This window comes from Podarcis liolepis, assembly GCF_965112155.1.
Source record: "Podarcis liolepis genome assembly, chromosome: 8".
NCBI lineage: Eukaryota > Metazoa > Chordata > Lepidosauria > Squamata > Lacertidae > Podarcis > Podarcis liolepis.
This window is the reverse complement of record NC_139560.1, coordinates 1,137,628-1,259,523: the sequence shown is the minus strand read 5'-3', so window position 1 is coordinate 1,259,523 and position 121,896 is coordinate 1,137,628. Positions and strand designations below refer to the sequence as shown.

The 121,896-nt window shown below is 51.6% G+C and overlaps 4 protein-coding genes across 7 annotated transcripts; 1 reads left to right on the top strand and 3 right to left on the bottom strand.

Annotated features, from left to right (window-relative positions):
- Positions 1–407: 407 nt before the first annotated feature.
- DGAT1 (diacylglycerol O-acyltransferase 1) lies at positions 408–33,780 on the bottom strand. The gene is made up of 17 exons (XM_083516820.1): positions 33,548–33,780; positions 22,364–22,451; positions 19,111–19,151; positions 16,422–16,507; positions 15,953–16,005; positions 14,519–14,624; positions 12,893–13,012; positions 11,320–11,394; positions 10,713–10,816; positions 8,890–8,928; positions 6,901–6,942; positions 6,471–6,515; positions 5,552–5,664; positions 4,882–4,947; positions 4,492–4,579; positions 2,835–2,897; positions 408–1,637 (listed from the first exon to the last, which is right to left on the bottom strand). The coding sequence occupies exons 1-17, from the start codon at positions 33,763–33,765 to the stop codon at positions 1,491–1,493; spliced, it is 1,494 nt and encodes a 497-aa protein (XP_083372946.1). The 5' UTR covers positions 33,766–33,780; the 3' UTR covers positions 408–1,490.
- Positions 33,781–41,268: 7,488 nt separating this feature from the next.
- On the top strand, positions 41,269–59,063 carry LOC310713102 (TBC1 domain family member 20-like). The gene is made up of 8 exons (XM_083516888.1): positions 41,269–41,353; positions 45,882–46,070; positions 49,219–49,299; positions 49,430–49,616; positions 52,287–52,388; positions 53,650–53,791; positions 55,270–55,454; positions 56,827–59,063. Exons 1-8 carry the CDS (start codon positions 41,287–41,289, stop codon positions 57,086–57,088), a joined length of 1,215 nt encoding a protein of 404 aa, XP_083373014.1. The 5' UTR covers positions 41,269–41,286; the 3' UTR covers positions 57,089–59,063.
- Positions 58,753–76,552, bottom strand: LOC310713078 (cytochrome P450 11B, mitochondrial-like). Of its 3 annotated transcripts, none has more exons than XR_014529079.1 (10): positions 76,219–76,552; positions 74,274–74,429; positions 71,812–72,011; positions 70,419–70,622; positions 67,633–67,787; positions 65,928–66,091; positions 65,246–65,324; positions 61,954–62,145; positions 59,917–60,614; positions 58,753–59,835 (listed from the first exon to the last, which is right to left on the bottom strand). XR_014529079.1 is itself a non-coding variant. In XM_083516806.1 (9 exons), the coding sequence occupies exons 1-9, from the start codon at positions 76,476–76,478 to the stop codon at positions 60,501–60,503; spliced, it is 1,524 nt and encodes a 507-aa protein (XP_083372932.1). In that variant the 5' UTR covers positions 76,479–76,552; the 3' UTR covers positions 58,753–60,500. The 3 variants fall into 3 exon arrangements, 1 of the variants encoding a protein (XP_083372932.1); XR_014529080.1 differs by having other exon boundaries at positions 58,753–59,840; positions 59,954–60,614; XM_083516806.1 differs by having other exon boundaries at positions 58,753–60,614.
- A 29,808-nt stretch (positions 76,553–106,360) lies between these two features.
- Positions 106,361–112,043, bottom strand: SCRT1 (scratch family transcriptional repressor 1). 2 transcript variants are annotated; one of them, XM_083516996.1, is made up of 3 exons: positions 111,549–112,043; positions 109,058–110,184; positions 106,361–107,200 (listed from the first exon to the last, which is right to left on the bottom strand). In XM_083516996.1, exons 2-3 carry the CDS (start codon positions 109,170–109,172, stop codon positions 106,368–106,370), a joined length of 948 nt encoding a protein of 315 aa, XP_083373122.1. In that variant the 5' UTR covers positions 109,173–110,184; positions 111,549–112,043; the 3' UTR covers positions 106,361–106,367. The 2 variants fall into 2 exon arrangements, with proteins under 2 accessions (XP_083373122.1, XP_083373123.1); XM_083516997.1 differs by having other exon boundaries at positions 111,770–112,043.
- Between the last annotated feature and the right edge of the window lie 9,853 nt (positions 112,044–121,896).

The window sequence follows — 121,896 nt, the reverse complement described above, 5'->3', positions numbered from 1 at the left end:
TCCGTTAACAGTGGCAAAAACTTTCATCTGCCCAGGCCTTTTGTGATCTGGACTTGCCACCCTGGCAGTGCGCTGAAGGTAAAATTATCTCGCCACATGCAGAGGGAGAATTTGGGCTCACTCTGCATGGCTCTAAGGCGCTGACTGCACCTTAAAGGTGGGGGTGATGCTTTCTGTATTTTTTTTTTAATGAAAAACAAAAGTCAAATTTGGAAGCAACCTTTTTGAATAGGAGAGGAAAGCTCTGGATGACTCCCAGGACAGAGGAGCACTTCAGGAATATATTCTTGCCGCAGGTGTGAAGAAACGATTGCCAGAAATCAGTGTAATCCACTTGGTCATGTCAACAAGGTACAATTCTGTGGACGCTTTAGCCCCACCCCCCGGTCACCTTTTGTCAACACAGATTTTTGAAAATATGCTTTAATCATTTTTTGTATGAGACAGATACATTCTGCAAACTCTTTAAAAAGTTGCTGGGTTGTCAAAACACGGGAATGACCGCACACAGCCAAGAACCACCTTGGCTGAAAAAGAGAGCTGGGCAGCAGCAGTCGCCAACACAGCCACCTCCGCAGGGAGCAGGGGTGCTGTGGAATTGGAGCAACCCCCCCCCCCCAAAGTCGCTGCTTCCCTGCTGCGAGGACGGATCCTGGGGAAGGGGACGGAAGAGAACCGAGGCAGCTCTAGGGGCAGAAACCACCACGAACCCAAACCAGCCCCCCCCCCCAGGAGAAAAAAACTTCCAATCACCCGTGCCACCACAGGCAGTAGTACCAAAATCCGGCCGCAGGAGCCCCTGCTAACCAGCATTCCTTATTCCCATAAGGCCTTGGGCTCAAGGCCGGCGAAAGGGGACGCTGCGCCCCTTTCGCTACAGAAGAGCTGCCGGTAGCCAAAAGCTAGGACGGAACTGAATGCCCGACGCCTTCGGGCTGGACGGAAGAGACCCCCCCCCCCAGTGAGGGACAGTCCTTTAAAGCGCCCTAAAGGTCAGCACCAAAGGGAGGGAGCTGCCTCTGCCTACCCAGATGGGGGGGGGCCATCCAGGCTCTGGGCAAAAGCTCAGACCCCCCCAACTCCCAGCCACACCCTCGGGCACAGCAGGATTCGAACCGTATTCCCATTGGACGGGGGACCACACCTCCCTCCTCCCTCATTGAGCCGCGGCAGGATTCACCTGGAAAATTCCCAGCCCAGGTGCCGGCCCCAAGCGTCAATCTGGAGAAGGCGGCCCCCACTGACAGTTATTGCATTGATCCAGACTTCGGACTCAAAAAAGGAGTACCTGGCGAGCAGCCGTCACAGACAGACAGACACACACAGAAAAAGATCACACAAGGCAACTTCCCAGGGCAAAGATGAGGGCAGCAACATCTCTGCCCCTGCTGGTGCTGCGGAGAGTCGTGGGGCGCCCAGGAAACGGCTGCTCTGCCCTCGCCAGGTGTCCCTCTGCTGGTGGGAAGGCAGGAGGGGCCTCGCCGGGGGGGTCACTGGCTGCCCTCGTAGTTGAGCACGTAGTAGTCGTGGACGTACATGAGGACGGCAATGGGCTGCCCAATCATCAAGGAGATCCACACGGCCGCGTTCCCATAGTTGCCCCGAAGGAACCGGCCCACAAACCAGGCTAGAGGAATCTGCGGAGGAGGAGGAGGAAAGAGGGAGGAAAGATGGCGGAGTGAGATGGGTCTTTTTAGCCTGGAGAACAGGCGACACAACAGCCATCTTCAGATATCTCAAAAGGTGGAAGGTGGCGCAAGCTTACTTTCTCCTGCTCTGGAGGGGAGGACTTGAACCCATGGCTTCAAGTTACAAGGAGGAGATTCAGGAAAAACTTTCTGGTGGTAAGAGCTGTTTGGCAGTGGAATGGACTCCCTTGGAAGGTGATGGACTCTCCTCCCTTGGAAGTTTTTAAGCAGAGCTTGGGTGGCCATCTATCATGGATGCTTCAGTTGGGATTCCTGCATTGCAGGGGGTCAGACTAGATGACCCTAGGGTCCCTTCAAGCTCTACAGTTCTGTGGTTCTATGATTCTCCACCTTAGGGCCAAAGTGCAGGTCCTGCCCCAAGGCTCACAGGAAAGAAGACAGAACTCTCTGGGGTGGTGGCAACAGCAGCATCCTGGACTCTGCTTGACCCTCAACCCCTTTGCCAAGACACCACATACCGGGACATACCGGGAGCCCCTGGCAAGGCTGAGCTGGCGGCAAGTGGCCTTTGCCAAGCCACTCATGCAAAAAATAAATATATATATATATATATATATATATATATATATATATATATATATATATCTCCATCCATCCCCAGCCAAAGTCGGGCTCATAGCGGCTAACAACAGTAGAAGTAACACAGCATTCTAAAATCAATTCATTCTAAAATCAATTCAGAATCAAATTAATGGCAACCATTGGGCTAGAGTTCTGTGAGGATTACCAAAGGAGCCGTCAGGCTGTGCCTTGGCCAAAGGCCTGGTGGAACAGCTCCGTCTTGCAGGCCCTGCGGAAAGATGTCAAGTCCTGCAGGGCCCTCGTCTCTTGGGACAGAGCGTTCCACCAGATCGGGGCCACGGCCGAGAAAGCCCTGGCTCTGGTTGAGGCCAGCCTAACCTCCCTGTGGCCTGGGACCTCCAAGATGTTTTTGTTTGAAGACCGTAAGGTCCTCCGTGGGACATACCAGGAGAGGTGGTCCCGTAGGTACGAGGGTCCTAGGCCGTATAGGGCTTTAAAGGTTAAAACCAGCACCTTGAACCTGATCCTGTACTCCACTGGGAGCCAGTGCAGCTGGCATAGCACCGGGTGAATGTGATCCCATGGTGAGGACCCGATCCTTACCTGAGCCATCATCCCCATGAACGCCCAGGGCCGGAACATCTTCAAGGGCACGCTGACCAGGTACTGGGTGGGGACAGAAACCCACAAAGACATCAGTCCAGAGAGGAGAGGGCACAAAGGATGCTTGGCTGGCAAGTCTGGCTGCCTCCCATGCCACCCTCTGAAGCCCAGCAAGCAGCCCGCAAGTCTCCCCTTGATTCCAGTCCCTCCAGAGGAAAGAGAACGAAGGGCGCTCTCTTGCCTCCTGAGCTTTCTGGTGTGAGCCCATGGAATGACCCACACTGGGCCGGGGAAGCAAGTCAAGGGAGGGAGCTCCAGCCAGGACACCCTCGCCCACTCCACGTTCAGGAGTTTGAGCCACTTTGCCCGGTTCAAACCTTATGCTGAGAACGGAAGGCAAGACACTATTGCACCCCTGCCCCTTCTCTGCTTTCAGAGAGGACGGTCCCTCGCCAGCCCTTGAAAGATGCTTATCCATCATTCTTCAGAGGAGGAGGAGCCACAATGTCCCTCAGCAGCATGTAACTTGCTCAAATACACCTTGGCATTTGTCTCCAAATTCCTCCAAAAGGTGCAGTGCAACTTAGGAGTTTTCTTTTTTCTTTTTTAAATCATTTTTATCAAGCTTCCCATTTTAACAATCCAATCAAATCACATTGAATGTTCCAAATTATACAAATAGATATCAAGTACAGTGGTACCTCGGGTTAAGTACTTACCGTATTTTTTGCTCTATAAGACTCACTTTTTCCCTCCTAAAAAGTAAGGGGAAATGTGTGTGCGTCTTATGGGGCGAATGCAGGCTGTGCAGCTATCCCAGAAGCCAGAACAGCAAGAGGGATTGCTGCTTTCACTGCGCAGCGATCCCTCTTGCTCTTCTGGCTTCTGAGATTCAGAATATTTTTTTTCCTCCTCCAAAAACTAGGTGCGTCTTGTGGAGCAGAAAATACAGTAATTCGTTCCGGAGGTCCGTTTTTAACCTGAAACTGTTCTTAACCTGAAGCATCACTTTAGCTAATGGGGCCTCCCGCTGCTGTGGCACCACCGGAGCACGATTTCTGTTCTCATCCTGAAGCAATGCTCTTAACCTGAAGCACTATTTCTGGGTTAGCGGAGTCTGTAACCTGAAGCGTATGTAACCCAAGGTACCACTGTAGTCCAAATATTCTGCTTAAATTATAATTTTTTGTTGGGACTTCCATTGCTTCAAGTTTGGGGGGGCTCTGATCATCGCAACTTGGGAGTTTTCAGGTGGATTCTTAGAGCTGAGAACTACTATCCTTACCTCTGCCCAACACACACACACTTTTTTGCTATAAGCAAAACTTGGGAGTGAGCAACTGTCTCCCAAGCCTTTTCCTTACTGGTCTCTGCAGAAATGGTCTCCAGCAGAAAGCTCTGCCTGCCGCCATGTCCGCCTGGACTGGGAAGCTCAGTTTCAGGAGGCCCAGACACCCCCCTCAATCAGATGCTGTTTCCCTCTCTCGCACCCTTGCAGAGAAAGGCTGGCTGAGCACCAGCAAGGATGCTTTGTGGTATGAAATCCACAGCCTTTAAGAAGAGGGTTGAGATTGCAAGCCAGTAAAAGGGGGGGGGGAGTCCCTTTGGGCTCTCCTGTTGACATTCATGCACACGGATTTGTGGAGCAGGCACTAACCTCGTGGAAGAAAGCAGAAGCGAAGAAGACGCCTGTCTGAGCCACCCATTTGCCAGCCCCCTTCTTTATCATGGGCTTGTAGAAATGCCTTAAATGCAAAGGAGAGAGAGAGAACATAAGAAGAGGCTGCTGGATCTGACCCTGGAGGCCATTGGTAGAAATATTCCTAGAGAAGGCTCTTTCAAAGCCATCTAAGTTGGGGGCCACAGCTGCCTCCTGCAGAAGCGAGGTCCACAGTTTAACTATGTGCTGCACGAAGGAGGACTCCCTTTCATCTGTCCCAAATGGACTATGAGCAGAATTAGCCCAGCTATCCCCCACTGACAGCTACAGCACCACCACCACCACCCCGCTTGAACCCAGGATTGTCACAACTCAGCCTAGGTGTACCTCAAGCACCATTTGTGGACAGGGATGTTCCAGTTCTGCCAAAAATAGGTCACGGTCTCCGAGTTCCTGAAGGAAGAAAAGGGAAATGTGTTACTGCACGTCAACTAACCCTACAACCCTTGACATCGAGAGAAACCCTTAACAGAGCAAAATAGGTCCCCCCTCTCTCTTTTGGACAGGGGGTCCAATTCCTGCAGGGTCAAATGTGAGCGGTCTGGCTGCGCACAGGATTCAGTCACTGAGTTTCACCCACGAAGGCTGAGCCCAGCCAGTATAATCCATTATCAGATGCCTCAAAGGCTTTTCCTACAACACACATGGAAGGGAGGCGTCTAAATCATTCACCATCATCTTAAGTGATGGGGATCCACCCACCACACCCCAACACCTGTTAGGGCTGGAGAAAACTCTCCCAGTCCTCGCCCACAGTGAGGAAGTCTCCGAAACCGAAACCTTGGCTGTTCTGCAGGGTGCTTCGAATGCCCAAAGCAGATCTTTTGAGTGCCATTTACAGATTTTTTTGATTTTTTTATTATTGCAGCCACCTGCCATTCTTTCTGCGGTCCTAGGGCAGGTTATAACAATCTGAGACACAGCTTAAAAACCTGAAAATTGAAAAAAAGAACACAAGTCACAAAATACACAGGGCCTCCCTGCAGAGCTGACTCACCACCAGTCCCTATAGAACTCCCGGTCTCCAAACTGCATGATTTCCGCAATGACATTCAGGCTGGAGTGGAAGAACCAGTAGAAGAAGATGAGCCAGATCAGGTGGTTGGGGACCTGTCGGGGACAGCAAGGCAGAGGACAGCATTAGTGCAGGGGTCAGCAAACGATGGCCCGGGGGCCGGATGCGGCCCACCAGGCTCGTAAATCCAGCCAGCAGACCCTGCCGCCCGCTCGGTCAGTCGCCGCACGGGGACTGACTTCCGTGACCCTGGCATAGCTTCGGATTGGCTGCAGGAAGTTCCTGCAGCCAATCCAAAGCCTCACCACCCGCGTGCGCAGGTAAACCCAGTACGCCCATGGACGGAGAGGCGGGCGGGTGGCGGGCATCATGACGGGCACATCACAGGGCTTCAGCCAGAGCTTGGCATGCCTACTGGCCTCGTGCCTGGCACCCGGCTCAGCGGCCGCACTGGAGCAGCTGGAGGGCGAGCTGCGGGCGGCCTACCCGCCGACCTGGCCTCGGACGACAGGCAGCAGCGCATGGTGCATGCCGCCTGGGAGCTCCGCGGGGGCCTGCTGATGGGGCAGCTGCTGCGCGTCAACAACACTGGTGAGCAGGCATGCAGAGAAGAGCTCCTGAGCGCATGCAGAGTGCGTTCCTCCTCCAGGTCCGGAGGCAACTGCGGGACCGGCTTACAGGGTATTTATATTTTTCAAAATATAGTCCGGCCCCCCACTACAACTCCCACCATCTTGTCCGTTTGATGCTGGGAGTGATTGGAACTGTAGTCCAAAGGACCTGGACGGCCCCCAGTTGTGACTCGCCTTGCGGGATCCAACCCCAGAGGCCTGCTCCCATCCCCATCCCAACCCCCTGGACTTCCTTTCCAGGACACCTGGGCACAGTTTGTGGTACGTACAGCTAGTTTCAGAAGGCGCTCGATGATTCTGGAATAGTCCATGTCCTGCAAGGGAGAGGAGAGCAAGAGTCAGCTGCAGAGTGTCATTGACCCATCCGGGATGTGGATGGCAGAAAGAACCAAGCCTTGTGTCTTCTTGGGGGGTGGGCTGTCCAGGCAGCTCTCCTTTGGGACGCTGGCAACCAACACACCTTGCAGACCCCTCCCCTAGTTGCAGGTGCTGAGCACCTAAGAGGCCACCAGGCCAACCATAAGCTAAGCTGTGGTTTTTTAAAACTCAGAAGCGTATCATTTCTCCCTCCCCACTTTCCCCATTACAGCTCTAAGGGCACGTTGTGGGCCAGTCCTGCTTTCTTGGGGGGGGGGGGAGTATCCACAAGCAGTTCCCCAGCACCATGGTGGAGAAGGGGGTCCCCAGGGCATGGCTTACCCGAAAAGGCTTCATGGAGTTCTGGATTGTGGGGACCATCCACTGCAACAAGCACACATTAAAATCAGGTTAATAGGGCCCGGGGGCGGGTAAAACCCAGGGGTCATCTACCCAGCCCCATAGGATACAACCCAGCTTAGCCTCCTTGGTTTGAGGGAATGTTCTCTGGCCCTGTGGCACAGAAGTCATCATCATCATCATCATCTTTTATTTGTATGCTGCCTTTCCACAGTTAAAAAAACAATGCTCAAGGCATTGCTACAGAATAGCAAGATTTACATAATTACAAAAGTCATAAACAATAAATAGGTAAAGGGACCCCTGACCATTAGGTCCAGTCGTGGCCGACTCTGGGGTTGCAGCGCTCATCTCGCTTTATTGGCCAAGGGAGCCGGCGTACAGCTTCCGGGTCATGTGGCCAGCATGACTAAGCCGCTTCTGGCGAACCAGAGCAGAGCACGGAAACGCCGTTTACCTTCCCGCTGGAAGGTACCTATTTATCTACTTGCACTTTGACGTGCTTTCGAACTGCTAGGGTTGGCAGGAGCAGGGACCGAGCAACGGGAGCTCACCCCATCGCAGGGATTCGAACCGCCGACTTTCTGATCGGCAAGCCCTAGGCTCTGGTTTAACCCACAGTGCCACCCGTGTCCCAATAAACAAATAAACCACATCAAAAAAAATACACAACCAAATGGGAAACAATTTCCAAACCAGAGGAAAGAAAAGTCATCCTTCTGCAGTATAGAGAACCCCCCCAACTCTGATCACAAAGCAAGGCTGCCCCAACTCATCCAGCTACTGGGACCCAAAACATACCACCAAGCTCTGAAAAGTCCCTGCTCTGACCCCTACCTAGACAGAAAGGTCTCAGAGCCTCTGAACAGACCCCTCTTCCAACCACCATCACCCTTCTTCAGTTCCTGCTCCCCTCTTGGACCTCCAGCACTCACTGAAGAATTTTTCTTTTTATTCCAACAGGAATTTCCACCAAAGTCTGATCTTAGCTTTAATCATTTTTTACTTTTTTTGCACACCACTTGGAAGACAATTCCAGCAAAGCGGTATGTCAAATGTTTAAATAAGCACCGTATTTTTCGCTCTATAAGACTCACCAGACCATAAGACGCACCTATGTTTTGGAGGAGGAAAACAAGAAAAAAAAATATTCTGAACCCCAGAAGCCAGAACAGCAAGAGGGATCTGGCTTCTGGGATAGCCTCTTGCTGTTCTGGCTTCTGGGACAGCCGCGCGCAGCCTCTCCCGGGCAGCAGGATGAAGGCTCCCCCTGCCCGGAAGAGGCTGCGAGCGGCTAAGCCAGAAGCCAGGACAGCGAGCGGGAAGCCTCAACGCAAAGCCTCCTGAGCGAAGAGGCAGGAGCATTCCCGATGCACTCAAGAGGCTTTGTGTGGCTATCCCTGAAGCAAGGAGAGCAAGAGGGATCAGTGCGCACCGATCCCTCTTGCTCTCCTGGCTTCAGCGATAGCTGTGCAGCCTGCATTCGCTCCATAAGACGAACACACATTTCCCCTTACTTTTTAGGGGGGGGAGTGTGTGTTATAGAGCAAAAAATACGGTAATAACGTAACAAGCTTCCATCTAGGCAGATCAGCTTCAGCCCACATGCAGCATCCCTGCAGAACTGCCAAGTCAGGCAGATGTTCAACGGGAGTGTTCCAGTACCTCCAAACAGTTTTAGCAGTTGAATCAGGGAAGGTGGCAACTGTCTCTGTACCCCTTCCTGTTCTGGGCCCCTCATGTCTGCTGCAGCATCTCGTTTGCCCCCCAACCTTCCACTCTGCACCAGACACTCCAGAAGGGGGCACAGGGCAGCTCCTGGCGACTTCCAGACTGGAACCAGAGAGAGCCTGTGGTCTGCTTTAGGCACCCTGCCCAGGTGGTGCTCTCTGGCCAGACGCCCCTGCCATGCCCTGTGCTTCAAAGGTGCCAGCAGCAGGTACAGAGCAAGCCCCCCCTGCTCCCCCTTACCTGCTGAATCAGCCCCACCATCAGCTGGAGGAAGAAGAGCTGGAAAAGGGGGGAGAAAAAGAAGAGGCCAGGAGTAAGGGACCATCAACACAAGAACTCATGAATGTCCAAGGAAGCGGGAGGCTGGAAGGTTCAGGTCAGGTGCAGGAAAGTCCTTTTCTCTCTCGTTAATCTATGGAACTTACGCCTGCAGGCGGCAGGACGGCCACCAAACTGGAAGATTTTAAAAGCCGGAATGGACACATGGATGGAAGAGGGAGACAGTCGATGGCTGCTAGCCAGGAGGGGACAATGGTATATTTTTTTAAAAATCATTTTATTCATTTTCCAATAAAAACATCCAATTGAATATCTAATCATAATACTTCAATTAAAAAAATAAAAAACTAAAATAAAAAAGATCAACTTATAGTCCAAATTTTATTTATTAATTACTTGGGGCTCCCCACAGTCTGGATCTCTGGAGCAGATCTCCACATGTTAGTCCTGCTTCTCCGTGGAATAATAAATAATAATAATAATAATAATGCCAGGAGGGAACAGTGGCATAATATGTATGTATGTATGTATGTATGTATTTTGTGCACGCCACCCATCTGGCTGGGTTTCCCCAGCAACTCTGGGAGGCTCCCAACAGAATATTAAAAGTGCAATAAAACATCAAACATTAAAAACTTCCCTAAACAGGGCTTCCCAAAACAGGGTGTGGCGCTCATGCTGTGCTTGCCGATTTCCCATAATAAGCACCCAGTTGCTGACTAAAAGGTAAAGGTAAAGGGACCCCTGACCATTAGGTCCAGTGTGGCTGACTCTGGGGTTGCGGCGCTCATCTCGCTTTATTGGCCGAGGGAGCCAGCGTGCAGCTTCTGGGTCATGTGGCCAGCAGGACTAAGCCGCTTCTGGAGAACCAGAGCAGCGCACGGAAACACCGTTTACCTTCCCACCGGAGCGGGACCTATTAATCTACTTGCACTTTGATGTACTTTCGAACTGCTAGGTTGGCAGGAGCAGGGACCGAGCAACAGGAACTCACCCTGTTGTGGGGATTCGAACTGCCGACCTTCTGATCAGCAAGCCCTAGGCTCTGTGATTTAACCCACAGCGCAGATAAGCCATTAACCTGATCCAGCAGGGGTCTCTTTATGTTCCTATCAGCAGCTCCGCCGGCAGCCAGGTAGTATGGGCCCTACACCCAGCCTCCAGGCCAAAACTCTTTCCCACAACCTTGCAGGCCTTCCAAGACCCTGAGCCTTCCTTGCTAGGGGTTCCCACCCCCTCCCTACAGCCCCAACACTACATTGGGTGCATTCCTGACCCCTCCAATATGACAGGGGAGGCAGGCAGAGTCTTCTTGGCGTGGGGGGGGGGTTCCCTTAGGTGTGCGCAACTTGCGCTAAACATTCAGCCACCGTCACGGGGACTCGCAGCCGGCTTCCCCCATGTTCGACTCAAAGGGAAGATTTCCCAAATTTGAAAGTACAGTGGTACCTCTGGATGCAAACGGGATCCATTCCAGAGCCCTGTTCGCATCCTGAGTAAAATGTAAGACGCGACTGCGCATGCACGAGTTTTACCGCTTCCGTACATGCACATGACATCATTTTTAGCATCTGTGCTTGCGCAAGCAGCAAAACCCGGAAGTAACGCGCTCCGTTACTTCCAGGTCGCCGCGGAGCGTAACTTGAAAATGCTCAACCTGAAGCACATTTAACCCGAGGTCTGACTATAACAGCCTTCATTGCCTTGCAAAGGGGGTGGGGAGCTGGGGGTGGGCAGGGGGCAACGAAGACGGGTCGCCTCCAGACCCAGGGCAGGGGCCTCACCATCTCAGCCAGCCTGCGCAGCAGAAAGCGCTTGCGGACGCGAGGAGAGCGCGGGAAGTTCAGCTCGTAGCACAAGGTCGGTGCGAAGAGGAAGTAGTAAAGGTCTGCCATGGAAATAGAAGGAGAGAGGCGTTAAGGGCAGGGGCATCCAACAGGAGCTGGCCTCTCCCTTTGGGAAAAGGACCGCAGCTCAGGCACAGAGAAAGCGTGTTGCGTGCAGAATACCCCGGCCCCAACCCACCCACCCCCTCCAACAGCATCTCCCCAGGCAAGCAAGGCTGGGGGAAGTTGGATGCCTGAAATCCTGGAGAGCCACTGCTGCCGGTCAGTGCAGGGAACACTGCCCTAGATGGGCCAATGGTCTGACTCCAAACAAGGCAGCTTCCCCTGTTCCCCAATGTGGGGGGGGGTAGGGAGCAGAAGAATCCCAGGGGACCTTTGACCTCAGAGCCATCACACTCCAGGGGAAGGCAAGTGCCACAAGCCTCCCAGAGGAAGGGGGGGTGTCAGGAGTCTCAGCCCCAGGATGGCGTCGCCGCAGATCCCCCCAACCCTGCCAGAGCTACAGGGAACCGCCCGCCAACCAGGTCTTGCCTGGCCACGTTACCTCTATAGGTCAGGTTCGCTGGGTAAGCCACGGCCCCCGAGGCCACGTTCCCATTGGCCTTCTGCGACCCAGCAGCTGGAATAGACAATGAAGGGCATCAGTCAGAGGACACAGGTCAGAGAACGGCAGCATTGGAAGGAACCCCAAAGGTCATCCAGAATAACCCCCTGCGAGGCAGGAATCTTGGGCCCAACATGGGGCTTGAACCCACGACCCCGAGATCCAGAGTCTCCTGCTCTACCAGCTGAGCTACCCACAGCCGTTGCCTTATTCCTGCATTGGGGGGAGCGGGTTGGACTAGATGACCCTTGGGGTCCCTCAGACCAGAAGTAAACTCAGACCATAAAGATGCACATAAAAGGACATTAGAATGGAAGAGGAGCCAGCTGGATGAGGTCAAACGGGGCCCAACCATCCAGAATCCTCTTCTATACAGAACAACAAACCCGTGTTGCAAACTCAACACAACAAACAATACAAGCAACACAAAGACCAGTATACTAGAGAGCACTGCAATTCTTATTGCATGATATACATGATTTAGTACAACAACAACAAGATGTGTACACTTGTAAATTCTCTAATACAGGTGAAACTCGGAAAATTAGAATATCGCGGAAAATTCATTTATTACAGTAATTCAACTTAAAAGGTGAAACTAATATATGAGATAGACTCATGACATGCAAAGCGAGATATGTCAAGCCTTGATTTGTTATCATTGTGATGATCATGGCGTACACCTGATGAAAACCCCAAATTAACAATCTCAGAAAACTAGAATATGAAATCAAATCAGCAAAACAAGGATTGCAAATAGAGCAATATTGGACCTCTGAGAAGCATGGGCATTGAACCAGGTTTTGGTACTTTTGGCAGTGTGGGCAGGTGCCGGACAAGATACATACATATCCTCATGACCACTGCTCTATCTGCATTTTTCTAATCTATGGGTTGTGCTAAGAAGATTCCAGCAAACAATCAGATTATCCGGGATCACTGTCCTACGTTGTTATTCACTTACTACTTTGGCACCATGAACGCCTAAATTATTTTTACCGCTTAGCCCACAGGATAGCATCTATTACTTTGTTTCAGCTATAGACTTCTTATACTTCTACAGACTTTCAAAGATTTACAGACGTGTGTTCATTTGATTTCATATATATTAGAGAATTTACAAGTGTACACATTTTTTGTTGTATATGTATATCATGCAATATGTATGTATATCATGCAATAAGAATTGCAGTGCTATCTAGTGTTCTGGTCTTCGTGTTGCCAGCATCCTCTCCTGGCAGCGGCCAGCCAGATGCCCCCATGGGAAACTGGCGCACAGGACCCGAGTCCCTCCTGTGGCTTCCAGAAGCTTGTATCAGGAGCCTTGTGGCCTCCAAGAGAGGAGGAACAGCCTAGCCAGCCTGGCTTGTAGCCACGGACACCCCTCTCCTCCTCCATGAATTTGTCCAACCCTCTTTCAAAGCCCCAGTTAGCACTCGGGGGCAGGAAGGGTCTCAGGTACCCCCACCAGGCCTGGCTCCCCCCCCCCCATCTCCCCAGAGTCAGAGCTCACCTGAGCGGGTTCGGGCGGCCTTGGCTTGCCTCTTCTCCCGGCACCACTTGTTGACATCCTTGAAGGAGAAGAGCTTGAGGAAAAGGATGGTGTGGACACTCAGAGCAAAGACGGCCCCAACTGCGGAGGGAGGAGAGAAGCAGGTGAGTGAGAGACGCAACACGCAGCCCCAGATAATCTGCATGGCCCAGAGGCAGGAAGGGGGTGAAGCCCGCCTGACTCCCTGATGTTGCAGGAATTTATGTATAGGTTCGGGGGGGGGGGGTTGCCCCTCCAGTAGATATCATGCACATGCAGCCCACTACCAAAACCAGCACAATCCCTTTTGAGACTTTTGTGATTTGTCCCCACAAAACACTTCATCACAGTTTCTTCCTATCTATTCAAAGGCTTTTGCGGCACAACACCAAATGTAAGATTTCACTGATAAATGTATCTATGTACTGGCTCCCTGGGAAAACTTCAGAAATTCATCTAGACATGTGAGCTCAGCTACCCAGCAGCCCCTCTGCCTGAGGGATAATCCCTGGCATCCTGATACCTGAGTACCAGACAGGTAGCCATTCCAGAAATAACAAACCCAGATGAAGACAAAAGGATGTGATTAACTTGGCTGGGAAACAGGGAAATGTAAATATCTATTTTGTTTCACTTGATGGATGTTTGGTGGAGGGCAAGGGGAACCATGGGGCAGGGTCCAGGATGCTCAGATTACTGCCACCAGACCTCCCCTTTCATGATGTAACCGGGATGTATGAGTGATGTAGTTAGGGGGGGTGTAACATGGGAATTAGCAGGTAATAAAATTTTGGGTTCTCTTTTGTTTGGGGCTTCCATCTTATTCCACGTTGTGGCAGGTGGGAGTCCTGTCGCGGCAGTCTTCAATAAAGACCAAGCCTACTGGCTGCTGTTTTGCCCTGGTATTCCTGGACTGGTGTCCTTGTTTTTTTGTCCAAGAGAGCCCTCAGATTTCTCCGTTAACACTGACCAACGCCCATGGAAAAGAGGTAGCTCTTCTCAAAGGCTACTTTGAGGGGGGAGACAGGACAAGGTGACTTTGTGCGCCAGCATCTTCTTAGCAAGGAGAGATCAGAAACCTCCCAGCTCACGGCCCACCTCTGCCTGGACCGCAAGCGGTAGGGCTGGGCAAGAGAGTAATACAGCACCCCAAACCAGTTTGAAGCCTGTTTTGTGATATCGGTTCCATAATTTTTGACCTGGTGATATATCGTGAATCATGACATGTGTGTGTCTGCGCGTGCGCTATCCAAAAATCACGATGTGGAGAAAATTGTGAAGCCAGGTAATGCCTCTCTGTAGCTCCAACCTTATTTCAGACATGTGGGAAAGCTGCTTTTCAAATCAAGGGCTGCATTCCCTTCAAAGCAACCTCCTGGGGGCCAGATGTGAGAGGCGGGTGGGACGGACCAGGCAAAAGGGGGTGGGACGTCAAATTCAGATGCTGATTCTGCACAATGGGCTAGTTATGCAGAGAGAGAGAAGAAACGTACACCTCTCCTGCATCCGGCCCCCCAGGCCTGAGGCTTCCCAGCCCCAATCTAGGGGCCCTGCCGCCCAGGAGCCCACAACAGAAAGCCACCTTTTCAGAGCAAGTGGACAACTCACCTGGCGTGATGGAGGTGACAGCAAGAGCCACCAGCGCAGGGAAGCATAAGATTGTCAGGAGGTTAACGGTGTGTAGGACGGCCCCAAGGTGCTCCGACATAGAGCCCTGCGGAAGGAAGGGAAACAGGGGAATGCTCTATGGCCACCTTAAGCGCTACCTGCCCACCCCTAAAAGGGGGGGCCTGTTATTGTTCTTATTATTTCAATTTATATACCTCCCATTATCAAGAGATATCAGGGTGTTGTAAACCAGGACTCAAGGCAGCTTAAACAAATCAATATGATGCAGATACAAAGCTGAAAGCATTATCAGCAGTAACAGTCAAAAGGGGAATTAAACTCTAATAGGATTAAAACAGTGTGTGTGTGTGTGTGTGTGTGTGTGTGTGTGTAAAATATAACATATACTGTATTTTTCGCTCTATAGGACGCACTTTTTCCCCTCCAAAAATGAAGGGGAAATGTGTGTGCGTCCTATGTAGCGAATGCAGGCTTTCGCTGAAGCCTGGAGAGCGAGAGGCGTCGGTGCGCACCGACCCCTCTCGCTCTCCAGGCTTCAGGAAGCTATCTGCAAGCCTTCAGAGCGCGGCGGGAGTGCCCGCTGCGCTCCGAAGGCTTGCGGATAGCAGCCTGCATCCCGAAGCTTGGGGCACGCTGCGCAGTGCGCCCCGGGCTTCGGGCAGATAGCCGCAAGCCTTTGGAGTTCCCGCCAGGCTCCCAAGGCTTGCGGACAGCAGCCTGCAAACCCGACCTGCTTTGGAGCCTGGCGGTGAGGAAAGCAGTGCTTCTCCCCACTGCCAGCCCCACAAGCTCGGGGACAGCGGGGAGGCAGAGCGCCGCCTTCCCACTGTTCCCCGACCTGATTTGGAGGCTGGCGGTGGGGGAAAGCAGCGCTCCCCCCCCCCTGCCAGCCCCAAAGAGCAGGTCGAAAGGAACCCAAAGCCTCCGGAGCCCAGCAGGATTTTTTCCCTTGTTCTCCCCCCTCATATGGTCCGGTGCGTCCAATAGAGCGAAAAATACAGTGTGTGTGTGTGTGTGTGTGTGTGTGTGTGTGAATTAAAATACTGGTAATAAAAACAGTGCAGCACTACGACAAGCGCTTCCTTAAAAAGAAGAACAGTCAGTTCCCAAAGGCCTGTTGGGAAAACCCGGTCTTCACTGGCCAGCAGGAGGACAACACGGAGGGAGCCAGTCTGGCTTCTCTAGGAAAGGACTTCCAAAGTTGTCTTTCCACCTCCGAGAAGGCCCTCTCCTGCGCCCCCTACCCAGCATGCCCGTGAGGGTGGCGGAACTGAGAGAAGCGCCTCCCCTGAAGATCTCAGAGCCCGGGCAGGTCCCTATGGCTGAACACAATCCTTCAGATAGCCTGAGCCTAAGCCCGAAAGAGAGCCCGCTTCGCAAGGGATCCCAGCCTGCCCCCCAAAGCACACTTACCACCGCCAGCCTCTTCTCAATGTGCAGAGCTGCCAGAGCGAACACATTGGCCACTGGGGGGAAAGCAGATGTTGGCAATCATTGCTGGGCAGTGCAGGCAACCAGGAACAAGGATTTAGGTCCCTGTTCTCAGCCAGCCCAGGAATTTGCAAGGGACCCAAGGCTCATCTAGCAGAACCCCAGAAAGGCACTCCCATTCATTCATCCCCCGCCACCGCCACCTCCAACCTCTCTCTCTCTCTCTCTCTCTCTCATGCACACGCATTGCCTCACTCAAGAGCCCTGATCTGAACGGTGCAGGAGACCAGCAGCACCAGGGACCCAAAAGCTGCAGGACACAGAGGCCGCAAGGAGTTTTGTAAGCAAGAAGCTCTTCAAGAGGTGCAAGTGGAAGGAGCCAAGCGGAGACCAGGCGTCTGCAGGGTCGCGCAGAGAAATTCAAGACAAATGCCAAGATCACTTGACTCACCAATAACAAGGCACAGGGCAGGCCAGCTGTAGGGGTCTTTCAGGAACAGGGAGATGACCTGGATGGGGTCCACCAAGATGCCGTACCTGAGGAGGGAAGGAGCACATGGTCAGAGGCACGCTCTCCTCCATCCCAGTGGGACAATGCAGACCCAGGAAGGAGGTGGCTTGGGTGAGAAAGCTGCAGCCCTTTGTTCCACACCCCTGTGGGAGGACTTGCTTGATGCAGAAGGCCTTCTCTGGTCTGCTGGCTCCATGTCCTTTGGGAGAAGGGCAGGACGACGGGAGGCATTTGGCTTCCCAGTGTTAACGGAGGAATCTGAGGGCTCCCTTGGGCAAAAAACAAAGACACCAACCAGGACAATTTGGAGCAAAACAGCATCCTGTAAGCTTGGCCTTTATTGGAAACTGTCGTGACAGGACTCCCACCCACAACAAAATGAAGCAAGATGGAAGTCCCGAACAAAAGAAGACCACAACTTTTATTAGCTACCAATCCCCCAAGCTACACCCCTAGAACTACATCACAACTACATCATGACTACATCATTGACACATCACAAAAAGGAGGGGTTGAGGGAGGGGTTGTGGAAATAACCTGAGTATTTTGTCACCTGGCTGGTTCCTCCTTTTCCCCTCCCCATGAGTCATTTCCAGAGGACAAAGGGGAGTTGGCAGTTTCCTGCCCCCAGAGGGAAGAGCTGATCATTGTCCTTTGTTCCAGTCTGTGTTGAATCCACTCCCATATGCAAGTCCCTTGTGTCCTTGATGGTCTTCTGTCTGGGACCCTCAAGGTTGCCATGCCAGCTGGGCAGGGCTCCTGAGTACGTGTTGGTAGGGTTAAGGGATTATGGCTGCCCTGTATCAAACCATCCCCCTTTGATAGTCCTTCCTTCATGGAGCAAAATAAAAGTGGACTGGTGTAAATCCGATGTACGGTTGATTTACTATGAATTTATAACAGAAACGTCGCATATGTCGTGTGTGAGTGTGTGTGTGTGTCGTGTTTGTACAAACTGAATGATGGGGGGGCGGGTTTCCTGCAACACCAGGAGATGTGCTGGGCAGCCGAGCTGCGCATTGACAAGGAGGCACTCTTGGGATCAAGCCACCCCAGGCCCAGGGATACCCCTCTTGGGGAGGGAGAAACTAGAAGCTCTATTTGCAGTTCTTGTTTTGCTGATTTCATTTAATATTCTAATTTTCTGAGATTGTTAATTTGGGGTTTTCATCAGCTGTACGAAATAATCATCACATTTATAACAAATCAAGGCTTGACATATCTCACTTTGCATGTCATGAGTCTATCTCATATATTCGTTTCACCTTTTAAGTTGAATTACTGAAATAAATGAACTTTTCCACGATATTCTAATTTTCCGAGTTTCACCTGTAAATGATCTCTGGCAGATGGTCACCCAAGCTCTGCTTAAAAACCTCCAAGGGAGGAGAGTCAGCCATCTCTCCCAAGGTCCTCTTCTTCTGCGCTGCTGAATGGCTCTTGCCCTCATAAAGTGCCTCCTAATGCTTAGTTGGCACCTCCTTGCCCCTTGAAGCCATGGGTTCGAGTCCTCCGCTCTGGAGCAGCAGGAAACCATCTTGCCAGCCCATCAGTACTGAGCTTGCATGGTCCGACTCAGAGAGGGTGCCTTCCTATGTCCCTGCACTGTCTGGCAGCCATGGCTCTCTCCCAGTCCTGCCTGGAGATGCTGAGGATTGAAGCAGCGACCTTCTGCAAGCCAAGCAGGTGCTCTGGCCTTGAGCTGCAGCCCTCCCCTCCTCTCCCCCCCCCCCCAGGTCCCAGGATCTGCCCTCCTCCTTGCTGCTTCTGAGAGAGCAACAAGAGACAGGTCCCCAAAGCAGGCACAGGCAAACTCTGGCCCTCCAGATGTTTGGGACTAATAATAATAATAATAATAATAATAATAATTTTTATTTATACCCCGCCCTCCCCAGCCAAGGTCAGGCTCAGGGCGGCTAACAAGCAATAATAAAAAGAAGTTGAATGACTACAACTTAAAAAACAAGATTAAAATACAAGAATTAAAATATCGAAACATTAAAATGCAGCCTCGTCACAGGAGGAGAAAGGAAAAAGAAAAGAGGAGGAGGGAATCAAGTTGGCTCCAAGCCAAAGGCCAGGCGGAATATCCCTGTTTTACAGGCCCTGCGGAAGGAAATCAGATCCTGCAGGGCCCTGGTTTCATGAGGCAGAGCGTTCCACCAGGCCAGAGCCAGTGTTGAGAAGGCCCTGTCTCTGGTTGAAGCTAATCTAACGTCCTTAGGGCCCAGGACCACTAGGGTGTTGCTATTTATGGACCTTGAGGCTCTCCATGGGGCATACCGGGAGAGGCGGTCCCATAGGTACGAGGGTCCTAGGCCGTGAAGGGCTTTAAAGGTCAAAAGCAGCACCTTAAATCTGACCCTGTGCTCCCATGGCAGAGACCCCGTGAGGAGCCTCGCTGCAGCATTCTGCACCCGCTGGAGTTTCTGGGACAGCTTCAAGGGCAGCCCTGCGCGGAGCATAACCACTGGTCCTGTTAGCTAGGGATGATGGGAATTGTGCCTGCCCCCAAAGGCAGCCTGTCACATCCACTCTGATCTGCTATGGCAGAATTGTAGCATCCCAGGTGAGGTCTCTCCACTGCTGCCAGCCCCCCACCCCAACTGAAGAGGAGCGCAAGACTTACTTGATGAGGTTCTCTAGGAAGAGGCGAGCATTGCTCAAGACCTGGAAGACAAGAAGGGCTAGAAGTGAGCAGCAGCTCCCGCAGGAAATGCCAACCCCAACCCCTTTCCTTCCAATCCCAATCTCAAAAACCGGCCATAACTGTCTCTCGATAGCCAGCAGTGCAGAATTTCTGCTAAAACTTTCCTGTTCAGACAAGCCTGCCCACATGCTTAGAAATGCAGAAGGGAATTATAATCTGATTTAGTGTTTTAACTTCTTGCACGTTTTAATGTATTGCAATCCCCCCCCCCCATTTTTATGGCTTTATCTTTTCTGTAAACCGCTTGGAGTTGCATAAATTTTGTGAAATAAATACGGATACAAATGAGAAAATGCAATGCAATGGGAGGCTGGTCTCAGGTCCCTCCCTCCCCCAGCACTAAAGAGGATTCTGTGGGACTGATCAGTTTGGGGGGGGAGCAACCGGGGGCAGCAGAGCTACAATTCTGGCAACTGAACAGGCAGCTTAGAGAGCTGTTTGTAATAGTTTAATTTCTTGTAGTATTTCTTCATTTCCAGGTTTTTGTATTAATTTTTTCCCTTTCCTTCCTAACACATTAACTATTTCCAATTTTTTACTTTCTTCCAACTTCCTCAGATGGGCATTCTGTTGTATTAGTGAGCCCCTTAGGACTGCATTGCTTCCGTCCCAGACCCCTTTCTCATCCACCCATTGATTGAGGTCAAACTCAAAATACTCTTTAATTATTATTTTTACCTTTCTCTACTATTTCTATACTATTTACTATTTCTTCGTTTAGTCTCCACTCTGCAATGCGAGCTCACCTCCTTGTGGAAGTTCTCAATGTTCTACTGTTTTTATATTTTATTGGAAGCCGTCCGGAGTGCCAGAAGAACAGGATAAAATTAAATTAATATCATCATTATTTTGCTGTGGGATGGGCAGCAGGACGAGCCACACCGTCTTGGCACATGCCTTCCAGCCCGTGTGGGCGAGTTTCACCCTGAGCAGTTGCTACAGAGGAGGAGGACAAGGAAAGAGATGGAAAGATAGCGAGGCATGTTGCTAAACCACAAGCCTGCCCGCTTCCTGATTTCCCAATCGAGGGTGAGCAGGGTTAAGTCCCGGGAGCAAAGGTCGTGGGGAGCAAAGGTGGAAGGGACTCCGCAAGGGGGGGGCCCTTCCTCTTTCAACACCACCCTCCTGCTGCGTTCTTGAGCTCGCCTCTCCTTCACTGGGGACAGACGGACCGAAGGGAGCTTAAACAACATCCGGGCTGCCTTGGAGGAAAAAGGAAGCATTTCTTCTGCCCAGCCCACCCTTAACATGGCATGCAGAGCAAGGAAGTGTTCTCCACCCTGCCAGCACCCCACAACAAGGAGTGGGGATAGCAGGAGGGATCAGGCCCACAAGCCACAGTTTCCCCTTAGGAAGTGTGGGGGGGGTGGTACTTCAGCAAAGGGGGGCTTCAGGAAGAAGCTGGATAGGGATGGGGATGCACAGGCGGCTGTTCAAAGTGCAGGGTCTTTTTGGGATTGGCCCCTGACATGCTGGCTGCAGCTGAACCCAAAGCAGAAAGGTTGGGGGGTTGAAACCGGAAATCCCCCTACACAAAGAGGGTAAGTGGAGTTGCACGGTGGGAGAGAACAGGCACTAGAAGCTAATTTTCCATTAACATCCCAGTCTGGAAGTTGAGCCTTTCCTGGAAGCATCACATAGCTTTCTATCCTGGCAGGCAGGGCAGTCTCAGAGTGGAGCCCAGTGGCTAGGGGGCCAGAGAGCGCTCTGGGGTACGTGCCAGCTGCTGCCATCGCCTCTCCTCACCTGGGCAGCAGGAGCAGAGCCAACCAAGCACCAAGGCCGCCCCCCACCCAAGAGGGTTGCAGGAGGAGAATAAAAGCAAAGGGCCTTCTGGCAGTTCCCTTGCTGCGAGAAGCGAAGTTACAGGGAACCAGGCAGAGGGCCTTCTCGGTAGTGGTGCCCACCCTGTGGAACACCCTCCCACCAGATGTCAAAGAGAAAAACAACTACCAGACTTTTAGAAGACATCTGAAGGCAGCCCTGTTTAGGGAAGCTGTTAATGTTTAATAGGTTATTGTATTTTAGTGTTCTGTTGGAAGCTGCCCAGGGTGGCTGGGGAAACCCAGCAAGATGGGTGGAGTATAAATAATAAATTATTATATTATACTACTACTACAGAGAGGCTGCCCATCTTTCTTTCCAAGCCCTGCTTGCTCAGTTTCACAGACTAATTCCAGTCTTAGCCAATGCCTCTGTGCACCTTGGCAGGACCAGTTTCTGCTGGGGCTGCCCCTTACCCAGAGTAACTGCAGCAACCCAGCCAGATGGGCAGGGCATAAACAAAAAAATTATAAGTATTACTGTTATTATTAGAGGAACGTACTGGACCAGACTACCCCATTCCCATGGCAACCGTAAGTGCTCCAGGTAGCCCACAAAGTCAGCGTGAAGGCAGAAACAGGCATCCCTCAGGCATGTGTGTGTGTTGTGTGTGCCCCAGCACCTCATATTCACAGGTACACTGCCTCTGAACTTGGAGGCTCTCTTCAGATGGATGGAGCATGCCTCCACTGACTTGATTGCTTGATTAGCTGAAGTAGTCTCCACCCCCCATCGTTCCGCCCGGACACTGAGGTCCAGCTCAGAGGGCCTTCTGGCGGTTCCCTCACTGTGAGAAGCCAAGTTACAGGGAACCAGGCAGAGGGCCTTCTTGGTGGTGGCGCCCGCCCTGTGGAACGCCCTCCCTTCAGATGTGAAGGAAGCAGCTACCTTATCTTTAAAGACATCTGAAGGCAGCCTTGTTTAGGGAAGTTTTTAATACTTAATCCTGTATTGTTTTTAACACTCGATTGGGAGCCGCCCAGAGTGGCTGGGGAAACTCAGCCAGATGGGCAGGGTATAAATCATTATCATCATCATTATTACGCCAGGAGACAGCATCCCAGGGCCAGATTGCCGGCCTATCGACACCACAATAGCCCTTCTGTGCCATCAGGGAAGGCCACAACGGCCTCCTTGCCCCTGGAGTATGTCTGTCTGCCTGGCTCCTGGCCAGCTCCTCTGCAGGGAGGGGATCCGGGTGCCTCTGTCTGGGGATTGGCAGCTGCTGCTGCTGTTGCTGCCGCTGGGAGGCTCAAGAGAGCAGAGGTGCTGCAAGAGGCCTGGCACAAGGTGCCAAGCAGCCTCAAGGCAGGAGGGCAAGGGCAGAGGGGCAACTCTTGCTACTCACCAGCATGACAACACACCAGTTCAATATACCCCGGTAGTTGCTGTAGCCACTGGCTGAGCTCAGCAGGGAATCCTGAAGTCTGTGGCATCTGGGAGGGAAGGAGGAAGAAAGGAAGGATGGAGAGGTTAGAGGAAGCAGGGGCAGAAGCAGGCCGGCCCTAGATGCAGGCAGGGAGAAGAGGTAAATGCACAGCCACATTCGCACCCCAAAGCACGCATGCCCAAAACCTTCCGTGGCTTCTCCCCAGTGCTGACTGGGGCGGATGGGCATTGGGAGTCAAAGCATCCGGGAGGCACCGGGGGTTTTGCAGAGGGGGCGCTGCTCCACAGGAGGCGGCGAGGGCCACCAACTTGGGAGGGCTTCAAAAGGAGGTTAGACCAGTTCATGGAGGAGAGGCTGTGGACCTCTCCTTCCTTGGGAGGTTCTTCAGCAGAGGCTTGATTGCCACCTGTCATGGATGCTTCAGCTGAGATTCTTGCATCGCAGGGGGTTGCAATGTTCCAGAGCTGGGCGATATACTGTATTGGCCCGAATATAAGCCGCACCTTTAAAATTGGGGGGGGGGGGGAGAGAGAAAAAAAGACAATACCCGAATATAAGCCGCTCCCTTAAAATTCCGCAGGCACTCTCACCCATTCCATTTTACCGTATGTCTGCTTCAGAAGCGATATCGCAAAAGCCAATTTTTGTAAGGTCGTGAATTTAAGCCGCAGTTTAACTTTTCACGGTCAGAATTTGGGGGAGAAAGTGAGGCTTATATTCAGGCCAATGCAGTATAATCCAAAAAACTGGTTTGAAGTCCATATCCTGATATTGGTTGCATAATTTTTGACCTGGCAATATATCACAAATCATGATATGTGTGTGCAGAAATCACAAGGTGAGGGGGGGGGGGACCATGAATGCCTCTAGAGAGCTCCATCCTTATTTCAGACATTGTGAGATATTGTTGGAAGCCGCCCAGAGTGGCTGGGGTTACCCAGTCAGATGTGTAGCATAGAAATAATAAATTTTAGTCGTATTATCATTATTCTATCAGTACATCACAATGCTTATATATTTTTTTTTAATAATATTTATTGAACAATTTATAACTTCAAAAATTTAAACATAAAATAGAAAAACCAAAAAGAACTACAAAAATAGGAGAATACAAAGCAAAACACATAAAAGTACACACTAAAAAAAGAGCAATTAACAAAATAGAAGAAAAAGAGTGAAAAACACCAAAAAGCAAAACAGAAAAAAAGTTAGTATTTTCATATCCTAAACTTCCTTCTCTAGTTTGACCTCCTCACACCTCCCTTTTTGTAGTCCAGTTCAGATATTTAGTTCAGCAAATCCTTACCCTCAATCTCTTAACCTTACTCAACATCTTGACCTATATTAAAAATACATTTTCCCTCATTATCAATCTATATTTACGTATTCTTATTAATCTTTTTACCAACACCACTTATTTTCCCATCACAATGCTTATAGCTGGTGATACCTCGGTTTAAGAACAGTTCTGTTTAAGAACGATTCAGTTTACGAACTCAAACTGGAAATAGTGTCTCAGTTTGAGAACTTTACCTCGGTCTAAGAACAGAATCCGAACGGTGGACTGCCACCAGGAGTAGGAGGTCTCATTAGGGAAAGCGCGCCTCAGTTTAAGAATGGTTTTGGTTTAAGAATGGACTACCGGAACAGATTAAGCTAATAAACCAAGGTACCAATGTATATCACAATGCTTGGAAAGCAGGTGTTGCCCAGGCCTAGTCGCTTCCAACTCAGATTCTAGGATTGGGCTCTCAATAACTATTATCCAGAGAAGCTGTGCTCTGCCCTCGCAGTCGCTGAAAACCTTGAGAGAGGAGGGGGCTCTTGTGCTTGGATCCTGCCTGAGGATTTCCCGTGGGGGCACCTGGTTGGCCACTGTGAGTTCAGGATCCTGGACTAATAATAAGAATAAGAATAATAAGTTTTATTTATACCCCGCCCTCCCTCACCAGAGCCGGGCTCAGGGCAGCTAACATCAATAAAATTTCAATAAAAACGTACCGTATTTTTCGCCCTATAGGACGCACTTTTTCCTCTCCAAAAATGAAGGGGAAATGTGTATGGGGCGAATGCAGGCTTTCGCTGAAGCCTGGAGAGCGAGAGGGGTCGGTGCGCACCGACCCCTCTCACTCTCCAGGCTTCAGGAAGCTCTCCACAAGCCTCCACAGCGCGCCCCAGGCTTCGGTTCCCCGACCTGGTTTGGAGGCTGGCGGAGGGGAGAAGCACGCTTCTCCCTGCCGCCAGCCCCACAAGCTCGGGGGACAGCGGGGAGGCGGAACGCCGCCATCCCACTGTCCCCCAACCTGGTTTGGAGGCTGGCGGCGGGGAGAAGCACCTCTTCGTGACCCCCTGGACCAGAGCATGCCAGGCACTCCTGTGTTCCACTGCCTCCCACAGTTTGGTCAAACTCATGTTGGTAGCTTCGAGAACACTATCCAACCATCTCGTGTCCATGGAGTTTTCTTGGCAGGGATACTGGAGTGGCTTGCCGGTTCCTACTCCAGGTGGATCACGTTTGGTCAAAACTCTCCACTATGACCTGTCCATCTTGGGTGCCCTGCTTGGCATAGTTCATAGTTTCTCTGAGTTATTCAAGCCCCTTCGCCATGGCAAGGCAGTGATCCATGAAGGGGCCAAAGTCCATTATGGGGGCCTAATCTGGCGGTTGACTCTATCCGGCCCCTGTTGCAGTTTAATTCCCAGGGCAGAATCCTGGGGGGGAAAAGCTCAACAACTTCAAACCTAAAAAAAGGTCAACAATTTTGGTTGGCCCTTTGGCCGGCCCTCAGGGCTCTTCACTTCATCAAACCTGGCCCTCTTTGAAAAAAGTTTGGACACCACTGAATTAGGTTCATGAGGCAAGAGGGAGAGATTCTTCCGCGTTCTCCAGCCCAACAATCTTCCATCCCCTCCACAAATCTGAGCCATTTCCCCTACTTGACCCCAGGGTGTTTCTTAATCCCAGGAATTACCGGTAAGCCCCAAGCAAGGAGGTGTTGGTGGAGCATCCATCACAGCCCTTAATCTGTTTGGATAAGCCTTTTATCTCAATCTCTTGGCTGAGCTGGAGGCCAGCCACCCACTGGGTACATTCCACCAAGAAAGGGAACTGACCTAGCAGGAGAAAACCACATTCTCCTAGGCAAGCTTCCACTTTTTCGATACGGGAAGCGTCACAAAGATAAGAGGTGACATGACAGAAATTTATAAAATTATTCATGGCATGCAGTAGGGCTGGGCAATGTCTGGTTTTCAACATCATCAGCTAAACACTGTGATATACTGTACCGATATCTAAAATAAGGATGGAGCTACGCAGAGCCATGGGCTAGCTTCAGGTTTCCCCGGAAGGTGATTTTTGCCGGCTCCTGCTCCTAGGATTCACTGCCAGGGGAGAAATGAGCCGAGTTAACAGGGACTGCAAGAATGTACAGAACAGGCTTCCTCTACCTCGGCCTTCCAGGTGTTTTTGGCCTACAACTCCCATGATCCCTAGCTACCAGGACCAGTGGTCAGGGATGATGGGAATTGTAGTCTCAAAACATCTGGAGGGCTGAGGTTGAGGAAACCTGGTCTAGAAGCATTGGTTTGCTTCATGGTTTTCCCCACATTGTGATTTCTGCATAGCGTGCACGCACACACACACTTGTGAAATATCACCAGGTCAACAATTATGAAACCGAAAACATGATTTGGACTTCAACCCGGTATTGGGCATTACGTCGATATATTGCTGAGGCCTCTGTCTAGTTGTGTCCGACTCTTGGAGAAATTAGACAGAGAAACGTTTCATGCAAAGCAGTTAAACTATGGAACTCCCTTACGCAGGAGGCAGGGGTGGCGTTAAAAGACAGGACGAATTCATGGAGGAGGAGAGAGCTACGTATGGCTGTGGGAATGTCTAGGAAGGTAGGAGAGGATACCTGACTGCTCTAGGAATACATCCCTCCTTGCTCCTGGCCATGATGGAAATGCTTCTGAATGCCAGTTTGTGGAAACCACAGGAGAGAAGAAGGATCTTGCGTTCGAATCCTCCTTGCAGGCTTCCAACTAGGGCATCTGGTTGGCCACTGTGAGAACAGGAGGCTGGCCAGGATGGGCTCCCATTGGCTTGATCTAGCAGGCTCTCCTTATGTCCTTATGGATCACTGCTCATTCCAAACACCCCTTCAAGATTACGGAAGTTGCCCACAAGTGATCAGCTCATAAAAGCAGATCAGTGCCTCAATGACTGCCTCAGACACACACAAACCGGGAAGCTTAGACGAAGTTCTCCAAGGGCCGAAATATTGTGGGGAACCTGGTGTTCTATTCACCTGCACATTTTTCAAGTTCATGCCCCTGAGCTGCTGGTCCCAAAAAAGCTTATGAGTCACTAGAAATAGTACAGTCATAAAAAGGTAAAGGTAGCCCTGAGGATGTGGGTGGCACTGTGGGTTAAACCAGAGCCCAGGACTTGCTGATCAGAAGGTTGGCGTTTCGAATCCCCACGACGGGGTGAGCTCCCGTTGCTCGGTCCCTGCTCCTACCAACCTAGCAGTTTGGAAGCACATCAAAGTGCAAGTAGATAAATAGGTACCGCTCCTGTGAGAAGGTAAACGGCGTTTCCATGCGCTGCTCTTGCTCGCCAGAAGCGGCTTAGTCATGCTGGCCACATGATCCGGAAGCTGTACGCCGGCTCCCTCAGCCAATAAAGCGAGATGAGCGTCGCAACCCCAGAGTCGGCCATGACTGGACCTAATGGTCAGGGGTCCCATTACCTTTACCTTTACCCCTGACCTTAGGTCCAGTCGTGCCTGACTCTGGGGTTGCGGCGCTCATCTTGCTTTGCTGGCCGAGGGAGCCAGCATACAGATTCCGGGTCATGTGGCCAGCATGACTAACCTGCTTCGGGCGAACCAGAGCAGCACATGGAAATGCCATTTACCTTCCCGCCAGAGCGGTACCTATTTATCTACTTGCACTTTGACGTGCTTTCGAGCTGCTAGGTGGGCAGGAGCAGGGACCGAGCAACGGGAGCTCACCCCGTTGCGGGGATTCGAACCCTGCTCAGCAAGCCCTAGGCTCTGTGGTTTAGACCACAGCGTCACCCACGTCCCAGTAAAGTCATACCTCAGGATAAATACGCTTCAGCCTAAGTATTTTCAGGTTGCGCCCCACTGCGACCCAGGCGTTACTTCTGGGTTTCGCCGCTTGCGCATGCGCAGATGGTCAAAATGACGTCACACGCACACACGGAAGCGGCGAAACGTGACCCGCGCAGACGCACTGTTGCGTCTTACGTTCTGTTCAGGATGCGAACGGGGCTCCGGAACGGATCCCGTTTGCATCCCGAGGTACCACTGTATTAAAAACCCAAATGTCTCAAAATACCACCTTCCGCTTTTAGGAGCTGTGATGCTGGAACTGCAACATAGAGCCCAAGAGCCCAGCAAGGAGGGGAGCTGAGTTCAAAGGGCTCCCCCAAAAAAACAAACAAAAAAAACAACCTCCGACAACAGAGCGTTTCTGGGTCAGCCATGCTCAGCAGCAGCTCAGCTCAGATTCCTTGTGCCCTTTGAGCAGAGACGCAGGAGCCTAGCCTCCTGCTGCTACCTCAATCGAAGAGCTTCTTTCTGCCCCACAATAGTCCTTGCTCCTTCCGGCTTTGCAGCAGCCACACCGTTTGACGCTCTTTTGATCAGGCCGCTGAGCCCAGTGTCTCTCAGCCAGACTACAACCGCCAGCCTCCCCAGGGAGGAGGCACAAAATCCATTCTTGCCCAAGAGTCGCCTTAAGCATCTGCAGGGGGAGGCAGAGACCCCTCCGTGCGAAAAGGCCTTTGCCCAAGTCCTTGGAAGGGAAAGCCTTACAGCAGGAGTCAGCAACATTTTTGAGCAGAGGGCCGGTCCACCGTCCCTCGGACCATGTGGGGGGCCGGACTACATTTTGGGGAAAAAATATGAACGAATTCCTATGCCCCACAAATAACCCAGAGATGAATTTTAAATAAAAGGACACATTCTACTCATGTAAAAACACGCTGATTCCTGGACCGTCCGTGGGCCAGATTTAGAAGGCGACTGGGCCGCATCTGGCCCCCGGGCCTTAGGTTGCCTACCATTGCCTTACAGGCACTGTCCCTCAGAGATAGAGGAACAAACAGTCCACAATCCCTGGCTGGGAATAGAAGAGGAATAATAATAATATAATAATTACCCCGCCCATCTGCCTGGGCTTCCCCAGCCACTCTGGGCAGCTTTCAACACAATACTAAAATACAGTAATGTATCAAACATTGAAAGCTTCCCTAAACAGGGCTGCCTTCAGATGTCTTCTAAAAGTCTCGTAGTTGTTGTTCTCTTTGACATCTGGTGGGAGGGCGTTCCACCGGGAAGGCACCACCACCGAGAAGGCCCTCTGCCTGGTTCCCTGTAACCGATGGGGGTGGAGACACTCCTTCAGGTCTACTGGACCAAGGAAGACTCATTTGTTGCTCAGCTGTGGGCTCCCTAGGAATCCTGGTGCCATAAGCCGTTGCTTATCTGCCAGAGCTGGAGAGCCAGTTGTCCCCAGCACGGGCCACCTCCACATCTCCTTCCAAGGCAGCTTTTGGCAAGCGGGGGAGTGAGGCACCCAATCCAGACCAAGGATCTGCTCCACCCCAGCACAGAGCCCCAGGCAAGGAAACCAAGGTGTCAACATTTCAATAAAACAGGGCTGGCAAACAGGACAGAGAGGGCCCGCCACTTCTGTTTGCAAAACAGGCGAGGCACAAGCTGGTGAGACCTGCTGCCAGGTATCTTTTGTCCAGATTCTTAGACAGGTAGAGCAACCAGTTGAGGTGACTCAAAAGACAGGCAGGATCCAAAGTTGTGGAGTAGGTCAGTTTACCCGAAAAAATGCCATATGGCAGGGAACAGACTCTCACAAAAGGTGGTGGAATCTCCTTCCTTTTTTAAACGCAAGCTGGGTGGCCTCCTGTCGCGTATGACCTAGTTGAGATTCCTGCATTGAAAGGGGGCTGGACTAGATGGCTCTAGTGTTGGGATCCCTTCCAACACTACAATTCTATGGTTCTAATCGTCTTCCACTGCGGGAACTGCGGGAGGCAGTGGAAGACAGGAGTGCCTGGCGTGCTCTGGTCCATGGGGTCACAAAGAGTCGGACACGACTAAACGACAACAAATTGTCTTCCACAGGTAGGCTGCGACCCACTCCTGGTCACATCGTGGCCTAAGGAGTCTAGTCTCCACCCTGGCACTGCAACATCAGCTAGATTTAACATGTACAGGATCACTAGGGACTAGTAGCTCAGGTCTCGGAGAGGCTCCTTTCTAGAATGCCTCTTGGTGTTTAACAGTTCAGAAGCAGCTCCATTTTGGCACAAATCACATGTCTCAAAATATGCAATGTCTATCTACCCTCTTCCTCCACCCACAACTAGAGCCACTGTTTAGTTATGACCATTTCCCTCCGCGGCAGTAAAGGCAGTGCAAAGAAGGCTCCTTGGAATACCTCCATCCAGGTACCCACAAGGTCCACACCTGCTTTGTAGTAGCAAAATGTCCTGCTGTATCCCACATCTTCAGGACGCACACACACACCCCGACCACTTTTGTGGTTTTGGAGCAATTTGCATTGCAAGTCCTAGACGGAGTCTGCATCCTTTGTACCCCATCCCAGGCCAGTCAGGTGCAGCGCCTCAGAGGCAGCCCTCCTCCACAAGCTTACCAACAGGCACCTGAAGCTGCTGAGAGGCGACCTGGAGATTTGGGATGAAGGACAATCAATATGCAGGTGCTACCTAAAACCGCTTGCTCTTTTCATGCAGTTCCAGTGAAGGAGCAGAAGTGTTGAATCAGCAAAAGGGACTGGCTGCGTAATGACACACATTCCAGAGAAAACAGAAGTACCTAGGCAGGTAGTCCAAGACAACAGTATTCAGGTGCTAAATGGGTTTTTGCTCCACCTGCAGAACAGGTCTCTGATCCACCTGTGTTGATGGATGCATACTTTGCTTCGGGGTTTCCCAGCTGCTCCGGCTACAACCTCACCCAGATAGATGTTCTGGGCTGACGTTACCCTGGTCTGATGCCCCCTCCAGTGTTTCAGACCGTGACTCACATCAGCCCCAGCCAGCAAAGCCAGGAGTCGGGTCCCAAGGCAAGATGAGAAGGGGCAGCCCTGTCACCTTTGGGAACCCTCTGATGCTCTTGCTCTTGGAAGAAGGGTGGGGGGCAAGAATGAGATGCACGTGCCCCACCAAAAGCCCTCCATGGCCCAAGGACATCTGGCTCCCTCGCCCATCTTCACAGGGGAACGGGACAATGTTATAGCTATCTGCAAATATACCACCAGGGACTGCTCAGCCTCTCTGCATCTACTAGGTTCTTCCTCCTGCAATCCCAATTTAACACCTAAAAGGTAAAGGGACCCCTGACTATTAGGTCCAGTCGCAGATGACTCTGGGGTTGCGGTGCTCATCTCGCTTTATTGGCCGAGGGAGCCAGCGTTTGTCTGCAGACAGCTTCCGGGTCATGTGGCCAGCATGACTAAGCCGCTTCTGGCGAACCAGAGCAGCGCACGGAAGCGCCGTTCACCTTCCCGCTGGAATGGTACCTATTTATCTACTTGCACTTTGACGTGCTTTTGAACTGCTAGGTTGGCAGGAGCAGGGACTGAGCAACGGGAGCTCACCCCGTCACGGGGATTCGAACCGCCGACCTTCTGGTCAGCAAGCCCTAGGCTCCGTGGTTTAACAAACAGCTCCACCCGCATCCCTCTTACTTTCTTATCCTTACTTAATTAGGACGCTGACTAGGAGATCCTCAGCCCGTGATTGTCCCTAGCCTCCCTCAGAGAGTTGTTGTGAAGATCTGCGGTTGGGGAAGAAGGAACATTGCGCCCTTAACTCCTAGGAGGAAGGGCGAGGTGACAAAATAATGGGATCAGCAAAGATCTTGCCTTTGGGAGCAAGCATAACAGCCCAGAGCTGTTTCGAACTGCTTTCGAACTGCAAGCCTGGCAGGAGCAGGGACTGAGCAACGGGAGCTCACCCCGTCGCGGGGATTCAAACTGCCAACCTTCTGATCGGCAAGCCCAAGCAGCACAGTGGTTTAACCCACAGCGCCACCCATGTCCCTTAATCTAACACCTAACTCAACCCAAATATTATTCTGCAGCACCAGCATGAGCCCCAAAGCAGAGGGTCGATGTGAAGGAATCTGCCTGCATCAAGCCCTCCCAACACCTGAGCCTTTCTAAGTCAATGTGGGGGCTTTGCTGAGAGTTGGGGGGGGCGCTTTTGCAGAGACCCTGCCTGGCTCTATATACAAGGCCAGACAAGACTGTAGCTCAAGGGGAAATGTCCATTTCAGGAGGCAAACCCAGCCACCCTCATTCCTCCTAGCTATTGATAGAGCAAGTATAGGAGACGGGCAACATTTGGGAAAGGAAGGCAGTGGCGGGTGGGGGCCACATTTGACCAGCCAGTCTGTGGGGCCTCACTTCTCTGTCCCCCCCCTCCCCAGTTCCGACAGGGCTTTGGGATTTCCTATGGCCAAGAACACCTTGGGACAATTGGTTTGCACACCCAGGGAGCACGTTTGCAGCGAACATACAGAGACACTCAAAGTGTATGTGAAATCCTAGGGTGAGTCACGCAGGATAGGCAGCCTGGCCATGGGGGGAGGAAGGCAGAAGGGGAAGAAAAGCAGCCAAGGGTCAGAAGTCGAACCCAAGCGGGGATGGTGACAGGAGCCACACCCTGCTCCCTGCTCCTCTGTATTGCCCTGCTTTGCCCCTTGAGAAGAGGCCAGCTACTTTATTGGGGGCAGGGAGCACAAGGGGGAGGGAAGGGGGGTTGGTTTACCAACTCTGCTCAGAGCTTACCCAGGGCGTGAAATGGGTGACCTAGAGCCACCATCTCAGCAACACATTTCTACCCCAAACTAGATTTTGGGGGAGAAGGAAGTAGAACAGGGGTCAGCAAACGTTTTCAGCAGGGGGCCGGTCCTCTGTCCCTCAGACCTTGTGGGGGTCAGGACTATATTTTGAAGAAAAAGAAAATGAACGAATTCCTATGCTCCACAAGTAACCCAGGGGTGCATTTTAAATAAAAGGGCACATTCTACTCATGTAAAAACACACTGATTCCCGAACCGTCCGCAGGCCGGATTGAGAAGGTGAATGGGCCGGATCCGGCCCCCGAGTCTTAGTTTGCCTACCCATGGGGTGGAATGAAGGGGGGAAACACATAAGCCCCCTGTGAGTTTTTCCTGCCCTGTTTCCCCAAAAATAAGAGTGTGTCATATTAATTTTTGCTCCCAAAGATGCGCTAGGTCTTATTTTCAGGGGATGTCTTATTTTTCCATGAAGAAGAATACTGTAGCTTCGGGGGCCTTATATTCCGGAGTTGCCTTATTATTGGGGAGGCGTTATATTACAGCCAGAGGCAAAACTGGAAGTAGGTCTTATTTTCAGGGGATGTCTTACTTTCGGGAAAACGGGGTACCTCTCCCGCAAGGTAGTGCAAAGGCAGGAGGGACCCCCAAAAAAACCTCCCCGTGTACCTGGCAACAGATGAGTCCCTCCACCTCCCCCCCCCACACAGGTAAGGGCCGCTCCGGGGGTCCCGGGAGAGGGGGACCCCGTCGTGACCCCCGCTTTCTTCCGCCTCCCCCCAAAGAGGAGGGGCAGCAGCCCCCCCGTGGACCCCCCAGCGCCCCTGGTGTCCTTGCTGCCCCTCAGAGCCTGCCAAGAGGGATGGGGAGACGGGAGGGGGAGCTGAAGACCCCACTGTCCCCCCCGGGGGTCCCGCCCCGTCCAAAGGGCCACTGGGGCGGAGGGCAGCCTACTCCTTCCCCCCCCCCGCCTCCAACGCAGGTCAGGGCCGCTCTGGGGGTCCCGGGCGGGGGGACCCCGTCGAGGCCCCCGCTTTCTTCCGCCTCCCCCCAAAGAGGAGGGGCTGCAGCGACCCCCGCGGACCCCCCAGCGCCCCTGGTGTCCTTGCTGCCCTTCAGAACCCCCCAAGAGGGATGGGGAGACGGGGGGTCACTGGGGCGGAGGGCAGCCTCCTCCTCCCCCCCGCGGCCCCCGACCCCCCCCCCGAGGACCCCTTCTTGAGGGGAGGGGGGCGTCCTGTCACGGCGCCGAGTTTACCTGAAGTCTCCGCCCTCGGGGGGGTGGGCGGCGTCTCCGGCGCCCCTCCGCGAGTCGCCCCCTCCTCCTGGCGGCGCCCCCGCCGCCGCCGCTCGCCGCCCCGCCGCCGCCGCTCCCCGCTCGCCCATCCCGCCGCTCGCCTCCTCCGGCCGCCGCCGCCGCTGCCCGTTCTCCTCAGGCGCGTCCCCGCGCCCCGCCCCCTCGCAAGCGGCCTCCATGACCCTCCCGCCAAAACTTCGCCTCGCGGACGCCGTACACCCCGCGCGGAGCACCACGGGAAGTGTAGTCGCGGGACGAGGCGCCGCGCGTCGGAGGCGAGAGGAGGGAAAGGAGGGGCCTTTTGTACTCCGGCGCCGCGCCCAGAGCATGCTGGGAGGCGCCGGATTGGAGGGTGGCCGCGGGGGCTGCCGGGAGGAGTAGTTCTGGGGGAGGTGGCCGCCCGGAGATTAACCCTTTCGGGGCGTCCCTGCTGGAAGTTGCGCCAAGCTGCTAATTCTATTGTTGTTGTTACGAATATAAAAAATAAATAAATTGTCCAGTGGCAGCTAAGAGACCAACTAAGTTTGTTCTTGGTATAAGCTCTCATGTGCATGCACACTTCTTCAGATACATGTTTAGGGAAGTTTTTAATGACTGATATTTTAATATATTTTTAATCTTTTGCTGGAAGCTGCCCAGAGTGGCTGGGTGTTATGATTTACCTAGCACAGAAGTAAGAAGGGAGAAAACAACTGAAAGAGGCAGAGTGAAACAAGGGGGAGGGGGGCATTTTCTAACAAAAGAGGCCATGAAGTCTTATAGAGACTGCTATCAGGAGCCTTACAATAACTCTTCTGTCCAACTAAATCAAAGTTAAAACTGGACTCAAATATTTTTTCTTAGAATGAACACCATACTTTTATGGGCATACGCTTAATGAAATACATACACTGCATTTTAGCTTGAGCGAGCAGTTGTGCTCAACTAGGCTTTTGCAGCAGAAACATTAGGTTATCATCACCTTCCAAAATAAGACTGTAGACTCACAATCTCAAAAGTTGGGGCAAAGCAAGAGGTGGGGTAAACATTTGCACACTTCATTCTCATCTTGTCTTATTTAGGACTGCTAAGATCCAGCATGGCTTCCTTAGATTTAAATTTTGAAGCAAGCTTGCAGTTTAAACTATGCACACTTAAGAAAAGCAGTCTGCCAGAGACAGAAGGAACAGACAACACACATAACAGACAACATGTAAACATACATATTCTCATATACGTATTAACAGACAACACACATAACAGACAACATGTAACATATAAACAGATATATTCTCATCCTTTAGTTGGTTATTGCAAGGAGTTGGGCCACTACCTCTGGCTTCATTAAGTGAAATTAGTAGGAAGGTCCCACATGGTTTTATGAGCCTCCTTGCCTCTTCAAACACACCACCAGTTAATCAAACTGGTAGGGCTCATAACGCTTGGTCGACTGGGTACCCCTTTATAGATGCATGCGTTGCTGTTGTTGCTTTTTTGCTTTTTCCTTTTTTTTGGGGGGGGGTGTCTGGGATAGAGAAGGGGGAAAGAGAGGGGTTGATTAGGATTGGTATGTCTAGGGGTTTGGTATGCTTAGTACAGGGACGTATAGTAAAGAGGAGAAGGGGCTTCTAGTTGCCTGGCAACTTCCTTAGTGGGTTTTAGAGAGCTCTAGCTATCCGGTTCCTTGCGTTCCCTTTCCTATTTCCTTATTTCCTATTTCCTTATTTCCTATAACCTGGGGTCTCTTTCCACTCTGCCGGTCCTGCCCAATTCCTCATGGGCTATCCCTCCTGGCAACCTCCTACCTATCGTCACATCTCAGGAAAAGGGGCCCTACTGGACGCCCGCGCCATGCGGTGCCAGATCGGGTGATCCCTGGATAGAATTTCGAACTGAAAATCCCCCTTGCTTTTGGAAGCGGGCTCACGCACGATACACGTGTTACGTGGCACCGACCAGTGCGGCTGGGATTGGGATAGAAAGCAAGACCACTTCCTGCCCCCTAGCAAGGACGCTCGGGAAGTTCGGAAAGAGAACTCCAACCCCTTGCTTTCAACTGAGATGCCCGTTGCGGAGAGTCGGCTGTCTTTCCAAGCCGGGTCTCACCGTCTTACTTTCGGGCTCCCAATTGGTGCGGCTGGCTGGAGATTTTAAGGAAAAGAGATAGAGCTCAGAACCCCTCTTTCGGGTTGAGCAGCGGTCCACGGTCTCTCTCACTAAGCGGACCAAGAGAAAGGCAAGAAGGAGCGATAGAGAGGAGGGCAGAGAATTCAGTTGCCAGGAGATTCCACCCCCTTCCCACCAGTGCACTGGATTTTCCTTTTTCCTTATACTCACGCGTCTTCTATGATGATCCCGGGATCGATGAATAAGCCGGCTGGATCCCTCTTTTGCTCCCCGGCTGAACTCCTAGGGCTTTCGATTACCGCCCAGAAGATGGCTGGGGGTCCAAAAGGATCTTCCCAGGCAAAATGGCCCGGAGCCGGCTGAAGATTTCGGGGCCCCCAGTCAGCAGCTCGGGAGAACCGCAAGCCCCACGTTGGGCGCCAACTGTTATGGAAAAATCTGGGTGCGGGGTTACTCTGCCACCCAGCTCATCGGACTAAGTCCGTGGGTCCCTGCGGAAGAAAATGAGCTCAGCCGGACGCAGGAGCAAACTGCAGAAGATCCAAGTTTATTGCGCAACAGGTTCAAGGCGAGATTGAACAGAGAGGAAGGGGTGACATGAACTTTTGAAATTTCCCTCCATGTCCCAGAATACAGTGCAAAATACATCCCAGTTACATCATGAATACATTAAGGAAAGGTTGGGTTACACAGATTACATCATGAATACATTAAGGAGAGGTTGGGTTACACTGGATTAACATATGGAGGAGGGAGGGGGGAATATGCAGAGCTGGAGATATGCGCAGATAAGCACATCCTGAGAAGACAATGGTCCATGTACGCATAGTCTGTCACCTGGCATTTCCCGAGGAAAGGTTTGGCAGAGTGATTTTGACAGGATTACTTGAGAGATTATGGAGGACAGGGGAGGGGTGATGGAGTCCTAGAGAAATTGAGCAAATATATTGTAGTGAAGAAGACATGCCCCCCCCCTTCCGTAACACTGGGGAAACCCAGCGATTTCAGATGCCCTTCCACTGAGCTACAGCTCATTCATATCAACACCTGCTATAGTGTGAGCCTGCTTATTGAGAAGTAGTAATAATAATTATAATTGGCAAACCTAGACAGCATCTTGGCAAACCTAGACAGCATCTTAAAAAGCAGAGACATCACCTTCCAACAAAGGTCCATATATTTAAAGCCATAGTTTTCCCAGTAGTGATGTATGGAAGTGAGAGCTGGACCATCAAGAAGGCTGATCGCCAAAGAATGGATGCTTTTGAATTCCGGTGCTGGAGGAGACTCTTGAGAGTCCCATGGACTGCAAGAAGATCCAACCTCTCCATTCTGAAGGAAATCAGCCCTGAGTGCTCACTGGAAGGACAGATCCTGAAGCTGAGGCTCCAAGACTTTGGCCACCTCATGAGAAGAGAAGACTCCCTGGAAAAGACCCTGATGTTGGGAAAGATGGAGGGCACAAGGAGAAGGGGACGACAGAGGACGAGATGGTGGGACAGTGTTCTCGAAGCGACCAACATGAGTTTGACCAAACTGCGGGAGGCAGTGGAAGACAGGGGTGCCTGGCGTGCTCTGGTCCATGGGATCATGAAGAGTCGGACACGACTAAACAACGAAACAACAACAACAATAATAATTATAATAATTTATTATTTGTACCCCGCCCATCTGGCTGGGTTTCCCCAGCCACTCTGCGCGGCTACCAACAAAGATGAAAAATACATTAAAATGTCACACATTAAAAACTTCCCTGAACAGGGCTGCCTTCAGATGTCTTCTAAATGTCTGGTAGTTTTTCTCTTTGACATCTGATGGGAGGGCGTTCCACAGGGCGGGTGCCACCACCAAGAAGGCCCTCTGCCTGGTTCCCTGTAGCTTTACTTCTTGCAATGAGGGAACCGCCAGAAGGCCCTCGGAGCTGGACCTCAGCATCCAGGCAGAACAATGGGGGTGGAGACGCTCCTTCAAGTATACAGGACCGAGGCCGTTTAGGGCTTTAAAGGTCAGCACCAACACTTTGAATTGTGCTTGGAAACATACTGGGAGCCAATGTAGGTCTTTTAGGACCGGTGTTATGTTGTTTCGGCAGCCGCTCCCAGTCTCCACCCTAGCTGCCGCATTCTGGAGTAGTTGTAGTTTCCGGGTCACCTTCAAAGGTAGCCCCATGCAGAGCACATTGCAGTAGTCCAAGTGAGAGGTAACCAGAGTATGCACCCCTCTGGTGAGACAGACTGTGGGCAGCAGACTGTGGGCAGATAGGGTCTCATCCTGCGTACAGGTGGAGCTGATAAACAGCTGCCCTGGACACGGATTTAACCTGTGCCTCCATGGACAGCTGTGAGTCCAGAATGACTCCCAGGCTGCGCACCTGGTCCTTCAGGGGCACAGTTACCCCATTCAGGACCAGGGAGTCCTCCACACCCACCCTCTCATTCAGTTCAATGGGACTAAAGGCGCAAGCCTATGTCTACTCAGAAGTAAGTCCTATTGGGTTCTATGGGGCTTACTCCCAGGTAAGTGGGATTAACACACTTACTCCCAAGTATGTGTGCATAGGCGAATAGTATCCTTAAAGGCACAGGAGCCTTGCCCCAGAGGAGTGGGGGCCCTGCTGCCATAACGCAACCCATGAAGAAACAGTTCAATTTCCTCCCCCAGCTCCAGTGAGGAAGCTGAGTGCAGTTGCAAAGAAGGAAAGGAAGGACAACTAACTGTGTGTTAATTTTCTGCATGAATGCAAACTCAAAAAAATTCTTTGTCATCACCTAGTTGGGGGGGGGGAGGAAATGAGAATGGCTGAGATCTAGTGTTGTGGGTGGGGAAGTCCACAAGCAGATAAAACAGGCAAGTTTTCAAGAAGCTGAGTGCATCCGAACTTTTGAGGAATGGTGATCGTTGATCAAGAGTCAATTTGCAGAAAGAGGCTTGTGACCTGGACGAGGCAAATTAGACCAGTGTTTCCCAACCGGTGTTCCGCGGCACACTAGTGTGCCGTGAGACATCGGCTGGTGTGCCGTGGGAGGAAGGCGGGCGAGTCGGGCGGTGAGAGGCGGCGGCGGCGGCGAGGATCCGCGTCGAGCCGGGGGCGGCTCCGCGGTGGTGGTGCCGAGCGGCGGGGCAGCGCGCGCAAAAGAGGATCGCGAGACAGCGGAGGAGGAGGAGGCCGGCATGTCCGGGCAGCAGCAGCAACTCCCGCCGCCGCCCCCTCCTCCGCCCGCTATCGCCGCCACCACCACAACAGCCGCCGCCGCCTCAGCTGCCCTCACTCTGCTGCCTCCTCCCACCCCGGCAAGGGGGAGGGAAAAAACTTTCGCTTTTGTGCGTCCCTCCCGGCGTGACGCTGCGCGCTGACGTCACGGGGCGGGGCTTTAATGGTGGTGTGCCGCGAGATTTTTTTCCGGCTAACAGGTGTGCCGTTGCCCAAAAACGTTTGGGAAACAGTGAATTAGACCATGACCTGAAAAAAGAGACAATGCACGTACTTATGTACACCAAGAGAATCTTTAATAACAATTATATACACACACAAAATAACTGGAGGGGTGGGGGAAGCAGGTGAATGCGGGTCTCCATCTCAACGTCATGTCCTTAAAGGGGAATTATGCCAATTAAGATCAACCACAACTGCCTTGCCGTGGCGAAGGGGCTTGAATAACTCGGAGAAGCTATGAGCTCTGCCGTGCAGGGCCACCCAAGATGGACAGGTCATAGTGGAGAGTTTTGACCAAACGTGATCCACCTGGAGCAGGAACCGGCAAGCCACTCCAGTATCCCTGCCAAGAAAACTCCATGGGCAAAGAGGAGAAGGGGACAACAGAGGATGAGATGGTAGGACAGTGTTCTCGAAGCTACCAGCATGAGTTTGACCAAACTGCGGGAGGCAGTGGAAGACAGGAGGGCCTGGCGTGCTCTGGTCCAGGGGGTCACGAAGAGGCGGACACGACTAAACGACTCAACAACAACTTGCCTTTCCCTGTCTTCTTGCATTAAGACATGATTTCGATGCACATACACAAGGCAGCGATAACCAGGATTATTTGAGAGTCACATAATAGCCAGTGTGGTGTAGTGGTTAAGAAGGGTGGAGTCATAATCTGGTGAACCGGGTTTGTATCTCCGCTCCTCCACCTGCAGCTGCCGGGTGACCTTGGGCCAGTCACACTTCTTTGAAGTCTCTCAGCCCCACAGAGTGTTTGTTGTGGGGGAGGAAGGGAATCGAGATTGTTAGCCACTTTGAGACTCCTTCGGGTAGTGATAATTGTTGTTGTTGTTTAGTCGTTTAGTCGTGTCCGACTCTTCGTGACCCCATGGACCAGAGCAGAGTAGTGATAAAGCGGGATATCAAATCCAAACTCCTCTTCTTCTTCCAAAGAAGCCTGACTGTGCGCATGTTTACCTAGAAATACATCCCTGAGTATGTTAGTTCTGGTATTCACAAGTGTAGGAGAAGTCTGCAAGTGCCTCTTCCATCCTGCGGTTCCCTGGAACTGGTAGTGGCGACCTAGACCAGCTGTGATGGTTTAGGGTGGATGACTGGTCACCGCCTGGCTTGATGCAACATACCCTCCAACATTTCTCTGATGAAAATAGAGATGCCCTAAATAAAACAAGGAGGAGGAGCAGGAGGAGGAAAGGCCATATCTCTGTTGTTGTTGTTATATCCTGCCCATCTGGCTGGTTTGCAACTGTCCCTACAACCCTGGCATCATCTAGGTTAAGGTTACCAGATGTCCCCGTTTCCCGGGGACAGTCCCCGGATTTACAAATCAGTTCCCATACAAAATCCATTGAAGTTGAAAAGTGTCCCCGGATTCATTGAAAAAAATCTGGTAACCTTAGTCTAGGTGCTATTCCCTCAACGGGATGAAATAATAATAATAATAATAATAATAATAATAATAGTTGTTATTATATTATATTATATTATATTATATTATATTATATTATATTATATTATATTATATTATATTATATTATATTATATTATATTATATTATATTATAATTATTATTCCTGTTTATACCCCGTGTATCTGATTGGGTTTCCCCAGCCAGTCTGGGCTGCTTCCAACATATATAAAAACATCGTAAAACATTAAAAAAACCCTCCCTCTGCAGGGCTGCCTTTGGAGGGCTCGGGAGTCGGACAACTCCATCCCCTCCAACATTCCTCCGGTGCAAACCGGGACGACCTAAGGAAAAGCGGGACATTTTTATTATTATTATTATTATTATTATTATTATTATTATTATTATTATTCCGGGATGCAATCAGAAACCGGGACTGTCCCTGGCCAAGAGGGGCCCTTGGAGGCTCCGCTGCTGCAATGGCCCCAGATCCATCCCGGGGACCCCCGCCCGGCCGCCTTCTCCCTCCCCAGGGGGCGCCCGGGCACCTTGCCCGAAAAGAACTACCAGTCCCGAGAGGCTTTGCGCGGCGAAGCGCCTTTCCCCGCCTCCCGGGGAGATGGACGGGGCAGGCGTCCAATGGGGCCTCCGAGCGCCGACCGTCGCACCAATGGGAGCGGCGGGAGGCGGGGATTCCTGCTGCCAGCTGGGCACCGGGCTGCGGGCAAGCGGGCGGACGGGGCGATGAGCGGGCGGCGGCGGCGGCGGAGTCCCGGGGGCGGCAGCGGAGGAGGAGCCCCGGCAGGAGGAGGTGAGAGGGGGCGCACGGGGGCCCGGTGAGCCGCTGCCATCCCCGGAGCTGCCCGGGATGGGCTGCCGGGCACGGAGGAAGGAGCTCGGCTTCCTCCTCCAGCCCCGACGGCTGCAAGGAGGGAGCCCCGGATTGACGTGTAAGCTAAACAAGCTCCAGCTTAGGGCCCCACTCTCTTGGGGGCCCCCAAAAAAATTTAAAGGGGGGGAACCTGGATGTACCTTCCCAAAATATCAGATAAAACAAACAAATAAGACAAAACATACATACAGCAAGTGGCAAATGGCTTTGGATTAGGTCCATCAGTTACCATATACAGTGGTACCTCGGATTACAGACACTTCAGGTTAGACTCCGCTAACCCAGAAATAGTGCCTCAGGTTAAGAACTTTGCTTCAGGATGAGAACAGAAATTGTGCTGTGGCAGCGCGGCGGCAACAGGAGGCCCCCATAGTTAAAGTGGTGCTTCAGGTTAAGAACAGTTTCAGGTTAAGAACGGACCTCCGGAACGAATTAAGTACTTAACCTGAGGTACCACTGTAGTATATAATTAGTATACATTAGGTCTAGTCGCAGGTGACTCTGGGGTTACGGCGCTCATCTTGCTTTATTGGCCGAGGGAGCCAGCGTACAGCTTCCAGGTCATGTGGCCAGCAGGACTAAGCCGCTTCTGGTGAACCAGAGCAGCGCACGGAAATGCCGTTTACCTTCCCGCCGGAGCGGTACCTATTTATCTACTTGCACTTGATGTGCTTTTGAACTGCTAGGTTGGCAGGAGCAAGGACCGAGCAACAGGAGCTCACCCCGTCATGGGGATTCCAACCACCAACCTTCTGGTCAGCAAGCCCTAGGCTCCGTGGTTTAACAAACAGCTCCACCCACATCCCTCTTACTTTCTTATCCTTACTTAATTAGGACGCTGACTAGGAGATCCTCAGCCCGTGATTGTCCCTAGCCTCCCTCAGAGAGTTGTTGTGAAGATCTGCGGTTGGGGAAGAAGGAACATTGCGCCCTTAACTCCTAGGAGGAAGGGCGAGGTGACAAAATAATGGGATCAGCAAAGATCTTGCAAGTCCTAGGCTCTGTGGTTTAACCCACAGCGCCACCCGCGTCCCTATCATATAGCATATATTCAACACAAAAAACAGTGTTGACAAAGGACAGCCGGCCCGGAAGGGACCCCCAAGGGTCATCCAGTCTAGCCCGCTGCAGTGTAGGAAGCTGTCTTTTGCTGAGCGCCAGGCCCTCGGCTTCCATCTAGGCCACCCTGGGCAGCAGAGTCTTCCCCATCCCTCCCTGGAAAGAGGTGATGTGGGAGCTGGGGGCCTTCTGTATGTGGAGCAGGTGTTCTGCCTGACCCCCACCCCAGGCGACAGCAGGCTTGGAGCTCCATCTTGCCTGGTTGTTCCCTGTTGCGCCCAGCAGAGGGATGCAGGCAGCGGATGCAGCCCTGCAGTGCACCGTCAGCCACCCATGGGTGCTTCCTCTGCTGCAACTGCTGAATCCTTTGACCCAGATAACTCCAGGAAGGAGGCTTAGAGTTGTGCAATAAGCAGAATGACAAGCGGCTAGTCCTCAGCAAAGGGAGGCTAGTCACTCCCATATGGCTCTTTATTTGGGAAATTTATTGGGATTTAAGTGGCCATTAGCAAGTATTCAGAAGCGTGCTCAGTAGGCAGAGCTCAGTTGGTGGGCTCTGGGCTGTTACGCTTTCTCCCAAAGACAAGATCTTTGCTGATCCCATTATTTTGTCACCTCGCCCTTCCTCCTAGGAGTTAAGGGCGCAATGTTCCTTCTTCCCCAACCGCAGATCTTCACAACAACTCTCTGAGGGAGGCTAGGGACAATCACGGGCTGAGGATCTCCTAGTCAGCGTCCTAATTAAGTAAGGATAAGAAAGTAAGAGGGATGTGGGTGGAGCTGTTTGTTAAACCACGGAGCATAGGACTTGCCGATCAGAAGGTCGGCGGTTCAAATCCCCGTGATGGGGTGAGCTCCCGTTGCTCGGTCCCTGCTCCTGCCAGCCTAGCAGTTCGAAAGCACATCAAAGTGCAAGTAGATAAATAGGTACCACTCCAGCGGGAAGATGAACGGCGTTTCCGTGCGCTGCTCTGGTTCGCCAGAAGCGGCTTAGTCATGCTGGCCACATGACCTGGAAGCTGTACGCCGGCTCCCTCAGCCAGTAAAGTGAGATGAGCGCCGCAACCCCAGAGTCGTCTGTGACTGGACCTAATGGTCAGGGGTCCCTTTACCTTTTTTAAGAAAGTAAGATGAATCTTATTTAAGAAAAGAAAAGAAAGATGAGGGGGTCCACTAGGTCCAGCATCCTGTTCTCACAGTGACCTGTGGGAAACCTGTGAGCAGAATTTGAGCACAAGAGTTCTCTTGCCTCCTGTAGTTTCCAGCAACTATGATTCATGGCTGCCTCCAACTGTAGAGGCCGAGTGTGGCCATCCTGGCGAAGAGCCACCACTAGCCCTCTGTTCCCTCATGAATGTGTCCAGTGCCCTTTTCAAGCCATCTAGGCTGGTGGCATCACTGCCTCCGGTGGGAGTGAGTTCCACAGTTTAACTCTGCTCTGCCATGCCTGGAAGATTGCCTAGGATTTGAAGCTTTGAACTGGGCAGGAATTTCTCTCCTTCCTCACTCGCTCCTGTGGGAGGGAGTTCCACCGTCTATCGGCTGTGTGAAGCGGCCTGAGGCCTCTTCCCCTTTGAAGTCCCTTGATGCAGTGGAGGGGGTGTCCCTTGCCACCCATAACACATGGGGGGGGTCATGGTCTTGACATTCAGGCCTTGGAGCTCGTGTGAGCAGGCAGAGATGGATGGGGCAGCCTCTGCTGAGCAGAAAACAGGAGATTTAGTGGTTCATCTGGGCTCCCACTTGAATCTGACACCAAATAATCCATTCTACCTGAATTAAATTGGGCATATTTGAAAGCATTCCTGCAGCTGACAAAGTAGGTTTTCATGGTTTCTAACTTGTGTTTCTTTTTTCAAAGCGTTACTTCTATTTTTAAGAAGTGTTGTGCGCATTTACCATTGAGATTCATCTGTTTTTTATTCTGTGAACCACCCTGACATCTCACGATGAAGGGCGGCATATAAATCTAATAAATCTAATAAATAAATGTAGTTTTTGGCCTGAAAAAGGAACAGCTTGCAAACATCCGTAATGAGACAGTGCCGGCTGAAGACACGACACGAAAGGAAAAGGCGTTGGTAGGGAGGAGGAAAAAAAGCAACCCCGTGAATTAGTTCTTAGTTGCAGAGTTCTTGTAAATGACACGCTGGAATGGAAACGGTTCAAGAGGGGAGGAGCCAAAAGTTTCAGGCCTCTCAGCTGGGCCCAGGGAGAGACCCTGCCATCTCATCTCAGCCCAAGTTCTGCAGCAATAATAGCTCAGCCCCCCCCCCCCGGCTCTCTGGGGCTGATGTTCCCAAGCACCTCCTAGCAACTGTTGAGTCAACCCAGATAAAAATATTCAACCAATCGTCCCACATTCTAGGGTTCAAACAGGTTCCTGGGACCAGAGGCATTTCAAGGGCTTCTCTTTGGCCTTGGAAAATCCCTGCGGACAGGGGCTTTCTCCTTGGCATATACCAGGTGGCACGTGGGTTTTTAAACAATTAAGCAACGCTGCATAACATCAAGTAGCAGCAATCCAAGCTGCTTCTGCCCCTGTTTCCTTGAAGGGCCTATAATAATAATAGTAATAGTAATAATAATGTTGGTTAGTGGTGTCGACTCTTCGTAACCCCCTGGACCAGAGCATGCCAGGCCCTCCTGTCTTCCACTGCCTCCCTCATGCTGGTAGCTTCGAGAACACTGTCCCACCATCTCGTCCTCCGTCGTCCCCTTCTCCTTGTGCCCTCCATCTTTCCCAACATCAGGGTCTTTTCCAGGGAGTCTTCTCTTCTCTTATTATAATAACAATAATTTATTATTTGTACCCCGCCCACCTGGCTGAGTTTCCCCAGCCACTCTGGGCGGCTCCCAATCGAGTGTTAAAAACAATACAGCATTAAATATTAAAAACTTCCCTAAACAGGGCTGCCTTCAGATGTCTTTGAAAGATAAGATAGCTGCTTATTTCCTTCACATCTGAAGGGAGGGTGTTCCACAGGGCAGGCGCCACCACTGAGAAGGCCCTCTGCCTGTTTCCCTGTAGCTTGGCTTCTTGCAGTGAGGGAACCGCCAGAAGGCCCTCGGCGCTGGATCTCAGTGTCCAGGCAGAATGATGGGGTGGAGATGCTCCTTCAGGTATACTGGACCGAGGCCGTTGAGGGCTTTCAAGGTCAGCACCAACACCTGTGCCAAGAGGAGGAGGCTGGGCTGCTGTGTCCTTAGAGGGCATTGCTCTGCCCGATGGTCCTTGGCACAGGCTGCTCCTCCCTGACGTTTGCCTTGGACAGCGCCAGGCCACCCTCCAAAGAGGATCCATCCAGCCTGGGCAGGGTGCGGGCGCAGAGGCCCTTGCCGCAGCCTTTGGCACTGACTGCTCTCATTCTCCCCCTCCTTTCGGCAGAGCCGCCTGGACTGCAGAAGAAGCAGAAGCGACTGCTGATCCACCAGGCCCTGACCAGAGACCCCGTCGATGTTGAGAGCCTCCGGGCGGCGGCGCTGAGCCAGGGTGGGCTCCTCACGGATGAGATCCGCCGGAAGGTGTGGCCCAAACTGCTGGGCGTGAACGTGTATAGCCTGCCGCCCAAGCCAGGTATGGCTTCCAGGAGAGGAGGAGAGTTCTTGAAAAGGCTGGCACAATGTGTGTCTCATAACGATGCCTTATGAGGAACGGCTAAGGGAGCTGGGCATGTTTAGCCTGGAGAAGAGGAGGTTAAGGGGTGATATGATAGCCATGTTCAAATATAGAAAAGGATGTCACATAGAGGAGGGAGAAAGGTTGTTTTCTGCTGCTCCAGAGAAGCGGACATGGAGCAATGGATCCAAACTACAAGAAAGAAGATTCCACCTAAACATTAGGAAGAACTTCCTGACAGTAAGAGCTGTTTGACAGTGGAATTTGCTGCCCAGGAGTGTGGTGGAGTCTCCTACTTTGGAGGTCTTTAAGCAGAGGCTTGACAACCATATGTCAGGAGTGCTCTGATGGTGTTTCCTGCTTGGCAGGGGGTTGGACTCGATGGCCCTTGGGGTCTCTTCCAACTCTAGGATTCTATGATTCATTGGACTGGGTGCAGCTCCCAGCAGTGCCTGGGTGCCCGTTGAGGCCTTGGGAAACTTCCCGGGTTTTTTCTGGAATGCCCAAGGCTGTGAAATCCCAGCCGTGGTCAAACCCCATGGGCTGCATTTGCCTATGTAGGCCAGCGTGTTCCAGTTTCTACGATGCCATTTCACAGCAACCCCAGCGTGGAAATTTTGTGGGTAGTAGGAGAGGACATATTGAATAAATATTATCCTCCCTCCCTCACGCTAGTGAGTCAATAGCAGAGTACATTCCATAGTATATTGAAATACTTTATTGTCACTTATATAACTTGTATACAGTGAGATTACACAAGCACCACCCCCTCAGCTCTCTGTCTTAATTCCCTTTGTTTACTGACGCACGCACACCAAACCTAAAAGTCAGTCGCCCTGTTGTTATCTTTTCATTCAGCAGCCTAACAGCCCACGGATAGAAGCTGTTCTTTACCCTGTTGGTGCGACTAATCACACTTCTATAGCTTCTGCCCGAGGGCAGGAGAGCAAGAAAGTGCTGGCCAGGGTGTGTTGGTAGATTCATTTGAATCACTTCACTTAAGCAATCCAATCTCGCCTGTCCAGGTTGGGTTTGTTCCTGGTACATCTCCTTTGTTCCCTCTTAATAAGAATAAAGACACAGCAGTCTTCTCTTTGAAATAATGATAAGAAGTTTACTTCCATTCAGTTCACAGTAGGTTCCCTGAAGGCAGGCTTTTAGCTTGTAGTTCCAGAAATGAGAGTGGGTTCACCCCATGTAGGGATATGAGCCCCTGTGCTGCTGGCTGAGAACCAGCAGACAGCAAGAGACATCAAGAGATCATGGCATCAAAGAGGGAGATGGCTGCGTGCCTGGCCCTTTTATGGGGTCTCCCGGGGTCATGCCAATCTACCTGGTCACACGCAGGGGAAGGATGCTCCAGACCAGGTGTGACAGGAAGTCCTCCTGGCTGGAGTATCATCCCCCCTGTGTGTCCACTCTGGGCAAACAGGAAGTGTTGAACTTGACTGCTTGTGTTACATCCCGCACCCAGGCAGTATGGATGATGGGAGTTGTCCATAACACCTGGAAGGCACAAGGTGGGCAGAGTCTGAGTCAAGGCACGTTGCTGTGGCAGATGCTAAGGACACAACAGGCTGTTTTCAGAAGCAGTTAATTAGGGCATAATGTCCTGTTCCCAAACAGTGTTATCAGAGGTGCTGAAGATCTTGTCATTCAGTGTTCTGACTGTCGGGATCTCCGCTTGGCCAAGCTGATAAAGCACATTTTCTTCCCCCGAGTCATTCGGAATCGCCTTCCTACGTGTTTAACGACCTGAGCCTTTGATAAGGCTGCAAGGCACGTTTCATTCAGCAGAGTTACCAACACAGGAAAGAGACGAGAGGTTTGGGCTACATTGCAAAGAGTTTTACTATCCTAACTACACAGACAAAAAACACATCCTCTCTCTGTGAAAGCAGAGAGCAACTGAACAAAGGAACAAAGGAAACAGGAAACCCACTAACGTCACATCCCCACATCCCGTCTCCCTTCTCCCGTGAGACTTCCAATAGCCTGGAATCCCTGGAATGTAAACAGAGTCCTGTGACTCCAAAAGCAGCTGCTCAGGGGCAAACAGAAACTAACACTGACATGCCCTGGATTGGATGAAGGAAAAGCCCTGTTCACACAATCCATACCTTGGCTTTCATTTTTTTCTAGACCCAGCATGGCATAGTTTGCAGGCACAGTTGAAGTTATGTGAACGTCCACTGTGGAACTCCTTGCACGGTTCTTTTTGGATGTGCCATCCAAACCTGGTCTCCTCTTGGTCAGGGACTGGCTGGATGACCAGGAGTGGTAGGAGGCACCAGTCGGGGGACCCCCAAGGGAAGCCTCAGAGGAGGAAGGCTCAGGGCCCGGGGATTGGTGGTGGGAGACCAAGGAGAGATTGGAGGGAGGAGTGAGGAGAGGAAAGGTTAGATGCTGAAGGAGCAACAGGCTTTTGTGAGGCAGGAGAGCCGCCTGCAGAGAGCAGTTCAGACTCAGAAACTGAGGCAGAGGAGGGAGGGAGGGGGCTGCAGAATAATGGAGGGAGCCTGCCTTTCCTACTGTAGAAAGGCTGAGGAGATGGAGACGGAGAGCGGGTAGAAGACCTCCAGGCTTGGCAACTGCTCCATAGGGGCAGATCCTGTCAGGAAAGGCTGCCGAATTGTATGCCGTTTTATTGAAGAAATACTTTGCTTCTCTGCCTGACTCTGCTTATTATTTATTGTTGTTTTATTACTTATACCGCAGCCCTAGCAGTAGCTGAGGTAGGAAGAGGATTCATGGTCCCCGTGGCCACTCTCAGGGGCCCTTACCAGTGTGCCCACTGCCATCATGGGGTGGAGTCTTTGAGAATCTCTGGGCACCTGTGTTAAGGACATCTTGGTGAAGGGCATGCTGGGACGTTGTGCATGTGTGTGCATGTGTGAGCTGTTGGTTTTTTTGTTTTGTTTTTTGCCAGCCCTTTTGTGGCAAAGCAAGGCGCTTCTTCATCTGGCGCAGCTGAAAACGGGGGCAGGGGATGAAAGTTGGCGTGACGCGCCAAGAGGTCTTGTAGAGCATGCTGCCTCCTGCCTGGCGGTGGGCGCCCATTACTGAGCCACCCCACCCACAGCCCATTTCCTCGCTTCTCCCCCAGGTCGGGAAGTGCGCCAGAACCACAAAGATTGCCACCAGGTCCTCTTGGATGTGCGCCGTTCCGTTCGCCGCTTTCCTCCAGGTGAGACGGGTCTCTTGCAGGGGAGGAAGGGGAGGGATGAAGGGTGCAGCCCTGGAGGAGATGTCCGTGGCAACAAGGAGGGCGATGGGCTGTGTTTGCCACCTGCCACCCACCCCTGATCCCTGCGCAGGCATGCATGAGGAGCAGCGTCAGGCCCTCCAGGAGCAGTTGACCGATATCATCCTGCACGTGCTGAAGACCCACCCCGAGTTGCACTACTACCAGGGCTACCACGACATTGCTGTGACCCTGCTGCTGGTCTCTGGCGAGCGCATGGCCGTTGCTCTGCTGGAGAGGCTCTCGACGCTTCATCTCAGGTACTGCGCTGGTCCCGGGGAGGGGGTTACCGTGTGGTGTGGTCTGAGTCCGGTCCTAGGTCGAGGGTCTGGAGGCTGTCTGTCAAGGGTGAAGCGGGGTACAAGGCAAGGTGCCGGGCATGGTCAGGAACTTCAGAAGAGCAGGTCTTTTTTTTAAAAAAAAGATATTTATTAAAATTTTCAAAATATTACAAAATGAACAAAGAAAAATTAAAAATTAAAAATTAAAAATTAAAAAAACAGTTAAAAACAGCTCAATCTTTCCATTACTTATTTTTCATTAGCTTGTTTCCTGGACCTCCTCACGCCTCCCTTTTTTGTATTCCAGTTCAGTTTGTTAGTTCAGCAAATCCTTCCCCTCTTTATTTATCCTAATCTTTAATCTTAAAATATTGTAACATTAAATTTTTACCTATTAGTAATCCATTTTTCATATTCCCTTATAGTGTTACAGCTAAAAACCACTTAATTTCTATCCAGCATCATTCTAACATTCATTAATTTTACAATATTTCTGTAAATAGTCTTTAAACTTTTTCCAATCTTCTTCCACCGACTCTTCTCCCTGGTCTCGGATTCTGCCAGTCATTTCCGCCAATTCCATGTAGTCCATCACCTTCATCTGCTATTCTTCCAGGGTGGGTAGATCCTGTGTCTTCCAGTACTTTGCAATAAGTATTCTTGCTGCTGTTGTGGCAGGTCAGGGTGCTGGCAGGAACAGGTTTCCAGCGATGTTGCTCCCGCAACCTGGTTCTGGGCTGACTGGCCTTTATCTCCTCTGAGGCCTAGGGTGGTGGTCCCGGCCCACAAGTGACTTGCCTTTCCTGTCCTGGAGGCGAGCACTCCTCCTGAGAGAACTTCGTTCCCTCCGCCTCTCTGCCGTGAGCCTCTGCAGCTCAGGAGAGGCTGGAGGGTTACTGGACCCAGAGGCAGCCTCACCTTCGCGTGCAGGCAATGGGTCCTCCATCACCTCCGGAGCCAGAGTGGATACATCTGGCGTCTGCTCCTGAGGTGCGGGCCCTTCAGGCTCAAGCCCCAGCCCCGGCTCAGCTGGTCCTGTGCAGGCTGGGATTCCTCAGGTTCAGCCTCTGAATCAGATTCCCAGGCCATCACAGGTACGTCACCTGGACTGGGCGCAGGGAAGAAGTGGTGGTGATGGTAGAGGAGGAGGAGGAAAACGCACCTTTTGTTGAAAGTGGCAGCATTGAACATGGCCCTCCCCAGCATCCATGTTCTTTCTAGGGACTTTATGCTGTTGTTATTTTTATTAACAATTTTCACATAACAAATTATTCAAACAAATCATCTTCTTCTTTTTTCCATTTTTTTTATTTTCAATGCAGAATCATAACAAAAATTACAAACATTGAATCCAAAATAATACTATACAAAAAAAGGAACATAAAAAAGAAAGAAAAAGGAAACAAAAAACAAAGGAAACAAAACAAAACTAAACATAAACGAAAAAGCACACATCTACAGAAAAAACCATATCATTACGTACATAAACACGTATTGACTTGCTTCCTTTGTTCTAAGACCTCAAAAAATTTACTCTTACTATATTGTTGTGTCTAATTAGATTGCTTCCACCTTTGTACCTTTTTTTTTAACACCATTTTTCTTTTTCTTTAACTCTGTAAAGCATCATTCATTACATACCAATATACTTACTCCAGAACAATGTTTTTTCATATACTCTTTAGCACAACCCCATTCTTTTAATAATTTCTGGTCCGATTGTCCCCATATGTATGCTGTGAGTCTTGCCAGATTTATGTATTCACAAAATTTAATTTGCCAATCTTTCACTGATGGATTTTTTCTGGGGGGGGGGGACAACTCAAACAAATCATCTTCATTATCCCCCCCCCATTTTCCCCCTCCTACCTCCCCAACAGACCCTCCCTCCCTCCCCCCTACAACTTCCCTCAGCTCCTCTCTCTGATTTCTCAACCAATTTTAACTTCTGCGTATTATAAAACTGTATACATCCTTATATTATCTGTCTACTATATTAAGCCTCAATAAATTTGTGTATGTTCATTCAAAACCTGCCAAGGAGTCCAATTCATTTTGTTGTCTTTTAAAATAATTTATAAAAGGTTCCCATTCTTCTTTAAAGTCACACTTGTCCTTGTCTCGTAGTTTGCATGTCAGTTTCGCCAGTTCTGAATAGTTCATTAATTTCTCTTGCTGCTGTTCTTTTGTCGGGGTTTCCTCATTCTTCCATCCTTGTGCAATCAAGACTCTTGCCGCTGTTGTTGCATACATAAATAAATTCTTTCTTTTCCTTGGCAGGTCTTGTCCTATAATCCTTAACAGAAAAGCCTCTGGTTTTTATTATAAATGCTATTTTGAACATCTTCTTCAGCTCATTATATATCATTTCCCAGAATTTTAAAATTTCTCTGCATTCCCACCGCATATGATAAAAAGTCCCTTCCTTTTCTTTACAACATGAGTTTGACCCAGTTTTATACATTTTTGCAATCTGTGCTGGTGTTATATACCATCTATACATCATTTCCATGTAATTTTCTTTCAGAAGAGAGCAATCTGTGAATTTTAAATCTGGTTTCCACAGTTTTTCCCAATTGTATATTATGACCTATATCTTGTGCCCATTTGATCACAACCGATTTCCCCTCCTCATCTTTTGCTTTCTAGGGACTTTATGGACCCCACGATGGACAGCACCAAGCACATCCTCAATTACCTCATGCCTATTCTGCAGCAGGAGAGCCCTCGACTCCATGACTTCATGCAAAGGTACTTTCTCCCCACCCCGTGCCCCAGGCTGGGTGGGTGTTTGTGCAATCAGATATAAGCAGGCTGAAAGGTAAAAAAGGTAAAAACAACAACAGGGGTATTTGCAAAGCTGTAGGTGGGCTTGGGCGTGAGGGAAGATTCCAAAACAATGGAGACCAAGGGCTTCTTCTTTTTTTTGAATAATAGAATCATAGAATCATAGAGTTGGAAGAGACCACAAGGGCCATCGAGTCCAACCCCCTGCCAAGCAGGAAACACCATCAGAGCACTCCTGACATATGGTTGTCAAGCCTCTGCTTAAAGACCTCCAAAGTAGGAGACTCCACCACACTCCTTGGCAGCAAATTTCACTGTTGAACAGCTCTTACTGTCAGGAAGTTCTTCCTAATGTTTAGGTGGAATCTTCTTTCTTGTAGTTTGGATCCATTGCTCCGTGTCCGCTTCTCTGGAGCAGCAGAAAACAACCTTTCTCCCTCCTCTATGTGACATCCTTTTATATATTTGAACATGGCTATCATATCACCCCTTAACCTCCTCTTCTCCAGGCTAAACATGCCCAGCTCCCTTAGCCGTTCCTCATAAGGCATCGTTTCCAGGCCTTTGACCATTTTGGTTGCCCTCCTCTGGACACGTTCCAGTTTGTCAGTGTCCTTCTTGAACTGTGGTGCCCAGAACTGGACACAGTACTCCAGGTGAGGTCTGACCAGAGCAGAATACAGTGGCACTATTACTTCCCTTGATCTAGATGATATACTCCTATTGATGCAGCCCAGAATTGCATTGGCTTTTTTAGCTGCCAATACTTTATTTAGACTTCAACAATGACAAAGGGAAGAAAACCACAGTAGTTGCTCCATCAATTCATTACAGTTAACCAATTTTAACAATGTATAAATAGTCATAGAAAAATTACACAACTTTTAACTTACTGAAGTCTTCATATTACACTTTTATCTCTTTAACTCGTTCTTAACATATTGAAAAGAGGAAGACCAAGAAAGGAGACACACAAAAAAGAAAAAGGAAAAAGAAAGGGGGGAATGAGGGGAGGGGGGAAAGGGGGGAAAGGAAAAAGAAGACAAAACAAAACAAACACAGTTGGCTTCCGATTAGACTCATTGCATTATTATTTCTACAATTTTTTCACACAGTTCCAAGTTATTGTATTTCTTTCTTTGTTTGCGTCAGATATCAAAAAACATTCTATTTGGAGACCAAGGGCTTCTTAGTGGTGACTCCTTCTCTTTGCTTCTGCTTGCAGAGCTGAGGTGGGGACCATCTTCGCCCTGAGCTGGCTGATCACCTGGTACGGCCACGTCCTCGCCAACTTCCAGCACATCCTTCGCCTCTATGATTTCTTCCTGGCCTCCCACCCTCTCATGGCAGTTTACTTTGCCGCTGCAGTAAGTCAGGCTGGAGGCACAACAGGCAGGGGGTGCTATGCCGCAGCAGAGGGAGGTTTCCTCTTTGGGGGGCTTCTCTTTGGTGCCCCCACCCACTTTCAGAGCTTTCTTACGCCTATTGAGTGTGCGTGTATCTTCATGGCTATGGAGTTTAGCACTCCAATTTAGAATCCTGAGAGTTTAACCTTGTAAAAAAGCCTTTGCCAATCTAGTGCCCTCCAGATGTTAAGAGGCAGCATGACATAAGTTCGTTAAATGATGCTTGGCATGGAGAAAGTGAACAGAAAAAAAAGTTTTATTCCTGTTCTCATTACATTCGTGAAACTGAATGTTGAAATATTCAGGACAGATTTTTTTTCAAAGCCTTATTCACACAGCACATAGTTAAACCACGGAACTCCCTCCCAGTGGTGGAGCTTCATGCTCCTGCACCAGGGGCGGAGAGCAGGTGGGGGCGGGGCTAGTGCATGTCCCAGGGGGCATGGTGCGCATCCCAGGGGCATGGCGTGTGTCCTGGGGGCATTGCGCACCATCTGCGGGAGCGTGGCGCCTGTTGAGGTTTCCATTCCACCTTAAGGAGCAGACGTGTGGAACTGTTGCGTGTCACATGCCTGTTTACATTCCAGCACAGCTTGCTGGGAATTTCCATTGTGTGTATTGCGCGGGGGGTGTATGTGTCAGCCACAATGGCATCCCACCGGAATCGTGGTGCCGGGGGTGGTGAGCTCCCCCACCTCCTCTTCATCCACCAGTTCTCCCTCCCACATGAGGCAGGGGTAGCCACAAACCTTGTTTGTTGTTGTTTAGTCGTTTAGTTGTGTCCGCCTCTTCATGACCCCCTGGACCAGAGCACGCCAGGCCCTCCTGTCTTCCACTGCCTCCCGCACTTTGGTCAAACTCATGCTGGTCGCTTTGAGAACACTGTCCCACCATCTCGTCCTCTGTTGTCCCCTTCTCCTTGTGCCCTCCATCTTTCCCAGCATCAGGGTCTTTTCCAGGGAGTCTTCTCTTCTCATGAGGTGGCCAAAGGATTGGAGCCTCAGCTTCAGGACCTGTCCTTCCAGTGAGCACTCAGGGCTGATTTCCTTCAGAATGGAGAGGTTGGATCTTCTTGCAGTCCATGGGACTCTCAAGAGTCTCCTCCAGCACCAGAATTCAAAAGCATCCATTCTTCGGCGATCATTCTTCTTGATGGTCCAGCTCTCACTTCCATACATCACTACTGGGAAAACCAGAGCTTGAACTATACGTTATTCAGCATACATCAGGACAAAAGGAAACATGTCTGATCCCCTTTGTATCCAAAGCAAGATAGCAAAAGCAAAAGCGAAGTTCCCAGCAAGCTGTGCTGGAGTGTAAACAGACATGTGACATGCAACACTTCCACACGTCTGTTCTGAAGGTGGAATGGAATATCCTAACACTTCCTAGGCTCACCAGCCCCTCTTTCTCCCTTCCCTTCTCTCCCACCCATTTAGATTGTCCTCTTCCGTGAAGAGGAGGTGCTGGCCTGTGACTGCGACATGCCCAGCATCCACCAGCTCCTGTCCCAGATCCCTCAGGACCTGCCTTACGAGACCCTCATCGCCCGTGCCCACCAGCTCTTCCAGCGTCTCCCCCACGCCCAGCTGGCCAAACAAGCAGCGCTTCAGCTCCAGAAGAGGTGAGAGGGGCCAGGACTTTGGGAGGAGGGGCAGTGGGATCCTGGGTTCCTCCCCCAGGAGGTGTGTGCATGCATGGGGTGAGGTAGGGCTCTGTTCTGCTTGTCTTTGCAACGTCCATCCTCCCCTCCTTCTCCACACAGCCACGAAGGCAGAGAGGAGGGGGCTGGTCTTCTCCAAAGCTTCCTAAGTTTTTTAATGCACAGAGAATCCCATGGAAGTCAGAGGTGAAAAGTTAGAGAGTGCACCCTGCCAGTGTGGGAATGTGGAGGCAGGCAGAAGAGGATACGCTGGTTATTAATATCCTTCCTAACTTGTGCTAGGAAGTTCCTTTACTTAGCAGAGTTTCATCCCCCTTTTTACACAGCAGAAAACTGGCTGCAAACTTGTGTGAGTTTCTTAAGACAATAAGCAATTCAATCTGGCTTGTCCAGATTGAAATGTGTCCTAACATGTTCCTGGTAAGATCCCTTTTTAATCCCTCTTAAAAGAATAAAGACACCACAGTCTTATTCATAAGTAACAAAAAGTAAGGTCACGCCCACCCACTAGTCCCATGCAAGGAAGGATGCTCCAGGCCAGGAGGAACAGGAAGTTTTGATTGGCAGGACCAAACATTCCCTTGCAATGTCCACTCTCTTCTCGCAAAATAAGGAATGTTGTACTTGACTGCTCCCAGCAATAATAATAATAATAATAATAATAATAATAATAATAATAATATATTATTTATACCCTGCCCATCTGGCTGGGTCTCCCCAGCCACCCTGGGCGGCTTCCAACAAAGCGTTAAAATACAGTGGTCTGTTAAACATTAAAAGCTTCCCTAAACAGGGCTGCCTTCAGATGTCTTCTAAAAGTCTGGTAGTTGTTGTTCTCTTTGACATCTGGTGGGAGGGTGTTCCACAGGGCAGGCGCCACCACCAAGAAGGCCCTCTGCCTGGTTCCCTGTAACTTGGCTTCTCGCAACGAGGGAACCGCCAGAAGGCCCTCGGTGCTGGACCTCAGTGTCCGGGCAGAAAAATGGGGGGGGGGAGAGACACTCCTTCAGGTATACTGGACCGAGGCCATTTAGGGCTTTCAAGGTCAGCACCAACACTTTGAATTGTGCTCGGAAACGTACTGGGAGCCAATGCAGATCTCTCAGGACCGGTGTTATGTGGTCTTGGCGGCCGCTCCCAGTCACCAGTCTAGCTGCCGCATTCTGGATTAGTTGCAGTTTCTGGGTCACCTTCAAAGGTAGCCCCACGTAGAGTGCATGGCAGTAATCCAAGCGGGAGATAACCAGAGCATGTACTACATCCCACAGCCAGGAGGTTTGTCTGTTTCCCCAACTGACCCATTTTCTGCCCCTCTCTTTTCCACCCCTCCCAGCATCAGCATTGGCACTTTCTCAGCCTTCCAGCAGGCTGCTTCGTGCCAGCGCCCAGACGCCATCCTGCGCCAGCAGCAGCAGCAGCAACACTTAACCACCAGCAAGGCAGAGGAAGCGGGCGAACTCCTCCCTGCAGCCGAGCACAGCCCTTTGGTGAAGGCCGCGGTCTGGGGCATCTCAGCCACGCTGGGGGCTGCGGCCCTGGCCGTCACGCAGACCGCCCTGGAGTGGGCGCCTGAGTTCCTCCTGCAGCTCTTCTGACCTGGAGCAGAAGACGTTGTGCTCAGTGGACCTGGAGGACCGCCTCTTGGGGGCGCCCTAGCTCTGGGTTCCCTGCCCTGAGCAAAGGGATCAACTCAAAGGCCACCCAACTCTATGATTCTCATCCAAAGACTCCTGGCTGCCTGGAATGCTCTGCAGGGCAAGGGGCAGCCAAAACGCCAGCCAGGGGCGAGTGGAAAGCGCTGGCCAGCCTGCATGCACTTGCAAATAGCTCCAATTCCCTGCAGAGATGCCGTGAGTGTTGCAGCGCCTGGGGAGGCTGCCAAGGGGCTGCCGGGTGCTCGACCCCTCGGCTCACCACTGCCGTTCCCCTTCCCTGCATGAGGGCTGGGGTCTCCACCTTCGCGCAGCCAGTAACAGCTTCTCTTTGAACAGTGACAGGGAGGCTCCGGGCTTCCTTGCCCAAAAGCTGCATTGCAACAGACAACACATTCAGGGATGGGCATCTTGAGTTGGCATAGCAGAGGTCAAATTGCACATGACCCAGGGCGGAGAAGCATAGCTGAGGATTAGAGCGTCCGCCTTGTATGCAGATTGGTTTCGGTCCCTGCTGTTCGCCAGGAAGGGTGGGGTTACTGGGAAAGATCGCCTGTTTGAAACTTCAGAGATCCGCTGTCAACCCATTGAGCTATAGATGGACCTGTGTCTAATGTGGAATGAGGCAGCCTCCTGTTCATATCTGAATTGCATGGAAGCAATAGCTGCCTCTGCTTTGGGGTTTGGTGCCTGCCAAGTCTGCAAAGCCCTGCTATCAACTCCACATTTCTGGGGTCCCCTCTCTCTCCAGATGGAGAACAGCGTGAGAGCCTTGAGGCGAGGGCTCCTCAAACCTTGGATGCTGTCACCAACCTTCTGATCCTATATGTATACAGGCTCAAGGCAAAAATCCCAAACCTAAAGGGATATTTACTCTGACCAACGTAGAGCCCAATGGCAATTTTAAGCAGTGAGACTATCAATTTTTTCAGCCGACCCAACACAGGGTGGAACTGGATGGGCTCACACAGGAGGCGTCACCAGGAGAGAGTTTGCAGAGCCTCTGAACGACCAGGCAAAGCCAAGAGTCCCCTTATAAATGGTTTATTTACTAGGGAGTGGAGGAACACGGGCACACAGCCGTTTAACCAAAATGAACCGTAGGGAGAGATCCGCTGCCAAACTGTCTGAAATATGCTTTCAATTCTTGCTTGCCTTCTGAGATGGAGTTCTCTGTGGGCACCTTCATTCTGTGCCTGGATTTCAAGAGAGTCCAATGGGGGCTCCTGTGAACTCTGCAAGGGCTCTCATTTTCCGCCTCGGGCTCCCGGCCGCCTGCCTTGACTTTCACGCACAAGAAATCTGGCCGCACCTCCTTGCATACAGGGCCGGCCGTTCCATGAGGCAGAGTGAGGCAGTTGCCTCTGGCGGCAGATTCTGAGGGGTGGGAAGAAGCTAGAGCTGTGTGCTGTCTGCCCTAAGCTACCCTGCTGTCCTGGGTGCAGAGGAGGGCTCTGTTCTGGCACCAGCGCTGAAGTAGAGTCAGATTTTGTGCACAGAATAGGGAATGCCGTGTCTTGCCCTATGCCTTTTCGTCATCTGGGTGGCGGCAGCAGGCACAGCAGCCCCCCCCCTTTGCCAAATGAACCAGACGATGTGAGTCAAAACCGAGTGTGTGTGCATTTATTTATTTTATATTTGTATCCTGCCTTTCTCTGCCAGCAGACCCCAGATGGGACTGCCTCCCCGCTGCCCAAGTGCTGGTCTGATCGCTCCTGTCCCTGTTGAATGTCCAGTTTACAGTTCTGGACTAGAAAGGCGCACATTAAGTGGGAGTCCCGGTCCCACCGCTGACTCCGCTGCTCAGCCACACAACTTGCCTTGAAGGGGAGAACAAGGAAACCCAGACTATGTTGGGTTCGATGAGACTTTGCTGAAAGCAAAGGAAAGCTTTATAAAATAAATACTTTTGACTTTTTGGTTGGCCTGTGTTTCTGATGAGCAACGCCTGTGCCCCTCTCTTCCTTGGAACATAAAAGCATAAGAGTGCCCAGTTTTCTCGGTCGCCTGTGGGAAGCCTGCGAGCCCCTCCTGTAGTTTCTGGCATCTGGGATCTGTAAGCATTTCTGCCTCTGACCATAGAGGAAGGGCGTAGCCATGGGGGCTGATAGCCATCACTTGCCCTCTCCTCTCTGAATTTGCCCACGTGCAGAGAGGGCTTCCGTTGCACTCAGCTCCCTCTTCTGTGGTCTTCTCAGAAGAGACAACTTGCTGGCCACTGTGAGGACAGGATCCAGCTAGGGCAGGGCTCCCCAAACTTGGGTCTTCAGCTGTTTTATGGACTACAACCCCCATCATCCTCGACGGCTGGTCCTGCTAGCCAGGGACGATGAGAGTTGTAGTTCAACAACACCTGCAGATCCAAGTTTGGGAAACATGGAGCTTTTCTTACATTCCTACCCAAGCTGCTTTGGATTGTGTAAGAGCACCATATCCCAATGGTTCTAGTTACAGGTAGGCAGCCGTGTTGGTCTGCCATAGTTGAAACAAAATAAAATAAAAATTAAAAATTCCTTCCAGTAGCAGCTTAGAGACTAAGTTAGTTATTGGTATGAGCTTTCGTGTGTATCTGAAGAAGTGTGCATGCACACAAAAGCTCATACCAATGACTAACTTAGTTGGTCAATTTGATTTGAATTAATTTTATAATGAAATGATTTTAGAATGTTGTATTATTTTATTGTTGTTAGCTGCCCTGAGCCCGGCTTCGGCTGGGGAGGGCGGGATATAAATAAAAAAATATTATTTATTATTGGTCTCCAAGGTGCTACTGGAATGGTTTATTTTATTTTATTATTTTGTTTTGACAACCCAATGGGTTGAGCCATTGCAGTCATACCTCGGGTTACAGATGCTTCAGGTTGCGTTTTTTCAGGTTACGGACCTGCCGAAACTCAGAAGTACCGGAACGGGTTCCTTCTGGGTTTCATCAGTCGTGCATGCGCAGAAGCGCCGAATCGCAACCCGCGCGTGCGCAGACACGGTGTTGCGGGTTGCGAACGTGCCTCCCGCACGGATCACATTCGCAACCTGAGCATCCACTATTTTGCTATTACAAGAACAGAACCTCTCCCAAGGCTTGGCCTGGGCTAGTGGTCACCCGTTATTGGCTTCTTTCTCCAGCTTCCCGAGTTTCAATGCAGCCTGCAATTTTCTACCAGCCTTGGGGTACGGCTGGGATAAAATCATGTGGGGGGTGCCAGAAAAAATGTCTGTTGGAGCCCGAAGGGGAGGGAAGGAAGGCAGCAAGATGGCCAGAGAGAAAGGAAGGGGTGTCAGGATGATGTCTGCGCCCCCAAGTGACGGGCCCCTTCCATGGTTCAGAGGGAGAGAAAGGGGCTGAGGGGGCTGGTGCCTAGTCGATGGGCCGGAAGGTGAGCAGAGGGGGCTTCTCTGGCATGAGGATGAAGCCATAGACGGTCTTGAGGTCTGCCTTGGAGACGGTATCGATCTTGAAGTTACGCAAAATCTGAAACAAGAAGCACAACACGTGTGAGACTGCAGGTATGCTGGGGTGAGTGTTCCTTGAGTCGGTGGCAAGGGACCCCCTTTCCCTCCTCACCATTGCCTGAAAACAGGAACCACCAACCTTTCTTATTTTTATTAAAGATTTTCTTGATTTACAAAAGTGTTTGCAATGTCTCTCTCTCGTATTTTTTCCCCATGTAACATTTTTACACATCAGTTTCATTTGTTGAGAAATTAGGAAGAAAAGGGGGAAAGAGATGGGGGAGAGATGGGGGGGTTGAGTGGCGATGTTTCTATTTTACTTACTATATGTGGGGTTTGGTGTCAGCGTTGCTTGTGCAGGTTCTTTGCTGTTCACTTGTGTTCCTTTGGTGGTGAGAGAGGTTGGGGTTGGCCTGGGGTGTGGTTGTTCATTTGTGGTTGGCTGTGGTGGTCTTTGTTTTCGTGTGTGAGGGGGGTGGATGGGTGTTTTGGATCAGGTTAGCCATATTGATTTGTATGCTGTCGGTGGATTTTTGTCATTGTCTTGTAGGGCTGTGTATGTGATAAAGGGGAGCCATACGGGGGCGAAGGTGTCTTCTTCCATTTCTCCCTGTGTCAGTTATTAGTTTTTCTAATAAGGCTGTTTCCCAGACTATTTGGTACCATTGGTCCATGCTTACTCCTGACAGGTCTCTCCAGTGTCTGGCTATGATGTTTCTGGCTGCTGAAAGTAGGTGGGTTATGAGTTCTTTGTGGTGTAAGTGGGCATTACTGTCTTAGAAGATGTTTAGTAAGGCCAATTCTGGGGTGATTTCTAATACTTGCTTGGTTATTTTACTTATTTATTGTATGGTTGTTGACCACCAACCTTTCTGAGCCTGTGGGTGCATTTTGAACAAGCGCAGTGGGCGCCAGTCACAAAACAGCTGGGTCTGTGCCAAGGAGCAAGCCCCAGTGAATCTAGGGGGGATTACTTCTGCGTAGCCATAGATATGGTTGCAGTGGGTGGGTGGGAAGTGGGATGCTCCTCCGTGATACCCACCTACCCACCCCCAATGTCAAGCATGGGGTGCCACCCCCAGGAAACCATTCCACCGTGGGCACCGGGGATTTGCCACGCAACACTTTTGAAGTCAGAGTGAAATCGGCTTTGGGGGAGCCACCCCAAAACACAATATTTCAGACGGGGTCAGCGGCCTGTGGGTAACTGTGGGCGACACCCATGTACACGGACTCCACAAGAGGGGTACAGAGGCATTGAGCAAAGGGTCATATGCGCATCTCCACATTGTGGCGCCTCCCAAGACACCGGGTAGAGAATTGCTTCCACCTCCTGGACCTGCAGCCCCGCAACTCACATGCATGAGGAAGAGGGTCATTTCTGCCTCGGCCAAGCGCCGCCCGATGCACTGCCGTGACCCGAAGCCAAAGGCCAGCGCCTTGAAGCTGTTGTCCTCTTTGCCAGTCCAGCGGCTGGGGTCGTAGCGCTCCGGGTCCCTGAAGACCTCCGGGCTCCGGCCCATGGCATAGAGCCCCACCTGGCACAAGGTCTGCAAGGGAAGGAGCACAGTCTTGAGCGGAGGCTCCGGGGCAACGTCCTTGGCGGCTGAAATCAAGCTCTGGAGCTTCCAAAGGTGGTGGCTCGCTTGTACGTTCACCAGGGACATTCAGTCCCTCCAACAATAGTTGCTCCAGGCCGATAGGTGGTCACTGCACCCAGCCCATCATTGATCAAAACTCCACACAGATCTGGTAAAGGGACCCCTGACCATTAGGTCCAGTCGTGGCCGACTCTGGGGTTACGGAGCTCATCTCGCTTTACTGGCCAAGGGAGCCGGCGTACAGCTTCTGGGTCATGTGGCCAGCAGGACTAAGCCACTTCTGGCGAACCAGAGCAGTGCATGGAAACGCCGTTTACCTTCCTGCCGGAGCGGTACCTATTTATCTACTTGCACTTCGTGCTTTCGAACTGCTAGGTTGGCAGGAGCAGGGACCAAGCAATGGGAGCTGACCCCGTTGCGGGGATTCAAACCATCAACCTTCTGATCGGCAAGCCCTAGGTTCTGTGGTTTAACTGACAGCACCACCCGCATCCCTTTTATATATATAATTTTCCCCCCCTAATTCTTCACCCAGTTGCCAGGACTAAGAACATGAAACTTCATCTTGGGGAGATGATCACCCTTCCCACCACCAAGAGCTAGGTCCAGGTTGGGGAGAGTAGACAGGTAGCTCAGAGAAGGAGGATCTCTGAAGGAGGCTGGCTCGCCTCATCCCCTTTTGGAGCATCTTTTGGAGCCCTGCTGCCCTGTGCATTCTCAGGGACATCCGGATTGCCTGTCTGGGTGTATCAAAAGGACTTCTTCTCACCCAATCCACCAGGCAGACATAAGGCTGAAAGATCCCATTGTGAAGCCAAGAAGGCAAGGACGCACCAGGCATTAAGAACGTAAGAGCCTGCAGGATCAGGCCAATGGCCCATTGAGCCCAGCATCCTGTTCTCATAGCAGCCAGCCAGATGCCCCAATGGGAAGCCCACACACAGGATCCGCGCACAAGAGCAGCCCTCTCCCTTCCTGCGGTTTCCATCAGCTGCAATTCAGAAGCATGGCTGCCTCTGATTGTGGGAGCAGAACACAGCCATCAGGGCCAGTGGCCATCAATATGTGGGATGTGAAACACAAGAGCAGTCAAGTACAACATTCCTAGAGTGAACATGTTTACACATGGGGAGGAATGTTTGTCCAGCCAGCAGGTCAACTTCCTGTTTCCTTCTGGGCTGGGACAGACTTCCTCTGCATGTGACTAGAGGCAGGCGTGGCCTCACCTGTGCAGGTAATGACAAAAGCACAGGGCAGGGCATCCGTCTCCCTCTCTTTGACTACATGCATCGAAGTGTTACGCTATAGAAGCAATGCGGCCGCGAGCTACTGGTAGCTTGAAAGCAAAACATAATGGGAATGTTGGGACTGTTCCGTGGGAAACAGAGGGACGGTCTATTCACAGTGCGAAGCACCGGAATTAGTTCAGAGTGTAATATGAGCTGTACAGGAAGTACAGGAGGAGTTTGTCTCTCGGCTGTTGGAGTTTGAAGAGAGCAGTCGTGTTTTTCTGTAACACTGCAAAGACAGAAATAAAGGCATGTAAATACGTTTCTGTCTATCTCTTTCCCCTGCCCGGGGGGGGGCAGGAAAGAGGGGGGGGGTTTCTTCTCACGCCGAGAAGGATCGAGAAGGATCGCCTATCGCGACCTAGCCTGTATCCTGCCGGGGAATGCAGACAGGGAGGTCAACAGGAGATCAAGCCGGGTGCCTGGAGAGTGGCCAGTTTCTCCTGATAAAGGCTTGATTCCCAACACGAAGAAGCAACATCTGGCTTAGCCAAAGAACAAAGGGACTGTCACCTTATGAGATAGTTTCCATGTGTATGTTACTTTTCTAAGCTAAGTCTGCCTTCTGGGATCCGATTGTGAACAGAATGTGAGTAAACTCTTTTTATACTTTTATAGAAGACTGTGTCGTGTCTTATCTTTTATGAGGGAATAAGGGGGAAATACCAGAACAGTTATTATTGAGGCTTTAGTGAGCCTGAGCTAACGCATCCACTGCGAGTTTAAAAGGGGGAATGTTACTCTGCTAAATTGTGAACTTGTTAACACAAGTTGGAAAGGCTATAATCAAACAATATATCCTCTCCTGCATCCCTGAACATTCCCAGACAATAGCCCTCTTCTCCTCCGTGAATTTGCCTAATCCTCCTTTAAAGCCATCCAGGACGGGGGCCACTCCCGCCTCCTGTGGAAGGAAGTGCCATAAGGATAACTATGCACTGTCAGAAGGACTTTCATTTGTCCGTCCTGAATCTCCCATCATTCAGCTCCATGGGATGCCCGTGAGTTCTAGCGTTAGGAGAGAGGGAGGAAAACTTTTATATTTACCCTTTCTCCATGCTGCAGCTCCACATCTCCTCTCTTGCCTACTCTGACTGGCTTGTCAGGGTCCCAGGCAGAGGAGGGTCTTTCCCATCACTCTGCCACTCAAATCTGCTTTGAGCAGATGGTCCTTCTGCAAGGAGAGGAATGGTCTGGGCCAAGGCAGCCTTGATCACAATGTCTCTGATGGGGGATAGAACTGTTGAAGATTCATTCCCCGTGTCCGCAGTCATGGGATTGTTGTCTATCACATGATGGTGTATGTTTTGACTCCACAGGGTGGGAAGTGACGGAGACAGGATGTTTTGGTATTACTGTGTTCCGTGAAGTGGGACTATTGTCCTTTGTTCTTTCTCTTTGCTGTCTGATGCTAGAGAGAGAGGGAGCCATGTTGCAGTGCTCCTCCGTGTGTGTTTAGATGTAAATAAAGTAGATTAGCCAAAATGCTGAGTTGCTGAGGTCTGTCCCGCGAAACACGCAGACTCTGCGGATCCCTAAGTGTGCCGGTGTGTGTGGGCATCAGTCACTGTGATGTTCGGGCTGAAGAAAGCTTTTGAAGCTCCCGAACGATCGACCAGGAGGAAGAGAACATGCCAGTCGGACATGTGTCTCTGCCAGGGTCCTACTCGAGTGTAGGACGAGCTCCTGACAAGAACAACAAGAATCGGCATGGGATCCTGGCTGATGGGTGGCGAAGGGAGACTGCAAAGGATACTCACCCCAGCTGGCACACAGTAGTTCTGAAGCACCACGTCCCTCATCGGGTAGCGCTGCACTGTAATCCCCACAGGGTAGAGCCTGCAAGAGAAGAATGTCGTTGTGGCTTCTCAAAGAAAGTGGAGGAAGAGAATAATAGCATCATAGAATGTAGACTTGGAAGGGACCCCGAGGGTCATCTAGTCCAACCCCCTGTGAGGCAGGAATATATATTTTTAATTTAATTTTCAATAACAATCTACCAATTAAGGACAAATTAAATCAAATCCAAATTACAATAACCACAATACACCAATTATATATTCCAATTATTAAAAAATTGGGACTTCCCATGTTCCAGATGTCTAATCGTCCTCATTCATGTCTCTGCATCTGTGGCTATTTTTCAAATTCAAAACTAATATTATCCATCCTTATTCACAGCCTCAGGCAGGAATATTTTGGCCAACATGGGACTTAAACCCACAACCCTGGGGTTAAGAGTCCAACTGAGCTATCCCAGATTAGTACCACCAGAAGTTGTTTCAGGAAAGCCATTCTTCATGCAGCTCATTGCTAACTCCTCTTCCATGAGCTTCCCAGTCCAATCCCAAGCTAATAGTTTTCATCCACCCTGCCCACCCCGCAGCCACCTTGTGGGACCCATTTCCTCGCCAGGCATGGCACCCATCCTACCCTCCTTACCTCAGCGTCTCCTTGATTGCTCCCTTGAGCAACGGCATGTCATTCATCACCTTGGAGAGCTCCCTGGATGAGACCGCAGCAGCCTTGACCTCTTCCCGAAGGGCAGTCTGGACTTGTGGGTTTCGGGCCAGCTCAAAGAGGGTGAAGAGCAGGGGCATGGCTGTCTGGAGGGGGGAGAGAGAGAGTCAAGGGAGGAAGAACCTCCTCGGACTGTGTGCCCCCCTCCCCGAAATAATGGGAAGCTACTCAAACAAAGCTCCATAGAGTTCAAGCTCTGGTTTTCCCAGTAGTAATGTATGGAAGTGAGAGCTGGACCATAAAGAAGGCTGATCGCCGAAGAACTGATGCTTTTGAATTCTGGTGCTGGAGGAGACTCTTGAGAGTCCCATGGACTGCAAGAAGATCCAACCTCTCCATTCTGAAGGAAATCAGCCCTGAGTGCTCACTGGAAGGACAGATCCTGAAGCTGAGGCTCCAAGACTTTGGCCACCTCATGAGAAGAGAAGACTCCCTGGAAAAGACCCTGATGTTGGGAAAGATGGAGGGCACAAGGAGAAGGGGATGACAGAGGGCGAGATGGTGGGACAGTGTTCTCGAAGCTACCAGCATGAGTTTGATCAAGCTGCAGGAGGCAGTGGAAGACAGGAGTGCCTGGCATGCTCTGGTCCAGGGGTCACAAAGAGGAGGACACAACTAAATGACTAAACAACTCAAACATACAGTTGTGCTAGAACTGGTGTTACATATTCAGACTGTCTGGTCAGCAATTTGGTTGCCAGATTCTGAGCCCACTGCCGTTTCTGAACTGTCTTCAAAGGCAAGCCCTACTTTAGCAAAACAGGAAACCATAGTTAACGGAAAGCTTCCTAATTTGTTGTCTTGCACAAAGAGAAGAGTAAGTTGCATATGTGTCCAGAAGTCTCATTCATATTTCAGGAAGATAACATGCAAATAATCCGATTCTGGCCATTGTGTTCCGTGGAGGTTACAACTAGGAATATGTAATAAGGATTGCGGCCTTCCAAAGTGTAAATGCTGCCGCTACACTCATTGTTACGAAGAGATGAATGAAAACCACATGAAATGTCACTGGTAATTGTAATTGGTAGAGATGAGCTGCTTTCAATGTATAAAGCATAATATCTCTTCAGTAATGTAATTTCCATGTTGATCCAATTGAATCTCCGAGTCTTCATACACTCCACATTAAATTATTTTCTTCCTCATACCTGTTTTATATATTATAATACTATCATTCATTTTTATGTTGATCTTATCTGTGAACCACCTTGAGATCTCTGGGTATAGGGTGGTATATAAATTATCATCATCATCATCATCACCATCATCAGAAGGACACATTGACAAAACCCACTGAAGCCAGTTTAATGGTCTCAGCCTTCTGCTTTTCCAGACCAACAGTGACGTGGTCTCTGGCACCTTCCACAGCAACCGTTTTTGTTGCTGGAAGCAGTCAGTGGGGGGCTGGCCAGGTGGGAATAAGCCAGCAAAGCAGGGGGCAGGCCTTACAGGACCCCTTGCAGGAGGTCCCAGGCTCTCCAGTTAAGGCTGGGCTGTATGTACCATCTGAAACCCAGGAGACCCATTGCTGCCAGTCAGTGTGGCCAAGACTAAGCTCAAGAACCACCCATGGTTTGGCCTGGTCTGATGTTCCTGATCTGTTTATGGGGCGGGGCGCACCCACCGTGTCCACGCTGCCCGCCGTGAGCTCCGTCATGTTGGCCTTGATGGAGTCGAGGGGCATCTCCTCTTGCAGAAGCAGCTCGGCCATGATCCCGGAATACTTGCGGGGCTGCCCCAGGCAAAACTCCTGGTAGATATTCTGTATGCACTTGTCCGCTGCAGAAGCAAGGAGAGAGAGGTGGGGATCAGGTCCAGGCGCAGTGAGAAGCGCCCCACTCTCAGCCTTAGAAAGAAGCCCACATCCAGACCAGGGGTGGCAGGCAGGGAGCCCAGCAGCAGGTGGCGCCAGAGACAATGGCAGGCAGGGCCAACTCCAGCCGAGTTTTGCCCCCATCCTCCTCCATGGTGGGTCCCAAAAGGGGCACTGCTGAGACTGGGGGGGAGGGAGGAAGCAGACAGGAAGCGCCACTCTGTGGACTAGCTGAAGGAAAGATGGGAAGCAGGCAAGTGGGCTTGGCTGAGCACAAACTGAACCCAGGCCCCCAAAGGCCCCCAAGGACATACATAGCACATTGGGACCCCAGGAGCTCCAAGGCCATGGCTGTTGATGAACGGGAACCAAAATGAGGAATGAGATGGTTCCGGTTTCCAGCAAGAGAGAACCAGTGAGGAGCCTCCTCCTCACACACCAGAGATGGGCACCAGGGTGTTGGCAGTACAGGATCTCCTGGAAGTTAAGGGAAGCTAACAAGATCAAGCTTCAGGCCTCCACTGCCTGGTTCTGAATGGGGCAACTGTGCCCCTGAAGGGCCAGGTGCGCAGCCTGGGAGCCATTTTGGACTCACAGCTGTCCATGGAGGCACAGGTCAATTCTGTAGCCAGGGCAGCTGTCTACCAGCTCCATCTGGTACGCAGGATGAGACCCTACCTGCCCACGGACTGTCTCGCCAGAGTGGTGCATGCTCTAGTTATCTCCCGCTTGGACTACTGCAATGCGCTCTACGTGGGGGCTACCTTTGAAGGTGACCCGGAAACTAATCCAGAATGCAGCAGTTAAGAATGCTGACTGGGGGCAGCCGCCGAGACCACATAACACCAGTCTTGAAAGACCTACATTGTCTCCCAGTACGTTTCTGAACACAATTCAAAATGTTGGTGCTGACCTTTAAAGCCCTAAATGGCCTCAGTCCAGTAGATCTGAAGGAGCGTCTCCACCCCCATCGTTCTGCCCTGACACGGAGGTCCAGCGCCAAGGGCCTTCTGGCGGTTCCCTTGCTGTGAGAAGCAAAGCTACAGGGAACCAGGCAGAGGGCTTTCTCTGTGGTGGTGCCGCCCTGTGGAATGCTCTCCCAGCAGATGTCAAAGAGAAGAACAACTACCAGACTTTTAGAAGACATCTGAAGGCAGCCCTGTTCAGGGAAGTTTTTAATGTGTGACATTTTAATGTATTTTTAATCTTTGTTGGAAGCCGCCCAGAGTGGCTGGGGAAATAATAAATTATTATTATTATTATTTCCTTATCTCCTTCTGCTTCTTTGGAGGGCAGGAACTCCCTGCCCAGTAAACTGTTCCTGCTAGATCAGGGGTCTGCAACCCGCGGCTCCGGAGCCGCATGTGGCTCTTTTACACCTTTGCCGCGGCTCCGGGGCAGATACTAGCGAGGGGAGGAGGCGCATTGTGCGCCCCAACACTCCCCACTGTGGCAGGCGCTGTACTGGCTGTGACGTCGCATGGGGGCGGTGCGTGCGTTAGTCACGCACCGTCCCGACATCACCTTCCCGCCCGCCCGCCCGCCCGCCCGCCCGCTACATTGTAAGGGGCATGTATGCTGGTCACTGCATTGAAAGGGGAGTGAAGAACACACACACAAAAAAGGTAACTTGTTAATTTAACGTTTATTTCTATGAGGAGGAGTAATTCTGAGGGGTCAAACAAAGAAATAATAAAAAAATGTGACAAAAAAGTTATTTTTATAATGACGAGTTTTGCGGCTCCCAGTTTTTTCTCTCTTCGGAAACGGGTCCAAGTGGCTCTTTTTGTCTTAAAGGTTGCAGACCCCTGTGCTAGATCCCTGGTACTAAGTGGGGTAACTGTGCCCCTGAAGGACCAGGTGTATAGTCTGGGGGTCATCTTGGACTCACAGCTGTCTGTGGAGGTGCAGGTTAATACTGCATCCAGGGCAGCTGTCTACCAGCTCCATCTGGTACACCAGCAGAGACCCCACCTGCCTGCGCACTGTCTTACCAGGCTGGTACATACAGTGGTACCTCTGGTTGCAAACGGGATCCATTCTGGAGGCCCGTTCGCGACCTGAAAAGAACGCAGTCCACATCTGCATGTCTGTGGAGACGCAGGTCGCGATTCGCCGCTTCTGCACCTGCACAGATGTCATTTTGCGCGTCTGCGCGTGCGTGAGTGGCGAAACCCGGAAGTATCCGGTACTTCCGGGTCACCGCAGGACGCAACCTGAAAACGCGCAACCTGAAGCAAACGTAACATGAGGTATGACTGTACTCTGGTTATCTCCAGCAACTGCAGCCTCTGCAGCTAGCCTCTCTGTCTCCATTGCCACCAAGTGCCCCTTGTCCAGTGCCCACTGCCAGCCCTCGACTGGTCCATGTAAGGTCAACTCACGCAGGCCCAGGACTGTGTCACATTCCTGCTCCAGGCAGCGCATGCTCCCTGCATGCTTAATTCCAGCTCAAAGGTGAAGGGAGCGCTGCTTGCCCTGCCACCCAGTCAAACCAAGCCATGTAGCTCAGCCGCTCCTTTGCACCCCACTGGGTGAGAGGGAGCTACTGCCTCATGGTCCTCTTCTCTCTCCCCGACGAGGGATCTGGGGCTCACCGTGCTTAAAGATGGCGTCCCAGGCCTCCATGTGATCTCGCCAGAGCTTCTTGTTCACCCAGCGCATGACCCCGGGCGGCAGGAAGAGGAGAGGCAAGGTTGTGCGCAGCATCGTCTCCACGGTGTCGATGAAGTGCTGGGACTCCGGATTGGGATTCTCGTCCAGGAGGCCCAGGCGCTGGCCGTACAAGGCGTAGCTGCTGGCTGCCGGGATGGGAGGAAGATTGGAGGTTAGACGTCACAGGAGAGGGAGTGGGGGCTTTCCAGATGCACTCTCTCATCCCGAAGGAAGGAAGGAAGGAGCGTCCTCCTCCACAAAGTTTCAAATCCTAGGCAATATTCCAGGGGAATATTCCTGCGGAACTCTCTCCCACAAGAGGCAGTAATGGCCAACCACCTGGATGACTTTAAAAGAGGGCTGGAAAAATTCATGGAGGAGATGGCGTTCAGTGGCTTTGAGCCACGATGGCCAGGATTTGCCAAAGGCAGCAACACTCGTGAATACTAGTTGAACCGGACCACGGGTTTTTGTGACTTTTCAGGATTATTGGCTGCCTGATTTCCATCGCTGAATATATTGAAACCTGGCAAGACTTTAAAAGTCAGCAAACTATAAAGCTTGTATTTTTCTTTTTTACCTAAACAGTCTTTGTTAAGAGGAAAACTTAAATGGGATAAAAGTAACCCAAATCTGCCTAAAGCATCCTTAGATATCGTATTTATTCTAGAAGGTTATGCAACCTTGTCCTAAATAATAAATAATAATAATAATAATACTTTTTATTTATACCCTGCCCTCCCCAGCCAGGGAGGCTAACACCAGTAAAATTACAATAAAAACATTAGGGGGGGCAATTTAAAATACAGGTTAAAATGCAATTTAAAATGCAGCCTCATTTTAAAAGTAGCCGATAGATCAAGACCATAAGGGGAGGGAAACATAAGGGTCAGACTGAGTCCAAACCAAAGGCCAGGCAGAAAAGCTCTGTCTTGCAGGTCCTGCGGAAAGATGTCAAGTCCCGCAGGGCCATAGTCTCTTGTGACAGAGCGTTCCACCAAGTCGGGGCCAGTACTGAAAAGGCCCTGGCCCTAGTTGAGACCAGTCTAACCACCTTGCGGCTTGGGACCGCCAAAATGTCATTTGTGGACCTTAAGGTCCTCCACGGGGCATACCAGGAGAGGCGGTCCCATAGGTACGAGGGTCCTAGGCCACATAGGGCTGTAAAGGTCAAAACCAGCCCCTTAAACCTGACCCTGGACTCCACCGGGAGCCAGTGCAGGCTTCTAGAGATAAGCTGCAGGTGGGTGGTGATTTTTCAACTCTGCTGAAATAGGTATTTGCATTCTTACACAAGTAAGAAGAGGACTCCCCCCCCCAAAAAAATGCCCGTACCTTCCAGGGTGAAGCGGAAGAGGTCATGGTAGAGGTCAACCGTGAGCGAGCGCCGCGCATTCTTCCTGATCAGCCGATGTATGGACTCAGCAAAGTCCTCGGCCACCGTGTTGAGGAAGGGCAGGAACTTCCGGGTGCCCACAGGGCTGATCACCTCTTTGTTGAGGATGAGGCGGTCTGAGCGCCAGTCCTCCCCGTTCCTGCGTGGGAAGAAGGCCCCAAAGTGAGGTAGGAGACTCTGCGCCTGGAGTGCTTGGCTTGGCTTCCTGTGCAGGGACTCCATCCCCCACCACTGATCCTCTCTTGCCCCACCTTCCCTCCTGGGCCTGGCACCCCAGTTACCACCCTCCCATCACTCAGAGGCAGCTCAGTGGCAGAGCATCTTCCTTGCATGCAGAAGGTCCCAGGTTCGAGTCCTGACCGCATCTCCAAGAAGGGCTGGGAGAGGATCCTGCTCTGAAATCCTGGAGATCCACTGCTGCCAAAGCTACTTCCGCCCTATGGAGGAGGTGGGGTTGTGCGATTGGGGGGGATTTCCAGCCGCGTGACTCCCCGGCCGGCCAATCGGCTGGCTCTGGGGGCGTGGCCTGCCCTATTTAAGGCAGGACGCGCCGGGGGTCTCCCTCTTTGCCACCTGCTAGCTGTTCCTGTTTTTCCCACCCTCCTGCCCTTTAAGGTTTTCGTTCCTTGACCTTGCTATAGACCTCAGTTGGTCGGCGTTGAGGGGTCTGGTGGGAATTTTTCCACTTGGCAAATTGGCACCATCCCCTTGGTTTTTGCCTCCCTCATAGCAAATCGTCACAACTTTCTGGGTATTGGCGGACAGGCATTGGTATTGCTCTGTAGATGGAAGAGGGGAGGTAGCGCCATCACCTGCCCCACATATTGAAGTGTAGTCTGGTAAAGGATTCTGGGGGGCGTGGCCCTGTCTGAAGCCTGTGGAGGTCAGGGCCTAAGGAACACCCCCTATTGGTGACCCCGGGGGGAGTTCCTGGTTGATGTGCATCAGCAGGACTCCCCCTACTGGTGGTTAACCCTTCCCGGACTTCAAGCGGAAGGGCTGAAGTGGGATATAGTCGGTTAGGACCAGTGCCTAAGCCAATACCGCTCATCACCTGTAACCAATAAAGTTGTGGCCATTAACCTTCATAATTGTGTCATTATTTCCACTGGGGATGGGCAGGAACTCACCACGCAACCAGTGCAGCCACTGGTCTAACTCAGTAGAAGGCAGTGCTCTTTGCTCCTCCTGCAATCCCATTCCTGCCTCGGAGCTCAGCGTTGCCTCCACATATTCGGAGGGTACCTGAGGTCCTCTCGACTCCAGCTCCCATCGGCCTCAGGCAGCATGGCCAGTGGTCAGCCATGAAGGGTGCTGCTGTCCAGTAAGACCAGAAGAGCACTTGGGCTGTTCTGTGGAGGCCACTTTTAGCCAGAGGAGCTGAGATTCAAGAGGAGGCAGATGGGTCTCATTTCAAAACCATATTGGCTCTGGTGCGTTACAGCAGCAGGGACTGGGAGAATCGCAGAACCACAGAAAGGACCAACCACGAATGCCATCTAGTCCAATCCTCTGCAATCATAACTGTCAGTTTCCCTTTTTTTAAGGGAAATTCCCTTATTCCAAATAGGATTTCTCACAAGAAAAGGGAAAAGTTGACAGCTATGACTGCAATGCAGGAATCTTTCACCGAAAGCGAGACTCAAATCCAAAGCTCTGAGATTAAGAGTCTTATGCTCCATCAACTGAGCTAAGAATGCTTTGAAGTCATTCTGACAAGGGATGAGAACCAGCGTTCCTGAGACCCCGTGCGGTGTAGTGGTTAGAGCAGACTTTTATCAAACTTGAGTCCCCAGGTGTTAAAATAAAAAAATTCCTTCCAGTAGCACCTTAAAGACCAACTAAGTTAGTTCTTGGTATGAGCTTTCGTGTGCATGCACACTTCTTCAGATACACTGAAACAGAAGTTGCCAGATCCTTCTATATAGTGAGAAGGTGGGGAGGGGTATTACTCAGAAGGGTGGTGGGAATGGGAGATTGGCAGATAGCTGAGATGAGCCTGTTGACGACTCTTAGTCCTGGCAGCTAGGGATGATGGGAGTTGTAGGCCAATAACATTTGGGCACCCAAGTTTGAGAAAGGCTGGGTTAGAGTGTTGGGCTAGTCCTGAAGAGACCTGGGTTCGAATCACAACTCAGCCATGAAGCTCACTGGGTGGCCGTTGATCAGTCACTGCCTGAAAAGGTTGTTGTGCAGATTAAATGAAGAGAGGGAGAGGAACCATGTACCCACACGGTCCCATAAATAAATAAATGGGAAGTTATCCCACTGCATGAGGCCGTCCCAACCATCAGGGGGGGGCACTGGGTGTGGGAAATGCAGAAGTTACGCCACTAAAGTAGTTCCCGATGCCACGTCCAGGAGCAGCCGCAGCCCGCCCTTCCCTACTGGCCTCACTCACAATAGGAAGACTCCGCATTTGTGGTTCCGCAGCGTGCGGTGAGCGATCCACGAATTGATGCCCATTCGGCGTGGGAAGACCCCCTCGGACTGGAACAGAACGGCAGCATCACGGGGCAGGAGAAGGTGGACGGAGTCGTAGGTGCCCAGCGTCTCCCTGCCAAGTGGGACGGAGTCAAGCCCTTGAGATATGGACACACCCCCCCAAACTGCCCCTGCCAAATCCCAGAACCAGAGTGCAGCTCCCAAAGTGCAGAATAAACAGAAAAGTTTTCTCTCTTTATCTCTCTCTTTATCTCTCTCTCTCTCTCTCTCTCTCTCTCTCTCTCTCTCTCTCACACACACACACACACACACACACACACACTGCCCTCAACAGAAACCTCTGCCCTCAACAGAGGGCTGATTCATACATGCAGATAGTAGGGTCTTATTGTTTTTAACTGGCTTGTAGAATGTACTAGCTGGTGGGTCTGCATCGTTCGGCAGCTGTGGGGTTACCGTATTTTTCTCTCTATAAGACGCACCAGACCACAAGACGCACCTAGTTTTTGGACGAGGAAAACAAGAAAAAAAATATTCTGAATCTCAGAAGCCAGAAGAGCAAGAGGGATCGCTGCGCAGTGAAAGCAGCAATCCCTCTTGCTGTTCTGGCTTCTGGGATAGCTGCGCAGCCTGCATTCGCTCCATAAGACGCACACACATTTCCCCTTACTTTTTAGGAGGGAAAAAGTGAGTCTTATAGAGCAAAAAATACGATAATTTATTTGAGTTCCTGAAATTGCCTCCCTAGGGAAGCCCAGCCAGCCCCAGCCCCAGCCTCCAATCCTTTTAGCAACCTTCTTGCAAGGTAGCTTTTTAAGGAAGCCTGTTGGGTGTCCCCTTTGGAAGCAAGGCATTTGAGGAAGCATCACAGAGCGACTGACAGAGCAAGATCCCGTGCGGAAGACCATTGAGTATAAATCCACCTCCATTGGGCTGTTAATGCGTGAGTGACCTATTGCCACACAAACCCGCACTAAGGCGGCCGTCTAATACTGCCTGATGCTGAAATCAGGTCTAGGGGCTGAGCGGTGACCCAGACGAAGACCCTGGACTGTGGTCTTCCAAGCTCAAACCATGCATGGCCATGCAAGCTCAAGCAAGTTTTAAATGGCTCACTACCACACTCTGCCTCAAAATTTTGCATTGGCTAATTTGCACAAATACTGTTGTCCTTAAACAGCCCTTGTTATGGGACTGGAGTCTGAAATGGGCTGAAACCCACGGGGTGAAATCCGCAAGACACTTTCTGGGCACCAAAGCCCTAAGATTTGGCACAGACAGAGTCCAACCAACACGCCCTGGTTCCTGGAAAAAGACGGAAATGGGCCATTTATGCCCCTGACCCCCAGCAGAAAGCGTGTTCCCACACACATCCCACACTTTCCAATGTGGTTCTTCCCCACATTTCCCCCTGCAAAAAGTCTGGGGTTTGTTTTTTTTTAAGAACGTGGATTTGCTGTGCTAAGATGACAGGGCACTTTGATTTAAACACGAGGTTATTGTTTTCTTGCTTCTGGTTTAACTATTTATTTGTGGTTTTATCTTGCATTTTAATCTTGCAAATGGCCCTGAGATCTCTTGATGAAGAGGTACCTCGGGTTAAGAACTTAATTCGTTCTGGAGGTCCGTTCTTAACCTGAAACCGTTCTTAACCTGAAGTACCACTTTAGCTAATGGGGCCTCCTGCTGCTGCCATGCGATTTCTGTTCTCATCCTGAAGCAAAGTTCTTAAGCCGAGGTACTATTTCTGGGTTAGCGGAGTCTGTAACCTGAAGCGTCTGCAACCCGAGGCACCACTGTATATAAATCAAATAGATAAAATTAGATTAAATAAAACTCTAAGACGCGTCTGGATTGCTTCTGCATAAGAGTGTCCACCTGAGAGCGGGTTTGGAACTCACCTGTAGATGGGACCCAGGTTCTGGAAGTTCTTCTGCATGATGTGGTGGAAATTTGGGAAGCTGTTGGTCCTCCAGAACTGGTACAGGTTGACCCAGGCGTTGGGGCTGCTGCGGGGGATGGCCTCAAAGGGAAGCGCCCTGGAGATTGGTGGCTTTGGGGCCATGGCGGGAGCCACAGAATGGCGTGGCTGCCCTGAGCAGAAGGAGCGCAGGACGCGAGAAGGAGCAGACCGGGGGCTCATCTGACCACGGGCTCCCATCTCCCCTCCCCTGCCGTCGCAGCACCCGGCAACCTCCTGGGTCTTCTGGTTCCTCTCCAAGTGCTCTCCCCCGAGGAGGAAGAGAGCGAGGGGCCTTATAACCCTGCCAGGGCCTCCCCTGGCCAAGGACACAGCGCCATGCAAGCGCACCTCCTCCCGGCCGTGTCAGAAATGATGACATCTCCATCGGGGACACATCCCTCTCCGCACTCGCTGCCTGTGCACCAACCTGGAACATTGAATTCTCAAGGCAGAAGGGACCTCAAAGGCCATCGACCCAGCCAGGCCCTGCCAACCAGCTGCAGCATCCGCTCCATAGCTCAGCCACTGCTGCGGCTGCCTCTAAAAACGAGAGAGGGGAAGTTGAGAGCAGCCAGGAGAGACCCTCTCCACATTGCCACTGTCAAACACATGCAGCCCAACAGATTCATCCAGCTCCTGGGTCCTGAAAAGTCCACTGTCTGTATCCATTAACTGCCGGGAAGTCTAAGGAAAACCTGTACTTGTTTAGGGAAGTTTTTAATGTTTGACGTTTTATTGTGCTTTTAATATTCTGTTGGGAGCTGCCCAGAGTGGCTGAGGAAACCCAAGCCAGATGGGTGGGGTATAAATCTACAGTCATACCTCGGGTTACAGACACTTTGGGTTGCGTGATTTTGGGTTGTGCACCGCGCCAAATCCAGAAGTAGTGGAACGGGTTACTTCTGGGTTTCGGTGCTTTGCGCATGTGCAGAAGTGCAAAATTGCAACACGCGTGTGCACAGACGTGGCACTGCAGGTTGTGGGTGCTGCGGGTTGTGAACGTGCTTCCTGCACGGATCACGTTCGCAACCCAAGCGTCCACTGTATTATATTATTATTATTATTATTATTATTATTATTATTATTATTATTATTATTATTACTACTACTACTACTATTATTATTATTTCCTCAAGGCAGATAGATCTCTCCTTTTGCATTGAGTAAGCCTTGCGGTTTTCTGGGCTCCGATCTGGCAAGCTCAGGCCTTGCAAAGGCCTTTAATTGCCCACGATCTTAAAACCGAAGAAGTGCAGCTTTCTGAAGCGCAAACTGAGCAGGGGAAGGGACGGAAAAGAAGTGGGAGCTGATTCAGATTTGATGAGGAGGCCAATGGCAGCTCAACCTTGGGATCTGTCAGGTGAGCCACACCTGCAACTCAAGTCGCTGGGAGTTGCAGTCCAAGAATGTGTAGAAACCTTGCTGGGCCACAGAGTAAGAGCCACACACCCAGCCCAGCTCTGCAGCAATATGAAAAGAATCCCCCTCCATACACTCTGGTTGTATCGCAGAGTGGTTAGAGCAACATTCAGGAGTCACTCATCCCCTTTAAGAAGTTCTGACTCTGGGGATGGAGTGGCTCCTCTATGGAGGTTGCAGAGTTCAGGACTTCTTAGTTTGGAGAAAAGGAAATTAAGAGGTGACACAATTGTTATTATTGGCGATGGCGGTGATGATAGAAGCTTATAAAATATCCATGGCATGCAGAGGGGGGACAGAGAAAAGTCATCTCCCTCTACTAACACTAGAACTTGCAGGCATCCCATTAATAATAATAATAATAATAATAATAATAATAATAATAATAAATTTTTATTTATACCCCGCCCTCCCCAGCCAGAGCCGTGCTCAGGGTCGCTAACACTAGTAAAATTACAATAAAAACATAATAGGGGGGGACAATTTAAAATACAGCTTAAAAATACAATTTAAAATGCAGCCTCATTTTAATAATAGTCCATAGATCAAGACCATAAGGGGAGGGAAACATAAGGGTCAGACTGAGTCCAAACCGAAGGCCAGGCGGAACAGCTCTGTCTTGCAGGCCCTGCGGAAAGATCTCAAGTCCCGCAGGGCCCTGGTCTCTTGGGACAGAGCATTCCACCAAGTCGGGGCCAGTGCTGAAAAGGCCCTGGTCCTGGTTGAGACCAATCTAACCTCCTTGCAACCTGGGGCCTCCAAAGTGTTATTTGTGGACCTTAAGGCAGGGGCAGACCAGACGAGGCGGTCCCATAGGTACGAGGGTCCTAGGCTTTATAGGGCTTTAAAGCTGAATGTTGAGGGATTCAGGACAGACACAAGCTAGTCCTTCTTCATACAGTGCAGAGTTAACCTGTGGAACTCCCTGCCCCAGGAGGGAGAATAGGATGCTGGACTAGAAGGGCCATTGGCCCGATCCAGAGGCTCTCCTTATGCTCTTATGCCCCTTTGGCGTGCGTCTCATGGATAACTGTTGGCAGAGTAGACCTCTTACTCTGGAAGGGTACCCAGCCAGCTGCCAGCAGGTGCTGGTGTGCCATGGGGAATCAGCCTGGCAGCTTCTTCTCGAAGCAACAAGAGCCTGTGTCAGGAGGGACCCAGGACAAAGGAAGAGGGGGGGCCTTGTGGTTTGAAATCCCGACATCAGCAAGACTCCTAGTGACGTGTGTGCAGAGCCCACAATTAATTCTGAACTTCCCCCTGTGCTATAAATATCCGCAAAGGCCGAGAGGGCAAGGACTGGGGGCAGTTTCCCTCTGATCTATTCCTAGCAGAGCAGTTGTGAGCCAGCTGCCACACTTCTTGCCAGCAGCTGGGTTGTGGGGGAGAGAGGGGAGGGGAGGGAGCCCTTTCAGCTTCCTCGCTGAGACTGCCAGGTGAGGGTCTGTGAGTCACAAGGAGGAGAGAAGCCTTTGGAGAGACAGTGGTGGTCTAGCGGTTACAGCTTTAGACTAGGACCTGGGAGACACCTGGGCTTAAATCCCCACTCGGACATGAAGCTCACTGGGTGATGCAGTCACCGCCTCTCAGCCTAATCTACCTGCCAGCGTTGTTGTTGTAGATTAAATGAGGAAGGGGAAAGGTCTGTGTCCGCCACCTTGAGCTCCTTGGAAAAAAGGGGGGTATAAAATGCATTAGGGCCACGGATGGCGCTGTGGGTTAAACCACAGAGCCTAGGACCTGCCGATCAGAAGGTCAGCAGTTCGAATCCCCGCGACGGGGTGAGCTCCCATTGCTCGGTCCCTGCTCCTGCCAACCTAGCAGTTCGAAAGCACACCAGTGCAAGTAGATAAGTAGGTACCGCTCTGGCGGGAAGGTAAACGGCGTTTCCGTGCGCTGCTCTGGTTCTCCAGAAGCGGCTCAGTCATGCTGGCCACATGACCCAGAAGCTGTACGCCGGCTCCCTCGGCCAGTAAAGCGAGATGAGTGCCGCAACCCCGGAGTCGGCCACAACTGGACCTAATGGTCAGGGGTCCCTTTGCCTTTACCTTATAAAATGCATTAAACAAATGAGAAAGCACTTGCGTGATGAAAGGAGGCTCTTTCTCCTTGTCTCCCCTCTCATCTCCTGGATCCTTTGCCATTGCCTCAAGTAATGCAAGATGCAATATGGTGCAGGCTAAAGTATACAAGATGCTGCAAAAACAGTTAAAAGCAGCATAATAAAATGACCAAAATAAAATAGTATTCCCAAAAGAAAGCTGTGCAGGATGAGTGTACAGTGGTACCTCGGGTTAAGTACTTAATTCGTTCCGGAGGTCCGTTCTTAACCTGAAACTGTTCTTAACCTGAAGCACCACTTTAGCTAATGGGGCCTCCCGCTGTGCGCCGCCAGAGCACAATTTCTGTTCTCATCCTGAAGCAAAGTTCTTAACCCGAGGTACTATTTCTGGGTTAGCGGAGTCTGTAACCTGAAGTGTCTGTAACCTGAAGCGTATGTAACCCGAGGTACCACTGTACTTCATTGGGAAGCAATTCCAAATCCTGGTGACGAAGCCCCAAATAACCTCTCTCACCTCGGCAGGTGTCCACCTGCCTTGCTTCAGCCCATGAGGCAACCTGGAGGAGTGTCCACAAAATACAAAAATGCAGTTTACAGCAGTCAGCATCTTCAAGTCTGGGTGAACAAGTGTGTTTTAAATCATCGCCAGAAGCTAAAGGGCCATGATGTCTATTTTATTTGGGAAGGCAGGGAGTTCCACAGCTGGGATGCCACTGCAGAGAAGGCCCTGCCCTGGTCATGATACATCAAGCCTCACCCATTGGAAGCACCTTGAAGAAGAAGAAGAGTTTGGATTTGATATCCCGCTTTATTGCTACCCGAAGGAGTCTCAAAGCGGCTAACATTCTCCTTTCCCTTCCTCCCCCACAACAAACACTCTGTGAGGTAAGTGGGGCTGAGAGACTTCAGAGAAGTGTGACTGGCCCAAGGTCACCCAGCAGCTGCATGTGGAGGAGCAGGGAAGCGAACCCGGTTCACCAGATTATGAGTCCACTGCTCTTAACCACTACACCACACTGGCTCTCCTTGAGGAGGGTCTTTCCTGAAGATCTTAATGCACTGGGAAGATGGTGGCAATGCAGAATGTTCCCTGAAGGATCAGTGCCTTGTGTCATTCTAGTATTCTTGTACTAAGGTCAACACCTTCAACATGGGTGTTATATGATCTCACCTCAATGACCCACTCAGGGATCTGGAAGCAGCAGATTGCACCAGCTCTGTCTTTAAGGCAACAGAAGAAGCTGTTGCATACTGAGTCTGGACACTGGTCCATCTTGGGCCAGCATTGCCTACTCTGAACGACAGCAAGGGCTCCTTGGATTTCAGGCCAGGAGTCTCTCCCAGCCGTACCTGAAGACACCAGGGCAGCCCCTTGCAGAGCGCATTAGAGTCATCTATTTAGGAGGCTGCCAGGGCAGGGTGTAGCTTGGCTCTCCCGACCCTTTTGGAGCTGGCCAAGCGGTTGGGACTGGGAGAAGGCACTCCATGCCCCCCCTGATGCCACCTGGGACAACACTGGATCTAGGAATACCCCCAAGCACGGGGCAGGGAGCAACTCTTTAAGGGCTACGGTTCCTTCGGCCTGCCCAATAAAATATTTGAGGGGTCCAAGGCCCCCCAAAGTTGATGGGCACTGCCATTTAAATAGTGTTTGTGCGTGTGTCATGTCTTGTGATTATGCAAGGCAGGGCTTATCTGCTCCCTTCCCCAATATATTATTCAAGTTGGCACCCTTGACCCCAAGCCACACGCCTTGTCCTTCAAGGAGAGTGTGGCCTGTCCAGAATAGGCCATGGACCCTCCTTCACTGCAAGTCCTTCTTATTTCTACCCCACAGAATACAAGGCAGTAGACAATTCCCGGACTTAAGAGCTTTCTGTGCCTGTGCTTGGAGGCTCCCTGCAGAAGCTGCTGGCCATGGAACAAGTGGAGTTAATTCCCCTTTGTCTCTCCCTTGAACTTTCAGATTATCAAGGCCCTTTGGCTGGAGCCAAAGATGACATCGTGACTGATGCTACTCCCAGATAAAGGCTGTTCAAAGGAAGCGAAAGCACCCTGGCTGTGATGGATGAGATAAGGCCAGCCTTGGAAGGGGGTCCTTGCGCGATGGGGCAGAGACACTCTCCGAAAAAGGCCAAGGACAGAGGGGGAGGGTGATTTGGAAATCCAAATACTGCCCACCACAACGTCAACGGGAGATTTCAGGGCCCCTCACAGGAAAACATCCTGCAAAAACCAGCCCCTTCTTACGTCTCTCTCACGGTTGGCCTTAACCCTTCAGCGACGGAAAAATTCTGTACCAATCTGGTATGGGACTCAAATGTACCCCAAGAGGGAGACGTAAAAGGTTGCTATTTTAAATAAGAGCAACAACACCATCAACCAGGAATAGAGAGGGAAACTGTTGTTTGTTTGTTTGTTTGTTTGTTTGTTTGTTTGTTTGTTTACATTTTTATATATTGCCGTATCACAGAAATATGTCACAGTGGTGTACAAGAATATAACAATATACAATATAAAAACAGAAAACAGCAAAGTTCTCAGCAGGCATTTAAAAGCTGGCACGGAAGAAGTGAGTGTGTTAAAGGAGCAGATGGAGGGATGGAAAAAACCTGGCCTGCTTGGGTCGTGGGAAGAGGGTGCATGGTGGGTGCCGGAAAGAAAAAATATTTTAAACCCTCTCCCGCTTAACAGCTGAGTACTGGCCCAGCTCTCTCGGTTGCGCCGCGCAGGCAAAGCAGCGCTTGGGTTGCGCTTCTGGCTGCAAGGAGTTCGTTGCCAGGACTTTGTCCCCTCCGCGGCCCCAATCCCCGCTTTGCCTGCAGCGGGAAGGGAAGGGGGCATAGCTGTCAACTTTTCCCTTTTCTTGCGAGGAATCCTATTCGGAGTAAGGGAGTTTCCCTTAAAAAGGGGGAAACATTGACAGCTATGGAAGGGGGCTCTCGCTCCGCCGCATCTCCCGGCTAGAATAAGTTTCGGCTCCCTAAAAGCGCGCGCATCATCCGGCTCCCGGCCAGCGAACACGCGGAGACTCTGGGTCGTGCGAACCCGCTCGCTCGCTTCCCCGCTTGGGTCTTCCCTGCAGTTTCATAGGACACCACCCCCACCTAGCGGCCAGCAGCGTTGTTGCAGCTCGACATCGATGACTTTCCGGAGCCCCCGCAAGTTTTCCCTTGGCGGTTTCCTCGCGAGGAGAAGAGGCGAAGCTGTACGCACGCCCTCCGCCGCCTGTGGCCAAAGCGCAGACCTTGTGGCCTTCCCCCGGCCCTTGCCTTCTTCCTCTCGCGGCCCTCTGCTCCAAGAGTTCCCCTCCAAAGTTGGATGGCCCAGGATGAGGATGAGGATTTGCCAGTACATAGCATAGCATAGTTTGTTGTTGTTTAGTCGTGTCCGCCTCTTCGTGACCCCCTGGACCAGAGCACGCCAGGCCCTCCTGTCTTCCACTGCCTCCTGCAGTTTGGTCAAACTCATGCTGGTAGCTTCGAGAACACTGTCCCACCATCTCGTCCTCTGTCGTCCCCTTCTCCTTGTGCCCTCCATCTTTCCCAGCATCAGGGTCTTTTCCAAGGAGTCTTCTCTTCTCCTGAGGTGGCCAAAGTCTTGGAGCCTCAGCTTCAGGATCTGTCCTTCCAGGGAGCACTCAGGGCTGATTTCCTTCAGAATGGAGAGGTTGGATCTTCTTGCAGTCCATGGGACTCTCAAGAGTCTCCTCCAGCGCCAGAATTCAAAAGCATCAGCCTTCTTTATGGTCCAGCTCTCACTTCCATACATCACTACTGGGAAAAGCATGGCTTGAACTATACGGACCTTTGTTGGCAAGGTGATGTCTCTGCTTTTTAAGATGCTGTCTAGGTTTGGGCCAGGATGGTGTGGGGCATTTCATCGGCTCTTGAGAGAGCCGCGGAGGACCCCCGCCCTCTGGACTCCGAGGAAGCGCCATCGCCTTTGCCGCCAGCAGGGGGGCCTCTGGAGCAGGAGCTGGGCGGCCCCGCCGCTTCTGGTTTCGATGCGCTTCCACCAGAGACTCTTGCCCGGCCGTGCCAAGCGCCCTGGTGGCTCCCTGGCGGTGCCCCTCTCGCGGGGGCGGGGCTGCCCGGGTTCTCCCCGGCTGGGCCAAGCGAGGCCAGGGAATCCTGCCTTATCTCCTCCGCTGCAGCCGCGCCAATGAGATTATGTGTGCCGGTGTCAAGGCTAAGGCAGCTAATAAGCATCTGCGGCGGAGGCGAAGAGAGACGCATAATCCTGTTTGCCGATTAGGAGGTCGGCAGCTGGGGAGGAGAGCCGGGCAGGCTGGGGGGGGGGGCGGCTGCGTTTGCAAGCGGGGCTCCCACGGGGCAGCCCTGGGGGCGGCAGCGAAGCCTCAATTCCAGAGGAGAAGCCCCCGCCCCATTCCAGATGCGGGCCATACAAACACCCACAAATACCTGCACAGGTGTGTGTGTGTGTGTGTTTTCGGCAGGAGGCAGCAAGTGAGACTCTTATCTGGACTTCCATAACTCGAAGTTGCAGGAGGCAAGGCTTCATTTGAGACAGGCTCGCTCCCCCGCCCCAATTTCGGAGGCCGAAGCTCAGATCCGCGGCTTTTGAGGAGCCTGGCTGTAGCTGGATCAGGCCACTGGGGTCTCATCTAGTCCAGCACCCGGCCCTCACAGTGGCCCGCCGCAGGGCCTGAGTCTAGCAGCAGCAGCCTTCTCCCCCCTTGCGATTCCCAGCGGCTGGTAACAGGTGGAGGAGACAAGACTGCATCTGAGCATGCACAGAGCTAGGTGGAGCGGTGATGTGCCGCTGAATGTCTGAAGCGCCGCCGCCTGTTGTAAATTGGGTGGGAGCGCGCAGTCCGAGTGGCATCTGCAGGGTTCCCTTGCAGCCTCGTGGGTCTTGGTTGCAAGGCTGGGCTTTGGTCAGGAGAGGGTTAATGGGGTGGGAGGGGGCGCTGCTGGGCTGGCGATTATCCCGGTGGCTCTGGCAGAGCCGCCAACTGCCCTGGCTTGGTTAAGGAGATCAAAGGCGATCATGCCTCTCAATGGCTCTCCGGGAAGGGGTGAGTCCCCGATTAGTTCCTCCCTCCCTCCCTCCCTTGCGCGGGGGGGGGGGCGTCAAGGCTTTGGAGAGAGGGGGGGCACCGAGGAAAGCGCCAGAGCTGTAGGATTTCCCAGAAGCTCTGAAGGGTCAGGGGCTCCCCAGAAACCTGATGGGGGAACAGGGTCTGCTGGGAGCCTTTAACCTGTGACCCCTTCCTCTTCCACTCAGCCCATAAATATGAGTGCATCAACAAGCTACATATCACAAACGCAGCCTCCCTCCTTAAGTGTGGCTTACCTAAAGGTAAAGGGACCCCTGACCATTAGGTCCAGTCGTGGCCGACTCTGGGGTTGCGATGCTCATCTCGCTTTATTGGCCGAGGGAACCGGCGTACAGCTTCAGGGTCATGTGGCCAGCAGGACTAAGCCGCTTCTGGCGAACCAGAGCAGCGCACGGAAATGCTGTTTACCTTCCCGCTGGAGTGGTACCTATTTATCTACTTACACTTTGGCGTACTTTCGAACTGCTAGGTTGGCAGGAGCAGGGACCGAGCAACGGGAGCTCACCCCGTCGCGGGGATTCGAACCGCCGACCTTTTGATCGGCAAGTCCTAGGCTCTGTGGTTTAACCCACAGCGCCACCCACATCCCTAGGCTCACCTAGTGGATGTAAAATCTGGAGGTGTCCCTTGTCCCCCTTGTCTGTGCTTGGAGGAGAGTTATCCTCCTGTTAAATGTTCACATGCCCTGTTTTAAATGGCTGGCGGTGGTTTGTTCTGAAAAGCTGACAGGGCGCCAAAATCTTTAAAGCACACAAACGGTGTGAGCCTCTTCTGGAACTTCTGACGCTCCTTTCAGAAATAACATCTGAGAAGAGTATCAACTCCTACAGCATCTTTCAGACCTGCCAGCATATTCTTTCAAAAATCATGCGCCCCAAGTCTTTTTGAGATGTTGTGAGGTAAACACTACTAAATAAACTGCAGGGGTTCTGGTGGGATTCTCAAGAGCTGAAACATGTTGCCTAGTTTTAATGCTGAGGCACAGCTCCAAGATTCAGCTTCAAGGCTTTTGGCCAAATCTCATTCCCTCTTCCTTCTTTACAAATTGGGAATGCCACGCATAGCTGTTGTGAGGATAAGTCTGATAAAGAAAATTTTGTGTTTATCACCAACAAGCAAAAGGGGCCTTTTCTGTGGTGGCTCCCTGTTTGTGGGATGTTCTCCCCAGAGAGGCTCACCAGGCAAAAACTGTCCCAGAAACTCCAGCGGGTGCAGAATGCTGCAGCGAGGCTCCTCACGGGGTCTCTGCCATGGGAGCACAGGGTCAGATTTAAGGTGCTGCTTTTGACCTTTAAAGCCCTTCACGGCCTAGGACCCTCGTACCTATGGGACCACCTCTCCTGGTCTGCCCCGCAGAGGACCTTAAGGTCCATGAATAACCATAGTTTAGAGCAGTGTTTCCCAACCACTGTTCCGCGGCACACTAGTGTGCCGCAAGATGTTGCCTGGTGTGCCGCGAGATGTTGCCTGGAGGGAGGCGGGCGGCGAGAGGCGGGGCGGCGGCGGCGAGGAGAGGCCGCCCAGCGCGGGGCTCTCGCCGTCTGCCTACCTGGCTGCCTGCGAGCTCGGCGGGCAGCGCCTCCGTCCGCAGCGCCCGCCTCGCGGCTCTCATTCCCTGCCCCTGCCAAAGCTCACCCAGCCAAGCCGCGCTCTCCTTCCTGCCTCGCTTTGCTGCCTCCTCCCCCCCCACCCCCAAAGCTTGGAGGTTCCCCGGCAAGGGGGAGGGGGAAAAAATGAAACTTACACTTTCGTGCGTCCCTCCCGGCGTGACGCTGCGCGCTGACGTCACGGGGCTGTAATGGTGGTGTGCCTCGAGGTTTTTTTCATCAAACAAGTGTGCCTTTGCCCAAAAAAGGTTGGGAAACACTGGTTTAGAGGTCCCAAGGAAGTCAGATTATCCTCCACCAGGGCCAGGGCCTTCTCAGTGGTGGCTCCGACTGGTGGAATGCTCTGTCCCAGGAGACCAGGGCCCAGCAGGATTTAACCTCCTTCCACAGGGCCTGTAAGACAGAGCTGTTCCGCCTGGCTTTCAACTTGAACTTAGCCTGATCTTTTATTTCCCTTCTCTTCCCTCCCTCTCCACTTTTATGAAGATTACCCACTCTGAGACCCCACAGCTAATTCTCCCCTGGTCTCCTCGCTGGCCCAAATATGACCAATTTAGCCAGCTAGCCCTGGTGATCATCTAATGTTTATTGGATGGCTTTCCCCCTTAAATTGATTTTTGAATTCTGAATTGATTGTTATTCACGTTTTATACTGTATTTTATGCTGCTTTTGTTGGGAGTTGGAACTTAACTGGTTAAGTTGTTCCCATGGTGCCTCAGCATTCTGACGTCAGCCTAGCAAGCTGGGAGGAGTTTGGGAAGAGTTTTCTGTTCTGTTCCCCTCTGGTCGTTGAGGGAGAAAGACGTAGCCTGTAATGGCGGAGAGGAGCCCAGGAAATCCCTGGGGGAATGTCGGAATAAAAAGCTGTAAATAGACAAACTGGACTCTGTGTGTTTGTCTGGAAGCTGAAGCAAGCTGGTGACAGTTCTACACCGCTGTGCGAAACTCTGCTGAGCCGTGACGGAGAGACGCTGCGGAAGTGTGCCGGGCAGCCATATATCGCTAATCGAGGTTCGTAAATCAATTAGCGGGAGTCACGGCTAATAACAAATGTCACAGCTTTTTGTTGCATTGATTAATTTGTTGTTAGCCGCCCTGAGCCCGGTTTTCTGAACTGGGAAGGGCAGGGTATAAAAAAAAACAAAAAACATTATTATTACCTCTTTACATAGGCCTTCATCCATTAAACAATCTGTGGCCTGTTAAAGGGGGGGGCTCTTATTATGATTTAGTTTCTATGATTGTTTTATGGTTGTTATTTATTACGATGGTGCTGTTTATTACATTTATATACCACCCTTGTCTGCCAAGGATCTCAAGGGGGCGTCCATGGTTCTCCTCCTCCACATTTCATCCTCACAACAACCCTGTGAGGTAGATTAAGCGAAGAGATGGTGACTGGCCCAAGGTGAGCTTCATGACTGAGTGGTGATTCGAACCCTGCTCTCCCAGGTCCTAATTCAACACTCTAACTATGCTCATGGCCACTGGTCCCATGACCTCCTGGCAAATAGAAGGGGAAGAAATGGAGGCAGTGAGAGATTTTACTTTCTTGGGCTCCATGATCACTGCAGATGATGGCAGCAGTCACGAAATTAAAAGACGTCTGCTCCTTGGGAGAAAGGCGATGGCAAACCTGGACAGCATCTTAAAAAGCAGAGACATCACCTTGCCAAGAAAGGTCCATATAGTAAAAGCCATGGTTTTCCCAGTAGTGATATATGGAAGTGAGAGCTGGACCATCAAGAAGGCTGATCACCGAAGAATGGATGCTTTTGAATTCTGGTGCTGGAGGAGACTCTTGAGAGTCCCATGGACTGCAAGAAGATAAAACCTCTCCATTCTGAAGGAAATCAGCCCTGAGTGCTCACTGGAAGGACAGATCCTGAAGCTGAGGCTCCCAGACTTTGGCCACCTCATGAGAAGAGAAGACTCCCTGGAAAAGACCCTGATGCTGGGAAAGATGGAGGGCACAAGGAGAAGGGGATGACAGAGGACGAGATGGTGGGACAGTGTTCTCGAAGCTACCAGCCTGAGTTTGACCAAACTGCGGGAGGCAGTGGAAGACAGGAGTGCCTGGCGTGCTCTGGTCCAGGGGGTCACAAAGAGGAGGACATGACTAAACGACTAAACAACAACAACAAACTATGCTATGCTATGTACTGGTAAATTATGGTTCTAATGTTGTACACCACTGAGGAATCTTGGATATTATGCTGTATATACATTGAATAAATAAATAAGCATATAAATTGAATAAATGAATAAACAAGCAGCCTTGTGGTCCGATGATAAACTGGCAGGGAGCAGATTATTTAAAACTAATAACAATTCATAGCCTTCAGGGGTGGGATTGTAAGATTATTTTTAAAAATTGGGAAATGATATACAATGAACTGGAAAAAAATGTTTAAAATAACATTTGTCAAAAAATCAGAAGCTTTCTGATTTTAGGACAAGAGCTGTCGAAAGAAAAAAAGGACATTATTCATGCATGCCACAACAGTGGCAAGAATCTTAAAAGCTCAAAATTGGAAGAACAGAGAAGTACCATCAAAAGCACAATGGCAAGAAAAGTTGATGAACTATGCAGAGTTAGCAAAGTTAATGGGCAAACTACGTGAAATGGTCTCGCTGGTGGGATTTAAAAAACATTTACAATTTTATTTACTGAGAACAAGAAGTACAACAATGTGACAACGTAATATTGTATATAAACAGCAGAATGTATCATCTGATGTAATAAACCAGAAATGGTAGTTCAGGGAAGTCAACAGGGAGGGGGGAAATTGGGAAATGTATGTTAAACAATGATATTGGATACTAGTTTTGAGAAAATAAAATCAATTTAATTTTTTTTAAAACAAAACAATGCATAGCCTTCAGGAATGGCCTTTGGGCAGGAAGAGCTGCTAAATTATTACACACCTTATTCTTGCAAATGACCAAAAGGTTTCTCGGATTGACAGGCCACGATTACGATACCGGCTGCAGATGCTTGCGAGCTCCCAAAGAGGCTTGATGCATTTGAATCAGCCATGCAAAGAAGGTGAGGAAGAGGAGGAGGAGAAGTCTGCATCACTGGAGACTTTTGAGAGGACCTCAGGAAGCTAGAACAGTTAACAGGGCCTGAGTCTGGAGTCCATGGATATATGACCTTCCATAGTGTGGGATGTGGAACACAAGAGCAGTCAAGTACAACATTCCTAGAGTGAATATGTTTACACATGGGGAAGAATGTTTGTCCAGCCAGCAAGTAAACTTCCTGTTTCCTTCTGGGCTGGGACAGACTTCCTCTGCATGTGACTAAAGGTGGGCGTGGCCTCACCTGTGCAGGTAATGGCAAAAGCACAGGGCAGGGCAGCCATCTCTCTCTCTTTGACTACATGCATCGAAGACGCAACATCTGCTTAGCCAAAGATGCTCTCTTGGCTCCAGCCAAGAGAGGACAAAGGGACTGTCTCCTGATGAGATAGTTTCCAGGTGTGTGTTACTTTTCTAAGCTAAGTCTGTCTTCTGGGATCCAATTGTGAACAGAATGTGAGTGAGTAAACTCTTTTTATACTTTTATAGAAGACTGTGTCATGTCTTATCTTTTATGAGGGAATAAGAGGAAAATACCAGAACAGTTATTATAGAGGCTTTAGTGAGCCTGAGCAAACGCATCCGCTGTGAGTTTAAAAAGGGGAATGTTACTCTGCTAAGTTGTGAACTTGTTCACACAAGTTGGAAAGGCTATAATCAAACAATATATCCTCTCCTGCATCCCTGAACATTCCCACACATAGGCCAAGCGTTGCCCATGGACATAAGAATAGAACCTCGCTGGGGCCCTGCAGCTGCGTCAGACCAAAAACTTGGCCTGCAGCCCAGCATCCAGCTTCCGACGCAGGTCAGCCAGGTGCCTCTTATGGGAAGTCCACCTGCGGGTCATGGAGGCCCTGCAGCCTTTCTCCTGCTGCCGATTCCCAGTAACGGGGAGAGCAGCCATTGAGAGCCTCCTCTTCATTCATGTGGCTAATCCCCTTTTAAAATCCGTTTAAAACTAGCAGCCACCCCCACATCTTGCGATGCTCAGCTCCGTGTGCAGTCCGGTGAAGGCCTTCCTGCCCATCAGTTCCATTGAAAGATCCCAGGCTGATCTGAGAGCAAAATGTGCCTTGGTTGTGTTGAACGGTGCAAATGGAAAAAAAAGTGTATGGACCAGCTTCATGTGGCAGGATACTGAACCACCATCGTTTTCTTATTCCGAAGCAAAGTTGAAAAGATGTGCCATCGTAGCACATGCAAGGCATGTGTAGGTCCTTTTGCAGAATTCTCATTGTTGCAGGAATTTATGTATAGGTGTGGGGGGGGGGTTGACCCTCCAGCAGATATCATGCACATGCAGCCCACTACCAAAACCAGCACAATCCCTTTTGAGACTTTTGTGATTTGTCCCCACAAAACACTTCATCACAGTTTCTTCCCATCTGTTCAAAGGGCCTTTGCTGCACGATACCAAATGTAAGAATTCACTGATCAATGTATCTATGTACTGGCTCACAGGGAAAACTTCAGAAATTCATCTAGACATGTGAGCTCAGCTACTCAGCAGCCCCTCTGCCTAAGGGATAATCCCTGGCATCCTGATACCTGAGGGCCAGACAGGCTAATAGCTCAGTTGGTTAGAGGTAGCCATTGCAGAAATAACAAACCCAGATGAAGACAAAAGGGTGTGATGAACTTGGCTGGGAAACAGGGAAATGTAAATATCTATTTTGTTTCACTTGATGGGTGTTTGGTGGAGGGCAAGGGGAACCATGGGGCAGGGTCCAGGATGCTCAGATTACTGCCACCAGACCTCCCCTTTCATGATGTAACCGTGATGTATGAGTGATGTAGTTTGGGGGGCGTAACATGGGGATTAGCAGCTAATAAAAGTTTGGGGGCTCTTTTGTTTGGGGCTTCCATCTTGTTCCACCTGGTGGCAGGTGGGAGTCCTGTCCCAACAGTCTTCAATAAAGACCAAGCCTACTGGCTGCTATTTTGCTCTGGGATTCCTGGCTGGGGTCCTTGTTTTTTGTCCAAGGGAGCCGTCGGATTTCTCCGTTAACATCATGAAAATCCTTACAGACTGAGGCCTGGGATGTTGGTTTGGCAGCCGCGGCTGTAGACGCTACGCAACTTGTCTAACGGACGACAGATTCAGCCTCCAATGAGGTCAGCACTGGCTCCAGGGGACAGCTCCTCCATCTGAGTCCTTCGTCTGCTTCCATTGTGCCCCCCTTGGTACATTTGGGGTCAGCAGCAGCTCAGGACAGACGGAGGAGATCATTCGGTTCTGCTCTCACAGAGCCTCCCCAAGTGGGAAAGGCTGGGTGAGGACCAATCACAGGAAGCTCGGTTCTAGCAAGACGGAGCTGCAGTTGGGTAGCCCAGCTGTTTGTGAACATTCAGTCTCTTCCTGATAGCATTGTGCTCCTCTCTACCCTAAAGGATCAGACAGGTCATGGGGGTGGGGTGGGGGGCTGGTAGACCCCCTTCTCTATCACCGGGAGCTCAAGTGACTTAGCTTGCAGCTGGAAGCTTCCAGATGAGGCGACTGCAGTGTATTCTAATCACGGCAGCCTCTGAAGGCTTCTCAGAAACGTCACTTCATGGCAGCCTAGCTCCAAACCAGGGCCAACTTTCAGGGGTGCCCTTGGACAGTGCTCAAGTCAGCCTCCACCAGCCTGATATTTTGGACTACAACTCCCATCAGCCCCAGCTCCAAAATGTCTGGAGGGCATCAGGTTAGTGAAGACTGACTTAAGCAGCAACATTGGCTCTTTGCCGGGACTTACCATTCATGTCAGGTTTCCTTCTGTGACTTCTGGGTCACGTGACTCACTGGGAGAAGGGGCTGCCCAGTGAAGGGACACCCCCCCATGCCATAATTCTCTAACTGGTGAGGCTCATGTGGAACTGCCTTGATACCTTTTTATCCCCAGGCAAGGCAAAGGTCTTTAATAAATAAATAAATAAACAAACAAACAAACCCCAGACATATTTGTTTTATTTCCTTCCCCTTGTGGTTGCATGTCTTTAACCTCTGCTGTTTTATTTTATTTATTCATTTTATTGGCTGCAATTATATTCCATTAAAAAATACTGAAGCAATAAAATCCACAGTATCAAAGAAGCAAGCAATATGACAATAAAATCAGGAAGAGCTGGAAGAGGCTGTTGCTGGCCACCTGAACGCTGGTAGAGGTGAGGATATGTCACTATTTTTTAAAAAAAGGGTTTTAGATGTTATTGACGTTTCAAATATCTTTTTATTTTATTTTAATTGCGTTTTTTAACAGCTTGCTTTCGGCTCTGGATTTCCTTCGGGAGGGAAGTAGAAATTTAATTAATAAATGTTGTGTTTGTTTTCTCACCTGCCCAACCCGCCAGGGTTTTAACTGCCCTTCAAAGATAGCCCTCTGTTTTCTGCAAGACTGCGCCCCCTGGAGGCGGGGGTCGGACAGTGACTCCGACGGCGGGGCGCCCTCTACCGGACCCCCATAGCACCGACAGGGCGCCTTCCACGTCCTCGCCGCGCCAGCGCCCCCTAGTGCCAAATTGTGTCACTAGCTCTGCCCGGTTGCCGGAGCCCAGGCGGCGGCTAAATCTCAGCGCTGCGGAGGCGGAGGAAAGACGCCGGAGCCGCTTCCAGCCCTGAACTGGCCCGGTGGGGGCGGACTCTTGGACCTCTCGTCGGCCCCCTTGCAAGAGAAGCTCAGCCTCCTTGCAACACCCACCCCAGTGGACAGGGGGTGGGGGTCCAGGGATGCAGCTGGATCCACTGGAGGGAAATAGCGGGGGGGGGGAGGCGGGGAGCGAGAGGCTGCCGAGAGAACAGGATGTGCTTCAGGGTTTGTTAAATCGATTGCAGGAGAAAGTGCTGAAATAGCGCTCCGGAGTCCCTCCTCTCCCCGCGCCAACCCCCTCCGTTGCAGGGAGGGGGGGGGAGACTCGCGAACTTGACTGGCGGGGCTGGATGGATGCGCTCTCCTCGGCCCCCCGGAAACTCTACATCATCCCAGGGCTCAGCCCCGAGGCAGATGCAATCAGCATCACAGAGGCGGCCCCGTTTTCGGGCCTCGGAGGGGAGTGGGCTCCCTCCGCTTCTCGGCTTTTTGTAAGGTGTTCGGGGCAGAGGACCTTGTCAATCGCTTATCTCGCTTTCCAGCTCCCCACCGCCCCCCCCCCCAGCTTGTGTTCCTCCGAGTCCGTATAGCGCCCCATGGATGTGGATCTGAGGCTGCGGAAGGGTGCTCAGCTCTGCGCAGGGCGCGCTCGGCGGGAGAAATGGGGAGCAGCGCTCAGCGCCCCCGACCCAAATTCTGGGACATCGCTGGGGGGGGGGAGGAACAGACTGGGACAGAAGAACGCCTCCTACCGGATCTTCTCCCCCACCTCTGCAAAATAAAAATCCCTGCGCTAGAGCGCCGTCCTCCCTGCGTCTGCGCGCTTTGCAAGGGAGGATCCGCGCAACCACGCGACTCGGGCGCAGATGACTCAGGGAGCCGCCGGCCCACTTCGGAGCCGCAAAGCATGCTGGGGGACGTAGTCTTTGCGGGGGGGACCGCTGAGCACGTGACAGGCGCGCATCGCCCACCCCCCACCACTTGCTCGGGCTCCTACTCTCCTCTCCGTCCCTTCCGTGCAGTTGGGATCCGCCGCGCCGGGTCTTGCGCGCAGCCTCGCCGTGCTGCACCCCAGAAGTGTCTGCCCTGCAGTGCTGGGCAGGCAACCTTCCAGCGGGGGGGGGGAGAGGGGGAGGGAGGGAATCCCTCTTCGCTGATTGGCTACTTCCCTGATCCTGTCCCGCCCAGTCCCAGGGCGACCTCCCCCATTCCCCTCCCCCCCAATTTTTGCGGGCTGGCCTAAGCTGACCCCTCTGCAACCCGGAGTATGACTCAGCAAAGCTGTAGGCCGGCTGGGGGGGGGGAGAGGGGGTCGCGCACGGAAGACTCCTCTGCCCGCATCCTCCGCCTTGCGCATCCTGCAGCCCCTTCTCCTGGTTGGAAGGGGGCTGGGGACCCCTTTTCCCAGCTGGCCCCTCGCCATCTTCCACTTGGGAACCAGAGCCAAGGTGATCTCCTCTCACCGCAGCCCCACCCCCCCAAAAAAACCTTGCACCGAAGAACTGCAACCATCAGCTTCTTGCCTGGACGGCGCGGGGATGTGCGGACGCTGCGCCGCTGCGGAGACGCGCCTTTGCTGCTGCTGCTGCCGACGCTGCAGCCCCACTGCCGGCAAGGGACGCGCTCAGCAGAGGGGGAAAGCCTCCAAGGGGGCGGCAGGCAAGGAGAACCAGGGGGGCCAGGCTCCCCGATAAATGCGCAGCTCAGGTCTCTGCCGTCGGCGCATCTGCGGGCCCGACTTGGGGGTCTAGGGATGCAGCCCGTTCAGGAGGAACAAGCTCCGCAATGCACTTCGCCTTTGATCCGGTGCCAGAGGATTAGGTGGCAGGAAGGCGCTTCCTCTCTCTCTCTCTCCCTTTGCACAACTTGTTCCCTCTCCCCTCGCACACGTAGAGTTCCTCCTCGTTTGCAGGCTTTGAGAGCAAGACTCTCACGTGAAGAAGTCCTGCGATGCGGGGTGCAAAGCAGAACCAGGAAACCCCCACCCCTCTCTCTGTTTTCTAATCCATGCTGCCTGCAGCTCTGCCAATCCTTTCTCCAAACGTCGCTTGTGAAGAGGGAGCCTGCTTGGGTTTTGCACATTTCACACTGCTGGAGGATTTGCATTTGGCTGGCTTCTTCCCAGTCAGGGATTCTTGAGCTGCCATTCCTGCATTGCAGGGGCTTGGACAAATCAACCTTGGGGTTCCAGCTCTAAAATCCAGTGACCTTGGAAAGTCACGGGCTGTCCTTCACAGGAGCTTTTGGTGTGGCTCTTGCACTGCAGGAAGTTGGACTTGATGACCCCTGCAGTACCTTCCAACTCTGTGATTCTACTGTTTTCTGGCGTCCTCAGCTAATGTTTTGAACCTTTACAACTCTCATGGTATGATAAGCATTTGAAGATGCTCAGGACAGCTAGCTGCCCATCGCCTTTGAGACTTTTGCAGGTGAATCCACACACACACACACACACACACACACACACACACACCCTGAGCTTCCACTTCCCCTGATAGAGCAGCCTTTCTCTCACCTGGAGCTCTCCAGATGTCTTGAACTGCCCTTCCTGTCAGCCCCTGGGGCTGATGGGAGTTGTAGTCCAAAACTTCTGGACAGCCCTGGTTTGGGGGAAACAAGCTCCTCTCAGGGCTTCTTAACCAGCCAGGCCTCTCCTCCCCAGGGAATGCTGAGGACGCCAGTTCCATACCTAGAAGAATTAGAGAGAAGCCTCGTATGCAGGTCCATTTCCATGCAACAGTTCAAACACAGCTATAGCTCATCTGTGGAGAGCTTCCTGCAAAAGGAAGAGGACAGAAACAGAAAACCACATCTGGTGGCTGCAGCTGTTTGGACAGGGAAACTAAACTGATATTTGAAGCACATTCGAAGTCCATTGTTTCCCTGAAAGAATTCTGGATACTGTAGTTTACCCCTCACAGTTATGATTCCCACCAACCCTGAATGAACTTCACTGCCCAGAATTCTTTGAGGAGGAAATGTGCTTTAAAGGAGTAATGTGTGTGCACACTAAATTAGGTGGGCATTTCACAAGTTTCAGTTTCCTTCACATCCTCTAGGATAGAGCCCCCTTCCTGGGTCCCCAAGTGAAAATATACCACTCCCTCTCCTGCCACCCCAGTCCTCACCACAAACCTAACAGCTCCCTTCTCCAACGCAGAGAGTGTCCTTCGGTTCTCCTTCCTGCCCTCCTGAAAATTTCCACTGTCACTCAGGTTGTACCACAAACACACACACACACCTCTCTCACTTTTGCCCCAATACACATTGCAGCAGCTCCAACAGAGTGAAACCAGGCAGGACCATCTGGCATAGGCAGCTGCATTGTAGTGAGCCAGGATACTACTGGTCCCTCTAGTTGGGTCCCCAGCTGTTGTAGGCCTACAACTCCCATCATCCCTAGCTAGCAGGACCAGTGCTCAGGGATGATGGGAGTTGTAGGCCAACAACAGCTGGAGGACCCAAGTTTGAGAAACACTGGTACACCGATGGGCAGCAACTCTCCACAGAGTCCCAGCGCTGGGGTCTCTCCCAGCCCTTCTTGGAGATGCCCTGGGGGTTGCATGTGGGACCTTCTGCTTACCAAGAAGATGTCCTCTCATGGAGCTACAGCCCCTCCCTGAGGAATTTGGTTTTGTGGGAATGTTCAGGGAGGCAGGAGAGGATATATTGTTTATTAATATCCTTCCTAACTTGCGCTAGCAAATTTCTTAACTTAGCAGAATTACATTCCCCTTTTTACATGCACAGCAGATAGCTGGTTGCAGGCTCGTGTGAGCCTCTCACTATTATACAGTTCCGTCTGCCTCAGATTGAATTGTACATTCTTGGTAAGTTCCCTTGAATCCCTCTTAAAAGAATAAAGACTCCACAATCTTATTCAAAGTCAATAAAAGAAGTCTACTCTCATCAGTTCACAGCTGGATTCTTGAAGGCAGACTTAGTTACAAATATGTACATGTGGATATACACCATATGGGGGAATATTCCCAGTGCTTCTGCTAGCTGAGAGCTAGCAGAGCAGTCCTAGCTGGTCAAACGAAGAAGGAAGTCAAAAAGAGAGAGGTGTGCTGCGTGACTCGTCCTTTTGTTACCTGGACAGGTAAGGCCACGCCCACCTCTAGTCACATGCAAAAGGAAGGATGCTCCAGCCAGGAGGAACAGGAAGTTTTGACTGGCTGCACCAAACACCCCCTCGCATGTCTTCTCTAGCATTACAAGGAATGTTGTACTTGACTGCCTCTCATGGCTCACATCCCACAGGTGTGGCCTTCAGGGACATACACTTTGACTGGCATTTCCTCTGGTGAGGAAGGAACTAACGTAGCCCAAGCACAGGAAGTCAAGATTGCCTCCTTGGGTATATTAACTTTGGGGCCGTCATCCTTCTTGGAGTGCAAGGACATTGCGAGGGAAGGGCAAACCCCAAAGCATGGGGCAAGTTCCAAGGCCCAGATCTTTTGCCTTAACTGCTTTTAGTGCAAGCACACATTTCAGCAGTGCACTTTGCACCACACGCAGCCATCCCGCAAGCAACCCAGCCACCTCCAGCCTTTGCCCAACAGCAAATCTCTGCTGTGAGCCTCATCTCCAAGTCTGTCCAGTGGCCAGCAGTGCCCTCAATGGAGGTTCCGCATTGCCACATCTTCTCCAGGCTTCATATGAGCCAGGAGCATTACAAATCAATTCCTCTCCCAAGTTTATGCAGAGTTTAGACTTCGGATGTGTGCAGGGCTGGCCCAGGACGTTTTGCCATGAGAGTCAACTCAGAAGATGGTCCCTCCCTCTGCAGCCACAACCGCCTCCTCCGCTGCGCATGCATTGGGGAGGCTGAATTGGTGGGAGATAGATTTGATCGATGAGATACAGTCCAGCAGGATGTTCTCCTGGGCAAACCCCATCCCTGCTAGAATGTGCCCTGGGCTGGAGGATGGCAGAGCAGGAGGCAGGCAGGCAAACCTCACCCATGCATGGGGCACAGTCCCCTGAGTCAGAAGTTCTCTGCAAGCCCCACTGAAATAATCCACCCAGCGGGGGGGGGGTAATTTCAAGAGGGTTCATAGCATCAGAAGAACCTGGCTGTTGCATCAGGCCCACCTAGTCAAGCCACCTGTGGACAACCAGGTGTGAGATGAGGATGCTGGACTAGATGGAGCTTTGGCCAGGTATAACAGCCAAGATCTTCTGATGTTCTTCACCCTCTTTCCACAAGAGACCATCCCAGGAGGCTTAGGACCTTCCGATCATTAGTGGAAGGGGGTGTGTGGGGCAAACTCTGCTAGTTGTAGTGCTGGGATGTTACATAAGCAGTCAACTACAACACTTCCTGTTTGCCCACGTTACTCCAGCCAGGAGGACTTCCTGTCACACCTGGTCTGGAGCATCCTTCCCCTGCGTGTGACCAGGTAGATGGGTTTGACCCTAGGAGACCCCATAAAAGGGCCAGTCACGCAGCCATCTCCCTCTTTGATGCCATGATCTCTTGATGTCTCTTGCTGTCTGCTGGTTCTCAGCCAGCAGCACAGGGGCTCATATCCCTACATGGGGTGAACCCACTCTCATTTCTGTAACTACAAGCTAAAAGCCTGCCTTCAGGGAACCTACTGTGAACTGAATGGAAGTAAACTTCTTATCATTATTTCAAAGAGAAGACTGCTGTCTCTTTATTCTTATTAAGAGGGAACAAAGGGGATGTGCCAGGATCAAACCCAATCTGGACAGGCCATATTGGGTTGCTTAAGTAAAGAGATTCAAATGAATCTACCAACTAGCTTCCTTTCAAATACTGTGGAATGTACTCTGCTACTGACTCACTAGCACAGGTGAGAGAGGATAATATTTAATCAATATATCCTCTCCTACCATCCACAACATTCCCACACAAACTCTGCTAGTTGTAATGCAGAGGTGACCAAAAAGGGCTAAACCTCAGTGGCAGAGCTCCTGATTTGCCTACAGACGGTCCCGTGTTCCACCTCTTGTGGCATTTCCTCGGAGGGCTGGAAGAGATTCCTGGGGAGCTGCTGTCAGTCAGTGTCGACAATCATGAGCGAGATGGACCTGTGGTCTGACCAAGGAGAGGGCAGCTTCTTTCTGTGTTCCTGTGGGACCTTCCAGCTTGCTTGCCCAGAGGAGGGGAACAGGATCCCTGGAGAAGTCCTGTGATGTAGTGGAATGCAGGTGAAAGGGCAGGCTCTCTGGTTTTCAGGTGGGTCCCTTTCCTGCCAGGGCTCTTTTATAGCAACACCAGGCAGGGGGTGAAGGGACCCCAATCCCCGTGTGGGTGCATAGCTGGCCCCTCTGCTTCAGACCCCTTTTCAAAAGGAAGGCACCTGGACGCACCTGGTGTATTTAGGCAGTTGGGCTTAAGAAGCCTCGAGTTTCATGAGATGTTTTCCTCCACGGTGACGAAGGTCCTTGCTGCACCTTAATGTCAAACAGATGTCTAGGGCAGCTTCCCCCAGCCTCATGCCTTCCAGATGTTAAGAAGAAGCTGCTGGATCAGGCCAATGGCCCGTCTAGTCCAGTTCTCACAGTGACCAACCAGATGTGCCTCTATTGGGAAACCAGCTGTGAAAGCAGAGCAGAGCCAGCTTTTCAGGGAACCTGCAATAGCCTTCCCCGGAGTTTGTCCAATCCTCTTTTAAAGCTATCTAGGTGGGCGCTGTGGGTTAAACCACAGAGCCTAGGACTTGCCGATCAGAAAGTCGGTGGTTCGAATCCCTGCGACGGGGTGAGCTCCCATTGCTCAGTTCCTGCTCCTGCCAACCTAGCAATTCGAAAGCACGTCAAAGTGCAGGTAGATAAATAGGTACCACACCAGTGGGAAGGTAAACGGTGTTTCCGTGCGCTGCTCTGGTTCACCAGAAGCAGCTTAGTCATGCTGGCCACATGACCCGGAAGCTGTACGCCGGCTCCCTCAGCCAATAAAGCGAGATGAGCGCCCCAACCCCAGAGTCGGCCACGACTGGACCTAATGGTCAGGAGTCCCTTTACCTTTACCTTTAGGTTAGTGGCCATCCTTGCCTCCTGCAGGAACAAGTTTAACAATGCGCTGCGTAAAGAAGTCCTATTATTTGTCTTGAATCTCCCAGTGCTTACTTTCATTGGATGTCCATGAGATCTTGTGTTAAGAGAGAGGGAAGAAAACATTTCTCTGTCCACTTTTTCCAGGCCATCTATTATTTGAAAACCTTCAACCACGTCACCTTTTTCTTGCCCAAAGTCCCAAAGTCCTTCCCTCATAAAGGAGTTGCTCCATCTTGATAATTTTGTTTGCCCTTTTCTAATTTTACAATAGCCTTTCCGGAGGAAGGTGACTGGAACTGTACAGTATTCCAAATATGGAATGGATTCATGGATCACTGCCTTGCCATGGCAAAGGGGATTCAATAACTCAGAGAAGCTATGAGCTATGCTTTGCAGGGCCACCCAAGATTGACAGGTCATAGTGGAGAGTTTTGACCAAACGTGATCCACCTGGAGCAGGAACCGGCAAGCCACTCCAGTATCCCTGCCAAGAAAACTCCATGGACAAAAACAACAAGCATTATTGTGATATTGGCAGTTCCGTTCCTAGTGATCCCTAGCATGGAATTTGCCTTTTCCACAGCTGACGCACACTGGGTCAACATCTTCACAGAGCTGTCCACTATGACCCCAAGGTCTCTTTCCTGGTCTGTCACTGCCAGGTCATACCCCATGAGTGTATACGGTTTGTGAAATTCAGATGTTTAAAGTGACATGCATCACTTTAAACTTGTTCACACTGAATTGTATTTGCCCTTTTACTTTCCATTCATTCTGTTTGGAAAGGTCCTTTTGGAGTTTTCAGAATCTCTTCTTCTGTTAAGGACCCTGAACCATTTGTTATTTTCGTTATTGATTATGATATTTGTATACCACCCTTCATCCGAAGATCACAGAGTGGTGTGCAACATAAAAATACAGAATGAGAACTCAAAATATATAATAAAACAAAAACAAACAAATAACTCCTCCCTCCCACTAACACATTTAAAAGGCCGTAGAATGTTAATCAGACTAGGGCCTGGTCATAAAAAAAACATTTTCTCCTGGTGCCTAAAGATATGTAATGAAGGTGCCAGGCAAGCCTCCCTGGGGAGATTGTTCCACAAACAGGGGGGCCACCACAGAAAAGTCCCGGCCTTGTGTTACCACCCACCGGACCTCCCGTGGAGAAGGCACATGAAGAAGGGCCTCTGGGCTGGATCATAGCGGGAGAGGCAGTCCTTCAGGTATTGCGGTCCTGAGCCATTTAAGGATTTATAGGTCAAAAGCGGCACTTTGGCTTGGGCCCAGAAACTATCACACCTTCAGTAAGATCTCTTGTGCTCATGTCCTTCTTGTGAGCTTCCCAGGAGAAACCTCTGGTTGGCCCCGTCAGAACAGAATGCTGGACAAAGTGGACCTTTGGCCTGGGCCACCTCCTGAGAAGAGAAGACTCCCTGGAAAAGACCCTGATGTTGGGAGAGATGGAGGGCGCAAGGAGAAGGGGACGACAGAGGACGAGATGGTTGGACAGTGTTCTCGAAGAGACCAGCATGAGTTTGACCAAACTGCGGGAGGCAGTGGAAGACAGGAGGGCCTGGCATGCTCTGGTCCAGGGGGTCACAAAGAGTGGGACACGACTAAATGACTCAACAACAACAAAGAGGGTTCTAGATCACGCAGAAGTTTGTGGGCTGGATCCCTCCCTCCCACAGGGCTCTCTGCCTCCAGACATCCGCTCTGTATGTTCAGAGAGGAAGGATCCTAGTTTTCCTTAACTGTGAATGACTCATGGCTGGAGGAGCCTCCGGACAGGGATTTCAGAACACGTGGAGACCAGATCACATGAAGGCTCCTTGACTCTGTGCACACGTGGAGGGGAAGGTCTCCCCGGGACGGTCACTGCTGCGTCTGGAAAGGGCTGAAGAGCCAAGCGGTCCAAAAATGGAAAGGAGAACAAGCAGAAGTCACTCGCAGATGGGAAATGAACCTCGACCACTGCTTGGTGGAAGAATCCTTTCCCAACAGTTTCTCCGGATACTTGGAGAGAGGGATGTCAGGAGCAGAGGCGACCCCTCGCCGCCCCCTCCCCCGGCAGCCAAGGGGTTGCGGGCCAGCCTGAGCGCTCCCCCTCCCCCGCCCAGCTGCCGGCTGGCGTGTCTCCTCCAGGGGGCTGGAGTTGGGGGTGGGGGGAGCGCTGCTGCTGCTGCTGCGTCGGGCCCGGCCTGCCTCTCCCCTCCCCCTGCCCGCCCGTCTTGGGGGAAATTGCTTCTGTGCTCCGGGTTAACTAGGATGAAAGGCGGCGGGCCCTCCCTTTGTCCCTCCTCCCCGGTGCCTTTAATCAGAGGAGGGGGCAGGGAGCCACGACGTGATCCGCATGCAAACCGGGGAAGCGGCTCAGGTGCCCCCTTCGGACGCCCGGGAAGCCGTGGCTGAGCTCGGCTGCCGGGAGCTGCTGCAATTAGCAGGGAGGGGGCGAAGACTCCCTTTATTGGCGGGGGGCGACAAAGGAGCAACAGGCGAGAACGCACAGCCCGTCCTCCTTCTCAGCTGCTCAGGAAGACTTCCTACTGCATGAGTCGGTCGGACTTGACCGTGGCTGGGGGATTCGGAGTGGGGTCTCTCCCTCCCTCCCTCCCTCTCTCTCTCTCTCTCTGTCTCCCCTCCCAAACTTGTACGCAAAAGAACATCGGAAGGAAGCTGCAGTTAGTATACTGAGCCAGACCGTTGGCTCCTCTGTTTCAGTAGTATAGAACCTTAGAATTGAAGAGTTACCCCTGGTGAAGGCTTGACCTTTTCATCCCCCCAAAAGTTTTTGATCTGAGTTTCCATTGAAATGAGGCTGCGTTTTAATGTTGTTTTTTTAATCAAGTTGTATTTCAATCAATTTGTTTTTATATCAGTTATCAGCCGCCCTGAGCCCGGTCTTGTCTGGGGAGGGCGGGGTAGAAATAAAATTTATTATTATTATTAAGAGTTGGAAGGGACCCTGAGGGTCATCTAGTCCAACCCGCTGCAAGGCAGGAATCCCAACCAAAGCATTCAAGACGGATGGCCACCCAGCCTTGGCTTGAAAGCCTCCGAGGCAGGAGAATAGTCCGCTCCACTCTCGAAGGGCTCTTCATGTCTTATTATTTGCACGGCCCAGTCTTCCCAAGCCCTGCCTGGATATATTGCTGGTGACGGAACCTGGGACTTTTTGAATACAAAGCAGGGCGCTCTTCCATCGGCGTGGCTAGCGAGCGCCTGGGGTAACAAAGAAGAAGGTGCCCCGAGGCATGTGCAGAGAGCACCCGCTTCTTCCCTAAGCAAGCGCCCGCGGGCAGAGGCTCCCGCCTGCGCTTTCCTTTCCAGCCCCGACAGACAACAGCTCTCGTCTTCGAAAGGGGGGAGGCGGGGAGATCAAAGGGCCTGAGGACCCGGGTTCGTGTGAATCAGCCTCGCGGGGCGCACGCAACTTCCAAAGGACCGGCCTCCTTCCGCGCGCGCCTGAACCACAGTTTGGAGAAAGGCGGAAAGAAATCGAGGACATACAAAGGATCTATTGCAAGATTTTCTTCTCTCTTTTATTATTATTAATAATAATATTATTATCGTGAAGTGCTCCAGGACACCGTTGTGCTAATTGTGCTTTACTGGTACATCATTCAAATACTGGCTCAAAATCATTATTATTCTCGTCATTATTATTTGTCTGCATTTAGTATTATTATGTCTTTTCTCCTAGGGAAAAGTTTCTCTTTTTTCTCTCTCTCTCTCCACAAACAGGCTTAGAATTCTTTACAGCTTGTAAAAATTCATGTAAATTTCCAAACGGTATTTACAAAGCTCCTTGCAATATACAGTCGTCAGAGTCGATCCCCTTTTGAAATCGGTATTAGCGGAGGGAGCAATAGTTAGCAGTCTTAGCGTCAGAAGTCATCGTTCTAGTAGCATTATTAATTATCTTAAGTACAAAAACAGGAGGTCCTAGCTAATACAAGTTTCCTTCTACCTGAATTCTATTAAGGTTGGGTTTTTTTTTAATTCTTTTGTGCTGTTTATTTCTCTTAAGTTATTCATAAAATGGAAAGACCTAAAAGGGGGGAGGAAGGTGCCTTATAGGTAAAGGAGGAGGACCGTCTACGTGGCTTGGCTGGCTTGCCTAAGAATCGGAGAACAGTTGAGAGGGATGATGGGACCCCAAGGGTGTAGTGGTGTAGTGGTTAGAGCGGTGGACTCCTAATCTGGTGAACCGGGTTCGCGTCTGCGCTCCTCCACCTGCAGCTGCTGGGTGACCTTGGGCCAGTCACACTTCTCTGAAGCCTCTCAGCCCCACTCACCTTGTGGGAGAGGAAGGGAAAGGAGATTGTGATCCGCTTTGAGACTCCTTAGGGGTGTGATAAAGCGGGCTATCAAATCCAAACTCCTCTTCTTCGTCTAGCCCAAGCAGCTGCAATGCAGGAGCGAGGAGGCGATGGCGTGGATGGGACAGGATCCTTCCCGCATGAATGACGTTAGAAGGCTATATCTGAAGTCTAGGAGGGGGTGGGATGGAGCCCGGGCCTCAATGTGCAGGAAGGGGGACGGGGCTCTGAGGCGCGCCATCCCACAGGTGTGAGCGCCAGATACCTCCCCGTCGAAGGACACACCTGTTGAAGGCAGGTAAATACATTGGGGCTGGCCCTGGATGGAGGGTCCGGGGTTCTTAGGGTGGGCGTGAAGCCACCCTCCCCCGGGCAGGTGTAGGTACACCAGGTGTAACTGCACCTTTGACCCCTCCCCGCAGCCCTTCCAGAAACTCAGCGCCTGGAAACGGGTCGGGGGGGTGCAGAAAGGGACTCTGAAAAGCCACCGTGGACGGTCCTCTGGGGGTTCGCTAGAAAAAAGGGAGGGAGGGGGTTAATTGCTCGTAGGTCTCCTGGCAAGGCAAGCGCTACAAGCCTAGAGAGGTGACTAAGCTACTCGGAAGTAAGTCGAAGAAGGCAGGCAGTGTGCATTCATTAGAAGAGAAGAGAAGGAAGATTCGCCGTATTAACTCTATCTTACTACATTGGCAAAGTCCCTGATATCCGTTGCTATTAAGAATATTGGATTAAAATGTACCTGATTCCTCAGTAATACTATTGTCTTAAAAATAACATGCATTACGTTAATTATTGCTTCTATTAGTTCAGTAGGAGAATATTGCCCTCAAATAGACTATTATTATTATTATCTAAAAGTTTGGCAAAGAAAAAAGTGACGTAAAATTGTTTTACAAATGAAAATCCATAATAATAATAATAATTTAAAAAAGCATCATCAAATTGGCATAGATTTTTAAATACATTTTTTTTGTTCTTGCATGCAAAAAATCCTGTGTTAGAAAGGATGGCAACAACATCCCGCCCCACCCCGCCCCACCCACCCTCAACAAAAAGAAAGAAAGCAAGAAGGAAAGGAAAAAAAGGCCAGTCCTTTTTCCTCGTGTTTGTTTCCTCGTTCCCTCCCCCTTCAAAAAGTGACGTAGACTTTGGCATAGTAAAGTAGTCTTGGCAACAAACGAACAGATTGGAAGTCAACAGTGGTGCAAAAGAGTTGGCTCGTCTCAACAACCGAAAATTCGAAAAAGTGCAAACGTAAAAGTCTTAAGGGAGGAGACGCTCCCCCCTCGAATAAATAAATGCATAAATAAACAAACGCACAAATAAATAAATAAATAAATAAATAAATAAATAAGAAAGTTTCCAAGTTAAATATATACTTCTGCATTTTCCTTTCTTTCAAATAAATAATTTTTAAAAAGACCCGTCAAATAAATATATAGCAAAGCAAACACTTCGGAAAATAGAAATTGACACTTTTTGGAAAAGAAAAGAGGAAGAAAAGGAAGAGAGAAAAACCGTCTCGCAAATGAAATCGTAAAAAGAGAATCGTTCGCCTGACGTAATTCATTAATGAATAATTCATAATCATCATTATTGTTATTATGCTTATTAGGCTTATTATACTTTGCGGGAAGAGCAGGAGTGTGGAGATGGCGGGGGGTGCGCTTGGCTTGTTGTTGTTTGTTTGTTTTACCTTTCCAGGCGCGGCCCTTGGCTGCGGGGGTTTCGCGAATCTGGCTTCGCGGTTTCGCAAGGCGAAGTCGACCCTTTCGGAAAGCCCGGAGGAGGAGGAGGAAGAGACAGGGAGGGCGGGCAAGGGCGCGGGAGGAGGGGGCCCTCGGCGTGGCCTCTCCCCTCCCGGGGGCGCAGGGGCGGGAGAGGCGGGCGCCGCGCGCGGGTTCAGGCGTCGAGGGGGCTGAGCGGGGGCGGAACGGCGCCCTTGAAGCAGGCGGACTCGTAGTGCTTGTTCAGGTAGGACTTGAGGGCGAAGGTCTTGTTGCAGCGTTTGCACTTGAAGTGCTTGAAGGCGGAGTGCGTCTGCATGTGGGCGCGCAGGTTGGAGCGGTCGGCGAAGGCCTTGCCGCAGTGGGCGCAGCCGAAGGGCTTCTCGCCCGTGTGCGAGCGCATGTGGCCCTGCAGCAGCCAGGGCCGGCTGAAGGCCTTGCCGCACACGTCGCACTTGTGCTTGAGGTCGTGCGTCAGGAGGTGCATGGCCATGGCCGGCATGGACACGTACACCTTCCCGCACGTGGGACACTTCTTGGCCATCTTGCTGTCCAGGCTGCGGTGCGTCTGCTTGTGGCGGCTCAGGTTGGACGACGTGGCGTACGTCTTGCCGCACTCGCTGCACGTGTGCCGCTGCTGCTGCTGCTGCTGCTGCTGCGGAGCAAGAGGAGGGCCGCCCTGCGGGCCGGATTGCTGCGGAGCCTGGCCCAGCCGGGAGCCCGCCGCCCCGCCGCCGCCGCCGCCCACCACCGCCGCCTTGCGGCGCGAGCGGCCGTCGGTGATGAAGAAGGCATCGACGGCGTAGCCCTCGCTCACCGCCGCGTCGCCGTTGATGTAGCCGCCGGCCAACTCCGAGTGGGGGCTGTCCGGCGGGTCCGAGTCGGGCGCGCCGTAGTCGCCGTGGCTGCCGGGGTAGATGACGCCCGTCGGCGAAGGGACCTTGAGCCCGCCGTCGCTCTCGCCCTCGTACACCGACGACGGGGAGATGTACTCGCTGATGTAGCCTCCTGAGGAGGGGTGGGGAAGGGGAAGGGGGGCCCAGGGGGGTGGGGGAGAAGGGGACGGAGCAGGAGAGGAAGGGGGGAATGAGTTGGGGGGAGAGGGGGCCGTGTGGGGGGTTTCCAGGGGCAAAGGCGCGAGTCGAGGGGAACGGGAGAGAGAAGGTTTTCCGAGGGGGACGGAGGGAGAGGTGGAGAGCAAAAGAGAAATTAGGGGGGGGGAGGAATGAATTGGGGGCGAGGGAGGGGGCCACGTGAAGTTTTGAAGGGGGGAGTGTAAGGGATGAGTTGCGAGGGGGAAAGGAGTGGGGGGTGGCCGTGGGGAGAATTGGACAGGACACACATGGAGAAAGAGAGATGGGTTTGGGGGCGGGAGGGGGGGGAAGAGAGTGACACGCAAAGAAGGGACAAGATGTGTACAGAAGACGGGAGGAGGAGGAAGAGGGGGGCAGGAGGAAGGCCAGGGAGGGAGGGCGGAAGAGAGAGAGCGGCGTGGGTTCAGCAGCGAGTCTCCCAGGCCGGAGCAGAGCGAGCCCAGCCCGGCGACTCTGATGAGTCCATAATTGATGGGCTCGGCAGCTCGGCTCGAGAGCTCTCTAGTTAATAGATGCAACAAGCTGGAGCCCGGAGGAGCCCCCTCCCTCCCTCTCCCCCCCCCGCTCCCCCCCGCCAAGCGGCTCCTCTGTCATGCTAATCTCCGCGGCGCTTGATGAACCTCCTTCCCCTCATCTTCCTCTCCATCATTCCGGGCCATTTCCCGGCCTTTCACCTGCGGCTGCCTCGGCCAGATAACTGCCTGGCAGGAATTGAGGGAGGGGGGGAGAGAGAGATGTGCGGGGAGGAGAGGGGCATCCTCTTTATCTCCATTCCCCTCCCCCCACCCCACCCGCGATCCTCTCCTCTCTCTCAAGGTCAGCGCTCTGCAGGAGACCAAAGGAGAAAGGCGCGCGGGGAGGGGGGGTTGCGGAGGGGGAGGCTAATTCCCCCCTCCCCCCCTTTCCTCTCTCTCGAACCACTTCAGCAGAATTCCGGCGATTATGCAACACGCTGCAGACGGATTGCCCGGAACAAAAGCGGGGAGGGGGGGAAGCGGGGGTCACCAGGAAGCCCCAGCCGGAGGGGGAGAAACATCCCCTCGTTTGGAGCCACGCATAGACAGGGAAGATTATGCGGAGTCCCGCTGAAGGGCCCTCCCCCGGGGAAAGACTCTTGGGATGCGTGTGGGGGGGGGAGAGAGGGGGTTCGGTTGCCCTTGAACTTGAGCGCGAGACAAAAGGGCCTCTCTCACAAGGAACTGCAATCCAATGGGGCTCCTCTCCTCTTCTTCCTCCTCCTCCCTCCCCTCTCTCTCCACCCGCCCCCCCCCGCCCGCCCGCGCGCCCTTGCCCCATCATGGAAAAGGCTCGCCCACCCGCCTCCGTCCCTGCAAGGTCTAATTTTAGCAGGGTTTGGATTGCATCGAAATGTGCCGAGTCAGTCAACACAGCGCCGAGCCAGGCGCGAGACCCGCTCAATATGGCCCTTCGCTGATGCCGCGGCCGCCGGGGCTGCAAAAGCATTCCAGGAAAGGCGCCGCATACCGGGACTCGCTTGAGCCCTGGCGCTCTGCCTCCCCCGGTGCCGTGAGAGCGCTCACCGGGGGGACAACCCCCCCCCCCCCGGGTGGCTCTGCTGTTGCTGCCCAGAGTTTCTGCTGCGCATTGGCACGGTTGGAGCACCGCTGACCGCCCCCCCCTTCCGCACCGCCACAGCCTCCAGTCCCCCTAATCCCTGTCTCGGTGGGGGCCCCGTTCCTCTTTCTCTTCCCCCCTCCCCTCCCCTCCACTGCTGGGTGAGGGTCCTCTGCCCACCCGCCCCCGTCCTTACCCTTGTCATGGATCCGGGAGCTGAAGTCTGTCCGCGACCTGCCGTAGGAGTTCTCGAGATCCGCCGAGGAGAAATCGTCAAGTTTGACCTTTTTAACCAGGAAAGATCTTGGCATGGTTTCTGAACTCTCCCGGAATGTGACGAAGCCCCCGCAGCTTCAGCCGATGGGTTCAAATGAGAGGTGGGGGAGATGCGGGAGGGGCGCAGGGGTGGAGGGGGGCAGGAAGAGGAAGGAGACAGCCGAAGAAAAAGAACAACAACAAAAAAGAAAGAACGGAAAACGTACAAAAATAAAATTTGCGGAGGGGGAGAAAAATCTGATTTTTTTAAAATAAGAATAAGAATAAAAAAAGCAAACCCCGAAAGGACTCAAGAATGGCAATCGCGGCGCGCTATGGCTTCGTGGTATTTTTTGCTTGCTCGTTCCAAACCCCTGAATGGAGCGCTGCCCGCCGCGGAGGTCTCCAGCCTGGGCGGTTGCGCCGCGCGAGTCCTTGTTCCCGCAGCGGCGGCGGCGGCGGCTGCTTTTGTGCGCGGCGAGGCTGCGCCTTGGCAGGCCTCTCGCTTGCGCTCCAGCGCGGCTCAGAAGCCCACCATGAGTTCGAGAGATTACAACCAACGCCGCGCTGGTTCATAAGAGGCGGCCGGCGAGTTCGGCACCTGGACAGCTCCCTCCCGGTGGGCCGGCGCTCCCCGCCTCGCTCCCCGGTCCCGCGCTGGCTCGCCCGGGCTCTCCGCCGCCGCCGCCGCCGCCAGGCGCCCTCACCGCCTCCACGCCAGCCCGGGCTGCTGCGCTCTTGCTGGGCTCGGCTTCTCCTGCCCGTCCGCCCCCTGCGGCTCGGTCCTCTCCAGCGCTGCGGCGGCTTCTGCCTGGCTTGCGTGTGTGCTGTAATTCGTATTGTTGTTCCGCTCCGGGGCTGCGATGGCGGCGGGGAGGGGTGGCGGCGGCGGCGGCGGCGGTTATTGCTTGCTTGGCTCGCTCGCTGGCTCGCTTGCTCGCTCGCTCGCTCGCTTGCTTGTTGGGCGGTGGGGGGGGGGGTTCCTTGTTCAGCACTGGACAGCTCCCAGGCTTCCTTGCCGCAGCCTCTTGTTGCAAGCTCCTGAATTTCTGAAGATTCGCGGATCAGCTGTTCGGATTTATAATGCAGCGATCAGGTGGTGGACGGAAATGGAAGCGCTTAATTTAATCCATCAAAAAAAAAAAAAAAGGGAAGAAATCTCTCCCGGGAACAGGGCTGAGACAGAATGATTTAGTGACGCTGTTGTGAGTCGCCTCCTGCCCTGCCTTTTCGTAAACCCCCTCCCACTCTTCGCTCTTTCCTTCCTTTCCTACCCTCGACCCTTGATCGTTTTTCCTTTGCAAGTTTAGACGCGGAAAGTGCGCGGAGGAGGCAGATTCAGCTCCCGCGGCAACGTCGGAGACTCGGGGAAAATATATATATCCAGCATTCGCAGCCCGTTGGCAACTTGCAAGAGAAGCAACTTGGCTTGGCCGCGAAACACAAGCCCACCCCCCACCCGGCTCTATCAGACCTAATGAGGAGGGAAGGAGGGGTGTCGCTTTCTCCCCCCGCCAGTGATTTATTGGAGGGAGCGTCAGGAAGACCTGTGGGGCCCTGTGGGCGACACCCTCACTTTTTAATGAGGGAAAGGGGACGCAGGCCGGGCCTTTTGTTCCCCTTTTAGAAGGAGGTTGGTGAGAGAAAGGATCTCTTGTCTGAAGGAGGGGGGGGCTGAGTGTCGTGGGTGTCACGAATCGTGTGGGGAGTGGGGAGGCATCATTTGCTAAAAGGTGAGGCGCTGAGACGCAACCCTGCCTTTCCTTTTACTGAGTGAGGAAATCCTCTCCCAGCCCCAGATATGTAAACGCTGGAAGCGGAGGAAAGACACTTTGCACGTGCTCAAGGGCACGGCATTGTGACTTGTTCCCATGCCACAGGACTGAGTTCCAAGGTTGTACACCAGGCCTTCCCCTCAATAGATAAATAAAGTACTGCTCCTTCGATCTGGGGCAGCAAAAGGGGGTAGACTGTAGTCAAGATTCTTGGGCCTATATTCTGGCAGAGAGTCGAAGGGGAGTCTACTGCAAGGGGCTTCCAGTTCGCACGCAGGAGTCACATGCTACCTGAGCAGAGTCTTGAGGTACTGGATTCTGGAGAACTGGGAAAGGAGACCGCCCCCTCCCGTCTTCTGCCTACATCCCAGAATAAGGAGGTAGTGAGAAGCCTGCAATAGCAAGAAGGCAACAAGTGTCTCGGCCACTGAAGGCCAGCCGTTTGGCACCCGTCCCCTTCTGGCTTCCACGCGAAAACCGGGGTTCAACAAATTGATTGGGGTTGCGGGGAGGACTCGGGAGTTTCCTACGACCCGCACGTCTGAACACAATGTAGCCAAGTCGAGAGGCAGCAAGGTGGGGTTTGAGTATATGTAGGTTCATCTGAACCCGATCTCCCAGGAGAGGAGTTTCAGTCACTATGGGGTGTGAACCGACCTCGTTTCAGTGCCAAGGGTTGCCAACGTGGCGGAGCAGGAGAGGAAAAGTTGGTGGTTGGCTTGGCGCTAGAAAACAAGAGCTGCAAAATAGAGGACGGGGTTATTTTCGCAGCCCTCCCTCGCCCCGCTCTCCCCACCCCACAGCCCAAACCCTGAAGGCGCCCAGACCCGTCCATCCAACCGCTCCGCCTTTCTTGGTGGCGCTACCGGTGGTCCCACCTCCCGACGCCTCCTCGGTGTCACACAATGGCCCGCGAGCGTGGCAGGAGAAGGAGGCGCTGGATGTGTGCACGACCCACGGGGACCTTTCCCTGCGTGAGAATCAATGGGAGGAGCGAGGCGCCTTGCTGAGCTTCCTTGGAGATGGTCTCCGCGGCTGGGCCCGCGCGGGGGCTGGCGGTGACCTCCCCGGACAGGACCGTCTTTCACCGTGAAGCCATCCACACCCTTAATTCAGAACTTTCTCCACTAATCCCCCACTCGCTCCCTCGCTCCCTGAATGGGCCTTTGGCGTGGGATTTGGTGCCAGAGAGGTCTCGTGCTGTGCAAGCTGCAAGGAGAGAGTTTGTGTTGTGCAAAAGAAACGTGGTCGAGGCCCCGCGAAAAGGGATGGGGGGCATATCTGGATTGCAAAGCAATCAACAGTGAATGCAAAGGCCCAGCCTAACCCTCTCAGCGCCAGCTAGTCTCCCTTGCAAAGGCCCTTTCACGACCCCTTCCCGGCAAGCCAGCGGAGCTGCGGCCTCAGGTCTGGAATCCCCTCTCGAAACCTCCTTCCCAGCCCCGAGAAGCGTCTTCTCCGCCGCTCGCCGGCATCCAGACGCACCACTGGGCTGCGTTTGTTTCTGCTCGGCTCCCCTGCGGCCCTGCCTTTGATTCCTGCTGCTCTCCTTCCCTGCATCCTAATTAACAAGACTGCTGTGAACCTCAGGCCCTTCGCGAGAGAGCGAGATCAAGAGAGCGCGCACCGACCCGGGTTTTGTTCTGAATTTCCGCCCTCCCTCTCTACTCCGGCAGACTGATGGAATTGCAAACCAAGCTAACAATCTCCAGTCACCCAAAGTTTACAAGTCACCCTCTGACATCACGGCCCCCAAGCCAATGGGCTTCGGTTTATGCAAATGAGGGGGGCTGGCGAGCAGAAGGTCCCCCCTTTTGCACAATGATTCCTCCAGGAGACATATGTCCCTAATTAACAAATATCTAGGAACAAGCCTGTTCGCTATTGTCTTGCCCTGTGTAGATTTGTTTACTTCTGCAGGAAAGAGAAGAGAGGGAAGCCCAGGTGACAAAGGCCACGCCAACGCCGCCTCCCCGCGCCCACGAGGGGCGCCTGCCTGCCTGGGCAGTCCTCCGAGGACCCTCGCCCCCCACCCGCCGCCCCAGGGCTCGGGGCACGGCGGGACGAGGACATTTTGGAGCCCCGGGAGGGAAAGGGCGCCGCGCATCCTCTCCCCACGCACCCCACACCCACGCAAGGAACCCCTTCACGCGTGCCAGCTCCAGGAATGCTCCCTGCACAACACGCAGGCCCCTTTCATTTCCCTGGGCTTCTGCAAAACGAGCTTCGTGCGGCCGGAGCTCACCTGGGTCCCATCTGCCCGTCTCCACATTGTGGTCCTGAAGGGCAGCCCACCTGCCCTCCGAGTGGAGCTGTACTCCGGTTTGGTGTGGGGGACCTTTGGCCCTCCAGATGTTGAAGAACTACAGCTCCCGTCAGCCCCAGCAAGCATGGCCGTTGACTAGGGATGAAGGGAGTTGTAGTGCTGCGCGCACAAACCCCGGCAAAATGTTTTCTGCAAATGCATCAATAAACCTGTGTGTGTACAAAATATGCTCCCAAGCACGACAGGTGTCTTCCGTTGCAGGCTGCTCGGTTCTAGTGCGCGGCACTAGTTGCAGAATGCCAGCAGTTTCCCCGTGTACTCAGGCGTGGGTGCTGGAAATGCTAAATTTAGCCAATTCATATTCTGAAGCAGGTAATTACAAATGTGGGTGACATCATGACTTGGTCGGCTTGCATTCCAGGCGGCGGAACCGCCAGCTGAACGTGGATGGCTAATTGTCTCTCGGGCCAGGCCAGAGCCTAAAAGAAGAGCCGTTCCCCTCTTGCCACGTTTTCCACGGGATGCATCCACTGCAGGTACCTCTGTCAACCCCACAGATGACAGCCCAGCCTCCGCTTCCGTAGCTGTAGCAGAGAGTCCTGTCCCTCCTGAGGCAAGTCTCTTGCCCTGCAAACAGCTCTGAAGTTTCTCCCAGTCTTTTGCTGAAATCCGCCTCTCTCTAATTTCCTGTCCTCTGGAGAAACAGGGAAGAGGCCATTGCTTCATCTTCTGAAGGACAAGCCATGCAGCCATTTCTTGATTAATCTTCACTTCTCCAGGCCAAAGATACTACATCATCATCATCATCATCATCATCATCATCATCATCATATACCCCACCCATCTAGGGAGACCCAGCCACCCTGGGTGGCTTCCAACAAAGTACCAAAATACAGTGGTCTGTTAAACATTAAAAGCTTCCCTAAACAGGGCTGCCTTCAGATGTCTTCTAAAAGTCTGGTAGTTGTTCTTCTCTTTGACATCTGGTGGGAGGGCGTTCCACAGGGAGGGCGCCACTACCAAGAAGGACCTCTGCCTGGTTCCCTGTAACTTGGCTTCTCGCAGGGAAGGAACCACCAGAAGGCCCTCGGAGCTGGACCTCAGTGTCCGGGCAGAACGATGGGGGTGGAGACGCTCCTTCAGGTATACTGAGCTGAGGCTGTTTAGGGCTTTCAAGGTCAGCACCAACACTTTGAATTGTGTTCGGAAACGTACTGGGAGCCAATGTAGGTCTTTCAAGACCGGTGTTATGTGGTCTCTGCAGCCGCTCCCAGTCACCAGTCTGGCTGCCACATTCTGGATTAGTTGTAATTTCCGGGTCACCTTCAAAGGTAGCCCCACGTAGAGCGCATTGCAGTAGTCCAAGCGGGAGATAACCAGAGCATGCACCACTCTAGCGAGACAGTCTGTGGGCAGGGAGGGTCTCATCCTGCGTACCAGATGGAGATGGTAGACAGCTGCCCTGGGCACAGAATTGACCTGCACCTCCATGGACAGCTGTGAGTTCTACGTCTTTCAACCAAATCCTCACCAGCCCTGATTTACGGACCCCATTTCTATTCTGCTTGACTGATTTGTAAAGTGCAATGCATATCAGTGCATAGATTGAATCATGGAATGATAGAGTTGAAAGGCACCCAAATGCTTATCCATTCCAGCTCCATTCCATTCAGGAATCACAGCTGAATAATCCCTGTCAGATGGCCACCCAAACTCTGCTTAGGAAACCTCTCCAAGGAAGGAGAGCCCACCACATTCCAAGGGAATCCATTCCACCATCATACAGCTCTTGCCACCAGAAAGTTCTTCCTAATGTTGCGTTGGAATTTCCTTTCTTCTCACTTGAATAAATAGGTTTGGGTCCCACCCTCCAGAGCAGGAGGAAAGAAGCTGGCTCCATCTTCCATGCGAAAGCCTTTGAGATATTTGAAGATGGCCCTTCATATCACCTCCCCTTCTCTTCTCTAGGCTGAACATAACCAACTCCCTCAACTGTTACTCATATGAGGCAGGAGACCTAGGAAACATCATCACCGAGTTAATGATTTTAATGGATACAATCCAGTATACAGTCATACCTCGGGTTACAGACGCTTCAGGTTGTGTATTTCAGGTTGCACACCACGCCGAACCCGGAAATACTGGAATGGGTTACTTCCGGGTTTCGGAGCTTGCACATGTGCAGAAGCGCCGAATCACGACCTGCGCATGCACAGACGCGGGTCGCAGGTTGCAAACGCTGCGGGTTGCGAACGTGCCTCCTGCACGGATCACGTTCACAACCCAAGCATCCACTGTAATGGACTTGACCTCCTAGAATTGGAAAGGGTGTGTGTCAAAAAACATTGTTCTCGGCAATCTTGAAATTATATTAGTCAAGAGGCATGTGACAGTTTTTTGAATGTGTTTAGAAATATGTTTTTAAATGTTATTAGATTTTTTTAAAGCACCAAATTTAATTCTTAATTGTATTCTTTTCCTACATGGTTGTTTCCTTCTCTGGGCTTCTTGGGGAGGAAGGAAAGGCAGGAGAGAATTTTTAATTTTAATAATAGCAGTAGCAGCAGCAGCAGCAGCAGAAACAACTGGATTGGATCAAAAGGTCAGGCTAGTTTGTATCGAAGGAATTTCTGCTCCCAGAATCCTTTCTCGTTTCCATCTAATGTTGGAAACAGAGCCCAGAGCCATTTGGCTTAAAAGACACCTGAGTTCCGCAGGGCCTGCTCCCTAGTCAGTTTGGTTCAGGGTCCAGCCTTCAATGTCTAAATATGGTGGGCCCAATCTGCCCAGAGTTAAGCACCTTGATTAAGCACTTGCTGGGGTCCTCTGTTCCAATGATCAAGCGTGAAGCGATGTGGGTTGGCTGTGGCTTCTGAGTGTGTGAACAAACGGGAGCATATCTGTGTCCATTGTGCGCACTGTGCCAAGAAAGGACCACCAATCAATTAAAATTAGAAACTGTTACAAATCCCATTGAGGCAATACACAGCTTAGCCCTATTAACACGGTAGCGCTTTACAGGAGAGTAGGTGGTGCAGATGGAGTAACAAATATTTGCCCTCCCAGGATGCAGCAGTTGGAGACAAGTCACTGAGAGCATGTTAAGCCAGAGAAGAAAGCCTTTGTCATACAGCTAACCTGTGGAATCCACTGCCACAGGACATAACTGTGAGTGTTTGGGTTTTTTAAAAAACAACAGGGTTTTTGTAAAGCAGGATAGGGCTGACACCCCCCCACCCTTTTTAATATGTTGTTGTTGTTGTTGTTGTTGTTGTTTAGTCGTTTAGACGTGTCCGCCTCTTCGTGACCCCCTGGACCAGAGCACGCCAGGCACTCCTGTCTTCCACTGCCTCTTGCAGTTTGGTCAAACTCATGTTTGTAGCTTCGAGAACACTGTCCCACCATCTCGTCCTCCGTCGTCCCCTTCTCCTTGTGCCCTCCATCTTTCCCAACATCAGGGTCTTTTCCAGGGAGTCTTCTCTTCTCATGAGGTGGCCAAAGTCTTGGAGCCTCAGCTTCAGGATCTGTCCTTCCAGTGAGCACTCAGGGCTGATTTCCTTCAGAATGGATAGGTCTGATCTTCTTGCAGTCCATGGGACTCTCAAGAGTCTCCTCCAGCACCATAATTCAAAAGCATCCAGTCTTCGGCGATCAGCCTTCTTGATGGTCCAGCTCTCACTTCCATACATCACTACTGGGAAAACCAGAGCTTTAACTATACAGACCTTCCTTTTTAATATATTGCATGGTATTTGCAAATCCATGGGTGGGGCAGATTACAAAGGTGGGGAGAATATTGGGAATCTGGTAGGCCAGAGTAGAATGTCAATGACTCTTTTGTTGTGGCAATGGCCTTGACAGGGCCGGCTCACCCATGAGGCAAGGTGAGGTGACTGCCTCAGGCAGTAGGATCCATAGAGGCAGCACATCTGGACTGTGAGGAATGCCCTCACCCACTGCTGCCACTGCTTTGGTGGCAGTTACCGTTGGGGGGGGGCTTCTTGAAGGAGGGGTCTGTCTCCCCCTCACAGCCCCCCACCCCAAATGCTGCCTCTACAGACGCCTCTTGGTGAATGGAAGGTGCTGCCGGTCTCCTCCCACACTTGCGCTCAGTGTAGATCTTTATTTATCCCCCCCCCCCCGTTCCTGATTCACTCAGCCTTCTTCCCTGGTGGGCAGGGGCGCCAGTGCGTGGTTTGCCTCAGGTGCAAAAATGTCTCTGGCCAGCCCTGGATCTTGAGACCCACTCCAACAGGAAGCCACAGGTGGAATTACATGGACAGGTCACCCCAAAGACAATGTAAAGGTAAAGGGACCCTTGACCATTAGGTCCAGTCGTGGCCGACTCTGGGGTTGTGGCGCTCATCTCGCTTTACTGGCCGAGGGAGCCGGCGTACAGCTTCCGGGTCATGTGGCCAGCATGTCTAAGCCGCTTCTGGCGAACCAGAGCAGCACACAGAAACACTGTTTACCTTCCCACCAGAGTGGTACCTATTTATCTACAGTGGTACCTCAGGTTAAGTACTTAATTCATTCCGGAGGTCTGTTCTTAACCTGAAACTGTTCGTAACCTGAAGCACCACTTTAGCTAATGGGGCCTCCTGCTGCTGCCACACCTTTGGAGCACGATTTCTGTTCTCATCCTGAAGCAAAGTTCTTAACCTGAAGCACTATTTCTGGGTTAGTGGAGTCTGTAACCTGAAGCGTCTGTAACCCAAGGTACCACTGTACTTGCACTTTGACGTGCTTTCGAACTGCTAGGTTGGTAGGAGCAGGGACCGAGCAACAGGAGCTCACCCCATCGCGGGGATTCGAACCCACGACCTTCTGATCGGCAAGTCCTAGGCTCTGTGGTTTAACCCACAGCGCCACCTGCGTCCCTCAAAGACATTGTACTTCCCCCTATTACAGTTTCCAGGGGCTGCAAGATGAAGATTTGTTTGCACAGCAAGAGGCATTGGAGTTCTAGTTTACTTTGGAGCTGGGTGCCTGGTCACCTGTGAGCCTTTTGACTGAATCCGTAGGTGCTGACTGTCCCTGCAAGCTGGTGGGAAGGGGGAACTCTGCACACGCTCAGAGGCATTGCATGACAGGTTCACCCACTGCTTTTTTTTTCTTAAAAAATGTTTAGGGGTCCTCTCATTTTCCTACTCACATTGACACACTGCCCCTCAATGAGGCCAAACGTAGATGCACAAAATGTTTAGGGGTATGTGTACCCCTGCGTCCCCCCAGGGGGGGAAAAGCACCGGGTTCGCCTGTTCCACAGCTGAGCCCTTACATTCAGAATAGGTTCTGGGGCTGAGTTCTGGTGAACTGTGGACAAATAAAGTCTTGCCTGCTGCCACCTGGTGGAAACCAGACACAATCCAAAGGGCACCGGAGGCCAGGAGGGAAACGTGCGTGTCAGCAATTTGGGAGTAGGCTAAAACCAGTTGCTCTGTGTTGCCGTGTGGCAAGTTGGGGCACCTGCAGGACACCAGGTTGGTGAAGGGAAAGGTTTCCAGGGACTAGTTTAGTTTATTAGTTTTGTGTATCGCTTCTAGTTCCAAGAAGCAATTTATAAGCAAGCTTTAAGTGATACAATAATAAAATGACAAAGGCATATCGAAAGCAACTTTAACAATAAAATGCAAGAAGGAATGGCACATTTAGTGCAGCATCGCATTCCCAATCAGATGGGAAACCTGTAAGCAGGATCCAACTACAAGAGCAACACTCTCCCCTTCAGATGGGCAGGGTACAAATAAATTATTATTATTATTATTATTATTATTATTATTATTATTATTCCTGTGGTTTCCAGAAACTGGGCTTCAGATGCACTGCTGCCTCTGACCATTGAGGCAGAGCCCAGCCATCATGGCTATTCACCATAAACTTTCATTTCCTCCATAAATTTGTCCCATCCTCTTTTAAAGCCATCTAAATTGGCAGCTGCCTCCTGTGGCAGGGAGTTCCATAGTTTAACTGCTATGCGCAGAGCTTCTGTCCTGGAGTGTCTCACATTCATGAGATGTTCCAGTGTTATGAGAGACAAAGGATAACTTTGCACTGCCCACTTCCTCAGGCTGTGCGCACTTGTGAGGTGTAATCCACAGGGAACAGTCAAATACAACATTCCTTGATTTCCTAGAGTGGACATGCAAGGGGATGTTGGTGCAGCCAGTCGAAACTTCCTGTTCCTCCTGGGTTGGAGCATCCTTCCTCTTGCATGTGACTAGAGGTGGGTGAAACCCAGGCATAGGCAAACTCGGCCCTCCAGATGTTTTCGGACTACAACTCCCACGATCCCTAGCCAACAGGACCAGTGGTCAGGGGTGATGGGAATTGTAGTCCCAAAACATCTGGAGGACCGAGTTTGCCTATGCCTGGTGTAACCTTACCTGTCGAGGTAACCAAAGGACAAGGCATGCTACCACTGTCTCTCTTTTCCATCTTCCTTTCACCCGTGTGAACGGCAGGACTGCTAGCCTGCACTGGGATTATCCCCCCATATGGAGTAGATCCACATGTACATATCTGTAACTAAGTCTGCCTTCAGGGATCCAACTGTGAACTGATGTGAGTAAACTTCCTTTACTGACTTTAAATAAGATTGTTGTGTCTTTATTCTTTTTATGAGGGATTGAAAGGGAACGTACCAGGAACGTACAATTCAATACTGAATTGTATAATAGTGAGAGGCTCACACGAGCCTGCAACCAGCCATCTGCTGCGCATGTAAGAAAAGGGAATGTAACTCTGCTACTTAAAAAAACTTGCTAGCATAAGTTAGGAAGGATATTAATAAACAATATATCCTCTCCTGACACCCTGAACATTCTCACAGCACTTTCCTTGTCTAGGCAGAGCAACCTGCCGCACACAAACAATGGCGCAAACGGCCATCCTTTTCATCAGAGTTTATCATTATGAGGCTGCTGAGATTCCTTTTATGCAGGCTTCCTCAACCTTGGCCCTCCAGATGTTTTTGGCCTACAACTCCCATGATCCCTAGCTAGCAGGACCAGTGGTCAGGGATGATAGGGATTGTTGTCTCCAAAACATCTGGTGGGCCAAGTTTGAGGAAGTCTGCTTTTATAGGTCGTTTGTGGGGTGGTTTAAAAACATTTAGGTAATTTTTATTTCATCTTTCTGATCGGTACTCTCTGCCCAGAGTCTTTGGGGACGGGCTGGCTAATGAAAAGCCAGATAAATGAGGGAACGAACCAACCACAACGGAGGCATCAGGACAGGGACCCCAGAGCTTCTAGCATATCACAAGCCAGCCCCCCCCCCCATGCCAAAGTCAGGCTGGCTCCGACACTGAGCCCACCCTGGACCCTGTGCAACCTCAGGCCTCACCCTGTGCCACCGCTGCCTTGTCCCAAAGGCGCAAGCGGCAAGGCTCCCCCTCTCCCTGGCTGTGCAATGATCATTAAGCAGGTAAGTGCCGTAATTGAGCTTTGAATGTTGCCAAGAAGAGCTGATTTCAGCTAAATGGGGGAGAAAGATGCAGGCCCCGCTCATTTGCATAATAATAGTCTAGGAGGCAAAGCAACACAAGAGCGCCTTGTCTGCTGTTAAATCAAAGAGCTTCATTAGCATTTAATTTTCACTCTCACAGTTTATATGGGAAGCCAAGAAGCCAAGGGCTGCTGCAGCCTGGGCGAATCCCCACCCCCACCCCAATGTAGTCAACAGGAGCATGCAAGGAATTGTGGGGGGAGGAGGAAGAGGAGGAAGAGGCTTGGGGAACCAAACGTGTTGGCCAAGATGAGTTGGATGAGCCATCTTGCGTCCTCTCTGTCTCTCTCCATGGATGTCTTGAAGACTGAGATCCTTGCAGTCTCGTGGTCTGGGATGGATACTCGGCCACTGCAATTGTAGGGTCCACTGGCTCCCACCCACCCAACCTGACACAGGCGTCCTCTACCCTTTAAAGTGACCTAGTTCTGCTAGCTGTCTTCTTCCTCCAATCCCCACCCTATAAATTTTGGTGCCAAGGATAGGAAGGAAAAGCTCCCTCTCTGCATTCATGGGCCACTTCCAGAATTGTTTACGGTGCAGTCATCCTGATTTGTTTCCAGGGGAATTAGGCGATGCTGGCTATTTAAGGAGCATTTGTTCTATTTAAGGTCCTGTATACCTGAAGGAGCGTCTCCACTCCCATCGTTCAGCCCAGACACTGAGGTCCAGCGCTGAGGGCCTTCTGGCAGTTCCCTCATTGCGAGAAGTGAGGTTACAGGGAACCAGGCAGAGGGCCTTCTCGGTGGTGGCACCCACCCTGTGGAACGCCCTCCCATCAGATGTCAAAGAGACAAACAACTACCAGACTTTTAGAAGACATCTGAAGGCAGCCCTGTTTAGGGAAGCTTTTAATGTTTAATAGGTTATTGTATTTTAATATTCTGTTGGAAGCCGCGCAGAGTGGCTGGGGAAACCCAGCCAGATGGGTGGGGTATAAATAATTTGTTGTTGTTGTTGTTGTTGTTGTTATTTTGTGGTGAGGTATTGCATCAAAGCAAGTGCCATTCTGTGATTTCTGACATTTTCCCTCCAACACTTTCTGTTGGAAGTTTGCATGCAACTCAGCTAGCAGGAAAGAGATTTGCATGCTGTTAAGACAGAGTAAGGGAACTCCACATTCCCTGTGTCCTTTTTAAAAACAAAACAGAGGAATATGAAACTTTTAATGAAACAATAATCCCTGTATGGTCTCTCTGGACACTGGGGAAATGCACAGAGCACCTCAGT

Excerpts from the sequence above, each read along its gene's own strand:
- DGAT1 (XM_083516820.1), bottom strand. The coding sequence starts at position 33,765 with ATGGAGGCCGCTTGCGAGGGGGCGGGGCGCGGGGACGCGCCTGAGGAG. Across the intron at positions 16,508-19,110 it reads TTCCTAGAGAACCTCATCAA|GTACGGCATCTTGGTGGACC; the intron begins GTAAGTCTTGCG and ends TTCCCTCCTCAG. Across the intron at positions 16,006-16,421 it reads TGCCCTGTGCCTTGTTATTG|TGGCCAATGTGTTCGCTCTG; the intron begins GTGAGTCAAGTG and ends CTTTCCCCCCAG.
- LOC310713102 (XM_083516888.1), top strand. The coding sequence starts at position 41,287 with ATGAGCGGGCGGCGGCGGCGGCGGAGTCCCGGGGGCGGCAGCGGAGGA. Across the intron at positions 49,300-49,429 it reads CGTTCGCCGCTTTCCTCCAG|GCATGCATGAGGAGCAGCGT; the intron begins GTGAGACGGGTC and ends ATCCCTGCGCAG. Across the intron at positions 49,617-52,286 it reads CTCTCGACGCTTCATCTCAG|GGACTTTATGGACCCCACGA; the intron begins GTACTGCGCTGG and ends TTTGCTTTCTAG.
- LOC310713078 (XM_083516806.1), bottom strand. The coding sequence starts at position 76,478 with ATGGGAGCCCGTGGTCAGATGAGCCCCCGGTCTGCTCCTTCTCGCGTC. Across the intron at positions 70,623-71,811 it reads CTTCCGCTTCACCCTGGAAG|CCAGCAGCTACGCCTTGTAC; the intron begins GTACGGGCATTT and ends CCATCCCGGCAG. Across the intron at positions 65,325-65,927 it reads GCAATCAAGGAGACGCTGAG|GCTCTACCCTGTGGGGATTA; the intron begins GTAAGGAGGGTA and ends CTTCTCTTGCAG.
- SCRT1 (XM_083516996.1), bottom strand. The coding sequence starts at position 109,172 with ATGCCAAGATCTTTCCTGGTTAAAAAGGTCAAACTTGACGATTTCTCC. Across the intron at positions 107,201-109,057 it reads CTCCCGGATCCATGACAAGG|GAGGCTACATCAGCGAGTAC; the intron begins GTAAGGACGGGG and ends ACCCCTCCTCAG.